The sequence below is a fragment of the Musca vetustissima genome, unplaced genomic scaffold (genome assembly GCF_032173495.1).
Source record: "Musca vetustissima isolate MV318-11 ecotype Yass unplaced genomic scaffold, APGP_CSIRO_Mvet_v1 utg4706, whole genome shotgun sequence".
In the NCBI taxonomy this organism is placed as follows: Eukaryota; Metazoa; Arthropoda; class Insecta; order Diptera; family Muscidae; genus Musca; species Musca vetustissima.
This window is the reverse complement of record NW_026878972.1, coordinates 17,972-160,380: the sequence shown is the minus strand read 5'-3', so window position 1 is coordinate 160,380 and position 142,409 is coordinate 17,972. Positions and strand designations below refer to the sequence as shown.

General features: G+C 31.7%; 2 protein-coding genes across 2 annotated transcripts; one reads left to right on the top strand and one right to left on the bottom strand.

The window, feature by feature from the left end:
- Positions 1–10,745: 10,745 nt before the first annotated feature.
- Positions 10,746–11,304, top strand: LOC133323797 (troponin C). The gene is made up of 2 exons (XM_061532698.1): positions 10,746–11,172; positions 11,276–11,304. Exons 1-2 carry the CDS (start codon positions 10,770–10,772, stop codon positions 11,302–11,304), a joined length of 432 nt encoding a protein of 143 aa, XP_061388682.1. The 5' UTR covers positions 10,746–10,769.
- A 15,673-nt stretch (positions 11,305–26,977) lies between these two features.
- LOC133323796 (bone morphogenetic protein receptor type-1B) lies at positions 26,978–129,414 on the bottom strand. The gene is made up of 3 exons (XM_061532697.1): positions 129,330–129,414; positions 28,389–28,576; positions 26,978–28,308 (listed from the first exon to the last, which is right to left on the bottom strand). The coding sequence occupies exons 1-3, from the start codon at positions 129,361–129,363 to the stop codon at positions 27,004–27,006; spliced, it is 1,527 nt and encodes a 508-aa protein (XP_061388681.1). The 5' UTR covers positions 129,364–129,414; the 3' UTR covers positions 26,978–27,003.
- Positions 129,415–142,409: the final 12,995 nt, after the last annotated feature.

The window sequence follows — 142,409 nt, the reverse complement described above, 5'->3', positions numbered from 1 at the left end:
TCCAACAAGGCGTGGATGTTTTAAAGAATATTTTTTAGAGAATTTACCTATAATGATCGATATCGGCATTTTCCAAGTCCTAGCTCAAAATCCGGAAACCCTTATCGATTTAAAGTATTTTTAATGTCCACCTCATGATTAAGGGTATTAAATGTTCTGCCCGGCTAAATTAGCAACCTTGTTAGTTCTTTTAATGTTCTGATATGTAGGATATATCCAGTCATCCAATACATTGTCCAATCTGATAAATATATACAAAGTACCTCTGCATGCCCACATAAATCTAAAAACAAATCTATATTTTTTTTCTTAAATAAATAAATAATATTTATTTTGCATTTAAATGACTAATCTCATTCAGACCACTTAAGTTTGTCTGCTCCGATGCATTAAAAAATCAAATTCAAATATGTGGAGACTTCGTTGCGGTAGATATGTGAATTTCCTTTGCGAAGGTGGCGGTGGTGATGGTATTTTCTTTAGACAGGAAAAAATATTTTAAAATAAACAAAAATTATATATAACAAAATATATATAGAAATGCAAAAAAAAACAAAAACACAACACCAACACCAACAAATCATAGGTATGAAAAATGATGCATGAAGAATTATTGAAATCTCGGCAGATATGAACGCGACGGTTCTCGTTAATGATTCTGACGAAAGGCAATCAGACACAGGCAATGAATTAGCTGAATAATCTTTGGGAGGAAAAATAAAGATAGATGGATAGGTGGACAGACAGTTTTGATAAATGGAAACTGCACAAATAAAAAACCCCCCCCGACTAGACCGCCGACAATGATGGTGATGGTGAATTGCTTAATAATGATTATTTTGAAAAAAAAAAATAACAGAAAACTATTCACATCTTTTGAGTGATGTGCTGAAAAGGTATAGCATATTTTTTTCTGCAAAATTTCCTCAATAAAATATAAACATTTTTTTTTTGCAAACGGATTATAATGATTTTATAAATAACAATTATTTTTGGGAAATTTTTGAAATTCTTCACTTTTTTTGGTTGAGGAAACTTAAGTTATTAAAAATGATTTTTTTTTGGTATCAGATATTTTAATAGAAATGACGTATAGACGAATATTGTGCACACGTTTTTGAACAACTAATTTAATAAGTTTTTAAAGAATGGTTTTTCAATACCTTACAGAAACGCAAATATTTTTAAAGAATATGTTTCAAAGTCCTAGTTTTGTTTTTAAAGATTTGTTTAAGGTCTACAGAGTAGTTTTTTTTATGGTTGTACAGAAGCGAAGTTTTTTTAAGGTTCAACAGAAGCTTAGTTTTTTTAAAGATTTTTTTTTTCAAGTTTCTACACAAGCGAAGTTTTTCATCTTATACATAGAATAAAGATAAAGAATGAGGATAAAGATGCAAACATTACACATCGTAATATTTTTACAAAATCTTCACACCTCATAGTAACCATTCCCACAAAGTCCAACATTTTTAAAATTTGTTATTTTCATATGGTCCCCTTGGAGGATATGGCCCATTGATTGCACATCGTAATATTTTTACCAAACACACATCTGTCGTAAACACACTATCTTCTGAATCCGAATCGTGATACAAAGTTTAACGTTTGCACAAGCGTTTTTTTTTTTTTTTTTTGTAGGATTATAATTGTGGTATCTAGGTCATCCTTCACCATAATCGGAACCTCAGGCAAAATTTCCTAGCCATCAGCGTTACATTTACGCCCTCTATTGTGATAATGGTAATCCTAAATAATATCAGAATACGTAGACACTGGTAAATATTTTACAACAATATAATTGGCACCAATTTAAAGGTCAACCACTCCTCTCGGATATTCTATAAACTTTTCGGATCTATATTCTTCAGTAATAACTATATACACCATGAAATATATATTTTGTAATTTTTAACATAATAGACACATACTTCTATTTGACCCGCTAAATATTGGCAGAATCTGATGAAAACGGATTTCTTGGTATGCTTGCTTTCTCCGTGTACAATTTCGTGATGTTCGGGTCATAATTGTGGCCTCTAGAGCGGTCAGAAAAAATATAAACCGATCATTCTTTGGCCAGAACCGTTCCTACATGCACAATTTCGTGAAGATTGGTCTATGGACCGTGGCTGTGGACTGTGGCCTTACTAAATGTTAAAAAAAGTCCACGTCTGTTTGTGCCCCTTAAAAAATATTACAAAAGTCAAGACCTATTTATGGTCCTTGAAAAAAGTTTAAAAAGTGTGGTCCTTGAAAAAATGTAAAAAATCCACACATTCCACGTCGATGTGTAGTTCCTTAAAAAAACAATTGGAAAGATCCACGTCAATGTGTGGTTTCAAAAAAATATATATTTTTATGGTTTCCGAAAAGAAAGAATCCACGACTTTTCAAATAAGTTTTATTAAATCCCTATTTTTCAAAATATTTGTCTTAGCGTGGATTTTTAAAATATTTTTTTTTTTTTGAAAAAAATATTATTTTAAAATATTTTTGTTTCTAGGGGGAATTTTTAAAACAACACGGATGGAATACATTAACTGAGCAGACTGACTTAAAGATTCATCAACGGCCAGACGAAACGGTTGAAGCTGGTAGCTTGAAATTTGGGGGAGATCACTCTTGGTCCAAAGGTGTCATATAAGACTGGATTTTTGGAAATTCATCCTTATCTGACAGCACGACATCTGACAGGATAGCGATATTAATGTGTACTAAATCGTATTAAACTTGGTAAAATTAAGATTTAGGTGAACCTATGGAGCTCGAATCTTGAAATTTGGTATTAGTTTTGGAAATAAGTACTACAAGAGTACGAAAGGAAATAAATTGTACCAAAATTAGTATAGAACTAGATTTGTGTTGCTATGAGAATTGGTGTGTTGTGTTGAGACATGGAGGTAATTTTGGAAATACGTACTATGTATAAGATAACAAAGGAACTAATTGGTACTGCCATTTTAATTATGTTCAATATTGGTGTGTATGTTGATTAGCTATGGATATGTTTAAATAACACTCACATCTACGGACATATGCTAGTACCTTATAAAAATGGAATAATAAAATCTGTGATATATTCCGTACACCTCTGGCAACACCGACTGACACTTTATTACTTAATAATATCTAAATTCCATTCAGCATCGCCTACAGTAGAGTAAAAATTTTCTGTTAAAAAAAAAGAATAGATCAAACATGCCACTAATGGTGTATTTGGTTAATGAGACATGTGACACAACTTTGTCATCTCATCGTCTATATAAATTTTGTATACATATACATATTTATTTATATAGAAAGTGGCAATAGGACAACAATTTTCATGAAAATCTATACGCAAAGTATTCACAAACAATTATATTTTTTCTGACAGATTCGCAAACATTTAAACAAGCAACAACAACAACCACAAATCAATCACTAAAAATTGACATATTATTGGGATGTGTGTGTGTGTGTGTGGAACTCTGAAGAAGTGGGAGGATGGGTGGATTTCTATGCGGTATACAATGATAGAAACAGATGTTTATTTGAGAACATATGTATGTATCATTTGTTTACTTGTCTGAAATCATAGAGCATACAAAAAAGTAATCATAACTTTTAAATGGCTATAAATTTTATAGCCACTTGTGTCTGATCGGTGAGATCACCTGTAGAAATGGAATGATTAATCGATATGTTTGTTTGTTATTTTTTGTTTTGGATTTGCATTTGAATTTTATGGTATTAAAATAAATCCCTTTCCGTTTTTTTTTTAATTGAAAAACTGGGTCAAAAATTAGAAAAACAATAAACATATCGAAAACAAACAAACACATTTTAATCATACGCTTCAATTTAGATTTGAATCTATAATACTTTTTAAGGAAACAAAGATCAAACTATGAGAACATGGAAATTAAAAATTTTAAAATATTAGATATGGGTCAGACAACGAATTTTATCTTCGGACTTGATCTAGGTATGCTAAGAGTATTACGATATCCAAAGTTTGAATCAATTTTCAAAATGTTGAACCATTGTGTTGGAGGTACCAGTATGATGAGACGATAGAGCACATATTTGAGCGGGATATATGTAGGTTTGCATATTTTGGATCAAATCGATTACTCCATGTCAGAGTTATCGAGGACGTCTGTATCTATTTTAAATAATATTTCTCATAAAAAAAATTATAATAATAATAATAATATAAACAAAATTGTTACCTCACCCACTCAATCACATCCCCCGATTTCATATCTTGTCTAATGATAATGTTAATGATGATCATCGTATAATCATATTTTATATTCGCTTTATTTGATCTTCTGTTCGTGTGTGCGATCGAAAGTTTGATGTTGCTGCAATTGCTGTGATTTGATGGGCAGTTCACACACAATAACAAAAATATCAATAATTTATTACAATCAAAGGAATGAAAATTTATAGCTGATGGAAAATGAAAACAAAAACAAGTATTCGGTTATTATACCCTCAGCTTTATGGCTAATGAGGGTATATACATTTTGCTATAGCAAAAATGTTTTTAGTAAACATCGGTTAATATTTAGGGGATGAAATGGACCTAAAACATTTATCTGATTTTCTGGTCGCTCCAGAGGCCACAATTATGGTCCGAACATCCCGAATTTGTACATGAAGAAGGGGGTCGGGCCAATAATTAAGCATGCCCCTTTTGATAAAGATCGGACAATATTTAGCGGTTCAAATGGACCCTGACTTTCGTTTAAAAATTACAAAATTTGTATTCTATAGCGTATATATTTACCCCTGAAAGATATAGACCCGAGAAGCTGATAATATATCCAAGAGGAGTGGTTGACCTTTAAATTGATATCAATTATATTGTCCTATGTAGTCGTATGTGGGAGTTGCACTTAAATATTTACAGGTGCCTACGTATTCATATATTATTTAGTAACCCATTACCACACAAGAGGGCGGAAATATAGCGCTGATCGCTTTGAATTTTTACATGTGGATCTAGGTATGGTCAAGGACAATGCCTATAATTTTCGGTGATGATCAGTTACAAATATTGGGATAACAAAACAATATTGAATTGGACCGAAAATTTTATAGTTTTTTTTTTTATTTTAAGTCCATCTATAGGCCACAATTAGAACATCACAACACAACCCACGGCGAAGAAAATATGGACAAGTAATTAGAAGAGCTGTACTAAATATTAGTAATATTCGGAAAATATGTGAGTGTAAGGAAGTCCTCTAATCGGGCTAGAGGCTGCAACTATCCAGTCCAGTAAGATTATTCCTTCCAAAATATAATTAAATATTCGCAATTACCACTTTCAAAAAAATCGATTATTACTTCTTCAAAAATTGTTTTAAAAAATTTTAGATTGTTTCCAAAAATAATATTGACGAACCAGTTTTAAAAGAGAGATAGTCGATCTCGATTTCAAAAAAACCTACAATCCGTATTTTATACCCTTCACCACACTGTGTTCCGTCTGTAAGTAAGTACACATTTAAGGATTCCAGCTCTTTCTGTCCTTTAAAAACCAAATTATACCAAATTTGATACCAATCTGTACTCATATTCCAAAACTACCTCAATATTCTAAACCTGCTTTCAAACAGTAATCAAAAGTTCAAATTTAAGAATTCAAGCTCTGTCTGTTCACTAAATTGTACCAGATGTGGTACCATTCTGTGCTATTCCTACATTCCCACAGTAACCTAAGTTGCAGGATTCAAGTTGTACCCGTTCACCAAAGTCCATATTGTACCAAAATTTGTGCTTTTCGTATCCTTAGTATGAATTTCCAAAACTACCTCAGTCATGCACTCCAACAATAAATAACCTTAACCCTTTCAGTGTTTTTGTCGAATATATTCGACATTTAAAAGTACTCTCCTTCTTTGCGATTTTTCGGTTATCCTATGTACCGTTACTATTGATGTTTTTTTTTTTGCTGGAAGAAAGACTAAACTGTCCGAGAGTTAAAATTAAAATTGCTATTTTCTCTATACCTTTATATGATTTTAAATACAAAACTTTAGATTTTTATTCCGACAAAAAAATATTGTCACTGAAAGGGTTAAGTCCATATTTAAGGATTCCAGCTCTATCCCTTCACCAATATCCAAATTCTACCAAATTTAGTACCATTTATTAGTTTTCGTAGACGTAAGTACGAATTTCTAACACTTCCTCAATTCCACACTGCAACAGTAATTTTAATCATAAATTTTAGGATCCCAGCCCTATCCGTTCACATGTATCCAAATTGTACCATATTTAGTACTTTTCGTATTTATGAGTTTTAATTTCCAACACTGTATCAACCCTGTTCTCCAACTGTAATTTAAATTCAAAAACATTTTGAAACTATTTGGTACCATTTTGTACTATTTGTTTATATAATTAAGACTTTTCTAAACTACCTAATCCTATCCTACACTCCAACAGTAGTTTTAATTCCGAAATTCTGGTGTCCAACTCTATCCGTTCACACATAATCAAGTTGTACCAAATATAGTACCATTTAGTACACATAAGTACTATGCTTCCATTTCTCAATGCTATATTCCAACAGCAACCACAATTCCAAATTTAGGGTTTGCAGCTCTCTCCGTTCACCCAAATTCAAATTGTACCAAATCTTGTGCCGATTAGTACTTTTCGTACACATAAATACGAATTTCCAAACATGTCTCTATAGCTCAATCTTCAACAGTAATCTTAATTCCAAATGTCAGGTTTTCAGCTCTACCCATTCAAGCAAATTTCAAATTGTACTAAAGTTAGAAATTTTCGTACCAATAATAACGGATTTCGTAGACTTCTCGTAAACCTCAATCCGGTTATTTTAATTCCCAATTTGAAAACTCCAGCTCTATATATTCACCTAAATCCAACTTGCACAAAATTTAGTATTTTTCGTACACATAAGTACGATTTTTTAAAGCTACCTCAATCCTGTACTACAATAGTAGTCCTAATTCCGATTTTGAATTCCGATATACACTCAACTAAATGCAATTAGTACCAAATTTAGTACCATATTGTACTTTTTATATAAATACGTACTAATTTCATAAACCATTTCCATACATCAACACCACTTCCCTACCTGTATTTCATATAAATTTTCAAAATGTTAGCTATATATGTTCAATATATATATATATATATATACAATTAGTACTAAATTTAGTAAAGTTTGGTACTTTTCGTACACTTTTAGGTCGAATTTTCAAAAACCCTTTCGTACATCTTCCTAACTTTCCATCAGTGACCCACATTCATATTTGGTACATTTTAGTACTTTTCGTACTCTTCTAGTTCGAACTTTCAAAAACCCAGCCTTATCTCACGCCTACACACCAACAAAAACCCATACTCAAAATTTTAAACATCTAGCTTTAGCCGTTTCGTCTGGGCGATGATCTGTCAGTCACTCACTTAACACTAAGCTATTTTATATATTAAGATAATATATTTAAAAATCTCTAAAAAGTTCACGATTACTACCTCTAAAAAAGATTTATAAAATCTCCGTTAATTCCTTCATCAATATTTTCAAATAATACGAATTTATTATTTCAGAATAAAATATAAAAATTGATATTTAAAACTCAACTTTGTATCCCTTCAAAAATTCCCAAAAATTAGACCTATATTCGAAAAACTGATTTATTTTTTTTAGCATCACCAGTGGATGTTTTCAACAATTTTGGATACTTTGTTTTTCTCAAAATAAAAAAGTCAAGTACATACCTCTTCTTATCCATCCACAACCTATATATGTTTGTATATATGTGACTATGTACAGAGGTCGCAAAGGTAATAATGATGCAGTCGTTTAAAAATTCCCACTAATTGTTGGCCAGAAAAAAATAAAGACCAGCAACAGCATCAAAACAACAACAACACCATTTGCAGCAATATCAAAAAGGCAGCAACAGCAATAAACATTATTCTCAATGAAAAAAATCCAAAGAATAACTAACGTATGAATCCTCCACCACCACCCCCACTTCTTTTCATCTTTTTTTCGAAAAAATAATGAATTTTGAATTTTGGCAAAAATTTTATGTTTTAGTTCATTAGTGAAACTCAACCACAAAAGGTGGTCGTCGTGGTGAATTGGAGAAAAGTCTAATTGGGTTTTTAATAGCAAAAATAAAATACAATTTTGAAATAAAATGGTAATTAATTCGATTAAGTGATATTCGAAATGATAACTAGAAAATATGAAAATGAAGAAAATATTAATGAAGTTCGAAAATTAATTTTGTGACGAAGTGTGAACATGTGGAAACGGGAAAATCTATACTAATAAAAGAGTAAAGTGATTGACTGACTGACTGATTTAACGATTCATCAACGCCCAGACGGCTGAGGCTAGAATTTTGAAATTTTGGGTGAGGGTCATTCTTGGCCCAAAGGTGACAGATAAGACTGGGTTTTTGGAAATTGGTACTAGAACGATACGAAAAGTACTAAATGTGATACCATTTGTATTTTGAGAACCATGAGTGATCCTTATTTAAATTTTAAATAAGGATCACTGATGAAGTGTAGAATAGATATAGCAAAGTGTTTTTTGGACACTCGAACTATAATTATTCGAAAAGTACTAAATTTGGTACAATTTCGTAGCATGCGAATGGATAGAGCTAAAAACTGGAAATTTGGAATGCCAATTAGGGTTGAGATGTAGGGTCTATTTAAGGAGATGGTTTTGAAAACGTGTACTCATGTGTACGAAAAGTACTATATGGTACTATATTTGGTACAAATTTAATTTGGAGATTCAAATCGAGCTGCAATTCAGAAATTTGAAATTCACATTACCGTCGGAGTGTAGGATTGGGATATGTACGTAGTTTTGGAATTTTTTACTTATGTGTACCAAAAGTACTAAATCTTACTATAGTTGGTACAATTGGGATTTGGGTGAATAGAGCGGGAACAATGAAATTTGGAGTCAGAGTCATTGTAGGGGTGTAGGATTAGGGTCAGGATTCAGTTTAAGAAATTAATACTTATGGGTACTAAGTGGTACTAAATTTGGTACAATTTGAATTTTAGGTGAAACAATAGAGCTAGAATCATGAAATTTGGAGTCAGGATCACTGTAGAGGTGTAGGATTGAGATATGTAAAAAGTTTTAGAAATTTGTACTAATGCGTACTAAATTTGGTACAATTAAAATTGTGGGTGAAGCGATAGAGTTGAAATCATGAAATTTTGATTTAGGATCACTGTGGAAGTGTAGGATTGGGGTATGTAGGATATTTTGGAAATTGGTACTAATTTGGTACAATTTGAATTGTGGGTGAACCGATAGTGTTGAGATCCTGAAACTTGGATTTAGGATCATTGTGGGGTGTTGGTTTCGGGGAAGAAAGGAGGTTTTGCAAGTAAGTACTACTGTGTACTAAATTTGGTACAATTTGAATTGTGGGTGAACCGATAGAGTTAGAATTCTGAAACATGGATTTAGGATCACTGTGAGGGTGTAGGATTGGAGTTTTGGAAATTCGTACAACTGTGTACTAAATTTGGAACAAATTGAATTGTGAACCTATGGAGTTGGAATTCTGAAACTTGGATTTAGAATCACTGTCGGGGTGTTGATTTGGGTTAAGTAGTATGTTTTGGACATTCGTACTACTGTGTACTAAATTTGGCACGATTTGAATTGTGGGTGAACCGATAGAGTTGGAATCCTGAAATTTGAATTTGTAATCATTGTGGGGGTGTAGGATCAGGGTATGCAGGAAGTTTTGTTGGATGGTTGAGGAGGGTACTTATGAATATAATGTGTGCTAAATGGAACAAAGTTTGCTAAAATTTGGATTTAGGTGAACCTTTAGAGTTCGAATCATGAAATTTTAGTACCAAATTTTTACTCAAATTCAATTTATAGTCGATATTAATGTGTGGATTGTTTTTTCTGACATATGCAGTTATCTGTGAAAATAAAATAATATGTTAATATATGTTTAAGTATTTCCTACATTCGCTAACGAAGCTGCGGGCATATGCTAGTATGTTATAAAATAGTCTATATTTCACAAAATCCACAATTATATATTCCAAAATATTTTTAAAAAATATTTAAAAATATTCACGATTATTTCCTTAAAAAAACATTTAAAATATAAACGATCCTTTCATAAAGGCTCCGAAAATAATATTTAAAAAAATTCACGCCTATTTGTAGGCTTCGAAAATAATATTTAAAAAAATTCACGCCTATTTGTAGGCTTCGAAAATAACTTTTTATAAAATCCACGCCTATTTGTAGGCTTCGAAAATAAATTTTTATAAAACCCACGCCTATTTGTTGGCTTCGAAAATAATATTTAAAAAAATCCACGCCTATTTGCAGGCTTCGAAAATAATATTTAAAAAAATCCACGTCTATTTGTAGGCTTCGAAAATAATATTTAAAAAAAATCCACGCCTATTTGTAGGCTTCGAAAATAATATTTAAAAAAAATCCACGCCTATTTGTAGGCTTCAAAAATAATATTAAAAAAATCCACGCCTATTTGTAGGCTTCGAAAATAATATTTAAAAAAATCCACGCCTGTTTGTAGGCTTCGAAAATAATATTTAAAAAAAATCCACGCCTATTTGTAGGCTTCGAAAATAATATTTAAAAAAATCCACGCCTATTTGTAGGCTTCGAAAATAATATTTAAAAAAATCCACGCCTATTTCTATGCTATTTTTTATTTTTCAATATCTCTCCGCTCTCATAGGAAGACGACGAGAAAATGGACATTATGCGTCGCGCATTTCAAATGTTTGACACGCAAAAGACTGGCTTCATTGAAACCCTGCGCCTCAAAACCATCCTCAACAGTATGGGTCAAATGTTCGAGGAGAGTGAATTACAGGAGTTAATCGATGAAAATGACCCTGAGAATACGGGTAAAGTAAATTTTGATGGCTTTTGTAATATTGCTGCCCATTTCCTCGAGGAAGAAGATGCCGAGGCTATACAAAAAGAATTGAAGGAAGCATTTCGCCTGTACGATCGTGAGGGTAATGGTTATATTACCACTTCTACACTGAAAGAAATCTTAGCTGCTTTGGATGACAAACTGTCGTCGAGTGATTTGGATGGTATTATAGCGGAAATTGATACCGACGGATCGGGAACTGTTGACTTCGATGGTGAGTTAATGATTGAAATATTTAAATTGAAAATTATTTTCAAATTTATTTTGAATGAATTTGAATTAATTTGTGTGTTTGTTCTTTTTCCGCCCACTTTCAGAGTTCATGGAAATGATGACTGGCGATTAGATGGCTGTTGAGCAAATCGGAATTCGAACAAGTGAAATTGCTAATTACCGGCATTGAAGAAAATTATATCAACAACAGCAACCACTAATTTGTGTGTGTTTGTAAATTTTTGTGTACAAATAAATTTATTATTTTTAATTGTTCTATAAACAAAATCGAGCATGTTTTCAAGCGAAAAAAAAAATGGGGAATGGGGGATTTCTCCATTAATTATTGTTATCTAAAAATTCAGGTTCGTTAATTGAAACTTGTGGGTCTGCATAAATCAGGAATCATAAATAAATGTGAATATGGAGAAATGGCAGAGCAAATACCGCTACGCATCTAAATGGAACTCATGGAGGGAGGAAAATTTGGTATGAAGATGAAAGCCGCAGATATAATAACAAATTTTTTAGGATATATTGTCTGCAGGATTGATATGCAATTTTATTGAATCCAGTTCAAATATGAGTTTATTTAACATATTTAAAATCTTCTCGTTTCTGTAAAATCTCCACAAAAATGCTACGCCACTCCGATCGACATTAGAAGAAGGAAAATATTTTTGAAACTGGGTTTGGAGTATATGTATTACTGTAGCTTACAATAGGAATTGTTGCGACATCTTCCAAGTAATGAAGGGTATGCACTCAGCTCCGCCATACATTCTTCCATCCCTTACTGGCATCTCTTCAGAATTGTCTTCCACTGACTGTAATTTCTTAAAAATTTACTCGATTAACACAAATCGGATGTCATATTGAAGGGCAAATATTTCTCTCTGTTCTAGAATTGGCAAACTGCCTTTCGAAAACTTCTTTATGGCAATATGAACAGAATTCGAAATAGCCAGACTTCTTAGCTTTCATATGACACCAATTTTACTAAAATCCCGCAAGTAGTTCAAAAGTTATGACAGAAAAACCAGTGTCATTAATTTTTGTGCAGTTACTCCATTCGAAATTAACTATGCGCACCAGCCATACAGGCGGCCGTACGAATTTCATTGTAAAACACACAAGTATAGTTAAATTTAACCAAAAAAATTAGTAGATATCTAAAATATCTTTGAACTTTCACATAATGCTAATTTTCGCTTATATAATACAAGTTCAAATATTTAATTTCAATATTGAATAAAACTTTAGAATTCCCTCTAACCATTGGTGCAAATTTTATGAAAATCGGTTAAGTAGTCGCTGAGTTATTTGCATTTGAATTCAACGATCTTGCGAAATACACCTACTGTTCGGTTATGGGCACCTGTTACCTGAAAATGAAAAACCACACAAAAATGGATTTTTGAAAAATGGCAAAGTTTCTTTCATAATGTGGCTGCTGGTTTGTAAAGAAAATTGTAGCATACTTTTAGGTCAAACACAGTCTATATGTAGTCCGATTTTTAAATTGTAGTTTTTTGTTTTTAAATCCAAATTTAATGTAATATAAAACTTTACATACATACAAATACAGTAGAAAAGTTGGATGGAGCAAAAGTTGGTTTCTCTGAAGCAAGGACCATTGACAGAAATCGGAAGATATTCAATATATGTTCTATAACTTGAACCGACTTCAAACCAACCACAAATATGTCATTCGGCAATTTATGCAGAATTTTACGTAAATTTTGCGTACGTCGGCAGCCATAAAACCCTTGGTGTACCAAACATATAAAATCGTAAAAAAAATATATGTGAGAGCTATTTGCAAATCTTGACCGATTTAAAGCACATTTGACACAAGAAATTTGATAATATGCTGCAGCACATTGTTGTCTTCCACTAGCTGTACCTTTTTTTTTAAAAAATTGCTCGATTAGCACAAATAAGGTGTCATATTGAAGAGCAAATATTTTTGTCTTTGTTATAGAAATGGCAACATGCGTTTCGAAAACGCTATAAAGGCGATAAATTCATACCGTATCTTTCTAACCAATTTAATATTTTAATATTTGCATTTAATATTTATGTAAATATGAATAGATTTCGAATTAGCCAGATTTCGTAGCTTTCAAATGACACCAATTTTATTAAAATCCCGCCAATAGTTCAAAAGTTATATCAGAAAACCAGAGCCTTCAATTTTTCATTTTTGCCAGTTCAATCTACTGCACCAACAGATGGCGCTGCGGACGCAAAAGTGTCAGGTCGTTAGGGAAAATCAAGGTGGTAGTAAAATTTTAATAACTTTTTAACGGATTGCGATATTTGGGTAATTTAAACGATTTTGTGTCGCTGGAAACTCCCTGATTCTTTAAGTGCTACAATAAATTTAGGCTAAAGTGCTACAATATAATGTCAAGCGGTAATAGGGAGATTACTCAGCCAGTTGTTTCGAGGAAAATATTTTCTATAAATAGAGGACTCTTTAAGGGAGCCCCCCATTCTCGATTTTAATTTTTCAAGATTTTCAATGGGCTGGTAAATCAATATCAATACTTGTTAAGGTTTGTAACTTTGCACATATATATTTGAAGATTTAAAAAGGACGAAAAATAATTTACAAAAAATGTTTGTTGTTGTTTTGTTGTTGTATTTTGTGATTAAAGAAAAGTCCTTATTTTTGATGGCGGGCATGATAACTCCTCACTGGATCATTGGAATCCGAAAATTCCAACGATGTTTGAAAGAGTACATGTCTGGCTCTCGTATGAACTAGGATTATTGACTTCGCTCTAAAATTAACAAAATGGCGGACCTTTGAAAAAACATTTTTGGGAAATCGCCGATTTTTTACCAAAAACCAAGTTAAAAAATGAGGAAGATCTTCAGCGGTTGGCTTTATCCTAGTTCATACGATAGCTATACACTCACAGAGAAACGTGTAAAAATTTGAAATCGATTGGGTTATTAGTTTTTGAGTTATCGTGCCCGCCATTCACAAAAGAGAAAAACGAGTTTAAAGTTTAAGAAGCTCTTTAGCCGTCACTTGATGCTGACACAATAAATCGGCTATATCTTCAAGAGTTCTTGAGATTTTCTCTTGAAATTTTTAGGGACATTCTTGAATTAGTGTAGATTCAAATTAAATCAACAAAAATGTTGACCCCGAAAATGGGGGGGGGTCCCCTTAGGCTGTTTATAATCGTTTAAATTATACAAATATCTCAATTTATTCAAAAGTTATTTAAATCTTACAAATACCTCGATTTTGGTACAACATTTCACATTTTATGAAAATGTGAATAGAATTTGGAAAAGCTAGACTTCTTAGCATTCATAAGACACCAATTTTATTACAATATCGCCAGTAGTTCAAAAGTTATGTCAGAAGAACCAGAGCTTTCAATTTTCCATTTTCGTCAGTTCAGTCTGCTGCACCAAGAGATGGCGCTGCGGTCGCAAAAGTGTCAGGTAGTTAGGGAAAATCAAGGTGGTGGTAAAATTGAAATAACTTTCGAACGAATTGTGATATTTGAATAATTCAAATGGTTACGTGCAGATTAAAACTCACCGATTATCAGTGTGCTACAATATATTAAAAATTCCCTTTATATTAAGTATCAAAGTGCTACTAAATAATGTAATGCGTTAATAGGGAGGTTATTATGCAAGTTGTTTAGAGAAAATAATCAGGTATACTTAGAGGATCCCTTACGCTGAACATAACCTTTTAAACTATACAAATACCACAATTCGTTCAAAAGTTATTTAAATTTTACCAATACCCCGATTTCAATACAACATTTTACATTTTATGAAAAAAGGAATAGATTTTGCAACAGCTGGGCTTCATAGCTTTCATATGACACCAATTTTATTGCAATATCGCCAGTAGTTCCAAAGTTATGATAGAAAAACCAGAACCATCAAATTTTCATTTTCGACAGTTCAATCTACTGCATCAATAGATGGCGCTGCGGTCGCAAAAGTGTCAGGTCGTTAGGGAAAATCAAGGTGTTGGTAAAAATTAAATAACTTTCGAACGAATTGTGATACTTGAATAATTTAAACAGTTATGTGCAACTTAAGACTCACCGATTATCTGCGTGCTAAAACAAATTTAAAGCATCGATCATAATAGATCATAATGAATGGAGGATCCTTTAAGCTGCACATAACCGCTTGAATAATCGAAATATCTCAATTCGTTCAAAAGTTATTTGAATTTTACCATCACCTTGATTTTCCATAACGACCGGACACTTTTGCGACCGCAGCGCCATCTATTGGTGCAGCAGACTGAACTGGCGAAAATGAAAAATTGGAGGCTCTAGGTTTTCTGTTATAACTTTTGGGAATAAAATTGGTGTCATATGAGAAAGCAAAGACGTCCAGATATTTCCTGATCCATTCGTGTCTTTACACAATATGAAATATTGCATGAAAATCAAGGTATTAGTAAAATTGAAATAACTTTTGAACCGCCGCGCCATCTATTGATACAGAGGATGGCAATAGAGATAATGAAAAATTGAAGGCTCTAGTTTGAACTACTGGCAGTATTCAAATAAAATTGATGTCATGAAAGCTAAGAAGACTAGGTATTTAGAAATATATTCATATTTGCATAAATATGAAATGTTGTATGTGAAAATTGTTTTAGAAAGATATGTTTTAAATCTATCACATGAAATTGCTTTTCAAAATACACATTGCCGATACTATAACAAAGACAATTATTTATCCTTCAATATGACACTCGATTTGTATTAATCGAGCAATTTGTTAAAAAGTTACAGCCGGTAGAAGACAACTATGTGCTGCAGCATATCAAATGTATTGTCAAAAACTTGCTTTAATTCGGTCAAAATTTACATATAGCTCTCAAATATATAGTTTGTCCTATTTTATATGTTTGGTATACCAAAGGCTTTATGTCTGCCGGATTGACGTGAAATTCTGCATAGATTGCCGAATGACATATTTATGGATTGTTTGAATTCGGTTGATGATACACATGGTTCATGTTATAGAACACATATTGAATATCTTTCGATTTCTGTCAATGGTTCTTGCTCCAGAGATCCAACTTGATCCATCCAACTTTTCTATTGTGTATGTATATGTGTAAAGTTTTATGTTACATAAAATGTTGGCTTAAAAACTATCAATTTAAAAATCGGACTTCATATTGACTGTGTTTGACCTAAAAGTATGCTACAATTTTCTTTACAAGCAGCCACTTTGAAAGAAACTTTGCCGTTTTTCAAAAATCCATTTTTGTGTGGTTTTTCATTTTGAGGTAACAGGTGCCCAGCACCGAACAGTAGGTATATTTCGCAAGATCGTTGAATTCAAATGCAAATAACTCAACAACTACTTAACCGATTTTCACAAATTTTGCACCAATGGTTAGAGGGAATTCTAATGTTTTATTCCGCATTAGAAAATAAATATTGGGACTGGTGGTATATAAGCAAAAATTAGTATTATGGGAAAGTTCAAAGATATATTAAAAAACCAATGAATTTTTTTGGTAAAATGTAACTATTTTTGATTGATTTACACGAAATTTAGCATAGCGTATTGAACTGGGTCTAGAATGACGTATCGTGTTTTTGATCGGCCATGTTTTATAGCCTCAGGCTGCTAATGAGGGTGTATACAGTTGAATATGGTAAAAATGTGCCTCATCAAATATTGGTTTTAGACTACACGTTTCATTGGACCCACTCAGTTGGTAGATTTAGAAGTGTCCGTCCGTCTGTGTGTCTATATGGCTGGTACACATGATAACTTTCGAAGGGAGTAACTGATTTCATTCAAACTTTTTACATCGTAATATTTCATCTTCAAACTTAAATCCAGTTTGAAGATGGGACACATCGGTCCACTCCTTCTGCTACCTTCCTTACAAAATGCGCAAAAATTTCTGAAAATTTATTTTATATCACGTGAATGGACTATCCGATTTGAACTAAACTTTGCACAACCTAATAGTTTAACTAATATTGTAAGATGGGACTTATCGGTCCATTTCTTCCAGCAACTCCCCTACATAGGGGAAACATTTTGCAAATCTTTAATCTCATTTGAAACAAACGGTCCCGTCGGTCCACTCCTTCTGGTACCTATATATTTCAAAACCAGTGAGCGGAGCAGTATAGTCGGACGGGACCGACCATACGATACCCTACACAACTACCACGGAACTCAAATTTTTTGCGAATGTTTATTCCGAGCCTGGGCAATATTTCGTGATATTTTCCCCCTCTTTCCCGATTAGAGGTAAACAGCACCTCACAGTGACATATGTTCCGAATATTTCGAGTATTCAGTACAGCTATTATCCAGATTCCAGATTCCTTCGACTTTCATTTGTGGTCTATAGATCGACTCGAAAATAACACAAAAAATTAAGTTTTCGGTCCACTTCATTCCAAAATTATTATTTGATCATCACTGAAAATCATAGGCGTTGTCCTTGACCATAACTGGAACCGCATGGAACATTTCAAAGCGATCAGCGCTATATTTCCGCTCTCTAGAGTGATAATGGTTTATTAAATAATATACGAATACGGAGATACCTGTAAATATTTGGGTGTAACTCCCACATCTGAGCACATACAACAATATAATTGGTATTAATTTAAAGGTCAACCACTCCTCGTGGATATAAAATCAACTTCTCGGGCCTATGTCCATCAGGGACAAATATATACGCTATATAATACAAATTTTGTCATTTTTCACACAAAAGTCAGGGTCCATTTGACCCGCTAAATATTGACCGATCTTTATCAAAACATGCATGCTTATTCTTTGCCCTGATCCCCTTCTCCATGCAAAATTTCATGATGTTCGAGCCATTATTGCGGCCTCTGGAGCGACCAGAAAAACCGACAAAAATTTAGTATATGGTCCATTTCATCCTCTAAATATTAACGGATCTTTCCCAAAAACAATAGGGGTCTTCATTGGCCAGAACCCATCCTACATGCAAAATTTCGTGAAGATTGGTCCATAACTGTGGCCTGTATCGTGTTTACAAATTATAATGGACAGACGGACGGACGGACACACATGTCTAGATCGATTCAGCTAGTCGAGATATGACGATCGGTATACTTAAAGGTGGGTCTAGGACCAATATTTCGCGGCGTTACAAACTTTTGGGGCTGCACAAAGCTATAATACCCTGACAACATAGTTGTGTAGGGTATAAATAGTTTATAAAAATGTATCCCTAAAAGAATACTTAAAGAGTCAATGCCTATTTGTAGCCCTTAAAATTTTTTTTAAAAATCCACGCCTATTTGTAGTCCTTAAAAATAGAAAAAAACGCCCAGTCCTATTGTGGTCCTTTCCTTTCACCGTTTTTTATTTTCTTTAAAGATTACCAGAGCAATATCCACTAGGACATTTATAAAAATTCTCTTTCTTCCAGGACTACCGAAGCAGCTATATAGACATTTTTTGGTATCTATTCCCGATATGAGTCCCAACATCTTGCTCCGAATTTCAATGAGGATACATTTTACGAAGCAATTTGAGTATTAGTTAGCTTTTCTAATTATCTGTTCTGGATGCATGGTATGCTTGAGCAATTTCCGGGAGTAAATAATACCCATTCCAACCAAATATTACGCCTGACTTTATTCATCATTCTTTCCTGTACTATTATTGTATTTAATACTATTTATTAAGCAAGTAGTGTATGTGGTTCATAAACTCCTTATGTACTTACTTGTATTAAAAGTTTTTTTTATTTATTTATGGGACCCTTTACATTACATGGGGGCTCTCAACATTAGTTTCATAGCTGTTCAGTGTTTAATTCTAAAACAGTAAAGTCATAGGTTTGCCCTGGCTCCCTATGAATTAGAAAAAAAATCCCAAGAATTTTGTGCAGTTTTGGGCAAATTTCACAAAAATACCAGGCGCCCAGAATAAAACAGCAAGTTACCCGCAAAAAAAAAAATCGAGCGCCTAAAAGTATGCTACAATTTTTGTAATTTCGTAGTACGGCGTTGCCATATGAAATTTTTTTACATTTTTTTTTTGGCGGGCTACTTTCTATTTTATTCTGGGCGCCTGGTATTTTTGTGAAATTTGCCCAAAAAATGCACAAAACCAGGCGAAAGAAAACTTTTGACGTCATCACCCAGAATTATACATATGTTGCACGCTTAGGGGCATGTATACTTACCGTACGTTGAATCCGGTAAATAAAAACAAACAATATTTTTAGTAAATTGATTTTTATTTTTATTAAATATTTTGTTGTAAAAAATATATACATACAGATATATTTATAAAATAAATAAAATATTAATTTTATAATAACAAGTTATCTTAACAACTTTACGGACTTATTTGTCCTCTATCGTATTGCAATCCCTCTTTGTAGAGTTTTATGAACGGGAGAACAGGATATTATTCGAAAATATATGAATATCTTTATAGAACGGGCCTGGCATATTTTCAACTTATTTGTAGATCGTTTTCAATTGACAACATCCGAGCATATAGTTTTCACAACAACCTGAAATTAAAAATAAAACATAAAAAGTTAATAATAAATAAAAAATATATATTTATTTTGCAAACTCATGGGGCTACACAAAGTTTTTATTGAATTATTTAAAATTAATTGTATTAGGAGTTCGGATAGGATCAGTAGATAGTCAACGATTTTAGTCGCCTTGTCTAACATTTCATCTTAGGTACGGAAAATCAAAGTTGTGGTAATATCGATATAACGAATGACATATTTTTGGATTGTTCGAATTCCGTTCATATATAAGTATAGATCACATTTTTAATATCTTCCGATTTCTGTCAATGGTCCCTGCTCCAAAGATAGCACTATTGTCCAATCGACAGGATATAGTACACATACAAGGCAAAATATTTGATAGGAACATTTCTTAAGCAGAGTTCATTAAATCGATATAAATATTACTGTTGATTACAATAAGAATCGTAGTTTTCCTGCGCATTTGAAGTTTTATGTCACATTTAATTTGGATTTAAAAACAAAAAACTATCAATTTAAAAATCGGACTTCATATTGACTGTGTTTGACCTAAAAGTATGCTACAAATTTCTTTACAAACTAGCAGCCATTATGAATGAAAGAAACTTTGCCGTTTTTCAAAAATCCATTTTTGTGTGGTTTTTCATTTTCAGGTAACAGGTGCCCATAACCGAACAGTAGGTGTATTTCGCAACATCGTTGAATTCAAATGCAAATAACTCAGCGACTACTTAACCGATGTTCATAAAATTTGCACCAATGGTTAGATGAACTCTAAAGTTTTATTACTCATTGACAATAAATATATAAACTTGTGTTATAAAAGCAAAAATTAGCATAAAGTGAAAGTTCAGAGATATTTTTGATATCAACTATTTTTTTTTTTTTTGGTAAAATGTAACTATTTTTTATTTACAAGAAATTTTGCATAGCGTATTGAACTGGGTCTAGAATGATGTATCCTGTTTTTGATCGGCCATGTTTTTATAGCCCCAATCTAATGGCTGCTAATGAGGGTGTATACAGTTTGATACGGTAAAAATGTGCCTCGTCGAAATATTGGTTTTAGACTACACTTTTCTTTGTACCAAATCAGCTTCAAACAATTTGGAATCGATTTACAAGAATCCTTCCATACGTCCGTCTGTGTTTTTATATGGATGATGCGCATGGTAACTAACTTTCGAAGGGAGTAACTATTTCATCCAAACTTTGCACATCATAATATATCTTATCAAACTTAAATTAAGTTTGAAGATGGAACCCATCCCTCCACTCCTTCTACTACCACAAAATGGACACAAATTTCTGAAAATTTATTTTATAATATAACGTGAACGGAGTATCCCATTTGAAGTAATCTTTGCACAATCTAATATTTTAGCAAATATTGTAAGATGGGATTTATTGGTCCACTCCTTCTGGTATCTCCACTATAAGGGGGTCAACATTTTGAAAATCATGCAGTTTATTTCGTTGGTCAGCTAAGTTCATCGCTTTGTTACAAGAGACATTTGGGTATGAAAGGTTTTTTTTTGTATAGAAACAATAGTATCTGGGGAGAATATCCCAACAAAAAACTAAGGGAACTGATAAGGATCAATGGCGTGATCCGAAACTATAGTCTTCCCTGCCTAGCAGAAAATAAAAGTAGATGTTTTACTAAACATACAGTACAACATCTACTTTTATTTATATTTTGGATAAGAATAGATTTAGATGGACAATTTTAATTATTTTTGAAAAAATTTGGCAATTTTTTTTATTAATCCATTACGCGCCGAGTTTTTTTTAGAAAAAACTTAAATTTTTAGGTGAAAATAACTATTTTGAAGCATTTGAAACATTTTCCAATAAGCAACATTTTTCGTTATAACTAATAGTACTCCTAAAATGGGAGCTTCTTTTAAAAATTCCGAAACATTTGGAGGGTAAAAAGTGGGTTAAGGGTAAACAATATTGTTATTATATATATCTTTATTATTGTTAATATTACATATCTAAAACATTAAACTATATATATTTTACAAAATTTAGGCGTTACTTATTAAATACTAATCACATTCAGAATCCGAGTTTTGATCTGAATTAGTTGGTAGCATTGGATCCTCCACAACGTGTTCACGTTTTCCAAACCAGTAAATTTAATTTGAAGAATATTCAACAACCGAATAACATTTTTGAATTTTTGTTGAAAATAAAAATTAAATTCATGGATTTTCTAAAGTTTACTTTAAGTAGCTTGAAATAAAATAATCTGCTTCTATTGTGAATTAAAGATATTTTTTTTCATTTACATTTTAATCGAAGCATATTTTTAGGATTATATTAATATATATAAATTCAATAGCACAATATTACAGTCCATTCCATAAGAATGATGGTCAGTTTGCTAATAAAACTAAAAATTATTGTATATGGTATTCCATTGATTGACACATATATGCCTACGATAGTCCTTGGAATATAGTAGTCCCTGGAAAAATATAGTCCTTGGATTTAATAAATCCACGCCTAGGATAGCCCTTGGAAAGAATTATTTAATAAATCCACGACTGGGATAGTCCGTGTAAAAATTATTTTCAAAGCGTATGATTGATCTTGGAACAAATGTTTTAAACAATCTAAGTCCACGATAGTCCCTGGAAAAAATATTTAATAAATCCATGCCTAGGATATTCCTTAGATTTAATAAATCCATGCCTAGGATATTTCTTGGATTTAATAAATCCATGCCTAGGATATTCCTTGGATTTAATAAATCCATGCCTAAGATATTCCTTGGATTTAATAAATCCACTCATAGGATAGTCTTTGGATTTAATAAATCCACGCCTAGGATAGTCCTTGGATTTAATAAATCCACGCCCAGGATAGCTCTTGGAAAAAAAATTATTTAATAAATCCACGCCCAGGATAGCTCTTGGAAAAAAATTATTTAATAAATCCACCCCTCATGGAGGCTTTGTAAAAAATTATTTAATAAATCCACGCCTAGGATAGTCCTTGAAAAAGTATATATTTAATAAATCCATACCTAGGATAGTTCTTGTAAAAAATATTTTGTAAATTTACGCCTATGGTAGTCCTTGGAAAACATTATGTAATAAATCCACGCCCAGGATAGTCCTTGGAGAAGATTATTTCTGAAATTTACGCCCTGATAGTCCTTGGAAAAAAATATTTAGCAGCAAATCCACGCCTAGTATAGTCCTTGGGAAATATTATTTTAGAAATCTATACCCATGATATCCTTGGAAAAACTATATATTTCCTTGGAAATAAAAACAGTTCAGATTTTTTTTGTTTTCAAAAATTTTTTATTGGTTATATTTAAATTAATTTTTCCAGTGGGTTTTGTTTCCAGTTCCTTTAGAGACTGTATGTTTGTTGTATGATTTAAATAGTTGTTTGTTTTTTTTTGTTTTGTTTGTTAACATTGATAACTTAAAACCGTGGCTAAATTCTAAAAAAGAAATTAATATTAATTCTTGTTTAATTTTTTAACATAATTAATTATACATATATAAGAAGATTTTTTGTTGTTTTCATTTTTTTTTGCAAGTAAATATACGTATGTATGTAATGTTATCTAACCATGACAAAACTAAATATAAATCTAAGGTATGCTAAAAAAACTAATTTAATTAATACGTAATTTTTATATAAGTTCATAAAACTTATAAAGAAAATTAATATATAACTTACAAAACTAATTTTGTTTTTTCGTATATAATTAATCATTTTTTTTTATTTATTAAAGTATTATTACCATTTTAGCATTGTTTTTATAATTTTCGTTTTTCTTTACATTCAAAAAAATAAAAACAAAAAGCAAAATAATATTAAGCAAAAAAATATTTACACAACAAAAAATAGTACATAAAAAATAAATTTTGTAAATTAAAAGTAAGGCGTTTTAAATTATAATTTTTATAATTATTGAAGACATTTGTTAGAAGTTTTTCGTGTATTTATTTTATTAATTATTTTTAAAAAATAATAATAAATAATATTTAAAATATTTTTTCTGTTGAACCTATTTACATGTTATGTATTTAGTTCATTATTTTTAATTGCCTTTTTTGTATTAAAGAACAAGGCAGTTTTTTCTTTAATATTTTACATGCAACTAAGTATAGCTAGTTTATTTTTTAAGGCATTTTCTTTTTTCGTTTTGTGTAAATAATTTATTTAAGGCATTTTGTTTTTTATTAAAAGGCTTTCTTTGTGTAGCAAAACATTTTTTTATTTTTATTTTTTGTTTGTATTTCAAAAAAACTGGCACTTTTTGTTCTTAAATTTATTGTAAACTATTTTTCTTTTTAAATAAATTTTTTTGTTTTGTTTTATAAAATTAATTTTTAAGGCCTTTATTTTGTTGTTTTATTTAAATTTAAATTGTTAATATCATTTTAACAAAGAAAACAAAATAAAATAATAAAAAAATTGAATTTTTATTAAAGCCATAAATAAGGTATTGGTATTTTTAGTTTAAATATATATATTTTTTAAATTTCATTAAATATTCATGTTATTTCTTAAATGTAATTACTAAACTTAGATTTTTTGTCATATATTTTTTATTTTTAAATATAAATTATAATTAAAATTATTATTAATAATGTCATGCAATGTATATATGTATACATATTAAAACTAATAGTTAAATGAAATGGCTTTGTACATAAAAACACAAATAAACAAAATGCAATAAATGATGGATGTGAGGTAAATAAAAATGTAGAAGAATTGGAGAACATGAAAATTGAACACAAGAAAAGCTATTCATTTAATTTTGGAAATGGAAAACTCTTGGCCTCGGAAATGGGATAGGAGAAACCGGTTATCCCCGATGAATTCTTCTTAAGGAAAGGTCATAGACAATGAAAAGACTTTTTTAGTGAAATTTTCGAAGGAAATTTATTTTCCAATGAATTGTTCTAAAGAAAAAGTCCCATGCTAGTCATTGGAATCAAATTATTTTATAAATCTACAGTTATAATAGTCCTTGGAAAAAATTATTTAATAAATCCACGTCCATGATTGTCCTCGGAAAAATTTATTTCATAGATATACGTTCCAAGGAAAGGTAATCATCGATGAAATTTTATAATAGAAAAGTCATGAACGATGAACTATTTTAAAGGAGAAGCCATCAAGGATGATTTTTTTTTGCAGGAAGAAGTCACTCATAATTAACTTTTCTACAGGAAAAGTCTACTCTGATGGAAAATGTTATGCCTGATCAACTCTTCTCTATGAAAAGTTATCTCTGATAAACTCTTCTCAAGGAAAGATCATCAACAATGAACAGTTTTCTCCAAGCGATTTTTCTAAAGAAAAAATCTTCTTCAATGAGCTTTTCTAAAGGAAAGGACTTCTTTAAATGATTTTTCTAAAGGAAAAAATCTTCTCAAAAATATTTTTCTATTGGAGAAGACTTCAACGAATATCATTTCTAAAGTAAAAGTCTTTTCCAATTAGTTTTTCTAAATGTAAATTTTTTCTATGGGAGGACTCATCTAAAATAATTTTCTTATGAGGAACTTTTTTAAAATTCTGTTCTTTTTCGGCGAATTTTTTTTTTTGAAGGGAAAATCTTCCACAAAGAAATGTTATAAAGGGAAAGTTTACTACAAAGACAAAAGTACTCTACGAATAACTTTTCTTAATGAAAAATCTTCTTCAAAGAAATTTTCTAAAGGAAAAAACATCATCCAAGAAATTTTCTTAAAGAAAAGTCTTCTTTTCTAAAGGAAAAGTCTTCTCTGAAAAACTTTTCTAAAGAAAATGTCTTCTCCAAAGACAATTTCTGATGGAAAAGTCTTCACTAAAGAACTTTTCTAAAGGAAAAGTCTTCTACGAAGAATTTTTCTAAAGGAACAGTCTTCTACGAGGAATTTTTCTAAAGGAAAAGAACTTTTCTAAGGGAATTTCTTCTACGAAGAACTTTTTTAGAGGAAACGTCTTATCCAAGGAAATTTTCTAAAGGAAACATCTTCACTAAAGAATTTTTCTAAAAGAAAAGTCTTCTACAAAGAACTCTTATTAAGAAATAATCTTCTACGACTAATTTTATAAAAGAAAAGTCCTATACGAAGAATTTTTTCCTACGAAGAACGTTTCTAAAGGAAACGTCTTCTCCAAAGAGATTTTCTGAAGGAAAAGTCTTCACTAAAGAACTTTTCTAATAGAAAAGTCTTCTACGAAGAATTTTTCTAAAGGAAAAGTCTTTTACGAAGAACTATTCTTAAGGAAACATCTTCTACGAATAATTTTCTAACAGAAAAGTCCTATCTGAAGAACTTTCCAAAGAAAAAATATCTTTTCACAAATAACTTTTCTAAGGGAAAGGTAGTCTAAGAAGAACCTTTCAAAAGGCGCAAATTCTCTGCGATGAATTTTTGCGAAAGGAAAAATTATTCTGAGTACTTTTCAAACGAATAAAAGTAATTTCTGATAAAATTTTCTACAAGGAATTTCCAAATACTTTTCTAAAAGAGACGTCTCCCATAAAATCTTTTCTGGAAGAAACCGCTTAAACAAATTAACTTTTCTAAAGAAAAGCCCTTCAAAGAAAATCTTTTCTAAAAGAAAAAGCTTCTAAGAAAAACTTTTCTAAAGAAAGTCTTCAAAGAAAAACTTTCTAAAAGAAAATTCTTCTCAGGAGAATTTTTTCAAAGGGGAGAGAAGAGAAGAATTTCTAACGAATTTTACAAAAGAAAAATTCTTCTCAAGAAAACTATTCCTCAAGGAAAACTCATCACCAATAAATTTTCTTAACGAAAAACTCATCTTCAATGTATTTTCCTAAAGGCTTAGTCATCTTCAATGAAATTTCCCAAAGAAAAAGTAATCTCCGAACAACTCTTCTTTGTGGAAATACACATTCTATGAATTTTGCTATTAAGAAATTTTCAATTTCAACAATTCTCTTCTATTCCTCTACATTTTTTCTTTACCAACAAAAAAAAAAAATTTGTGGAAATTATTACAAATATTTTACAAGAAAAAAAATAATAAAAACTAAATGATTTCAATACAAAATAAATACAAAATTCCAAATTTTTTACAAAAAAAAAAAAATCAAAAAATTTACAAAACTTAATTTTACAAGAAAAAATTACTTTCAAATTATTTAAAAAAAATACAACTTATATATTAGTTTTTTTTCAATAACTACTAAAATTAAATTTCTCTACTAATTCTCTCTTATAGCTTAAAGACAACTTAAATACAAATAAACTTAAAATTTACGATAAAACTAAAAAAATAAAATATGTTTTAAATCTACACAATTTTCATAGGACAGTCCATGTAATCGGGCTCGAGACGCCCCAGAGTTTTCTTTACCCTCAGCGCTGTTAGGCGCACAGTGGGATTTTGATGCCAACATTCTTGCATAATTTTCGCCACAGTGGCCAAGACATCATCCTCTTGCCAACGTGAGGGTATTGGCGGTCTAATGCCCTTAACACACACCACGGCATGCATATCATCGAATGTGGGATCTGAAGGCACAACATCATGATAGGGTAAGGCATAATCTTCACAAGTGGTGGCCTTCGAACCGGGTTTGGTGGTGTAGCAACGTCTGGCCATTTCCCAAAGGACCAAACCAACGGAATACATATCAGCGCGTTTAAATTCTTCAAATTGTTGGGGATTCAACGTTTCATTTAGGACCTCAGGAGCCATATAACGTCTGGTACCAACACGTGTATTTTGGGCGATGTGGATTTCATCCAATTCCGAAATGTATTTAACGGCGAGGCCAAAGTCGGCAATGGCACATTGACCATTGCGTTTAACCAAAATATTTTTACTTTTTATGTCGCGATGGGCAATGGCCGGTTTGCCTGGGGTGCCAAAGATTTCATCATGCAAATGGGCCAAACCGGAGGCTAGAGAATAGGCCAACAGCTGTAATTTTTGTGGATTGATCACCGAGGTGGACAGATAATCATGGAGGCTACCATTCTCATGATAGTCGGTGATTAATAACATCTGGGTCCAGCTGCCGTTACCCTTGATATCGGCTGCAATAAAGCCCAAAATATTCTCATGACGCATTAGGACCGTTTGATAGATTTCTGTTTCACGGAACCATGAAGCCTCTTCGGTGGTAAAGAAGGTTTTGACGGCCACCTTCTCATCACGCCATTTGGCTAGCCATACCTCACCATATCGACCTTTTCCCACTAAGCGAACCATTTGAATTTGTTTGGCAATGGTACGTTGCACCAGCAACGGTAATCCTGATCCTGAACCTGAACTTTGTTCAACCATTTGTGACAGTGGTGAGAGTTGGCTATTACACATACTGCTAATGAGACGTGGCTGTTTCCTCAGTTTCTCTCGTCGCCGATATGTCAGGCAGGCAATCACAACGATGACAACAAACACCGTCACGCAAATTATCATCGATGCTATCATGGCCAAATAGTGGACCGACTGTGAGCTGACTGGCAATTCGGGGGCGGGTGTGGTGATTTTTGGGGTAAAGGCAGGATATAGATTACGATTACACATATCACCGCTATCACAGCAATCGATATTCTTTCCATGCAGGTGGGGGACAACGGCAACTTTGCACTAAAGGAGAGAAATGAAGAGAGAGAGGGGGAGATTTTTAGTATGTGCAAGAATTTGGCTGAGAAAGAGATTTTACTTACCATAAGAAAACCACCATTCTCTTCGGGTGGCATACAACCATATGTCCGCTCCTCTTCATAGGTGCCTGTGACTTCATCGTAAACTTCTTCGACAGCACTGAAACAGGATCCACCGGGCCGGGTTTCGCATGTACCATTGACAACATTATTCGGGCAGCTGCCATCACAGTAGCAGGTTAATGTGCGGGCTAAAATGAGAGAGAGGAGAGAAAAGTAACGGGAGAGTTTAGTATAAAAGTTTGGATAAGAGAAAATATTTAGGATTTAAAAATAAAAAAATAACCAGAAATGGATAAATATGACAAAAAATGTTATCCGAATATGAGCGTTAATTTTTTTAAAAATTATTTTTTTACTTCTACATAAGGCCTGGATTTTTTAAATTGTTTTTTTTTAATTCTACTTTAGGCGTGGATTATTTTAAGAATATTTTTTCAAGGCCTATATAAGGCGTGGATTATTTAAAGAATATTTTCCAAGGCCTATATAAGGCGTGGATTATTTTTCAAGGCCTATATAAGACGTGGATTATTTAAAGAATATTTTTTCAAGGCCTATATAAGGCGTGGATTATTTAGAGAATATTTTTTCAAGACCTATATAAGGCGTGGATTATTTAAAGAATATTTTTTCAAGGCCTATATCAGGCGTGGATTATTTAAAGAATATTATTTCAAGGCCTATGTAAGGCGTGGATTATTTAGAGAATATTTTTTCAAGACCTATATAAGGCGTGTATTATTGCAAGAATATATTTTCAAGGCCTATATAAGGCGAGGATTATTTAAAGAATATTTTTTCAAGGCCTATATAAGGCGAGGATTATTTAAAGAATATTTTTTCAAGGCCTATATAAGGCGTGGATTATTTACAGAATATTTTTTCAAGGCCTATGTAAGGCGTGGATTATTTAGAGAATATTTTTTCAAGACCTATATAAGGCGAGGATTATTAAAGAATATTTTTTCAAGGCCTATATAAGGCGTGGATTATTTAAAGAATATTTTTTCAAGGCCTATATAAGGCGTGGATTATTTAAAGAATATTTTTTCATAGCCTATATAAGGCGTGGATTATTTAAAGAATATTTTTTCAAGGCCTATATAAGGCGTGGATTATTTAAAGAATATTTTTTCAAGGCCTATATAAGGCGTGGATTATTTAAAGAATATTTTTTCAAGGCTTATATAAGGCGTGGATTATTTAAAGAATATTTTTCAAGGCCTATATAAGGCGTGGATTATTTAAAGAATATTTTTTTAAGGCCTATATAAGGCGTGGATTATTTAAAGAATATTTTTTCAAGGCCTATATAAGACGTGGATTATTTAAAGAATATTTTTTCAAGGCCTATATAAGGCGTGGATTATTTAAAGAATATTTTTTCAAGGCCTATATAAGGCGTGGATTATTTAAAGAATATTTTTTCAAGGTTATATAAGACGTGGATTATTTAAAGAATATTTTTTCAAGGCCTATATAAGGCGTGGATTATTTAAAGAATATTTTTTCAAGGCCTATATAAGGCGTGGATTATTTAAAGAATATTTTTTCAAGGCCTATATAAGGCGTGGATTATTGCAAGAATATTTTTTCAAGGCCTATGTATGGCGTGGATTATTTAGAGAATATTTTTTCATGGCCTATATAAGGCGTGCATTATTTAAAGAATATTTTTTCAAGGCCTATATAAGGCGTGGATTATTTAAAGAATATTTTTTCAAGGCCTATATAAGGCGTGGATCACTTAAAGAATGTTTTTTCAAGGCCTATATAAGGCGTGGATCACTTAAAGAATGTTTTTTCAAGCCCTATATAAGGCGAGGATTATTTAAAGAATATTTGTTCAAGCCCTATATAAGGCGAGGATTTTGTGGACATTTTATCCATATTATCCAAAGCCTCAGAAACGTTATTTAAATGATCCAAGAAGTCTCTAAACATATTTTACAACATCGCTGACTCTAATATATTTAAAAGAAATCGGTACCTAAAAAATAATTTCATAAAATCCTCTTTTCTATACTTAAGGTACTGTAGGGTATCACAAAGTTGATCTCCTTCCACCTTTTGTATTTTCTTCCTACTGCTACACTTTGTAACACATAATATTACGATAAAAAATAAATTGAAGATCAAAATCTATAACGTTTAGCATTTAAACACAAAATTACTTCATTTCATTACGATAAAATATGCTTCCCTTCACTCAAAAATACCAATCTCTTCAAAGAGAACTCTTAACATCACTTAATAAATTCATGTAAAATATATCGTATACGCTCATAATTCTCAACACTTTATATCCGCAACATAGAGGTAACCTAGTAGTGGTCTAAGAGCCGCACCGGGTATATTGTCATAAACTTCAAGTTATTTATAATCTCCATAGGAAAGCTCTTTCAAACAAATACGTCCGACCACCAATAATAATACCTTCTGATTTCTTATCTAAAAGAGAAGCAACAACAACATCGAAATAATGCCGCTTTTGATGTTCTGTTTTCTTTCTCCCTCTCTCTCCGAATGATATGACTACATAATTATTGCCGACCAACAAACATAGAGAGTGTTCCGAAAAAAAAACACTGTTAATTAGCTGTGATTACAACGCGTGTAAACAATAATTAAATTCAAGTCGAAAAAATGCCTTCTTCCTCCTCTATCGGTGGGGCTTTTCATTTCAAAAATTGCATTTCCTCCATAATAATGATAACATATGAATGACAACAACAAATAGTAAAACATAGGGAGCTGCCGCCAAAAGACATTGTTGTTGCTGTTGTTGGCCACTTATAATAAAAGAAAATGTAATGTGTTGGTCAACAACAAAGTATTAGTTGATGATGATGGAGACGACAATAACTTTATGATGTTGGGAACAGCTACTGTTTGCCCAGGTTTGAATGCAACAAAAAAGAAAAGGGGAGTTGGGTCTGAAAAAAATGAGGAAACATAAAAAAGGAATGGATGAAGAGACGAAATGTGTTGGAACAAAAACGGAGGCTGCATAGTTTGTTGTCTGGCCTGAATCATAAAAATATGAATTTTATTAATTAGAACAACAATAAAAAGAAACAACAAAGGAGAAGTACAAAAAAATTAATAAAATCGAAATATTGAGAATTGAACAGGGAAAACATATAATGGAGGGGAGGTATATTAAATTGGAGATATAGTTGGAAATTATATAATGAAACCTGTCATGAAAGTAGTAAAGTCGGACTGGGCCGACTATATGATAACCTTCAACACTTTGGGTATATTCTACATATGTATGCTAACAGACGTCGCTTTTTGAAGGAACATTGACATGAAATTGAACGAACTTAAATAAGTGATTCTTATCTATATCTAAGACGACTAAAATAAATCCCTACACATGTCATTCTGCAACCTCTGCTAATTTTTGTAAGCCGATTTAAAGCAAACTTGACACACGCATATTTGGTATTCTGCACGTTTTGAAATTTAATCTCAATAAGGCATTCATTGATTACTCGGTGTACAATTAACATGAATAGGTCGAAATTATATATGGAAGCTATGCTATACCTATATCTGAAACGATTTTAAGGAAACTTCCAAGAGATAAATTTATATTAACTTCAGTACCTTGTGTCAATCGGCCTAGGTGTGGAAATTTAGTGCACAATTTACTTAATATCGGACGAAAATATATATAGGAGGTGTAGGTAAATCTGATCCGATTTTCACGAAACTTAGCACACATTCATTTAGTACGCTATGCCAAAATTCGTGAAAATCAGAAGATTTGAAGGGACTTTGGTGCACCATTTACATAAAATCAAACGAAAATATATATGAGAGCTATATCGAAATCTGAACCGATTTTCACGAAACTTGGCAGACATCATTCTAGGCTCAATTCAGTACGCCATGCCAAATTTCGTGCAAATCGAAAGATATATAAGTACTTTGGTGCACCATTTACCTAAAATCGGACGAAAATATATATGGGAGCTATATCTAAATCTGAACTGATTTTCAAGAAATTGTACACACATCATTCTATACTAATACTAATTCTAATTCATTACGCTGTGCCAAATTTCGTGCAAATCGAAAGATATATAGGGACATTGTTGCACCATTTACATTAAAACGGACGAAAATGTATATGGGAGCTATATCTAAATCTGAACCGATTTTCCCCAAATGCAATAGGGTTCGCCCTTGGGCCAAATAAGTGACCTATGCTAAATTTTATTCAAATCGGATCATAAATGTGACCTGTACTTTGTTCACAAAAATACATGGACGGAAAGTCGGACAGATAGACAAGCGTAAATCGACTCAGAAAGTGATTCTATGCGGATCATAAATGCGACGTGTACTTTGTTTACAATTTAACATCTACAGACAGACGGACATGCGTAAATCGACTTAGAAAGTGATTCTCTGCATATTCTCAAAAAGAACCATGGGTCTATCTCGTTTCCTTTTGCCTGTTACAAACATATGCACAAATTCATAATACCCTGTACCACAATGTGGTGAAGGATATAAAAAGAAGAATATTGGCTACCAACATATGTCCATGAATGTGGTCCCAGGCACTGATATGGTATTAATTTTATTTATCTCTGAGTATAAAAATACACCTGCCGAAATTTTTTCGATTAAGATCAACGTTTTGGCAGTTTTGGTGGCATTTCAAGGTACCGACCATATTAAGGGTATGTTAAGTTTTTATTCCAAATTTCCAGACGAATTTTTAATTTGTAGTCGCATTATGCTTTACAGACTTCCGGGTAAAAATTGTGAACCATTTTAGCAGTTTTAGCAGTTCCGGTTCACAGAGGACCAAAAAATTCCGACAATAAAAAAATTCAGCATAGGTTCACTTTTCGATATAATCGTTCTATATATGGAAATTTGTTTTCTAGTCTATTTTTACCATCTGAAGTGATTATAATTGGGAATTTCGGTGCACCCGCATTTTTTTATTAAGGTTTATTTTTAGCCATTTTCTTCAATAAAATAATCCCATCCTGCTTTTTATGAATTTTTAAGGTTCTAATCGCATTTCAATGCAATATCAGGATCTCAGGGGATAAAATATGTGTTAGGAGAAAATGTTGAACATTTATCCAAATTTGAATGGGTCTATTTTTAGCCATATCTTCTATAAAATAATCCCGTCCTGCTTTTCATGAATTTTAAAGGTTTTAACTGCATTTCAATACAATATCAGGATGTCAGAGCACAAAATATCACTTGAGAGAAAATATTGCCAAATTGGTCCAATTTTGAATACCCTTCTATCTACCTTTTATATCATGTCGAGTTCTGAGGCGGTGTGAGACCTCCCTCTACTTGTGGAAAATATTCAATAAAGGTCATTGGTTACTATTATCCCCATTTTCTCCCCGTTCGATTTTAGATTTTTATGGCTTAGCTGAATTTTACAATATTTTTCTTTTCAAAAACGATTGTAGTGAGAAAATCCTTCCCCTTCATTGCCATACCTCCCCCCACCTTGCTTATTAAAAGACATTCCATTTTCAAAAAACATAACTTTTCAAACGCACACACATACACACACATATAACGTTGCTACTTTTTAAGAGTTTTGCTGCCCTTATTAATTCATTTTGGCATGATGATGATCATCATCTGTAGAAGCCTGGCCAGCCATCTAACCAACCAGCCGGTCAATGCTGGCGGCTGGCTGGTGGTTGGGTTGATGGTGTTAGGCGGCTGCAGCAGCATCAGCAAACAAACTGCCTCCGAATTTGTGTAAAAAAGCACGCATCAAACGCATAAAAATGTGTTATACTAAATATGGAACGAACGCCAGCAACAACAACGACAACAACATTGCGTTGGGGTCCCAACGGAGGCGACAGCATTGACCAGGCTGGCAGTCACAGAAGGAGCAGAAACAGCATGTAGTGTCGGAGTTTTGTAGTGAATCTGCCATGTACAATATTTGTGGTCGGTCGGCTGGTCGGTCATCATGTTGTGGTGGTGGTAAACGGCTGCAAAAATGCCGTTCTTGTTGTTATTGTTGATCAATTGAAAAACAGCAACAATAACAACTACAACAATAACACTAAGGAGACAAAAAGAAAGCAAGAGGCTCCAAATTGGCGCCGCCTGCGCCGGTGCATGCTTTAGAAGAAAACGACAAACACAGAAAAAACATGGAATGGATGGCCCACAGTCATTCAGTGACTATTATTCCGCAGCAACGCCACCACCACTTGTCTGATGGCTAAATGACCGAACGTTCGACCGACCCACCGATCGATCGATCCAATGGACAAATATCATAAATGAAATTTTTCGTTTTATGGAGCAGGGAGGGGATGATTAATTTTACAAGTTAAATACAATAGTGATCAAGGGAGAGAGAGAGAGTGAGTTTGAGAGAAGAAGGGAGTGTTTACGATAGCCAAAAGAGAGTTGGGGACATACGAAAAATGTGTGTTTATGTTGCAAGCAATCTTTGAGCCCCCATAAGTTCGTTCTGAATGCAGTTCGACACAGTTTTTTATTTGATTATTATTATCGGCATGTTGTTGCTTTTTTTAATAATTTTCATAACAAAAATATTTTTGGTTGTTCCAAAAAGAAAAAAAAAGTTCCATTCTCAACAACCCCGCCATCTATTGTCCTCTTTTCAGATAAAAAAAATTGTATTTATTTTTATGTTTTTAATATTTTGTTGTGCGGAATCTTTTCCACTTCTGTCGGATTCTTATTTAGACATACTTTTATTTTCAAAACGATGATGTTATTTTCGTGTGTGTGTTTTTGTGATTTTTTTTTTGCCAAAACCCTATAAATTTTTCATACGTTTTGATGTGTGGCGTAGGGGTGTTTGTTGTTGTTGTTTCTGATTGGCCAGGTCCCATTAAAAATGTTTAAATGAAATTTATGTCAGGCAGACATTTAGTCAGGGACTGTCGCTGGTGCTTAATTGGGTTTAGAAGATTTTGTTTTTAAAGGAAACATTTTCCAAAAATAGAATTTTTTATTAAATATTTGAATATGGGAACATTTACCATTTAGGAAAATTTTGCTGAATTGATTTTTTACTGGGATGCTGTTGCTGAATTAATGAATTAATGATGGCTTTCCATTAGAAAATAATTTGCTGTATTGATTTTTTTGTTAGAGAAATTTTCTTGAATTAACTTTTCCGATGAAAAAACTTTGCTGAATTGACTTTTCATTAGAAAAAAGTTTGCTGAATGGAGTTTTTCATTACAAAACAGTACTAAATTAAATTTTTCAACAAAAAAAATTAGCTGAATTGAGTTTTTAATTAGCTAAAATTTATTTATTTTCTTAAAAAAGAAAGTTTGCTGAATTGACTTTTCCACGGAAAAGCTTGCTGAATCGTATTTTTATAGTGACAGTTTACTAAATTGACATGTTCTATTGAAAACATTAGCTGAATTGATTTTTTCTGTACAAAAAATTTGCTGACCTTACGTTTTCTAATGAAATATATCACAGAAAACAAAAATGTTTTTAAAAAAGTTTGCTGAATTGATTTCTTCTACGGTAAAAGTTCGCTAGTTAGCTGAATGTGTTAACATAAAAAAAGTTAGCTGAATTCATGTTTTCCCTTACAAAGTGCGCTGAATTGTTTGTATCTATAGAAATATGCAGCTGAATTTCTTAAGAAAGAAAGTTTGCTGAATTGAGTTTTTTCGTGGGATAAGTTTGCTGCAACGTGTTTTTATAGCTAACAGTTTTCTTATTTGACTTTTTCTATTGAAAACATTAGCTGAATTGAGTTTTTCTGTACAAAAAATTTGCTGAATTGACATTTTCTAATGAAATATATCACAGAAAACAAAAATGTTTTTAAAAAAGTTTGCTGAATTGATTTCTTTTACGGTAAAAGTTCGCTAGTTAGCTGAATGTGTTAACATAAAAAAAGTTAGGTGAATTCATGTTTTCCCTTACAAAGTGCGCTGAATTGTTTGTATCTATAGAAATATGCAGCTGAATTTAGTTTTTCTATAGAAAAACATAGCGGAATTGATTTTTGTATTAGAAAAATGTTGCTGAATTAAGTTTTTGTGTAGAGAATTGCAGCTGAATTGAGTTTTTCCATAGAAAAATGTCGTTGAATTGAATTTTTCTACAAAAAATATTGCTTAATTTTGAAAAATGTCGCTGAATTGAGTTTTTCTATGGGAAAACTTACCTGTATTGAGTTTTTCAAAAGAAAAATGTTGCTGAATTAAGTTTTCCTATAAAAAAACTTCGCTTAATTGAGTTTTTCTATAGAACAATGTTGCTGAATTGAGTTTTCCTATAGACAAATATCGCTGAATTGCGTTTTTCAAAAGAAAAATTTTGCTGAATTGATTTTTTCTAAAAAAAATGCTGAATTGAGTTTTTCTATAGAAAAATGTTGCTGAATTGAGTTTTACTGTTGAAAATGTCGCTGAATTAACTTTCCCTATAGAAAAACGTCGCTGATTTTAGTTTTTCTATATAAAAATGTTGCTGAATTTAGTTTTTCAAAAGAAAAATGTTGCTGTATTGAGTTTTTCTATAGAAAAATGTCGCTGAATTGAGTTTTCCACAGAAATTTGTTGATGAATTCAGTTTTTCTATTGAAAAATGTCATTGATATGAGCTTTTCTATAAAAAAAAATTTTGCTGAATTGGGATTTTCTTAAAAAAATTGTTGCTGAATTTATTTTTTCTATAGAAAAATGTCGCTGAATTGAGTTTGTCTATAAAAAATGCTGCTGAATTAAATTCTTTTTATAGAAAAATCCGCTGAATTGAGTTTTTCTATAGAAATATGTGGCTGAATTAAGTTTTTTATAGAAAAATTTAGCTGCATTGAGTTTTTTTTATAGAAAAATGTCGCTGACGTGAGTTTTTCTATTGAACAATGTGCTGAATTGAGTGTTTCCATAAAAATGTCGCTGAATTGAGTTTTCTATAATAAAATTTAGCTGAATTGAGTTTGTATATAGAAAAATGTCGCTGAATTGAGGTTTCCTATAGAATAGTGTTGCTGAATTGTGGTTTTCTATAGACCACAATACAATACATTAGTTCTTTAAAATAGTTATCTGAATTAATTTTTGTTCCATTGTCCAAAATCCGTTGCAATGATTTTCCGGCATAAAAACCTAGCTGAATTACATTTTTCTATGAAATATATTCGCCGAATTGAGTTTTCTTTACAGAAAATATATGTGAATTTCATTTTCCAACTGGAAATTGCCGCTGAATTGATTTTTTCTATGTTAAAAATTAGCAGAATAAAATATTTTTATTGTCCATAATTCATTGTAATGTTTTATTTTAACATAAGAACTTGGCTGAATTATATTTTCCTAAGTAATACATTTGCTGAATTCAGTTGTCTTTATAGAAAATCTTTGTGAATTTAATTTTCCAACAGAAAAATGCCGCTGAATTGAATTTTTCCTAATAAAAACTTAGCTGAATTGATCTTATCTATTGTGAAAAATGTAAATGTATTTTTTTTAAATAACAACATCGAACAATTGTTCATATGTTCTTGTTTCAAATCAAATTTAATTAAACAGTATTTGACACCATACATACCTAGGCAAATGTTACAACCGCACCATGTTGCAGCAACTATTGATTATTCTTTACAATTTAAACAATTTTGTTTCAATATTTATTTATTGCATATTATTGTTGTTGTTGTTACTCCAAACATAGTAGCCGACTCATATAACTGATAAAAAAATATTTTATGTTTGTTGTAACAAAAAAAATCTTTGAAAAACATTTCACACCCCAGGCTAAGGCGGTTTTTTTTGCTATAGCGTGGGAATATAACATTTGGAAATATTTGTTGCCCAAGCCGGTTGCTTTGCTGCTCCTGCTGCTGCCTGGCGAACGGACGGAATGATGTTTATTTGCAATTAATTAATATTAAATAATATTTGTGACAAAACTTTGTATGCTATCAGAGAAATAAATCATAGGAAAGAGATTAAAGGAGAAACAAACATGGTGTTGAAAAAAAAAAAAACAGACACTAGCATGCAGAGGAGCAGGTATGTGTGACACTTGCTGGGTTGTGCTGTGCATGCAACATAGACAGGTTGGTGTTAAATACCATTTTTATTTTGTCATATGAAAAAATTATTACAAAATGGCAATGTAATCGTAGTGTTGCCATAAAAAGTCATAAGGAAAATAATTACAAATAATAAAATTTGAAATTCCAATAAAAAAAAATTATTTTGATGCCAAAAAATCCTCAATTTTTAAATATTTTTTCTTATGAACTGCTTAATATTATTTATGCCAAATCGCCCACCCACATTGCATTTTAAAAATATCTACATATTTTTGTTTTGTATTTCACATCACTAACCCATATTTCAAAATTCAGTTTTCAATTCACATAATTTTTTCGCTTACAATGTTGCAGTGTTTTGTGGCATTTAGCAGGCGATTCGTAAAATTATTTTTTTTTTTCGTTTCCTGCCAAAAGTCATTGTTGCGTGCAATTTTCACAAAAATCATCATCAAAAATCAGCGTCCTACAAATATATATTTATATACATATATTTTCAAAATCATTTCCAATTAATTGAGTGGTGAGTTTACATCACGCTCACACAATCATCATGATCCTCGAGAAAAAAATATTTAATTCAATTTTATTTTCAAATAGTTGTTGTTCATAATGAAAATTACATTTCATTCATGTTTCCATTTGCGTTGTTATTGTAATTGTTGTTGTTGTATTTTTGTTTTGTTTAAATATTATTTGTTTTGACTGCCGCTGCGTATTATTTTTATTTATACACTCATTCATTCATTAATGCCTGCATTTGGATGAGATGTTGGGAGCTGTGTGGTTGGGGAGAGAGAAGAGGACGGATGCCTGAAATGGAGCTGCTGTCGTTGATTTTGCAAAGAAGAATGCCAAACGACAACAAAAACAACAACAGCAATAACATACATTTTCTTTCAATTGTAAATGTTTATTTAGTTGTTAATTGTAATATGCATATGTGTGTACAAGCACGCACATACAGACACACACACACACTCAACATAATTCATGCATATTTAATCAGATTGTAAGCAAGTGGGGATGGATAACCAATAAAGAAGATGTTATTTTAATAATTTTTTGGAAGTTTTTCTAAGGAAAATTTCTAATTCAGCTAAGTTTTACTCTAGAAAAAATCAATTCAGCAAAGTTTTTCCAAAAAAAATGCCAATTTTAAGGAAATATTAAATTCAGCTAAGTTTTATAAAAGAAAATTATCAATTCAGCTAAGTTTTAAAAAAGAAAAATTCAATTCAGCTAAGTTTTTTGTAAACAACACCCAAACAACACCCCTTTTAAGGTGTTTCCTTAGCAAACATCAATTCAGCTAAGTTTTTTCAAAGAAAATGCTAATTCAGCTATGATTTACTATAGATACGATCAATTCAACATAGACTTTATAAAGAAAAATACAATTTAGCCAATTTTTTCTGGAAAAAATTTCATTTAGCTAAGTTTTACAAAAGAAAAATGTAATTCAGCTAAGAAAAAAAACAATTCAGCTAAGTTTTTTCACCTAAAAATTTACTATGCAAAAGAACAATTCATTTTAGATTTTATACAGAAAATTAATTCAGCCATTTTTTTCTACAAAAAATTAATTCAGCAATGTTTTTAGAGAACATCTCTATTCAGCAGAATTTTTATATCAACAAAAAATCAATTCAGCTAATATTTTGCATCGAAAAATACTATTCAGCTATTATGATTTATTCAAATACTCAATTTAGCAATGCTTTCCTACATAAAAATGCAATTCAGCTAATATCATTCTTTAGAAAAAGTAAATTCAGCAATAGTTTACAACGAAAATAGCAATTCAGCTAGGTTTTTCTGGAGGAATCTGCAATTCAGCCAGCCTTTATTACCTTTTTTACATAAAAATGTAATTCAGCTAATATTACTCCTTAGACAAAAGTTAATTCAGCAATAAGTTGTAAGAAAATTACTAATTCAGCTAGTTTTTTATAAATAAATACTGAATTCAGCAGACTTTTATCACCCAAAAATTAATTCAGCCAATTTTTTCCATATAATATACTAAATTAAGCTAATATTTTTGTTGAAAATTTCAATTCAGCTAAATTTTCTTAATAAAAAATCGATATATAATACGAAAATGGCAATTCAGCTAGGTTTTTCTGAAGAAAACTCCAATTCAGCTGGCTTTTATTACATTTATTACATACAAATGTAATTCAGCTAGTATTATTCGTTCAGAAAATAAATTCAGCAAGAATTTTTCAACGAAAATAGCAATTCAGCTAGATTTTTCTAGAGGAAAGGCTAATTCAGCTGGTTTTTATTAGCGAAAAAAATCCATTTAGCCAATTTTTTGTAGAGAAAAAGTTTAATTCAGCTGATATTTTTTATTGTAAATGTCAATTCAGCTAAATTTTCTTAACGAAAATTCAATATACAATATATTTTCTACCAATATTTAGAATTCAGCTAAATTTTTCTATTTAAAAACCCAATTCAGCTAAGGTTTACTATACAAAAATTATTACAGCTAAAGTTGTCTATCTAAAAACTCAATTCAGCTAAGGTTTACTGTACAAAAAACCCAATTCAGCTGAGCTATCCCTGAGGAAAATACATTTCAGCAACGTTTTTTCATAGAAAACACCAATTAAACTCACATTTTCTTTTTAAAACCCCTATTCAGCAACACTTTTCTAAAGCCATCAACTTAAAAGTTAATTTCAATATTAAAATCAATATTTGCTTTAAGTATTTATTAATTATGCAAATTATTGAAAATAATTATTATTTCTGATTTTTTTTCTCACGACTTTTTCACCTACATGCTGTTAAATTAAATATTCATACATAGTTGTGAGGGCTTATCAAGATTATATTTTTTTTAAATAAAATTAATATTAATTTGTAAAAATAAGAAAAAAATCATTGTTACCTAGCTGAGAAGGTGTAATATTTTCTGAGAATTATAAAGAATAAGCACCTGTTTATAAACATTTGAATTCCAGATATTGATTCGAGATAGCTGCCTCTTTCTATTGTCTACATGTGGCAAACTATCATCTATGCAAATCCCTCATCACATCAAAGGACAGGTGAATTGGTAAACCCCTGGTTGCGATAAAAATCTTTTAATTATAAATATTTATAAATATATACATAGAAGTAATTCATAGAAGTAAATTCAACATATTTTTCATTTTCAATATATATTCCGAAAATTGTTATTTTAATTTTCGCTGTTGATGTTGTTAAAACAATTAAAAATTATGCATCGCCGCTAATGCAATTATCAAGTGAACAACAGCTTTTTTTCAAAAATTGCTGAACAACAATATCGACGGACATGGACGGACAAAACATACAACGAACAACTACAGCATCCGGTAATTAATTGCTATTACAAGCGCATAAAAGCGTAGTTCTACCTAACCTATAGAGTGACTTATTGGCTTATTGAATGAATATCTATCTACTACATACGATCAACAACAACAAAGCGTTCATGCAAATGCCGCCCCCAAAAACAAAGTGCATTTATGTAGATGGGTGTGTGTGAGTGTGTGTTGTAGAGAGGAAATGCCATTAGGGAAGGTATTCTCACAATGAAATATTAGGCTAATGAGGTGAAAAGGTTTTTTTCTGTAATAGAGGAAATTAGGGTTGGGTGAGAAAAAATTCTGATTTTATAATCGATTTTTTTTTTGGAAAAAACGTAGCTGGATTGAGTGTTTCTATAGGAAAAGCTAGCTGAATACAGTTTATCAATTCATAATGTTAGCTGAATTGATTTTTTCTGCAGAAAAAGTTGGCTGAATTGATTTTTTCTGCAAAAAAAAAAAAATTGGCCGAATTGAATTTTTCGTTAGAAAAAGTTAGCTGAATTGAATTCTTCATTAGCAAAAGTTAGCTGAATTGAATTTTTCTGTAAAAAAGTTAGCTGAATTAAATTTTTCCTTAGAAAAAGTTAGCTGAATTTAGTTTTTCTTTAGAAAAAGTTAACTGAATTGAGTTTTTCTTTAGAAAAGGTTAGCTGAATTGAGTTTTTCCAAAGGAAAAGTTAGCTGAATTGCATTTTTCTTTAGACAATTTTAGCTGAATTGAATTTTCATTTAAAAAAACTTAGCTGAATTTAAATTTCATAAGCAAGAATGAGCTATTATTATATTTTTGAAAGAAAAAGTTAGCTGAATTTCCTTTTTTGGTTAAAAATAGTTTGCTGAATTGATTTTTCCATATGGAATTTAGCTGAATTATTGTTTTCGATACTAAACACTTCCTAAATTGATTTTTACGCACAAAAAGTTAGCTGAATTAATTTTTTCTGCAAAAAAGTTGGCTGAATTGAATTTTTCGTTGGAAAAAGTTAGCGGAATTGAATTTTTTCATAAAAATTTCAGAAAAATTCAATTCAGCTAACAATTGGATTTTTCTGTAAAAAAAGTTAGCTGAATTTAGTTTTTCTTTAGAAAAAGTTAACTGAATTGAGTTTTTCTTTAGAAAAGTTTAGCTGAATTGAGATTTTCTTTAGAAAAGGTTAGCTGAATTGATTTTTTCCAAAGGAAAAGTTAGCTGAATTGAATTTTTCTTTTAAAAAAGTTAGCGGAATTTAAATTGCATATGCAAGAATGAGCTATTATTATATTTTTTAAAGAAAAAGTTAGCTGAATTTCCCTTTTTGTTGGAAATAGTTTGCTAAATTTGTTATTTATATTGAAGTTTAGCTGAATTGTCGTTTCCAATACTAAAAATTTGCCAGATTGATTTTTTACGCACAAAAAGTTAGCTGAATTGATTTTTTCTGCAAAAACGTTAGCTGTATTGGCATTTTCTGTAGAAAAACTTAGCTGAATTGGAATTTTCCATTTTAAAAAGCATGAAGCATTAAATATATCTACAGAAAAACTTTGCTGAATTGAGTTATCCTTAGAAAAATGCATTTAAATTAGGTTAAAAATATTGGTTTAATTTGAGTTGTCTTTAAAACAATTCTCTAAATTGCATGTGTTTTAATTGACACACATTTTTTGAATTCTCCCCACACATAAAAATTGCATTGCGTTACAAAAATAAAACAAAAAAAACAGTACTTAAAATCTATTTATAGTTTTTTTTTTTTTGATACCTCATTTTCAAAAGAAAATCACAAAAATGCCATTAAATGCCAATACACCATTCAGCAACAATAACAACAACAGATTCATGAATCTTATATGATTTCTTTGGAAAAAAATTATTGAATCGTTTAAAATTTCAAATTTTTAAATTTATGAATTACGTGTGTACGGATTTAGACACAACAACAAAAACAAACATGAAAAGAAACTCAAAATAAAAAAAAAAATAGATGTAAAAAAGTATCAGACAAATGCTAAACAGATGTTGCAGATTGTAATAATAACAACAACAAAAATGTAAATGTGTGCCACCACTACCACTGCTGCAAATATTAGAAGAGTCATTTTTTTGCGTATCATCAAAACAAATGTGTCTGGTTTTTGAAGATTCTTATTTTTCTCTTTGGAAAAAAATCTTTCAAATTTTTACAACTTTTGCTTTGATTTTTCAATTTTTACGAGATAAGTCATAAATGATATTTACATTTTGATGGGTAAAGAAATTAAAAATTGCTAATTTGCAAACGTTAAATGGTAACAATGTGGTCTAATTAAAGGGGAAATTGGATAATGAGGACTATTAATAGAAAATCGGGCGAAGGATATTATTTTGTAACGGATTAGAATGCGTAATAATTTGATTTTTCGTTGAAAATCATAGCTGAATTTATTTTTTTAATTAAAAACGCAGCTGAACTGAGTTCTTCTAAAAGAAAGTTCAGCTTCATTGAATTTTTCTTGGGAAAAAGTTAGCTGAATTGACTTTTTCTTAAAAAAAATTAGCTGAATTGAATTTTTTCTTAAGCAAAGGTTAGATGAATTGAGTTTTTCGTAAGAAAAATTTAGCTGAATTGTGTTTTTCTTATTAAATGTTAGCTGAATTGAGTTTTTATTAAGAAAAAGTTAGCTGAACTGAATTTTTCTAAAAAAAGTTAGCTGAATTAAGTTTTTCTTATGAAAAGGTTAGGTGAATTGAATTTTTCTAATGAAAAAGATAACTGAATTAAATTTTTCTTAAGAAAATGTTAGCTGAATTGACTTTTTTCTTGGGAAAAAGCTAGCTGAATTGACTTTTTCTTAAGAAAAATTTAGCTGAATTGATTTTTGATAAGAATATGTTAGCTGAATTGACTTTTCTCATATATTAAGTTAGCTGAATTGATATTTTTAATAAATGTTTGCTGAATTGAATTTTTATGAAGAAAAATTTAGCTGAATTGATTTTTTCTATAGACAATGTTAGTTGAATAGAATTTTTCTTAAGAAAATGTTAGCTGAATTGAATTTTTCTAATGAAAAAGATAGCTGAATTTAAATTTACTTAGGAAAATGTTAGCTAACTTGGCTTTTTCGTATGAAAAAGTTAGCTGAATTGGCTTTTTCGTAAGAAAAAGTTAGCTGAATTGTATTTTTCTTAAGAAAAAGTTAGCTGAATTTAATTTTTCTAAAGAAAAAGTTAGCTGAATTGAGTTTTTCCTAAGGAAAAGTTAGCTGAATTGCATTTTCCTATAAAATAGGTTAGCTAAATTGATATTTTTATTATAAAATGTTTGCTGAGTTGAGAAAAAGTTAGCTGATTTGTTTTTTCCTAAACGGTTAGCTGAATTGTATTTCTGTAAAAAAAACTTAGTTGAATTGAGTTTTTCTTAAGGATAAGATAGCTGAATTGAATTTTTTTAAGAAAAAGTTAGCTGAATTGAATTTTTTCTTAAGAAAATGTTAGCTGAATAGACATTTTCAATATAAAATGTTAGCTGAATTGAGTTTTTCTTTAAAGAAGTTAGCTGAATTAAATTTTTCAATAGAAAATGTTAGCTTAATTGGCTTTTTCTAAAGAAAAATTGAGCTGAATTGATTGTTTCCTATTCATTTGTCTCCTCCTTCATCCATCAACCATTCAATCACCACCTTTACATGGCCAATTAAACTCAAATTATCAGCAAATTTCCAACTCTATATTTCATTGAGTAAATAGCTTAAGGAGTAGTTGATTAGATTTTAAAGCCATAATATTATTTCTCTAAAATTAAAGGAAATAATTTTCAGATAATTGGCCATTTGTTTTCTAGACTAGAAATTTGTGGCTGCAGCTCATTTTTGTTGTAACAACAACCAAAAACTAATTTTAATAAATTTTATGTTTTAACAAACAATACATTTCCGGCACAAAATGACTAACTACTGCATTTCGTGGTGGCCTATGGGGGTAATTTGTTGGAATATATTTTCCTTACATATTTCAAAGTATTCAAAAAAAAATAAAATTGGGAAAAGTGACCTAAGTCCAGTTTTGAAAAAAAAAATTAATTAATGAATTAAATTAAATAAATATTTTAAAAATCAATAAATAATAAAACAATATTTTTTACGATCTCGAGGTTTTTCGATCATCTGCACTTAGTCTCTTTGGCATCCTAGTTGCACCACACACACAAAAATATCGCACATATTTTAAAGTAATAGCACGCGTGCGTACAACACCACGTACAAATTAATTCGAATTAAAGCATACAAAACTATTATTTAATGTGTTAACAATAGCAAGAAAACAAAAACCAACAACAACAACAAACCAACAGCAATAATTACAACAACAACAACTTATGCTATAAGCTGCCCCAAAAGCCATGATGATGTAGATGATGGTGGTTGGGGTGATGGTCTTCTCGTGTATATCAAAAAACGTTATACAGAGGTTGCTGTCGGGAAAGCCAAGCAAATTGGCTTCACTTGGGTTAGAGGAGGTTGGAAGTTTACACACACATACATTCATACACAAACAAAATAGGCGATTACTAGGAATAGGCCGGCTAAATTTAGCTATTAGGGGGATAATTGGTGGACACAAGTAAACAGATTTTTCATAAGCTGAATTGCATTTTTTGTATAAAAAAGTTTTGCTGAATTGAGTTATTCTTTATGAAAATTTTGGCTGAATTGAATTTTTGAATAAAAAAATCAGCTGAATTAGGGGTTTCCAGGGAAAGACGTAGCTGAATTGTGTTTTTATATAAAAACATTTATTAATTGTGTTATTGTATTCAACAACTTTGCTGAATTCGGGTATATTAAAAAAATACTTTGCTGAATTGCAATTTCCAAAAGTAAACCTTTGCTGAATTGATTTTTTTCTATTTGAAATGTTTGCTGAATTTAATTTTTCTATAGAAAAACTAGCTGAATTAAAATTTTGTAAAGTAAAAGTCAACTGAATTGGCATTTTCTGTAGCAAAACATATATGAAATTAATTTTTCGGAAGAAAAAATTGGTTGAATTCACTTTTTGCATGGAAAATTTCAGCTGAATTGGGTTTTTATAAATAAAACATTAGCTGAATTGACTTTTTCTAAAGACAAAATTTGCTGAATGGAGTTTTTCTAAAGAAAAAGTTAGCTGAATTGAGTTTTTCTAATGAATAGTTAGCGGAATTGAGTATTTCTAACGAAAAAGTTAGCTGAATTGAGTTTTTCTAAAGGAAAAAAGATAGTTGAATAGAGTTTTTCTAAAGAAAATATTATCTGAATTAAGTTTTTCTAAGGAAACAGTTAGCAAAATTGATTTTTCCTTAAGAAAATTTATCTGAATTGACTTTTTAATAGAAAAAAGTAAACTGAATTATTAAATTCATAAGAAAATGTATGCTGAAATGTGTTTTTCGATAGGAAGGGTTTGCAGAATATATACAAAAGTTTGCTGAATAAAGTTTTCTGAACATAAAGATACCTGATTTGAATTTTCTGAAGAAAATGTAAAAAAGAATAAATTTGCTAAATTTAATATTTCTGAATAAAAGTTTAGCAGAAGTAGGTTTTTCCGAAGAATAAGTTAGCTGAATTGCATTTCTACTGCAGAAAATGAAAGCTGAATTGTATTGTTCCATAGAAAAACTTTACTAAATTATATTTTTTCATGGAAGAAGTTAGCTGAATTAATGATTTCTGAATAAAATGTTGGCTAAATCATGATTTTCCGACGAAAAAGTTAGCTGAATTGAAGATTTCTAAACAAAATGTTAGCTGAATAACATTTTTCCGATATAAAAGTTAGCTGAATTGCACTTTTCTGAAGAAGAAATTCGTTAAATTGTGTTATTCTACAGAAAAACATTACTGAATTATATTTTTTCATGGAAGAAGTTAGCTGAATTGTGTTATTCCAAAGGAAACCCGTTGCTGAATTGTATATTTCCTCAGAAAATGTTAGCTGAATTGGCGAAAATGTATTTGTAAGCCTGTGTTCGAGTAATTGGTCGCCCAAGAAATAAAGGAGTTGAAAATTGCTAACCATTCCCATTCGCTTAGTAAATGGAGATGGGGGGGAAATAAACATTTGTACTGCACTACTTGTTTTGGGAGCGTGCAGCCAACACCTTTTTTTTTTGTTTCTGTATGCTATTCGAATAGCAGAGCATTATATTACAACAACAGCAATATAACGTTTGGTTTTTGTTTGTTTGTCCAAAAACCATGACCACAAGAAGTACCGATATATAAATTATAGAAAAAAACCCACAGGCTTAGCAATGCCCCGACAATGAAATAAAAAAGCGGAAAACTAAAAGACCATTTAATGAAAATTTATTGTTCTAAGGAAAACAAACCTAAACACACACACACAGCCAAACATGGCACGAAAATGCAATTCATACTTTGGAACGGAACATTTATGCCGACCAAACAACAAGTTGCCGATTTCCTTTAAGAGCATTTGGCCACATTTAAGCCAACATCAATTAGAAAGACCAAGAGCAAGAGAAAGACATTCGTATTCAATAATTTATTTTTGTTTTATTTTTTTGAAGAAATGACCACATCTATTCCTCACCTATCTTCCCCTCCCTTCTAATTTTTTGCACGAAAAAAATTAACGGTTATTTTTCATTGGTAATGCATCACTGATTTAATGGCGTGTCGTCGTTTGGCCAACAGCATTTAATTGGCCGGCCATCTAACCACAAAGAAATGGTGGCTAGAAGAAAATTAGCGTTATCATAAATAGAAATTCATTCTATTCTCTTCTAGGAGAATGGGTATGAGGATATGGTTGATGACCGATGATATATTGCAAATCTAATGTAAATGGTGGTCTTCGTTTGCTCTCTCGCTCACTGACTATCTCATCGTTTGAAGATAACCGCTGTTAATAATTATGGCCAACAATAACGGAATGTTGCAACCAACTACAAGAAGAGGAAGGGTCTATTAATTATGGTGTGGTGTATTAAAGTAAGCTGAGTGTGTGTGTGTGTAAATGTGTGCTCAGTGGGGTTTATTAAATAATGCCATTAACTGTGTTATTTATTAAAAAGTAGTAGGGAGAGAGATAAATATTGCAGAAAAAATTAGCGATTTTTTATTAAATGGAATAATTGCTCATGTCATGCTAGAGTGAATAAAGAAGTTATGAAGAATTGCATTTTTTCTACATATTTTTTTAAATGTTAAAAATTTTGGAAAAAAATTGGAAAAAATAAAATGTAGTAAAAAATAAAATATATATACATATATATTTTTCTAAATTTAATAATATTTGTTTTTTTTTTTTTTTTTGGGAAAAATCGAAAAATATTTTGTTGAAGAATGTAAAAATTTAAATTTTATAAATAAATTAAAAAAATATGTAAAAATTAAATTTTGGAAAAATTAAAATTTTGGAAATAATATAAAAAAATTGGAAAAAATTCAAAATAAAATTTTTATATATTTTTTTATATAAAAAAAAAAAAAAAATAAATAAATAAATAAAATAATAATAATAATAAGATAAATAAAGTAAAAATATTAAATTGAAAAATTTTCTAAACAATTATATTGAAAAAAATTAAAAGTATTTTTTGAAAAAATTATGGAAATCATTTAAAAAATATATAAAATAAAAATAATGTAAAATATTTCAAAGATTATTTTTTGAAAAAAAGGGATTTTTTCTTCAAAAAAAAAAAATACTTTTGGAAAAAGGCAATTAAAAATATTCAAAACGATATAAAACCAGTGAGCGGAAGAGTATAGTCGGACGGGACCGACCATACCATATCCTACAAAACTACCACGGAACTCTAGCTTTCTGCTTCTAATTACTTGTCCATATTCCCTTCACAGTGGGTTATGTTGTGATGTTCGGCTTGTGGCCTAAAGATCGACTCGAAAAACACACACAAAAATTAAGTTTTCGGTCCACTTCATCCAAATATTTTTATCTGATCATCACCGAAAATTACAGGTGTTGTCCTTGAACATAACTGGAACCTCATGGAAAATGTTAAAGCGATCAGCGCTATATTTCTGTACTCTAGGGTGGTAATGGGCTATCTGAATTACGTATTCAGATATTCACCCCTATTCAGTATGTCGTCGTCGTTGTCGACGACGTTTCTCTTTCGACATCACTTCGCATCGACATCGGCATCACTTCGACACTATAAGATTGGTCCATAACTGTGGCCTGTTTCGTGTTTTCAAATTATAATGGACAGACGGACGGACGGACACACATGTCTAGATCGACTCAGCTGTCGAGAGATAACGTTGTGTATACATAAAGGTGGGTCTAAAACCAATATTTCGCGGCGTTACAAGCTCTTGGAGCTGCATAAAGATATAATACCCCGGCAACATAGCTGTGTAGGGTATAAAAAATAAAATTTTTTGAAAAATAAACAAATTCAAAAAATATTGGAATAAGTTTTAAAATATTTTTATTGATAAAAAAAATTGAAAAACATTGGAAGTCATTTTAAAAAATTAATAAAATATATTTTTTTTTTTAAATAAAAAAATAATTATTATATAAAAAAATATTTGTATTTTTTCTACTTATAATTCAAATGCTGACATTAGCCAAAAAATATTCAATATATCATAGGAAAGTCGTAAAAATGTTTACGACTTTTTTTCTATATTTTGGAAAACCAAAAGCAAGCAAAAATTATTAATAAAAACTGCTTGTTATTTATGTTTATTAACCATATAAATTTAAATGAGTGGCTTAATGATATTATTTAGCAAAACATACACAAAAAACAATAAAATTCGAAAAAAATGAAATGGTAATAAAAATCAAAAAGTCTCCTATGTGTCTTCTAAGCACAACAGTCCCCTATTAATAGAATAACAGCAAATGACAAGTGTTTTTGATGTTTGTATGCCAAAAATGGAAAATGTCATAAAAAAAATTCGCACTTTTTTTGGGACTAGAAGTCATAAAAAATCAATGCTTGACCAAGGTATGCCAAAAGAAACGATTGTTAATTGGAATTAAAATACAATTAAAAATAATAATTTAAAAATTTTTTGATATTTTTTAGGACAGGTCATAAAATGTTGGACAAAAAAGGGGAAATGGTAATACGTTCATATGACAAAAAATTAAATTATTATTTTTTTTAATATTTAAAAAAATATTTTTTTTAACATATTCATTTTTTCAACATATTGTAAAAATATATTGTTCAAAAATATAATATTTATATAGTTTTTTTTTATAATAATATTATTTTTTTTCCAAAAATAAAAAATATTTTTTTTTAAACAGTTATAAAAATTCCATTGGATTTTCCTTATTTTCAAAAAAATCTAATAAATAAATCAAAATTCGTCCTAATAACCGATAATGGGTACTGGCGACTAAACATTTTTTTTCAAATCGTGCGGTTTTCACATAATGCTTTTTTCCTATTTTCAATTTTTTCTTGTTGTTGTTATTTTTTTTTTCATCTACGTCTCGTATTTCAATTTCATTTCAATTTTTTTTTACTTCTGTTTCGCTACATTACTAGTCAGGAGACTTCTGCCGTCCGTCAATATTTGAAATATATTGTCGCCAAGGCTTGACAGAAAATGTCTATTTACTATATACACACAAACACTGGGGGACATACACACACCCATACACATATAATAATTTTTCTATATTTATTTCATTAGTTAATAATAAATGTGTGCGAACACACCAAATGCAACGTGTCGTCCAGTATTTAACACATTTTGCTGACAATCATCAACATCAGGTTGAAATGAAATGCAAATAAAAAAAAAAAAAAAATACTGAAAGCATTTTATTAGCGATCATTGGCTTTCTAAAAAATTTAAAAAAATTACAACACATCATACTATCCCCCATTAGTTCAGCACTGACATTAGGGAAATACCAAGCCCCAGCAGAACGAACGAAGTAAGACATCAATAACAATTTGTAAAAAATATAAATTCTATAAAATTATAGTGTAATTGTACATTAAAAAATATATATATATATATATATACACACAACGTTTATACGTTCTGCTATTTTAATTTTTTTCTTATCTTCAATCAAGCATTTCATTATAATCACAAAAAAAGAAAATAAAAAAAAAATGGAAACAAAAACATTCAACCTAAGCCTGCTGCTGATGTTGATGTCGTCCGCAAAAATTGCTCACAGCACACAAAATTAAATTCCAAACGTTGTTGTTGTTTCTGTTCAGTTTTTTTTTATTGTTAGGGTATATTGACCACTACCTTCCATTTAAACCCCTGTCCTACCCTACCCAGGATACCCCCGGTGGTTTGCATTGCAATAAATGTTTGCTATCTCTTCTATCATCTGAAAATAAAATCGTTTGACATATTTGTTATTTACATGGGCTCACACACACACACACATGCACACACAAATCTAATGCACACTCCCTCCCCACGACAAATAACTAACTAATTACGTTTAATTAATTGTTATTGTTCGTCGATGTCGTTGTTCTTCGAACCACAATCAGTGGAACAACAACAACAACAACTTCCGCTAAAATCGTAAAAAAGCTATAAATTTATTGGAGAATTTGTTTCTATAACAAAAATAAAATTAATCAAAATATTGATTGATGATTTCCAAATAAAAATATAACTTTGAGAAAAAAATTGGATATAAGAAACATGTTTCTTATAAGTGAAATTTTATTGGAAACATATTTTTTTAGAGAATGGAATTAAAATTATGAAAAATAAAATTAAGAAAATATCGGTTTTAAGAAAATATGTTCTTATACACAATATAAGACCTTTAGGAATGAATATAAGACAATTGCGAAGGTCTAATATGGCATATATAACTCCTCTAAAAAGTCCTCCGTAATATGTGGGAGCCGAGGAAATGTAATATTGTTCATGTATACAACATTAAGAAGGCTCTTATATTCTATAACCGATTTTCACAAAAGTCTTATATTCTATATAAGTCTGTCAGAAAATATGTATATTGAATATACTACTATTTTCGGTGAAGTATTATATTAGACGTGAATACTTTTCTGAGGTCTTATATTCTGTATAAGATTTTTTTCGCGGTGTTTAAGACTTTCAAAAAATATTTATATGCTATATACGGGATATAAATCCTCTAAAAAAAAGTCCAACGTAATATGAGGGAGCCTAGGAAATATGAAATTGTTCATGTATACGACATTAAGAAAGTTCTTATATTCTACATACGATTTTCACAAAAGTCTTATATACTATATAAGTCTTTCAGAAAATATTTATACTTAATATACTATTTTTGATGCAGTATTATATTAGACGTAAATCCTTTTCGGAAGTCTTATATTCTGTATAAGATTTTTTAGTGGTGTATAAGACTTTCAAAAAATATTTATATGCTATATATGAATTTAGAAGGTTTTTTTTTATATAAAATAAGAAATTTTCAAAATGCATATATAAAGCATATAAATATTTTTTGAAAGTCTTATACACCTCCAAGAACAACTTATACATAATATAAGACCTCCGAAAATGTTTTACGTGTAATATACAACTTCCTCGAAAATAGCATATTAAATACACATATTTTCTTAAACTTAAATAGAATATAAGACTTTTGTGAAAACCATATATAGAATATAAGAGTTTCCTAATTTTGGTATAAATGAAAAATTTGACTTTTTCGAAGGTTGCACATATTATGTAGGAGGACCTCCTTTCGAATAATTTGTTTATGATAGGAGACCATTTTGAAGCTCTTATACCAATCACTCTTATACCATCTTTCCATAGTTCCCTATAAGATATACCCATCTATCCTCCAATTATTGCCAACTTTCAGTCCATCATCTATAATTTATTATTTCAATATTGTGTGCCTTTTCCTGAACTTGCTTAGTAAATAAAGTGGTCGTTGTTTTGTAAAATCTTTCATAACTAATTTTCTAATTTTTCCTATAGCACCTCTTTCCTCTCCCATTTCCTTCTTTTGGCCATCATTGCAAACAATATCAAATTTCTGTATTTAAAATAATTTGTTGTAATTTTCTTTACTGGAGGCTGTAAAGTGCCAGTAATAGATGGTTTTTAAGATAACCGATGACAAATCGAACTGCGAGTAGTACACATAAACAAACACACACTCATACATACACAAACACATAGTAGGGATGTCGATATGGGGAAAAATCATGGATTGGATTTCAATGAAAAAAGGCAAAAATCATTTTTAATTTTTTTTCACAAGTTTTCATCACTACTTTGATTAAAATCAAGACAGAGATATTCAAAATATTATATTTTTTCGAGGACCTGATCTGGATTTTGAATTAAAGAAATAAAGGCCCACAAAAACGAGGATTAAAAAGGACCTATTTAGTCACAGTTAGAAAAAAATCCGATATCAACACAGACGTGGATTTTTTTTTAAATTAAAATTTAGGGCCCACAAAAGGTTTGGACTCTTTTCAAAAGCTATTAAATTTGTGGATTTTTATTTTTTTCAAAAGGTGCGGATTTGTATACCCTACACAACTATGTTGTCAGGGTATTATAGCTTTATGCAGTCCCAAGAGTTTGTGACCGATCGTCATATCTCGACCAGCTGAATCGATCTAAACATGTGTGTCCGTCCGTCCGTCTGTTTATTACAATTTGTAAACACGATACAGGCTACAGTTATGGACCAATCTTCACGAAATTTTGCATGTAGGATGGGCTCTGGCCAATGAAGACCACTATTGTTTTTCGTAAAGATCGGTTAAAATTTAGGAGATGAAATGGACCAAATACTTAATTTTTGTCCTTTTTTTCTGGTCGTTCTAGATGTCGCAATTATGTTCCAAACATCGCGAATTTTTTGGAGAAGGGGATCAGGCCAAAGGCTTAGCATGCCTGTTTTGATAAAGATCGGTCAATATTTAGGGGGTCAAATGGACCCTGACTTTTGTGTGAAAAAGTACAAAATTTGTATTCTATAGCGTATATATTTACCCTGAATGATGAAGACCCAAGAAGTTGACAGTATATTGAAGAGGAGTGGGTGACCTTTAAATTGATACCAATAATATGTTCGTATGTACTCAGATGTGGGAATTACAACTAAATATTTACAGGTGCTTACGTATTCAGATATTATTTAGTAACCCATTACCAGACCAGAGGACGAAATTATAGCGCTGATCGCTTTGAAATTTTCCATGAGGATCTAGGTATGGTCAAGGACAACGCCTATAATTTTCGACGATGATCAGTTAATAATTATGGGATGAAATGGCTCGAAAACTTAATTTTTTTCGGGTCGACCTATAGGCCACAATTATAAACCGAACATCACAACACAACTAGGGACAAGTAAATCGACTTTCGACTAATCGATTAATCGACTTTTTGTATTGAAAAGCCTAAAAATTGCACTTAAAGTCGACTTTTCAAGATCGAATTTTCTTTAAATACATTATTGCTTGTTAACAATAATTCATATAAAAAAAAATCAAATTTTTAGTCGATTTTGCAGAAGTCAGTAAAAGTCGAAAATCGATTTTTGACAGTTTTGACAAAATCGAAAGATCGAAAATTCGACTATTTAGTCAAAGGCAAAAATCTAAAAATCGACTTTGTAATTAAGAGGACTGAGCTCGAAAAAATGTGTCTAAAGAGAGGTGCGTATCCATTAAGAGGACTGTACTAAACAATTTTTCAAGGATCACATTTTTTTTGAGAGATTATATATTTTTGATAAACAAAGACCTAAATCGGCGTAGGTTTTAGAAAATATTTTTTCAATTATCTACTAAGAATCAGATTTAAAAAAAAATGCAGGTGTATATTTTTATAAACAATTTTTCAAGATTTTGTTTGAAAAAAAAAAAACAAAGTCCTACTCTGCGTAGATTTTTATTTTTTTTTTGCAAAAGCCTCTTGAAAGTCCTACTCAGGCGTAGATTAAAAAAAACATCTTTCAACAGAAGTGTAAATTTTTTTTAAGGCCCAATAAAAGCATGATTTTTTTTAAATATTTTTTCCAGATTTTTTTCTTCTTCGGTATCCCTACTACCCACAGGATGAAGTAATACAACAAAACAACTTTTCATGGATATTCATTCATTTTTCACTTAGTAGTTGTTGTTTTTGTTTTTTGTTGTTGCTGCTGTTGTAGTTGCTGCAGCCTGTGTGATGAAGCATAGAGGTGCTTAACTTTCCAACGGAAGTCTTAATTGAGGATTTATGCACACACATATGGTTGGAGTAGGCAGTCGCCTTTTTTTTGTTTGTTATTTTGCTCTAAGATCGGCAAAAGATCATCAACACCAAATGGCCTCGACTGGAAGGAGGGATAAAGAGAGGAGTATGATATAGGAGCCACAAAAGACAGGGAAAGAGTGAGAAGGAACAACCGTATCGGATCATAATGTTGTTATGACTCTACGATAATCATTATCCCAAAAGATGTAGGCATAAAAGGAGGAACCTCATCCAGGAAGATCTCCTCCAGGGAAAAGGAGACTTCAAGGGGATCAAGGGGCATTAGATTATAATTTTGTTATGCCCCGGTGATATTCATTATCTCAAAAGATGTAGGTATATGAAGGAGGAACATCATCGCCAAAGATCTCTGAGGAACATCTCCCGGGGAAAGGGTGTCCCGAGGGGCATACATTTTCCATTCACTCTATGACCACTCTATTCATTCATATTTTATATTGAAAAATGTTAAGACGACAGAGAAAAAATTGTATAATGCACTTCGTCGTCGATTGTGACTTGCAGCAAGAAGAGGAGGATGCGTTTTTTTCTTTCAATTTTCCATACGGTATGATTTCCTTATGTGACGGTTGTTGTTGTTAGTTTATGATGATTTTTATGGGTGTAGTTTAGGATTTAAGAAAGAAAAAAATAAATAGTAATGCCATTCGCAGAGGAGATACACATTATTTTCTTAATGTTATTTCACTTTGTGTGTTTTTTTTTTTTTTATATTAATATATTTATTAATGCCTTCTATCTTAATTTGATATTTACATTAATTATGAAAATTATCAAAAATTATTTAATTCATCAGGGTTCACCCAGTGGTTTGCCCTTAAAATATTACTGGAGTTCTATGATTCATATATAGTATAATAGTTCTTACAAATTTTAGGTATAATTGGCTAGAGTCATTAAATTAAATCTTGAGGGGCCCTTCTTCTCAATCTTATGAAAGTTTCAGAGCTTGCCATTAAGTTTGCAGCTAAGGGGTTGGGATGTGATTCTATTCTCAGTTTGTAGTTTTGAAGTTGGTGTACTATTTCTTCTTGCACGGTTTTCATGTTCAGTTCCTCGTGTAATCTTTTATTCGTTACGAAGTATGGCGCTCCGGTAATTTTACGCAATGTTTTTGATTGAAACTGTTGCAGTACTTTGATTGTTGTATTGGGAGCAGTTCCCCATAACTGGATACCGTATGTCCAAATGGGCTTTATGATACATTTGTATATAAGTAGTTTGTTTTCGAGACGCAGTTTTGAGTTTGATCCAATTAGAAAATGCATTTTATGAATTTGCAAGTCAAGGGCTTTTCGCTTTGTTTTTATATGTGTGTGCCATTTAAGTTTATTGTCTAGATATAGACCGAGGTATTTAACTTCTTTCTCCTGAGGTAGTGTTATTTGATTCATTTGTACCGGTGGACATATTCCCTGGTTGAGGGTGAATGTTACATGGTTGGACTTTGTTTCATTTGTTTTTATACGCCAACGCTTAAACCATTTACAAAGTATGATCAGATATTTTTGGAGCAAACTGCTGGCCATATCAGGATTTTTGTGCACTGCAAGAACAGCAGTGTCATCCGCGAAAGTTCCAATAACAGCAGTGTCAGATTGCGGAAGATCTGATGTAAACAGAAGGTATAATATTGGACCCATAACACTACCTTGAGGAACACCAGCTCTTATACACTCAAGGTTGCTGTTTTCGTCAATCTCGTGTACATAGAAGAATCTGTTTTGTATGTAAGATTTTATAAACAAGTAGAAATTGATGGGAAGAAGTTGTTTTGCTTTGTACAGTAAACCGTCATGCCATACTTTATCAAATGCTTGTGATATGTCTAAAAAGGCCGAAGTGCAATATTGCTTTGATTCGTATGCAGCATTTATTGTTTCGACTAGCCTATGAATCTGCTCAATAGTTCCATGACTTTTTCTGAAACCAAATTGGTGTGGTGGAATAAGTTTGTTTGCCTCAATAATAGGTGTTAATCTTTTAAGAAACAGTGATTCTAAAACCTTGGAGAGAATAGGCAATAAACTGATTGGCCGATAAGATTTAACTTGGTCTGCCGGTTTTCCAGGTTTTTGGATCATAGTAATTTGGGCTACTTTCCATTGAGGGGGAATAAAATTGCGTGTTAAACAAGCGTTGAAAATGTACGTGATAAGGTTAATACCATCTTGTGGAAGTTCTTTAAGAACTTTTGGAGTAATTAGGTCATATCCAGGTGCTTTACCAAGTTTTAAGGACTTTATCGCTTCCGAAACTTCATTTTTCGAGAACTTTTTTATGGGTAAGTCGAGTTGGTGTGGCTGATTTAGGTAATTTTTAATATAATCAGGTGTTTCTTCAGAGTTGTTAGGCGTGAAGACTTCAAATAAGTGTTTTGCAAACACTGTTGCTTTTTCCAAGTTACTTTTTGTCCAGCTGTTATCAAATTTCCTAATTGGATAGCTTGTTTTAGGCTGGTTTTTGATATTTCTGGTTAACTTCCACAGGGAATAGTCTGTACTCATGGTTGTACCCAAATTTCGAATATCTCTTTCAGTGTTCCTTTCGTTTATACTTTTTAACATTTTTTGAAGATCAGATGTGGCTTTATTGAGTATTTTTTTGTCTTCTGGCGATTTAGTTTGTTGCCACCTTTTTCTAGCCTTTCTTTTTTCTGACAGCTTCCTTTCTAATGAAATATTAAAATTTGAGGGTTTGTCAAAGCTGCACTTAGGCGTGGAGTTCCATGATGACATTTGGATGACTTGAATTAGATGTTCAACAGCTACTGTAATTTCTTCGTCGGTTTTTAGGGAAAGCTTTTGATTTATAGTATTGCTGATTTGATAACGAAATAGGTGCCAGTTTGTTTTTTTATTGTGCAGTTTACACATTTGGTTTTGGTTTACATGTTGTGAATGTAGCACTAGAGACACTGGAGAGTGATCAGATGACAAGTCATAGCTAGTTACACATGTTTCTGAGTTTTCTGGAATGCCCTTGGAGACACAAAAATCTATGAGGTCTGGAGATTTATTTAGATCAGTGGGCCAGTAAGTAGGCGAATTGGGAGAAATAGTTCTTAAATTTAGGTCTTTTATAGCCCAAAAGAGTTGTCTTCCTTTTGGTGTTGTGAGGCGTGATCCCCAATGGACGTGTTTTGCGTTATAATCTCCGCAAGCTATAAACTTGTTTCCCAGAGTTTTGAAGTAACTAACGTATACATCTTTTTTTACGTTGTGCCTTGGAGGACTATAAAGTGATGAGACTGTAAGAGGCCCATGTATAGTTTGGACAATAATACTTGTCGCTTGTATTTCAGGTGTGCAGTAATGTCTTCCTTGGTGATGTTTTATTGTGTTTTTTATTAATATGCCTGAACCACCACGCGCCTTCCCAGATGGATGCATGACGTGATAGAAGTTGTGTGTGTAGTGAGATTTTTTTGCTTGGCAAATATTTTGTTGTTGTTGCCTTTTTTCTGCACAACCAGATTTATGCTTTATGTACAAGTTTGTCATATATATATATTTTTTTACTTAATAAAAACGTCACTTTTGGACCGAGTCGTAGAACGAAGTGCTGTTTATTATTTGCTTGATGCGGTGTTTGTGTGTGGGATGTTGCGGTGACTGAGCCGAATGGCGAATGGATGGATGATGGTGTTGTTGTCGTTGTTGATATAGACTTGTCTTCTACTTTGAACATTTTGGGTGTCTAGATGTCTGTCAGATGGAAAGAGTCTGTCTGTCCACCAAAAAATCATGTAGACAAAAAAATATTGGGGTTTTTGCAAAAGGAGAGAGAGGAGGAGAGAATAAATGCCATAAAGAATTAAAGGTACAGTGGTTTCTAGGACCAGAACGAAATTAAATGAAATGAAATTAAAAATTATTCAAATTTTGAATAATAAAATAAACGGCGAACCCATTATTCTACATCCATGTGAGGTTGATATCATAAGGAGGATCTTCCACGGAATATCGGAAACGGATTATTTTTTATTATTATTTTCGTTGTGGGAAATTTTCTCAGAAACGACTCTAGTCTAGCCTCAAGAGGATAACATTATAAACGGGTTATTTATAACTCACCCATGATATTGATAATTATTTGGAATTTTCTTTGAACACTTACCTAAAAAGAGAATAGAAGGGAACATAATTAGTAAAAATTAATAAATAAATAATAAAATTTAAAAATATATGTTTTTAATTTTTAAAAAAATATAAAAAATAAATATTAAGAAAACCAATATTTTTAATTACTGCTTATGAACTAATGACGGGTGCGTGAATTTAAAAAAAAAATAACATTTAAAAATATTAATATTATATATATATATATATATATATATCAAACTAGTTTTGACTTCTTGTAATGGTTTTATTTTTTGTCATAGATGTTTTTTAAATATTTTCAAGGTTCTCCATAGGCTTAGATATTTTTTAAGGTTCTCCATAGGCTTAGATATTTTTTAAGGTTCTCCATAGGCTTAGATTTTATTATAAATATTTTTATAGGAATTTTTATATTCAAATTTATTTAAATATTTTTAAGTACCACCAGAAGCGTAGATTTTTTAAAAATATTTTTATTTTATTTTTTAAGGACCACCAGAGGCATAGTATTTTTTTCAAAATTATTTATTTTAACGACCACAAGAGGCGTAGGTTTTTACAAAACATTTTTTAGAACCACAAGTAGCGGAGATTTGTATACCCTACACAACTATGTTGTCAGGGTATTATAGCTTTGTGCAGCCCCAAGGGTTTGTAACGCCGAGAAATATTGGTCCTAGACCCACCTTTAAGTATACCGATTATCATATCTCGACTAGCTGAGTCGATCTAGACATGTGTGTCCGTCCCTCTTTCCATTATAATTTGCAAAAACGATACAGGCCACAGTTATGGACCAATCTTCACGAAATTTTGCATGTAGGATGGGTTTTGGCCAATGAAGACCCCTATTGTTTTTAGTGAAGATCAGTTAACCCGAGCTATGCTAGCGTGACCATATATATGGTCACACTCATAAGACGATCAATAAATCACCTGAAAAACCTGTACCCGAGCAGTGCTAGTGTGAATATATGGTAACGGCCCAAAAATTTATCACGATAAGAAAAAAAGATACAAATCAAATTTTTGGATCCAATCACCCACAATCTAGAGACGCTGAATGTTTCGTCCCAAAATTCGAAAACAATAATTACATCACTATTCGCGTTAATATTTAGAGGGTGAAATGGACCAAAAACTTTATTTTTGTCTAATTTTCTGGTCGCTATAGAGGCCGCAATTATGGCCCAAAAATTGCGAAGGGGATCGGGTCAAGGAATAAGCATGTCTGTTTTGATAAAGACAGGGTCAAATGGACCCTGACTTTTGAGTTAAAAATTACAAAATTTGTATTTTATGACGTATATATTTACTCCTGAAGATCGTAGACCTGAGAAGTTGATAGCATGAACAAGAGGGGTGGTTAACTTTTAAACTGATACCAATCATATTGTCGTATGTACTCGGATGTGGGAGTAATACTTTAATATTTACAGGGGCTTACGTATTCATATATTATATAGTAATCCATGAACACACTAGAGGGTGATGATCGCTTTGAAATTTTCTATGAGGATCTAGGTATGGTCAAGCACAGCGTCTATAATGTTGCGGTGATGACCACATAAAATATTTGGGATGATGTGGACAGAAATCTTAATTTTTTCTGTATTTTTTTTCTGAGTCGATCTCATAAGCCGAACATCACAACACAACCCACGGTGAAGGGAATCTCGATAAGTAATTAGCAGGGCTGTAATGAATATTGGGAATATTAGGAAAATATGTCAATGTAAGGAAGAGGTTCTGTTGACCTCTAATTGGGCAAAAGGGTGAAAATATCACAAAATATTGCCCATCCGCAGAAAGTAAGAGTTCCGTGGTTGTTGTTGTTGTAGCAGCCCTATTGCTTTTACACAATGGGCTGAGGTGACAGACGTTGGCCGTGTAAGACTCGGGTCGTTTCGGATCGTAGACCCCTCTGTCGTGGAAACGTGGTAGTTGTGTAAGGTATTGTATGGTCGGCCCCGTCCGTCTATACTGCTCCGCTCAATGGTTAAAAAAATATTTTATTAGAAACGTAAAAAATATTTTATTAAGAATGCGTAAATATTTTGAAAAATATTTTTACCAAAAACGTACAAAAAAGTTCAATAAACTCAGAAGTAGAATAAAAAAAATATTGGAAAATAAAAATAAAAAAAAACAGAAAACAAAATACTGAATTTTTTTAACCTTATGCCGAAACAAATTTAAACAAGAAAAATATTTTTTATAGGAAAAAGTTTTTTTGTTATTTGAATTTTGCCTTGTAAGGGCAGTGATAATTTTAAAGTAATCTTTAAGTGATTATTTATACTCTTTCGAGTCGAACTTAATGATCTAAGTTTTGCAATGAAAAGGAAAGCCAGGAGGAGAACTTACGTACCCACCATTATGCGACGCATATTGGGCTATGTGGCTTTACAAAGGTCGTATGTTGATAACTGGTATTTATTCCGCCCTGATGCGAAACTTGCATATGCGAATTAAATTCAAATTTGCAAAGTTCGACATTTGTCTTTATTCTAGGAACAGTCCTTTTCAAAGCAGATATTTTGTTGTAGCGATGGATAATTTATCCACACACCTACAACTGCTTCCATGGCATACATATGTTTTTTTTAATATTTTTCAAACCAGATTTTTTAAAAAAATTATTTTTTAAAGGTCTTAAAGAAGCGCAGTTTTTTAAAAAAACTATTTTTTGAATAAAAATATTTTTTCAAAGAAAATTGAATTTTTATTCCCCTGTGCAAGCCACTGTGCGTCTGCTTAAATTTTTAATTCTAAGAGACAGTTTGTCATTTTTATGAATCTTTCCTTTCCTTACTTTGTTTTTTTTTTTTTTTTTTTTTGTGAAGAAAACTAAGTGCTGTCATTTTGTTTTCTGGTGCACTCTGCCACAAATAGATTCGGTCGTCTTGGTCGTTTTTGTTTGTATGACACCATTAACATTCTTTTCGAAAAGAATTTATATTTTTAAAATTTTGCACACTTCCGCTTTATGGGTGGATGTGAAATGAAGAAATCTTAAAGAAGGAATATGAGCTCAGATATATCGAGAAAATATAAAACTCAAATTAAAATGGAGGACATTAATCCAAAATAACGATATTATTCCATGATAACGATATATTATCAGTAATTACTAGGAGAACTTAAGCTCCTCATACTGTATTCCTGATAATATTTCAGGAATCAGGGATAATTTTTTGGATAACTGGCTTCCCTTTCATTTGAGAAACCCACACTTAGACAATATTGAGACGACTAGATTTTTAATGATCTGAGGACCAAAGGTGTGGTTAAATATTATAAAATAATAGTCTTAAAAGCCTTCTGAAATTTTAGCAAACACCACCGAAAAACTTAAAAAAATTTTACCTTGTACCCTAAAAAAATTGAAATTTGTATATTTTTTTATTTTCAAATATTAACGTCATCATTATGTTTACCCCGGAATCGATTACGCCCATATGATTCATTTGTTTTCGAAATTCAATTGGTAATCAATTTTTTTTTTCTTTCAAATAATGACGTTCGCTGGACGATAAAAATATCCCATAGACTAATTATTATTTTTGTTGCTGTTGTGTTGATTATTTTCAAATATTTATGTTTTTGAAACAAATAGAACAATTGTTTAAAACAATAATGCCCAGCAGCAGTAGTGGGATGGACGGATTTGTTATTCATTTAAACAAACTAAATATAATTAAACAAATATATATAAACAATAATTTAATTAGTGTAGTTGGTAAGGTAAGAGGGTCGAATGGAAATTTTGGGGAAAACAAATAAAAAATAGGGTCATTGATTTCTGTTCTTAAAAAAAAAAAAAAAATAATTCTTAAAAAAATACAATATATAAAATACATATATAATAACGAACATTCAAGGCGTAGTTTTTTAATTTTTTTTAATGGTCATTATAGTCATCGATTTTTTTATTTTTTGTAATGGCCAATATCGATTTGTTAAAATATATTTTTTTTCAAGGACTTTTATAGGTGTAGATGTTTTCATAAATTTTTCAACGGCAATTATAGGCGAAGATTTTTTTAAATAATTTATCAACAAATAATTTAGGTCACAGTTTTTCATTTATATTTTGCGAAAAAATTTCGGTTCTAATTAATTTTAACGGCATTTTTAAATTAAAAAAATTCTCCCCTATTTTCGTGATTACTTCCCCTACAGAAATTATGCCCAAAATTTCGTAATTTATTTATTTTTATACCCTTCACCACACTGTGGTACAGGGTATTATGTCTTTGTGCATATGTTTGTAACAGGCAAAAATAATCGAGATAGACCCATGGTTCCTTTTGAGAATATGCATAGAATCACTTTCTGAGTCGATTTACGCATGTCCGTCTGTCCGTCCGTCCGTCCGTCCGTCTGTCCATGTTAAATTGTAAACAAAGTACAGGTCGCATTTATGATCCGAATTGGATGAAATTTGGCATAGGTCACTTATTTGGCCCAAGGACGAACCCTATTGAAATTGGAAAAAATCGGTTCAGATTTAGATATAGCTCCCATATATATATTTAACCGATTTAATGTAAACAGTCCCTATATAACTTTCGATTTGCACGAAATTTAGTACAGCCTAATCATTTAGGTCTAGAATGATGTCTGCCGAGTTTCGTGAAAATCGGTCCAGATTTAGATATAGCTCCCATATATAGTTTCGTCCGATTTCATGTAAATGGTGCCCCAAAGTCCCTATATATCTTTTGATTTGCACGAAATTTGGCATAACGTACTGAATTAAGCCTAGAGTGATGTCTGCCAAGTTTCGTGAAAATCGGTCCAGATTTAGATATAGCTCCCATATATAGTTTCGTCCGATTTCATGTAAATGGTGCCCCAAAGTCCCTATATATCTTTTGATTTGCACGAAATTTGGCATAACGTACTGAATTAAGCCTAGAGTGATGTCTGCCAAGTTTCGTGAAAATCGGTCCAGATTTAGATATAGCTCCCATATATAGTTTCGTCCGATTTCATGTAAATGGTGCCCCAAAGTCTGTATATATCTTTCGATTTGCACGAAATTTGGCATAACGTACTGAATTGAGTCTAGAATGGTGTCTGCCCAGTTTCAAGAAAATCGGTCCAGATTTAGATATAGCTCCCATATATAGTTTCGTCCGATTTCATGTAAATGGTGCCCCAAAGTCCCTATATATCCTTCGATTTGCACGAAATTTGGCATAACGTACTTAATTGGGCCTAGAATGATGTCTGCCAAGTTTCATGAAAATCGGTCCCGATTTAGATATAGCTCACATATATAGTTTCGTCCGATTTAATGTAAATGGGGCCCCAAAGTCCCTATATATCTTTCGATTAGCACGAAATTTGGTACAGCCTAATCATTTAGGTCTAGAATGATGTCTGCCAAGCTCCGTGAAAATCGGTCAAGATTTAGATATAGCTACCATATATAGTTTCGTCCGATTTCATGTAAATTGTGACCAAAATCCATATATATCTTTCGATTTGCACGAAATTTGGCATAACCTACTGAATTGAGACTAGAGTTATGTCTGCCAAGTTTCGTGAAAATCAGTCCAGATTTAGATATAGCTCCCATATATAGTTTCGTCCGATTTCATGTAAATTGTGCACCAACATCCATATATATCTTTCGATTTGCCCGAAATTTTGCACAACGTACTGAATTGAGCCTAGAGTGATGTCTGCCAAGTTTCGATAAAATCGGTCCATATTTCTATATAGCTCCCACATATAGTTTCGTCCGATTTCATGTAAATGGTTCACCAAAGTCGCTATATATCTTTCGATTTGCACGAAATTTGGCATAACGTACTGAATTGAGCCTAGAGTGATGTCTGCCTTGTTTCGTGAAAATCGGTCCAGATTTAGATATAGCTCCATTTTATTATAGATTGATTTTATGTAATTGACGCACCAAGGAACCAATAGGAACAAAACGTTCTAAAGTTAGTATAACCTAATCTGTGACAAGTTTGTTTGAAATCGCTTAATATGTGGATATAGCTTACATATATTTTTTCGCCCGATATCAAGCAAATTGGGCATCATACTCCTCATGTTAGTCAGATTGACATCAAATTTTGCACAACGTACAAAATTGAGCATAGAATTACGTAGTTGCGTTTTCTAGAAGTACAGACATAGTCAACCGGATGACCTATTTATATTTGTTTGAAGTCGATTTACACACTTTATGGACAAATCTAGGTAGATTCACATTTAGATAAATATCACATATTTTATTTCATCCAATTTCATGTTAATAGTCCTGTTTAATGTACCCATAGTGGTGAAGGGTATCCTAGAGTCGGCCCCGTCCGACTTTACTACTTTCCTTACTGGTTTTAATTTAAAATAATCAAATCCAAAAGAACACGCCTACTTATAATACGTCAACCGTAATAACAATAATATCCAGCTATGTGTTTATTAAAAATCCCCAATGGAAAGAAGCACAGCAGCAGTAGCATCATTCAGTCAGTCATCCAGTCACTCGCTCAGTTCACTCATTCATCCGCTCACTCACACACTTAGTGCGCCTGTACTGAGTCACTAGCAAAACAAATTGTAGTATGACTTCATGACTGTGACGTTTCCTATGGATAATGGATGTTCGGAAAATAATATGTATGTGCGTATATAAATAAAACACATCGATTTTTTTTCAAAAATTTACATGTGGGTGCCTAAGTGAAGAGAACTTCTATTTTTGTTTGTTTTTCTTTTTTTGCTATTTATCAATGGAGGAGCCGTTTAGTTTTTTTGGGTAGATGATATACCCCAAAAACACTGAAAGACGAAAGATTACCTTAAATGGAGTCTTCAAAAGAGATTTATTTATAAATCCATTTTTTTTTTGGGGGCACAGTAAGAGGTAGCCGTAATTTGAGGGAGAAAATAGGGGCAAAGCAGTGGGTTAGAGGAGTGAAAAAATATATAAAACAGGGACTGCAAGCCCCCATGGAGCTAGGATACAGATGACAGAAGATTTATTCATATCGTATTGGGAGTTGATGCTAAACTTTAAATTAAAGCTAAAAATCAGGAGGAGTTCAATGGTATGGAGAAGGGGGATGGGTGTTATAAATTATCACAAAAGAATGTCCTCACCAAAAATTCGTCTTTCATTAAACATTTTTTGTAATGTTTTTATTTAAATATTCTGAACGTCGTTGAAGAAAAAGAGAATTTTTAAAAAGGGTTTTAAACATATTTAAAAAAATCCATGCCTCTGTAGAAGCTCGATTTTTTTTAAATCCATGCCTCAATTGAACCTTAAAAAATAATTTTAATACATCTATGCCCTATGAACACTTCAAAAAAAAAAAAAATATAGAAAGTTAAAAAAATAATATTTTAGAAATTTAGAAATTTTTTAATTCAGACCTTTTCTAGAGGCTTAAACAATATTAAAAAAAATCGAGACCTTGTCAACAGGCTTAAACATTAAAAAAAATCCAGGCCTTGTCTTGAGTCTTAAAAATTACACGCCTTTTTAAACCAGTAAGGAAAGTTCAAAAGTCGGACGGGACCGACTATATGATACCCTTCACCACTAGGGTACATACAATATCCTCGAGATAGAACAGACAAATCATCTTCAGATTTTTCCAAAACTTAACACACATCATTCTAGACTTAATTCAGTACGTTTTGACAAATTTCGTGCCAATCGGAAAATATATAGGGTATTGGTGCACCTTTTACATTAAATCGGACGAAAATATATATGTGAGGTATATCTAAATCTGAACCGATTTTCACGAAACATAACACACATCATTCTACTCTTCATTCAGTACGCTGTGCCAAATTTCGTGCAAATCAAAAGATATTTAGGGACTTTGGTGCACTATTTACCTTAAATCGGACGAAAATATATATGGGAGATATATCTAATCCTGAACCGATTTTCACGAATCTTAATACACATCATTCTAGGCACAATTCAGTACGCTTTGCCAAATTTCGTGCAAATCGAAGGATATATAGGGACTTCGGTGCACTATTTACCTAAAATCGGACAAAACTATATATGGGAGCTATATCTAAATCTGAACCGATTTCAACCAAACTTGGCATACATCAATCTAGACCTAACGCATTACGCTGTGCCAAATTTCGTAAAAACCGAAGATATATATTGACTTTGGTGCACCATTTACCTTAAATCTGACGTAAAAATATATGGGCGCTATATCTAAATCTGGACCGATCTTCAGGAAACTTAACACACATCATTCTATACCTAATTCATTACGCTGTGCCAAATTTCGTGCAAATCGACAGATATTTAGGGACTTTGGTGCACTATTTACCTTAAATCTGACGTAAAAATATATGGGCGCTATATCTAAATCTGAACCGATTTTTCCCAATTTTAATAAGGTTCATTCTTGGGCCAAACAAATGAGCTGTGCCAAATTTCATTCAATTCGGATCATAAATGCGACCTGTACTTTGTTTACAATTTAACATGGACAGATGGACGGACATGCATATATCGACTCAGAAAGTGATTCTATGCATATTGTCAAAAGGAACCATGGGTCTATCTCGATTATTTTTGCCTGTTACAAACATATGCACAAAGATAATACCCTGTACCACAGTGTGGCGAAGGGTATAAAAATGCAAGATTCCATAGAAGCTTGAAGAAATATTTTTAAAAAAATAATTTAAGATTTCCACGCCTCAGATAGTCCTTAAAAAACTATTTAAGAATTCCACTCCTCAGATAGTCATCGAAAAAAATATCTAAGAAATCCACGGTTCAGATAGTCGTTGTGAATAATTATTTAAAAATCCAAGTTTCAGATGGGCCCTTAACAATCCTTAAAAAAATATTTAAAAAATTCAGGTCTCTAATTGTCCTTGAAAAAATTATTCAAAAGATTCACACCTCAGTTAGTCCTTGAAAAAATAAAAATTATTAAAAAAACAACTTTCAGATAGTCGTTAAAAAAAAATATTTAAAAAATCCTCAGAGAGTCTATGAAAAATATTTAAATAGTCCATGCCTCAGATAGTCCTTAAAAATATATTTTCAAAATCCAAGCCAAACATAGTCTTCGAAAAAATGTTTAACAAAAAATATTCCGATTTTTTTACAACACCACAAAATTCATTCACATTTTTGAACAAAAAAAATATATATAATAGAATTATATCCGGATTTTATGTGGCAGAAAAAAAATAATAAAAATATTCATTTATTCAACACCTGCATTTAATAACCATGTTACACATGAATCTAAACAATAACAGCAACAACAAAAAAATTCTGTAAAAAAAAATTATTCTGAAAAAAAATATTATAGCAAGTTGCACTTGCTAAACAACTTTGGAATCATGTATGACTCTGATTGGGCGGCTGGGGGTTTCAAAACGCCTTTCCTTTGTGATTTGTCACAATTCTTTTTTGTTGTGTTGGACTCAATTTTTTTTCAAACAATTGACAATATCAATTTGTTCTGGATTACACATAGAACGAACGAACCACCTCTTGTATTTATGAATTCATAAATATGACAAACGGACAGACAGACATACATACGCTATGTTCATATGTGTGTTTGGATTGTTGTTATTTTGGTTTTTATTGCTCCCCATACACCACAATTTACCATACAATGGAGATTAATAAAAAAAAACGCCCACAAAAATTTTTTGTGATTTTTTTAATAAAAAAAATATTTTTTTATTAATAAAATCGCCACACCACAAAAATTTCATAAATTTGTTTGTTGTCAAATTTTTCAAACAAAGACATTTGTCAGAATTTTTCCAAATAAATTTAGTTTGAAAATATTTGATTTTCCTTTTATGTTGCAAAAAGTAAATTTGTATGGGGAAAATAAATAAAAATTATTAAAATCGTAAAAACTTTTATGGGTCATTAAAACAAGAAAACAAAATAAATATTTAATAAAAATCCATGAAACTACATAAGTCATTTGTATTATTAATATATACATATATACATATATATAATGGCAATAAAAATTAGACATTTGTCTTAGAACAACAATATTAAAAAAAAACAAGATACATTTTTATGTATAAGGCGTTTTTTTAATAATTTTAATTTTTTCAAATATTTTTTAAGGCATATATATAGCCATGGATTTCTCAAATATTTTTGTTCGAGGTCTACACAAGGCGGGGATTTTTAAAATAATTTTTTTCAAGATCTACATAAGGCGTGGATTTTCCAAATATTTTTGTTCGAGGTCTACACAAGGCGGGGATTTTCTAAATAATTTTTTTCAAGGTCTACATAAGGCGTGGATTTTCTAAATAATTTTTTTAAAGGGGTACATAAGCCGAGGATTTTTTTTGAGGTCTACCCAAGGCTTAAATAAATATTTTTATTTATTTTTTTTTGGGTGGCGTGGAATTTTTAAATATTTTTTTTCTTTTTTGGGGTCCACATAAGGCGTTGATTTTTTAATTTTTTCTTTTTTCGGGTCTACATAAGGCGTGGATTTTTTAAATATTTTTTTTCGTTTTTGGGGTCCACATAAGGCGTGGATTTTTTAAACATTTTTTTCAAGGTCTACATAAGGCTTGGATTTTCTAAATAATTTGTTTCAAGGTCCACATAAGGCGTGGAATTATTAAATAATTTTTTTTCAAGGTCTACATAAGGCGTGGATTTTCTAAATAATTTTTTTTCAAGGTCCACATAAGGCGTAGAATTATTAACTATTTTTTTTTCAAGGTCTACATAAGGCCTGGATTTTCTAATTAATTTTTTCAAGGTCTACATAAGGCGTGGATTTTTTTTGGGATCCACATAAGGCGTGGATTTTTTTTGGGATCCACATAAGGCGTGGATTTTTTTTTGGGATCCACATAAAGCGTGGATTTTTTTTTGGGATCCACATAAGGCGTGGATTTTTTTTGGGATCCACATAAGGCGTGGATTTTTTTTGGGATCCACATAAGGCGTGGATTTTTAAAATATTTTTTGTAGTACTTTTTTTAATTATCTCCAAAATACCCAAAAATCCTGTCACCAAATTTCATGACTCCATTTTTACAAATCACAAACCAAACCCAAACCCTCAAAAAATAAATCTTGTCCCCACCATTCAATTGCCAATTTTTGGTCATTGAATTGTTTGTCAGAAAAAATTTAGGTCTGTACATTTTTTGGCAATTTAATTTAAAACAAAAATCAGTACAACTCCTAATAGATTTCCAATCACCATTCGAAAAAAACCTACAACACCACCAGACAGGCTGTCTGTTCAAAAATCGCCCACAGACATATTTCATTACATATATGAGTACATATATATTTCCTTTGCGAAAAGAATTCCAATTCCAAATAAAAAAACTGGCCACATTATGGACACATTTATGTTTTGAATGCAAATTTTGCAGAACAAAAAAAAAAAAAAAAAAAAAAAAAAAAAAAAAAAACTTTAAATTAAATGGAAACGAAAATAAATTAAAAATGATAGACACATGTTAAATTGGCTAAAACATGTGTGGAAAATATAAATAACAAAAACTAAACCCCCCTACCCTCCCTCCCTTCCTTACTTCCATTCTGGCGATATGCGTGAGATAACACACCGCAATAATAATAATTGCAATTAATAAGAATGTGAAGAAACAAAAAACGTGGTAGGGTCGGTCAAGGAAGCCCAAGAGGTACCTTACAGAATGGAAATAGAATGTGAAAAAAATAGGGGACATAATAATGATGAAAGAAGGTTTTCCAAACCACCCTAAAACTAAAATTAGATGAACCTCGAAAAATATTCTCTACAAAATGTTTTTCAACATTTCCGATATAAATATTTTTTAGGATTTTTTTTTATTTTGAAAAAAAAAAAATGCTGGGGAAAAATAATTTCCTTTGGCATGGGGAATTTAAATTGTGGGGAAATTTTATTTTCCAGAATATCCAGAACAGTATCCTTATTTTTATTAGCAAAAACTTTCCTCTCCGGATGTTCTGAAGTAGATAATTCTCTTCCTTTATATGTGTACTATAGGGTGTACTAAAAAATTTTGAACACATAAAAAACTAATAATAATGAAATCTGACAATCAGGCCGGATAATTCTGCAACTACAACAAACCAATCAGCTGCAAATACAACAATAAAACCAAAAACAAAAAACAACCACACACCAAAAATTAAAATGAAGTTGTAAATGTTTTTTAAACAACATTTAATTGCTTTGATTAACAACCACGAACTTAACATGCAACTCAGACCCCCATCACCAACATCGTCATCGTCATCATATGTTTGGTATGGAATAAATGGGCGAACAAGTTTCCAAATAATGTTCACAAAAATAAAAAAATAAATAATAAGGCCAATTTTTTTGTTAAAGGTTTGAATGGGAAATTTAAATATTTTAATATACATTTTTTATAACTCACCACTATCGTTAATAATTTTTAATAAATTTGTATTGAACTTACCTAAAAAGAGAGACAAAGAAAAAAAAATTATTAAAAATATTTTTAAAAAATGTAAAAAAAAAACTTTCAGGATCTATAAAAGTAAAATTCGTAAATATTGATTTTTTATAGGTCTACGCAAGGCGTAGATTTTTTAAAATTTATTTTTTAAGGATCAAGGCATGGTGTAGAGTTAAAACAATATTTTTTAAGCACATACACAAGACGTGAATTTTAAAAAATATTTTTTTCAAGCACAAAGCGTGGATTTAAAAAAAAAATATTTTTTTCAAGCACCTACTCAAGGCGTGGATTTTTATACCCTACACAACTATGTTGTCAGGGTATTATAGATTTGTGCAGCCCCAAGAGTTTGTAACGCCGCGAAATATTGGTCATAGACCCACATTTAAGTATACCGATCGTCATATCTCGACTAGCTGAGTCGATCTAGACATGTCCGCCCGTCCGACCGTCAGTCCATTGTAATTTGTAAACACGATACAGGCCACAGTTATGCACCAATCTTCACGAAATTTTGCATGTAGGATGGGTTCTGGCCAATGAAGACCCCTATTGTTTTTGGTAAAGATCGGTTAATATTTAGGGATGATATGGACCAAATACTTAATTTTTGTTGGTTTTTCTGGTAGCTCCAGAGGCCGCAATTATGGTCCGAACATCGCGAAATTTTACAGGGAGAAGTGGATTGGGACAAAGAATAAACATGCCTGTTTTGATAAAGATCGGTCAATATTTAGCTGGTCAAATTGACCCTGACGTTTGTGTGAAAAATTACAAAATTTGTATTCTATAGCGTATATATTTGTCCCTGAAGGACATAGACCCGAGAAGTTAATATTATATCCAAGAGGAGTGGTTGACCTTTAAATTAGTACCAATTATATTGTTGTATGTGCTCGGATGTGGGAGTTACACCCAAATATTTACAGGTACCTCCGTATTCGTAAATTATTTAGTAACCCATTACCATACTGGAGGGCGGAAATATAGCGCTGATCGCTTTGAAATGTTCCATGAGGTTCCAGTTATGGTCAAGGACAACGCCTATAATTTTCGTTGATGATCAGATAATAATTTTGGAATGAAGTGGACCGAAGACTTAATTTTTTGTGTTATTTTCGTGTCGATCTATAGACCACAAATGAAAGCCGAACATCACAACACAATCTACGGTGAAGGGAATCTGGACAATAGCTGTACTGAATACTCGAAATATTCGGAAAATATGTCAGTGTGAGGAAGAGGTGCTGTTTACCTCTAATCGAACAAGAGGGTGCAAATATCACGAAATATTGCCCAGGCTCGGAATAAACATCCACAGAAAATTTGAGTTCCGTGGTAGTTGTGTAGGATATCGTATGGTCGGCCCCGTCCGACTATACTGCTCCGCTCACTGGTTTTTTCTTGAGGTCTGTCCGAGCTATCAGCAGGGTTTTAATAAATAATATATCATTCAATAGTTTTCATTGTATTTTCCATCGATTTTTTTCAAAGTATAGTTTTGAGAAGCCTTCACAGCTTTAAACGTTGATTGTATAAATTAATCCTTTTTGCACTTTAGAGCTATACCAGTTTATATTTCAAATGTTATTTTCCGTGTCATACATTTTAAGATTTATAACGACATTTTTTAAATATTTTTTTTGTTTTACTATTAAATCTATGTGGGAGATTTTTTACGGAATTATCACTGGTATTTTTAAAAAATACATTTAAAATCCTAAATTTTAAAAATATTTGGTACAGGGTTCTGATTCTAGGACTTCCAATTCTTAAGAAGAAAATAATATTCTCCCCACCTCCAATTATGTCATTCGATGAATGACAGTTAACTTGACAGCAAAAACTACATTTCTAATTGCTATAATGAATTCAAATCCATTTAAAAAATATTTAAATCCATTAAAAATGAATTTAATAAAAAAAATGGGTTCTCAAATTTCACCATGGCAAAATAAACAACAACAGCAGCAACTATTCATGAGAATATTTCTAGTAGCTCGGATAAAAATATTGCTTTGAAATTTGAAACCCTGCATTGTGACGTGAACTAATATTTGCGGAGGGGCGCAGTAACTTAAACATGTCAAGGAAAGGGGTGACTAAATATATATTTCTAAACTAAATAAGAACAAAAAAAAAAAAATAATTGCAGGAGAGACCAATCTAGGAAGTGAATTTTTTAAATTTCCCCCTTCATATTGGATCAGCTACTCCTCTGCTAAACTATGTCTATGCATTTAAGTTATGGTGGGGGAGTTCAGTATTTAAATTCATAGTTTTTTTGCTCCTCACCTCAATCACTTTTTGCATAAAAGGTTTCAAAATCATGTTTTTTATTTTTTATATTTTCTATAATTAAATGCTGTTGTTATTACCATTTAAAAAAATTGTACACATTTTCAAATGTCTTTAATTGTGATAAGATGCTTGTTTTACAAGAGAAGGCAAGGCAAGGCAAGAGAGAGAGAGAGAGCGGAAGAGTCCCAGGTTGGGGTTATGAAGTGAAAATCTTGCACTATTTTTTATTTTTATTATAATTTTTTTTTTTACTTTACCATTGTGGGCAATGTTGTTGTCTATTTAAAAAAAGTACGAACGCGAACACTTGTGTTTTCAAAATCACAACAATTACAACAGCAAACCTGGTCTAAAGGCGGTTGGCCAAACAGCCAGCCAGCCAACCAACCATCCAACCACTCGACAAGTCAAGTCGGCTGGTGTTTGAATTTTTTATTTCTTTTTATTTTTTCACCACACAACTTTTGTTGTTGTTGTTTGGGTTTTGTTTTTGTTGATTATTAAAGGATGCAAATCGCGTGTAGGCGTTGGCAGGCAGCAAGAGATTGTTGCGGTAAAAAACAGTGCAGATTCAAAACAACTAGCAGTGCTCCAACTAGAGTGTGAGTGCTCCACGTTGTTGTTGTTGTGTGTGCCCGGGTATGACAACATGTGTCGTGCTCCAAAAACAAAAAAGAAACGCAGCGACAACGTTTTATTGAACCGCAAAATGTTGTCAGATTTGTCAGAGTGTTTTGTAATGAAATGTTTTATTTTGGTCTAAAAAAAAGCCAAAATGTGAAGGAAAAAAACTGATTTTAAATATGGCCATTTTGTTGGCTATATATTAGAGATTTATTTTATTTTTTTCACCAACTACAATATTGTCTTGTGTTGAGATAAATTATTAATGGAATAGCATTTAATCATCAGCTTGTCATAAAATATGCATTCAATGAGGAGGGATGGATGTGGGGAGGGAGGTTGGATTGCAATGAAAACCACTTGTTGTTTTGTTATATTGACCGGCCGCTTAAGCTTATGGCAAGTTATTTAAAAATGCATTTTAATTAAATTAAGAAAGAAATATCCATACATCAATGTTCATATGCATATAAATTATGTTATTAATTTTTTTTACATTTAATTAAAAAAAAATGTTAAAAATTAATTGGGGAAATAATTATAAGAAAATTAATAAAAATTTATTACAACATTAATTGGATAATAGAAAAATTTATTAAAAAATATTTAAAAAATTTAAAATAAATCATACAACCCAAAATAAAAATAAAAAATATGTATTAAAATCAGATGATTTGAAAAATCACACTTCTGTAGGACAAAAATACACGCTTCTGCAGGATCTTAAAAAATATATTTTTTGTAGGTCCTATAATTTGAAATCAATCCTATGTTGCATTTTTTCTAAAAATATTTTTCACTAAATCGGGTTCTTTAAAAATTACCGTGTTTTTAATTCTTTTTTTAGTATCATAAAGAAGTGTGGATTTGAAGAAAAAAAAAAAAAAAATATTATCCTAGAAAAATTTTTATTTTAGCTCCCAGCTTAGATTTTATAAATAACATTTGTGATGTTCCGATAACAAATTTTTTAATGAGGTCCAATATGACCTCTAAGTGGGGATTTAAAAAATATATTTTTGAGGTAATTTCTGATCTCAAACCGTCGATATTTTTGAATCCTAGCAATGAACAGCGAGAGTAAATTTCCAAATTATTATTTTTTTTCTGCGGACAAGCTTCATGTCTGGATTTTTGAAATTATTTCTATAATGTTCTATCTGGGCTTTAAGTAAAAATATTTTTTACTAAATCGGGTTCTTTAAAAATTACCGTGTTTTTAATTCTTTTTTTAATATCATAAAGAAGTGTAGATTTGAAGAAAAATATTATCCTAGAGAAATATATTTTTTTAGCTCCCAGCTTAGATTTTATAAATAATATTCGTGGGGAACATCTGATAAAATTTTTTTAATGAGGCCCAATATGACCTCTAAGTGGGGATTTTAAAAAAAATATTTTTGAGGTAATTTCTGGTCTCGAACCGTTCATATTTTTGAATCCTAGCGATGAACAGCGAGAGTAAATTTCCAAATTATATTTTTGAGGGAATTTCCAAGCCCGAATTTTTGAAATTATTTCATTGAAGTTCTATCTGGGCTTTAAGCGTGGATTTTCTTAGAACTATTTTTTGGTGAAATATTTGAGCTCCAGGAGTGGATTTTTGAAATACTCATTTTAGGGTCTATCTGACCTCTTTCTAACCTTGAATTTTTGAAATACATATATTGATGAATTATTTGAGCTCCAAGGGTAAAATTCTAAATTATATTTTTTAGAAACTCTCCAAGATCCATGGGTGGGTTTTTGAGATACAATTTTCTGAGGATCTCTCTGGCCTTTACGCGGATTTTTTTAGAATATTTTTTAAGGGACTATTTGAGCTGCAGTCGTGAATTTTTTGAGGGACTATGCGAGCATTTTCGGAAATAATATTTTTGTGGGACTGTAATAAATTTTTCGATGGACTATCTATCAGGGATAATTGGAGATCAAAAAGTGAATTTTTTGAAGAATATTTTTGAATATTTTGCACTCTAAACATGGAAATTATATTTTTAAGGAGTCATCTGAGCTTCAAATATATAGAGGATTGGATTTTATAAATAATATTTATCAAAAACTTTTTAAGCTGCAAGCGTGAATTTTTGAAGAACTATTTGAGCTCCTGGCGAGAATATTTGGAAATACTAATTTTGAGGAATTGAAATAAATTTTAATTTTTTTTGAGGATCTCTCCTGCCTTTAAGCGTGTATTTTTTAAATATTTCTGAAGGGTATATTTAAACTCCAGTTGTGATTTTTTGATCTCTAGGCGTGCATATTTGGAAATAAAAATGTTGTGGGGCTGAAATAGAATTTTCGATGGACTATCTGAGCTCCAAGCATTATTTTTTTATAATTATGGATAAATTGAGATCGAAAAGTGAATTTTTTTAAAAATATTTTTGGGGGGTTGTCTGAGCTCCAAACATGGAAAACATATTTTTGAGGAGCCATCTGAGCTCCAAGTATGGATTTTAAAGAATATTTTAGAGGAACTCGATGGACTATCTAAGCTCCAAGCATTATTTTTTATAATTATGGATAAATTGAGATCGAAAAGTGAATTTTTTTGAAAAATATTTTTGGGGGGTTGTCTGAGCTCCAAGCATGGAAAACATTTTTTTGAGGAGCCATCTGAGCTCCAAGTATGGATTTTAAATAACATTTTAGAGGAACTCTTTGAGGTTTGAATTTTATAAATAATATTTATCAAAGACTTTTAAGCTACAAGCGTGAATTTTTGAGATTATTTTTTTGAGCTACTATTTGAGCTCCTGGCATGGATTTTTTTGGAATATTGTTTGAGGGGCTTTTTAAGCTTCAGCAGTGGATTTTTTATTAGAAAATTTTAATGGGTAGAAATAAAATTTTCTATGGTCTAATCTCCAATTTTTTTAATCACATAGTTAGCTCGAAAAGTGCATTTTTAAAGAAGTTTGGTGGGCTGGGCTTCAGTTATGGATATTTAAATTATATTATTGATGAATCACCTAATTTCTTAAATCATATTTTATGGACCATATGAGACTTTATAAATAATATTTTTCGAAAACTATTCAAACTCTAAGCGTGGATTTTTTAATTTATATTTTTAAAGCATTGTTTGAGCTCCAAGCTTGGATTTTTTAAATCATAGTTTTGAGGGACTGTCTGAGCCTTGACCGTAAATTGTTCAAGAAGACTGCAACGTGCTTTGTCAAAGGAAATTTGAAGGGACTTTCTGAGCTACAATTGTAATTTTTAAAGCATTTTTTAGAATATATTATGAGAAACTACCGAGATTCGCGGATTTTTTAATCATATTTTTGAGGATCACCTGGGCTACAAGCGCTAGAGGGACTACCTCACTTTTAATTAACCTTTTTGAGGAACTATCTGAGCTCCAAGTATGAAAATTTTTAAATCATAATTATGAGGGACTATATGAGCCTTAGGAGGGGATTTTTTTAACCATATTTTTGAGGGACCTTCTGAACGTTATACGTAAATTGTTTAAATCATATCTTTTGGGGACAATCTGAGCTAAAAGTGTAGATTTTTTAATAAATATTTTTGAGGTATTCCTTGAGCTGTAAACGTCGATTTTTTTTTAAATATTTGTATAGAGATCAACGTTTGGATTTGTCAAAAAATATGTTTGGGGGAGCTTTTAAATTTGTTTGGAGCTTGGAGACTCCACGCTATGATTTTTAGGGGACAATGTGAGGTAAAAGTGTGAATTGTTTAAATGATATTTTCGAGGGGCTTTAATGTTTTCCAACATTGGATATATTAAATCATAATTTCAAAGGATATTTTCAGCTGTTAGCGTGGATTTTTGCAAAGGATATTTGGTGGATTTTTTGTAATATTTTTGAGGGAATATTTAAGCTTCTATCGTATTTTTTAGATAATTTGAGCTGTACGAGGTAATTATTTGGAAATATTTTTTTTCGGATTTTTCAAATGATATTTTTGAGGGGCTATTTGAGTTCCAAGTGCGGATTTTTCAAATCATATTTTCAAGAGTTTTTCTTTTAGCTCTAAGAGTAGATTTTTGTGGGCCATATTTTTGTGGATTGTTTTTAGAATATTTCTGAGGGACTATCAGAGCTCTAATCGTATTCTTTAGAAAATTTAAGCTCAATTAAGAACTGTTCTGGCTAGAAGTTTGAATTTCCTCTACTTTTTTGGTGTCATTCCAAGAGAACGATGAGAGGATAAAAAAATTATATTTTTGATTTAAAAATTTTAACATTCAATTTTTTGATATTCATTCAAAACAACATCGCTTGGTATATTTATTCATCTTTGTTCTCCAATGATTAACCGGCCATAAAATTTTATTAACCTATTTTGTTTTCTGCAATTTTATATATTCATATAGACAAAAAAAGAGAAGCGTTTAATTTTTTTCTAATATTTTGTTTCAATTTGCATAACTAAGTAGTAGTGAATAATAAATTCAACAAAAACAAATCTACAAAAATTATTTATTTAATTCGTGGCTTTTGTTAAAGGGAGGGGAATCTTGTTTTTTTGTTTCATTGTGGGTTTTTTTCTGCTCAGATATTTACAAAATCGTGTGGGCGTTACTATTGTTAATTTATTTTCGAAAATGATATATGATTGGTGAGCGATTAAGGGCAGCTAAAAGACGTCATATATATAGATCCGGATTTTGATAGAGATTGGTTTTTTTTTGCTTTTTTCTAATTCTCTATTTTAATAGAGATGTTTAGGTGTTTGAAAAAAAAACAAACAACAGTCTAACAAAATAGTCTGGCGGACTTTGGTCAGTATTAATGATATTGATGGACCAGTTTGTTTTGTTAAATAAAACTGAGTTAAAGGGGAAATATTTGTTATGAAGATTTCTTGGAACCCAACCTAGCTGTCCGATAAGATGGGTATTGGCAAAATTAATTGGAAATTTCTCAATTTTCTCATGAGCTCAATTTGAAGATTTCTACGAGCCCAACCTAGCTGTTGGCTTATATGAGACTTAATGTTTTTTCTGGAAGGTTCCCAAAAGGCAATTTATGCAAAAAACCCGCAAAGTATCTCCCACAAAATTTTGAAACCCTAGAAAAAAAATCCCAAGCAAATTAACAGGAAATTGAAAAAAAATTTAAACGCTTAAGCCTAGAAACTAATTTAAAATGGAAATTATGTTCGGTTGTATTGTTTTGACGGTTATGTGAATGAATGGATTTTTTTGTTGGGCCGCCGTCTTTGCTATTCCCCCGCATTAAATTGACACCCACCCAGAAAAAAAATAAAAACAAAAAAAAAACCTTTTAACAAAGTTTTCAAACAATAGTGTAAATTGTGGCTGCTGCCATCCCCTCCAGTTACAAAATGGCAATTTAAGGTTTCGGAAAAACACAAACAACAATAACAAAAACAACGTTAAAATCGTTAAAATGCCATTAAAGCGTGGGTATGAAATTTTGTATTCGCGTTTTTATTGTTTTGTTTTCGAAACCACCAAATGAAAAAAAATCATGACGTGTAACAACAAAAACACATATTTCAAAATTGTAATTTAAATAAGAATAATGGGTTGGAAAATCTGGTGATGGGAAATGGCAGTTAACGAAATGCAATTGTTAGGTGTTAAAGTTGGTCAAATGCAAAAAAATAAATAAATAAACAAAAAATAAAACTAAAACTATGTATAACCAGCAAAATCGGACGGGGTCCAATTTGGGTATATTCTACATAGGAGACAGACGTCGTGGAATCCTAACAGACGTCGCATTTTTGAAGGACCATTAAAATGAAATTAAACATGTCATTTTGCAACCTATACTAAATTTTGGTCAAATATAGAGTTGTTTCTTACAATGGGACAAAATTATGTAAATAAATTTAAAGCAAAATATCGAAATCTAAACCGATTTCATCGACACATGTCACAGGCTAGGTTACACATATTTCAGTATGTTTTGTGCATTCGACCACATTTTAAGTTCTTCACTAACTTATAAATCCAAATTTCGTGCAAATCGAAGGATATATAGGGACTTTGGTGCATAATTTACAAAAAATCGGACGAAAATATATATGGGAGCTATATCTAAATCTGAACCGATTTTTACGAAATTTTACACACATCTTTCCAGACTTAATTCAGTACGCTGTGCCAATTTTCGTGCAAATCGAAAGATATATAGGGACTTTGGTGTACCATTTACATAAAATCGGACGAAAATATATACGGGAGCTTTATCTAAATCTGAACCGATTTTTTAATACACATCGTTCTAGACTTAATTCAGAACGCTATGACAAATTTCGTGCAAATCGAATGATATATAGAGACTTTGGTGTACCATTTACATAAAATCGGAAGAAACTGTATATGATAGATATATCTAAATCTGAGCCGATTTTCTCCAATTTCAATAGAGTTCTTCCTTGGGCCAATTAAGTCCCATATACCAAATTTCATCCAAATCGGATCATAAATGCGACCTGTACTTTGTTCACAAAAATACATGGACGGACGGACGGACATGCATAAATCGACTCAGAAAGTGATTCTATGCATATTCTCAAAAGGAACCATGGGTCTATCTCCTTTTGCCTGTTGCAAACATATGCACAAAGACATAATACCCTGTACCACAGTGTGGTGAAGGGTATAAAAATATATATGGCCCTTACAAAATTATTTAAAAAATCCACGCCTCATTTACAGGCCTTTGAAAAAAATTATTTAAAAAATTCACGCCTTATATGGCCTATGAAAAAAGTTATTTAAAAAATCCACGCCTTATATGGCCTATGAAAAAAGTTATTTAAAAAATCCACGCCTTAGGTAGACCTCGAAAAAAAGTTGTTTAAGAACTCCACGCCTTGGGAAGACCAAAAAATTTTTTTTAACTTCGAAAAAAAAAATGAATTTTTTGTAAAATTTATTTATTATAGTTGTTATTTTAGTTCTCTTATTAGAATTGAGAATGAATCAAATATAATAACAACAACAACAAAAACTCCATAAATTGTTTGTTACCGCATTGGAAACCAGTTCACCTTGTTAAATGTTTCCATGTCGCCGTCGTCGCCGACAACGACCGCCGTCATCGATTTGAACCAACCATTGCGACCATATGTGTAAAATACTGCTCCTTAGTTGTTGCTTATATTTTGATTTTGTTGTTTTTGTAATTTTATAATTTTTATATATGGTGTTGTTGTTTTTTTGTTCTGTTAAAGTTTATTAAATACATTTTTCTAAAGTTGTAATTATTTGACAGTAACATAAACATTTTTCTCTGATTCTTGTGTTAATTTTGCCGACAAAGTTGATAGATTTTCAGTAGAGGGGGGAAAATAAAAACAACAACGAAAATAAATAACATTTGAAAAATGTTGTTGGCTTTTTTAATAAATAAATAACAAAAAAATAAAAACAATTAAACATTGAATAAAAATTTGTTCAATTAAATGGCAAATCAAATATCAATGGAAATTGAATAGATAGAAGAAGGAGTCATTTTCGAATAAGAGGGATCGAGAATATTTTTGTGGATTTTTTGAAGAATTTTGTGAGAAAATCGGATTTTTTCGAAGAATTTTTCAAAGCCAATGGGTTGGATTTTTTTAAAAGTATTTGGGAATTTTTTAAAAGAATTTGGTATTAAAAAATTATATATATATATAAATTCTAATTATATAGGTTACCAATATTTAAAAAAAAAATACAGGGACTTTTTTAAAAATTCATTTTTAAGATATTGAAAATAATACAAAGATCTATCATAATTGCGTTTTATTTTTTTTTTTTAATTCTAATTTTTGTTTATAATTTTTCAATATTCTTTTTGTACAAGAAACATTAGGCACGTGTGGTAAATTTAATACCCTTTACAAAAGCCATCCAAATATATTTGTGTTTTAGTTCCGTTGGGTGTTTCTGTTTCTTCACTGTTATGGTGGTGACCTAATATTTTTTTATTTTTATTTACAATAGCAACAACAACAACAATAGTGATACCAACCAAATTTTATTGGCATTTTGTTATGCAGTTTTAGGTTGAATTTATTTTCCCCCTCTTTTAATCGATTTGAGTGACAGTTTTGGTGGTCGTTTATTTGTCAACGTAGATGTCATTTGTCTTATCTCACAATATAACAAAAAATAAAAAAATGAGGAAAAAATATTATGACAGCCCGTATATAAATTATTAATGGTGCTATAATAACATGGAATGTTCGGAAAAAATAATAACAAGAAAACATATTATTGTTAAGGGTGGATTTTTTAAAAAAGAAGAGAGTTTTTTGAATAATTTTTTCCCAAGGGTCGAATATATGGATTGTTTAAATAATTTTTTTCGAAGGCCATATAAGGCGTGGATTTTTTTAATACTTTTTTTCAAAGGCCATAAAAGGCGTGGATTTTTTTAATAATTTTTTTCAAAGGCCATAAATGGCGTGGATTTTTTTAATATTTTTTTTCAAAGGCCATAAAAGGCGTGGATTTTTTAAATGACTTTTTTCAGCAGGGTGCGCAAAAATTGTCTCTCGAATGAATTAAAATACATTCTTTTCGTTTTGTGCTCAGCATTCGGCAATGAATGTTCGCACACACATAACAAACGAGTGAGAGTACACAACAACGATCGTTCGTTTCGTTTGGTGGTTGAAATTCTTTTTGACATTCTCTCACGAATGAAAACAAACAATCCCGAATTCTCGCGAATGCTCAAAACAGCAACAACAATAACAACAAACGTTCCTGAACTCTATAGTTGTTGGACATGTGTTTTGTTATTCCACACACATTATTTCGTTGTTTGTGTGTGTTTTTATGATATTTTTGTTTGTTGTTGCTTTAAAACAGTACTCGCGAGCATTCGCGAACATTTGTTTTTTGAGTTTTTCAAAAGAATGTTCTTCAGCAACAAATGTTCGCGAACGAACGAATCGATGACGCTTGCAGCGAAATTTTATAGTTCGTGAATTTTTCATTAATTTTATTGAAAAACATTAGAATTCTCGCCGTGAGAATTTGTGAGAAAGAGTGTATTTTAATCATTCTCCACACCCTGGTTTTCAGAGGCCATATAAGGCGTGGATTTTTTAAATAATTGTTTAAGGGCCATATAAGAGGCCCTGGATTTTTTAAATAATTTTTTAAGGGCCATATAAGAGGCCCTGGATTTTTTAAATAATTTTTTAAGGGCCATATATGAGGCATGGATTTTTTAAATAATTTTTTAAGGGCCATATAAGAGGCCCTGGATTTTTTAAATAATTTTTTAAGGGCCATATATGAGGCATGGATTTTTTAAATAATTTTTTAAGGGCCATATAAGAGGCCCTGGAAAATGGACGTAGTCTCCGAGTGGACGGTTGTCACAACAACCGTACATCCCTAACCTAACCTAAGGGCCATATATGAGGCATGGAGTTCTTAAATATTTTTTTAAGGGCTACATATGAGGCATGGATTTTTTAAATAATTTTTTAAGAGCCATATAGAGGTGTGGATTTTTTAAATGTTTTTATTATTTATTTCATTTAAAAGTTTATCTCCCCATTATGATTCACCCTGTTCATGTATTAGAACCTGTTTCAAACACTTCCAATAGTTTTTTAATTCTTTTTTTAAATCCAATCAAATTATGAATGAAAATTAGAAAAAAATAAAACAAACCAAACAACAAATTTCAAATTAAATAAATTAACTAGAACCAAAAAACTGGATTTCTAAACAAAAAAGCATAAAAAATCATAGGTGTAAATTTTGATAGGCGAAACTCCAAAAATAGTTATCGGAGAATTGAAAACCAAATCTTTACGATCTACCCAGACCAGAAACAGTGAAACCTTGAAAGTCAACAAAAAATATTGAGAAACTGTAAGAAGTAATTCGAATATTTAGAAGAGGAATAAGAAGGTTTTGTCTATGGAAGATATCCACTTCGAGGTTAAGGCATTATTGGGAGGTTTTACTGTATTCATAAAAAAATATTATTCTCAGTTTAAAATAGTTTTTTTATTTATTTTGAAATCATTTGTCATTTATGCCTTTTTAAGGAAATTTAGTTTTTATTCGAGATTTTGCTAAACTGAAGCTGGAAAAAATATGAAGCGTATATATCACCATTAAAAATCTAAATCACCATTAAAAATATAAAATTCCCCCCGCACTCTAATCCCATGCAAAAAAATCATATGTGATTTTTCATTTTAATTGAACAATTTTCGTTCGTTCACAAATCCACAAATAAATGTTTGACGAAAAAAAAAACAAAAACAACACGAAAAAACGCCAAATGAAATATCCATTAATAGAGCCAAAGTAATGTAGAGGGAGATAGAAAAATCATGGCAATATCTAAAAAAACGTTTTTTTAAAACTAATGGTCCGAAAATTTCATTTTGTACAAAATGACAAAAAAAAATCATTGAAATTGGTGTCAATGATTTTTCAATAGTTAGAGAATCTAAAAATAAGTAGAAGAGAAAAAAAAACGCGTCGAGGCGACATATGAAATAAAATGAGTCATTTTGCTCACCTTAAATGACAAATATCGAAATGAAACTCAATATAATTTTGTTTAATGACAAACACGTGTTTTTTGTGATTAAAGTTTTGGCATCATTTATAAAATATAAATGTAGGAGATTATGAGTGATGAGTTGCGTCTTTTTTTGGCAATGGGAGATGATGAGGGTGATGTTGTGAAAACAAATTTATTCTGTAATTATACTACACAGATTAGGTAGATAGGTAAATTAATTACAGCAACATAAAGAACAAAATAATTATTAAAAATATTCGCGAGTCATATATGGCCCTTAAAAACTTATTTAGAAAGTCCACGTGGATTTAAAAAATCCACGCCTCATATATGGTCCTTAAGAAAATTATTTAGAAAGTCCACGTGGATTTAAAACATCCACGCCTCATATATGGTCCTTAAGAAAATTCTTTAAAAAAATCCACGCCTCATATATGGTCCTTAAGAAAATTCTTTAAAAAAATCCACGCCTCATATATGGTCCTTAAGAAAATTCTTTAAAAAAATCCACGCCTCATATATGGTCCTTAAGAAAATTCTTTAAAAAAATCCACGCCTCATATATCCTTAAGAAAATTCTTTAAAAAAATCCACGCCTCATATATGGTCCTTAAGAAAATTCTTTAAAAAAATCCACGCCTCATATATGGTCCTTAAGAAAATTCTTTAAAAAAATCCACGCCTCATATATGGTCCTTAAGAAAATTCTTTAAAAAAATCCACGCCTCATATATGGTCCTTAAGAAAATTCTTTAAAAAAATCCACGCCTCATATATGGTCCTTAAGAAAATTCTTTAAAAAAATCCACGCCTCATATATGGTTCTTAAGAAAATTCTTTAAAAAAATCCACGCCTCATATATGGTCCTTGAAAAAAAATATTTAAAAAATCCACGCCTCATATATGGTCCTTGAAAAAAAATATTTAAAAAATCCACGCCTCATATGTGGTCCTTGAAAAAATATTTAAAAAAATCCACGCCTTATATGGTCCTTGAAAAAAATATTTAAAAAAATCCACGCCTTATATATGGTCCTTGAATAAAAATATTTAAAAAATCCACGCCTCATATATGGTCCTTGAAAAAAAATATTTAAAAAATCCACGCCTCATATGTGGTCCTTGAAAAAATATTTAAAAAAATCCACGCCTTATATGGTCCTTGAAAAAAATATTTAAAAAAATCCACGCCTTATATATGGTCCTTGAAAAAAATATTTAAAAAAATCCACGCCTTATATATGGTCCTTGAAAAAAATATTTAAAAAAATCCACGCCTTATATATGGTCCTTGAAAAAAATATTTAAAAAAATCCACGCCTTATATATTGGTCCTTGAAAAAAAAATCCACGCCTCATATAGGCCCCTAAACATTTTTTTTTAATTCACGCAAAAACTACAAGCCTCAAATAGTTGTCGAATTGTTTTTTTTTTAATTTTTAAAATATATTTTTTTTTAAATATGCATTTATTTACCAATTTAAAAAATTAAATCAACTAAATTCCAAATTAATTTCCAATAAAAATTTTCCTTCCAATCAATTTCAATTAACCTCCCCTTCAATATGTCATTATTCCGACAATTAAGACAAATTTCCTCGCAAACAAAATTTTTTGAACTTATTTTCAATATTTCTATTTTTCTTTTTAATTGCATTATTATATATCGTTTTTGTTGTTGTTGCCATTCTCATCTATGCTTTCGGTCATGTAATTATTTCGCAGTTGCTTCCGCATTTTCTAATACCCCCTCTTCCCTCTTTGGGGACGGATGACAGCTCAGCTAGCTAAGACTGCATAGATTTTTAAGCCCTTGTAATAATGAGCTTTCAATTACTGGCCTTAGGCTGCAGAAAAAAATGGGGGAAAGAAATACAACAAAAAAAAGTAACCCCACAATTAGCCAGTCATGACTGTCAGGCAAAGCAGGCAGGCCTTAATTACCATTGATTTACAAAATGGAAAGACAATAAAACGTTGGCAGAAAATTAAAAAAAAAAACAGCAGCAACAACAACAGCAGAAATAATCATGAACCCAGCTAATTGCAAAACTATTTTAATGATATTTAATTGGCAGCAAAATGCGGCGAAAAAAGTTCGAACAAAAAGTAATGACAAAGGGAGAGAGAGGATTTTTACCAGGAGTTTATAGGAGAAGGGATTGAAAAATCTTCTTTCCATAGAACAGCTGAAGCTCAGCTGAGCTCTCTCTCTCTCTTTACACATGGAATAGCTGATGGTGCAGTAGAGTAAGCCGTTCATATATAACATCTAATGGCTCAGCTGAGTCAGCTGTTTATATAGAACAGCTGATGGCTCAGCTGAACTCTCTCTGTTCATATGAAACAGCTGATGGCTAAGCCGAGTCAGCTGTTCATATAAAACAGCAGAGAGCTCAGCTGAGCCATCAGCTGTTCTATATAAAGAACATTTTCCAATCCCTTCACCTATAAATTCCTCGTAAAACTTGTTCTCTCTTTTCCTTCATTCTTATTTTTTTGCAAACTTCAGCTCAGCTGAACGATCTGTTCATTTAGAACAGCTGATGGCTCAGCTGAGATGGCTAGCTGTTCATTTAGAACAGCTGATGGCTCAGCTGAGATGGCTAGCTGTTCATTTAGAACAGCTGATGGCTCAGCTGAGCTGTCTAGCCATTCGTTTAGAAGATCTGATGGCTCAGCTAAGCTGGCTAGCTGTGCAACTAGAACAGCTGATGGCTCAGCTGAGCTGTTCATTTAGAACAGCTGGTAGCTCAGCTGAGCTGTCTAGCCATTCGTTTAGAACAGCTGATGGCTCAGCTGAGCTGTCTAGCTTTTCATTTAGAACAGCTGATGGCTCAGCTGAGCTGTCTAGCTTTTCATTTAGAACATCTGATGGCTCAGCTGAGCTCTTCATATTTAGGTAAATTTAAAATCATTTTTAATCAAAAATTCCCCATAAGATAACTCATCAAATAATTAAAAAATCTCCCTGAATATTCCCATAAATATGTATTCATATATTTGCTTATCTTCTGACCACCCATTAAGTTTATTTTTAAGAAAGGGTGATTTTTTTCTTTTTTTCAAGATGACAAATAAAATAAATTAGTCAAATGAATCCATCAACAGTAAAAAAAACTCTCAAAAGAAATTTGAGACATTTAATCAACAAAGAAATGACTGAGGAAAAAGGAGTGGTGATGTAGAGTTGAAATAAAAATAAAATGATAAAAAATAAATAAATAATAAAAAAATTAAGTATGGAGGTGATGAACAAACTTACGTAAATTTGTTTGGTTTGGCTTTTTGTGGTGGTAATGTGGATGCGGATGCAACTTACCTAAAATGGGAGAGAACACAAAAATATTGGAAATTAAAAATTTGTTTTGGATTAAAAAAATATTAAAGTAACAAATAAATAATAAATAAATTTAATTTATTTTTTTAAACTAATAACAAATATTTAATAAAAATCAGTAATGAAAACAATCGAATTCGAAAGTCCTAATCCTAAAGGAAAGATACCCTTAAACCTGAAAATGCAAAGCATTGAGTCTCCTCCTTCATGTCAGTCTTCTCCTCCAAGTATTCAAAATTTCCCTGAATTCCAAAAATGCTAAGCTTTGAGAATCCTCCTTCATGTCAGACTTCTCCTCCAAGTCTTCTAATCTCCCTGTGAGAATTCCAATAACTGGTTTTCAAAGTATTTCGATTTGCGTAAATATGTATAGGTAAATGTGTATATACATATATGTATCTATATTCTTCTAGTCAATATAATATATTATAATCTTATAGCCCTGTCATCAACTGTTTAAATATCCGTATAATTTCTATTGTTTCGATTTTATATTTTATTTAATTTTTTTTTCTGATCGCCGAACAAATCACCTTCAATAATTATGGTGACAAATTCCCCGAGACGAAAACAACAAGCTAATTTGTATCTATTTTTTAATTTTATTTATTTAAATAAAATAAAAACATAATCTTGCTATTGTTAGCTAATTAAAGATTTTGTCACCGGGGAATATTTTCTTGGAAATGAAAAAAAAATATTAAAAAAAAAACTCCACACCGTTAACACACCTACCATATAATTTGTTTATAATTTATTAAAACTAACTTGACAGCCAGAGTCTGTGAAATTCCATGATTTCTGTTTCTTCTTCTGAATTGATTGCTAATTGTGCAAAGAAAGATTAAAAACAAATAAACAAAAAAAAAATCAAATATATATGAAAATATTTTCAAAACCAGTAGCTTTTAAAATATTTAATAAAAATATTTTAATGATGATTACCTTTTATTGATATTTTGTTTTTTTTTAATATACGGATAATTATGGGTATTCAAGAAATGAAATTTACAAATATTTTTTTTTTCATAGAAATATTTTAGCTACTGGTTTTATTTTTTTTAGAAATATCTTAGATATATGACAATTTTATTTTTTTTTATATGAACAGCTAGCTATCTCAGCTGATCTATATGAACAGCTAGTTAGCTCAGCTGTTCTATGTGAACATCTAGCTCAGCTGAGCCATCAGCTGTTTTACATGATTTGGCCCGAAAATATAATTTTGTACAACAGAAATTCATTTTGTTCACCTTAAATAACAAATATCGAAATGAAACTCAATATATTTATAAATGGTCATATATGGTCCTTATGAAAATTATTTAAAAACTCCACGCCTCATATATGGTTCTTAAAAAATTATTTAAAAACTCCACGCCTCATATATGGTTCTTAAAAAATTATTTGAAAACGTCACGCCTCATATATAACCTTTAAAAAATTATTTAAAAACTCCACGCCTCATATATGGTCTATAAAAAAATTTTAAAAACTCTACGCCTCATATATGGTCCTTAAAAATTATTTAAAAACTCTACGGTTTATATTGTCCTAAACAAATTATTTAAAAACTCCGCGCCTCATATATGGTCCTTAAAAAAAAATTATTTAAAAACACTGTTCAATATGAGCAGCTAACTATCTCAGCTGAGTCATGAACAGCTAGCTATCTCAGCTGAGCCATCAGCTGTTCGATATGAACAGCCAGCTAGCTCAGCTGAGCCATCAGCTGTTCGATATGAACAGCCAGCTAGCTCAGTTGAGCCATCAGCTGTTCATATTGAACCGCTAGCTATCTCAGCTGAGCCATCAGCTGTTCATATTGGACAGCTAGCTATCTTAGATGAGCCATCAGCTGCTCTATAATATTTAAGAACTACTTAAACTAATCTTACTTAGACTAATCTTAAACACACAATATTTAGAATTAAAATCTTTTTTCTAATAATTCTACTGAGTAAGTATTTGTAGAGAGTTCTTCTATAATGTGTTTCATGTGAGATTTTCGATTTTTATATAAAAACTCTTCAAATAATTTTGAGCAGATCTTTTGATCTTGAGCAAAAATTACTTCTGCTTGGTTGAGCATCAGCTGTTCGATATGAACTGATTATCAGCTGAAAACAGCTCAACTGATCAACATAATTTCTATGAACTGAGCTCAGCTGTTCAATGTAAACAGCTGTGTTGTTTCGTGAAAAGGGCACAGCTGATCATCAGCTGTTTTTTTATGAACAGAGTTGTGTCTTACATTAACTCCTGCATATGGAAATATATCAACTGAGAGTTTGAGAAGACAATATACATTCTGTGGCTTCGGTTGATATTTCAATTCTGATTTTATGGTAAAACATTTTTACTTAAGAACTACATAAACTAATCTTACTTAGTCCGATCTCAAACACAATATTTAATAATAGAATTTGATCTGCGGATACTTTTCCCATCATTTGCGTCATAAAATCTTAACACTAACAACTGTCTTCAAACGCCAATTTATAAGTAATACAAAAATTCGGTTCAAATTATTTTGAACATAGCTTTTGATCTCTAATGAAAATGGCTTGCTCAGCTGAGCTTCATGTTTTTATGAACTGAGCCCAGCTGTTCTTAGAACTGAACCAGGCTGATCGTCAGCTGTTCTTTGAACTGAACCCCGCTGATCGTCAGCTGTTCTTTGAACTGAACCCGGCTGATAGTCAGCTGTTCTATGAACTGAACCCAGCTGATCGTCAGATGTTCTATGAACTGAACCCAGATGATGATCAGCTGTTCTATAAACTGAGCATCAGCTTGTCTATGAATTAAACCCAGCTGATCATCATTTCAGCTGTTTTATGAACAAAGCCCAGCTGATCATCAGCCGATCTATGAACTGAGTTCAGCCGATCATCAGATATTCTATGAACTGAGCTCAGCTGATCATCAGCTGTTCTACGAACAGAACTTAGCTGATTATCAACTGTTCTATGAACTGAGCTCAGCTGATCATCAGCCGTTCTATGAAATGAATTTAGCTGATCATCAGCTGTTCTATGAACTGTACCTAGAAGATCATCAGCTGTTCTATGAAGTGATCAGAGCTGTTCGACATATGTTCTAAAATATTTGTATTACATTTTTTCTAAAAAGTAAAATAAAATTGAGATTTCCGATTGTCTTATGGTATGGTTACTTGGCAGATTCTCGATTCAGCAGACAAAATAATGCCTGAGGGTATTCTAACATTATTTGTTGATTCACAAAATATACATTTTCCACACTCTGTTTGATTTTTTTTTTCGGCCAACAAAAAACAATTTCAACAATTTCCTCCTGTTTCTAGATCACAAATGAAAAGAAACAAAAAAAAAAAACGTTGACAATTTATTTCTAGAATCACTTTAAAGATGAAACAGAAAAAATAAATATGCGAAACAAATTACATTTAACTTTCGATGAGGCAACTAGTCGATTCGTCTGTCTTTTTGTCTCTGACAAAAAATGTGGCCAAGAATAGACGAGACAAGACATTTAAAAAACCAAAAAATTTCGTTTGTAGTGAAATTTATAGCAACGGCTGTGATCATGTCACAGCCGTGAGCAACAAAGAAAGACGTCTTTCGCTTTTTCGGAAATTTTGCCAAGAGAATTCGTAGCAACAACAATGAAAATGATGCATAGAGTGTGGCATCATCAGGCTCATCATAGCCATCATTAGATGCAACACAATCTGAAAATGTGATATTTGTAGTCGGTAGCTATTTTTAATATGTCTGAAGAAAATATACAGACTTGCGTTATTTTTATGCCAGACAGTTTGCCTCTTTTAATTACAACAACTAAGTATAAGAAACCAAATTGTCTGTCAGTCTTTTGGCTAACCTGAAAATAAGTTCTTTCAGTATCGCAATAGTGCAGATGGTGGTGATGACTGTACCCAACTCATAGCCAACAAATTGCGAAAGGTGATGACAGACTTCTAATAATTTAGTCATCTGATGAGGTGGGTGGTCCAATGCCTTCACGCCAAGACCCTAGACAGTCTCTATGACATATACGGGATTCCGAACATGATACGGAGAAGAAGATTATATCCAAAATATGATCCTCCATGATCACAGTGATAGAAATTTTGAATTTCCTAAAGCCATGCCTTACAATTCTCCTAATAAATTTGACCCTCTTTCCCATCACCTCTCCATATAACCCCATCGTGGATACATTGTAATTTTTTTCCTATTACTTCATACCTATATTTCTATAAATTTTATGACATTTTATTTTGTTTTATGTGAAGTTTTGCAATTTATGTTGTATTCCAAACCAACAAATAAATAATTTTTATTAACAGGCCCATGCGGAGATCGCCAGAAGAGAAATAATACAAATTATATTTGCTGCAAATATTGCTTGGCCGGCCCGCCACCTGCCGTGTGTCATAAATCACACGATCATGCAACATGTCATATATCATCGTCAAAACTGGCCAACCAGCAAACGAACAAATTTTGTCGTCAATATTCAAATCCCCACGAAGAAGATGAAGCGAAGCGGAGGAAGGAAATTGAATGGGTGAATAACTTTCAGCAAGACAATTACAAGGAATTCCAATCTTTTCGAACGCACTCAGACGGATTTGCATATTTCGAATAAACAAATGTAAATGTTTTGTTGAGGGACAAAATGCAAATGACAAATCTACATCCCGTCATTGGTAATCTGAAAAAAAATATTACAAAACACATTTCGTTTACCGGAAGAGGGATTTTTTCTGAAAATAAAAATCCTACTCACAGCTTGATGTCAAAACTAATTTCTAGCAAATCTTAAAGAGGAAGGAAATTCATCATAAAAAAAATAAATAATATGAAGGTCATAGTCGAACCTATAAATCCCTACATGCCATATTCATAGAACAGCTGATGAGCAGCTGGGCTTGGTTCACAGAACAGATGATCAGCTGGGCTTAGTTCACAGAACAGCTGATGGCTCAGCTGAGGTAGGTAGCTGTTACTATAGAACAGCTGATTGCTTAGCTGAGTTAGCTAGTTGTTCATATAGAACAGCTGATGGCTCAGCTGAGGCAGCTAGCTGTTCATACAGAACAGCTGATGGCTCAGCTGAGGTAGCTAGCTTTTCATATAGCACAGCTGATTGCTTGGCTGAGGTAGCTAGTTGTTCATATAGAACAGCTGATACATAGAACATGAGATACGTAATGACTAAAAATCCTCTCAAACTAAACTCTATTATTAAAAAAAGGAGTTTATTGATAAGTATTGCCACAGATCAACTTAATCAATTAGCTGTGCTCTACGGCCTCTGATCAACTGTTCTATGGCCACAGATCAGCTCTTCTACCAGTTGAGCCAATCATCTATTAACGAAACTGAATGCAGCTTAGTTCCATTGTTTTATCACTGATCAGCTGAAACAATCTCATGTGTTCTATTGCTCTCAACTGAGACTCAATTCGGAGATTGACTCAACTCTCAGTTGAGAGCAATAAAACACAGTTGATTGTCTCAGCTGATCAGTGGGCTATGCTGATTTCAGTTTCATTAACAGCTCAACTGGTAGAACAACTGATCTGTGGCAATATACATGTATGAATCAACTGCGCTAGGTTCATATAACAGCTTATTGACTCGAATGATAGAACAAGCAGAGAGCACAGCTGATTGACTCAGCATATCCTAGAGAACAGCTGATATGTGGCTATAAAACAGCTGATTGGTGTCATAGAACAGCTGATCATCCTGAAATAATATTTTCCAAATATTGAAGTAGGGTATAAACAAACACGATTTGTTGCACACTCACACACAAAACTTCGAACTCCACATGCCTGCCACAACATTTGCTCCAGAGGCCAATGATAAAAAAACAAAAAATAACTGCGGGCGTTTAGCAAATGACACCGTCATAATATGTGGGTTATAATGGAAGACAAAAAAAAAAAAAAAAAAACACACACACAAAAAATAAAAATTGTACAGAGGAAAATTTGTGTGTCAATATTTTTGAAGCAAAACGACAACAACAAAATCCACAATTTGTGTTTTGGAAGCGTGCTGTGCCATGCAACACGACTGGCATGATGATCCCAGCTTTTTAGCTGCTAGGCTTCAGCTAAACACTTTCAAAAGTGGCGTCATCAAGATAGAAACATATTCAATCGGTTTGGTATCGTCTGCTTCGTCGTCGAACGGATGTCATCTTTCATTTGTCCATATTTGTCGTAGTCGTCGTCTTCGCCGTCATCATTTGAAATGAAATATGAATTAAACGTTTTGAATGACTGCTAAATTCAAAACAAATTGAAAAATTGCATTGAAATAAAATTGACATTTTTTATTCTGCTGCAATGGATGTAGCAGCAGAGCTCTGATCTCAGGGGGTGGTCTTTTGTTTATAAGAAAAAAAAAATAAAATAAAAATATTGAAAGGAATTTTATTTGACGGATTGGCAATAGTGGAACAATTGAATTAAGAAATATATTTTTGGGGATTTAAAATGTGGTATTAGAAAGGATCAGCTGATGAGCATATGTTTTATGGATAGATAGATCAGCTGATCATCAGCTGTTTAAGGGAATTAAATCAGCTGTCCAAGGGAAATAGATCAGCTGAGCATTAGCTGTGTTATTGAAAGAGATCAGCTGATCATCAAATGTGCTATGAATATAGATCAGCTGATTGTCAGCAATTTTATAGAAAAATATCAGCTGCTTGTCAGTTTAGCTAAGAAATTAGAACATTTGTTCTATGGGAAGAGACCAACAGTTCTATGAAAATATATCAGCTGACTGCTAAACTCAAAACAAATTGAAAAATTAAATTTTTAGCAGCATAGCAGATCTCTCAGGGAACCTTATTTAGAGGATTAGACGATCAGCATTTCTAAAGAAATAAATGAAATTTTTTGTGGACAAAATCAGCTGATCTTCTACTAAAATATTTCAGTTCTATAGGATTAGATTGCTCATCAGTTTAGAAAAGAAAATGGAACAGCTGTTCAATGGAAAGAGAGCTGTCCGCGAGAGATAGATCAGCTGACCATCAGCTGTCTACGAGAAATATATCAGCTGAGCATCACATGTGAAAATATATCAGCTGATCATCAGTTTATATAAGAAAATGGAAAGAGACCAGCAATTCTATGAAAATAGAACAACTAATAACCATATTTTCTATAGGTAGAGTTCATCTGATCATCATCAGCGGTGGTGTGGAAATGTATCAGGTGTTCTATAAAAAGATATCAGCTGATCATCAGACATTTAACGGAAATAGATCAACTGATCATCAGCTGTTCCAGCGAAATATATATTCTGACCATCAGATAATAATATTTTCGATGGGTAGAGCTCATAAAATAAATATCAGCTGATCATCAGAAATTTTGCGGAAATATATCTGCTAAACATCAAATTTTGTAGGGAAATAGTAAATTATTCCATTAGCATTTTTTGAGGAGTAAAACAGATGTTCTGTGGGCATAAATCAGCAGTTCATCCGCTCTATATATATATATATATATATATCAGCTGACCCTCAGCATAAATATGATCAATTCATATATTTTTTAAGAAAATAAAACAGGAAACAGCTGAGCTGATCATTAGCTGTACAATGAAGCAGAACTGATCTTCAGATGTTCTAGTGAAAAAGCTTAGGTGATCATTAGCATATTTTCAGCTGTTCCTAACAGCTTATAATCAGAAGTTTTAAGACAACGGCTGAGCTGTTCGTCAGTTGATCAAGGGAAAGAGTTGAGCTGATCATCAGTTCTTCTATGGAGAATGCTGAACTGCTGGATGGAAAAAGCTGAGTTGATCATCAGCTGTTCTATGGAAACAGCTGAGCTTTTAAAATTGAATATAATTTATAGAAATTGTTCACCTTAATATAAGCTATCTATAAAAATAGCTGAGCTGATCATCAGCTGCTCTATGGAAACATCTGAGGTTATATGCCTTGATAATCAGCTGTTCTATGGCAACAGCTGAGCTTAAAATCAGCTGACCAAGGGAAAGATATGAGCTGATCAACAGCTGTTCTATGAAAAAGGCTGAGTTGTTGGATGGAAAAAGCTGAGCTGATCAGCTGCTGTGGAAACAGCTGAGCTGATTATCAACTGTGTAAAAAGTTCAAATGAAGTTAAACTGATCAGTAGTAATTCTATGCAAGCAGTTGACTCGATTATCAGATGTCATATGGAAACAGCTGATCTGATCATCAGCTATTCTATGAGAAAGCTAATTGAATTAAAGAAAATATTTTTTTTGAGGACTTGATATGATCAGCTGTTCCAGAAGAACTTAAGACGATTGTCAAATGTTAAATCGATCAGCTGTGTTCTATGGAAACAGCTGAGCTAATTGTCAGCTATCATAAATCAGCTGATCTATGACAACAACTGAGCTGATCATCAGTTATGATATGGAAATAAATCAGCTGTTCTGTAGAAATAGCTGAGCGGATCATTAGCTGACTCGCTAATCAGCTGTTTTAATCGCAATCTTTTCAAAAGAGAATATATGGTGGAACATTCCTATTTTTCGAACATGTGCTGATAGATCATCACCAAACCAATTTGATTGCAACATCATACCGCAGCATAGGACGTGGGAGGTTGCATTTAAAATTTATTTGTTTATTTTAATTTTTTCCTCAGCTGATTTCAATAAATATTTTATTCATATTTCGGGTTTGCGAAAAAACAATCTGGAAGAATAGGAGGAGGGAAACGACAATTGTTTTGCATATTTTATTGCCACAATCAGAAAAAATATTGAAAAAAAGGTGTATGAATTTTGCATTGGCTATTTGAATGTAAGCCCCCTCGAAGACCAGACTTAAGTCTGCCCCTACATTCATCCGCTATTTGGTGTTTGGGTTGAGTGAATGAATGAATTAAAATTTTGAAAAACCAATAAAAAAGGAAAGGTACTCCAAGGCAAGACAAGACAGACAGCATGGTGGAGCATGTGGGATGGATGTCAATGAAAATGTACATGGGAGTTAGTACTGCAATATTTTTTTGTCTAGGCCATAAAAGGTGTTGGAAGTTTGATTTCTTTTCGCCTAATTGAGTTCTCAGAGTTCACAGAAAAAATAAATAAAATGTAGAACATGGAAATTACACGTTATGTTATGAAAATTATCTCAATATAAAAAAATGTTTTTTAAAAATTATTTGCAATTCTGAAATTTTTTTCATTAGCCAATAAAACACTTTGCAAAATTTCTTTGTTAATTTGAAATAGAATCGGAAAATAATGGCCACTAATTAATAATTATCTAAAGATTTGTTTTTGTGTATGTCTTGGTGGGTTTTTTAATTACCCCTCCTTTTTGTGATGACATTTACATGCTATTTTATTGCTGTTCTTGTTGTTGTTAGTGGTGCTGTTATTCGGTTTTGTTCATTAAATATCTATTGCGGTTATTTTGATGGCTATTTAAAAATTATTATCATATCCGCCTTAAGTGGACTTTTATTAACCCATAAAAAATTAGTGTGTGTGTCTGAGTCAAATGGAAACTTGAAGTGTGGAGGGTTTGTTTTTTACTTCAGTAAAAAAGGTGAGTAAGAGTGAAAAAAATAATAATGGATTATACACTCGAGAAAAAAACACTTATTTTTACTCTAAAACCTAATTCAGCAAGGCTGAATACAATTTTCTAAAGTAAATATTATTTTTAATGTAGCTGAATAAGGCTTTATAAAAGAAATTTTAAATTCAGCTCAGCTGAATATAAATTTTATTAGAATTTCGTCAATTCAGCTCAGTTGAATACAATTTTCTAATGTAAATATTATTTTTAATGTAGCTGAATAAGGCTTTATAAAAGAAATTTTAAATTCAGCTCAGCTGAATACAAATTTTATTAGGATTTCTTCAATTCAGCAAGGCTGAATTTGATTTTCTTAATCGAATTCATAATTTAGCAGGGTGAAATTTGATTTTCCTAAGGAAATTAACAATTCAGTTAAGCTGAAGATGAGTTCTTTACGAAATTTATAATTCAGCAAGGCTTAAAATGATTTTCTAGAGAAATATCCATAATTCAGCTAGGCTGAATTCAATTTTTCTTGCGAAATTTTAAACACAGAAGGGCTGAATTTGATTTTCACAGCGAAAATTCACAATTCAGCTGAGTAGAATTCCAATTTTCATAGAAAATCTTTAATTTAATAAATATCCAGCTGTGCTTAATAAATATTTAATTCAGCACAGCTGGATATATTTTTTCTTAACAAATATTTAATCGTTATATCAGTAGAGCTGAATATGATTTTTCTTAAGAAATTTATTATTCAGCAATGTTAAATTTGATTGTCTTCACCAAAGCAGAATTTTTCCATTTAGTTTAGCTGAATATACATTTTCTAAAAAATTCTCAATTCAGCTTTTCTGAAGGAATTTTGTAATTCAGCATAGCATATTGAATTGGATTTTTATCAATTAAACTTTTATTTAGCACAGCTGAATGAAATTTCCCCGTTGAAAATCTTCAATTCAGCTAAGCAGAATTTTAATTCATATTGAAAATCTTCAATTCAGCTTAGCTGAATAATTATTTAATTCAGCTTAGTTGAATTTGATTTGGTATTGGAAATCTTCAATTAGGCATAGCTAAATTCGATTTTCAATTGAAAATCTTCAATTCAGCTGAGCTGAATTGCATTTTTTATTAAAAAATTTCAATTTAGCTCAGCTGAATTAATTTTTCTGTCGAAAATCTTCAACTCAGCTAAGCTAAATTAATTCTTTTAATAAAAATCCTAAACTCAGCTAAGCAGAATTTTAATTCATATTGAAAATCTTCAATTCAGCTTAGCTGAATTCGATTTTCTATTAAAAATCTTTAATTCACCATAGCTGAATTCGATTTTCAATTGAAAATCTTGAATTCAGCTTAGCTGAATTTGATTTTTCATTAAAAATCCTCAATTCAGCTCAGCTGAATTTAATTTTCTGTTTAAAATCTTCAATTTAAATTAGCTGAATTTGATTTTTCATTGAAAATATTCAAGTTTCCTTAGCTGAATTTAATTTTCCTTTGGAATTTTTGAATTTCACTTAGCTGAATATGCTTTTCATAAGGAAATTCTGCAATTCAGCTTAGCTGAATTTGATTTTGTTAGCTAAAACTTCAAATTTTTCTTAGCTGAATATGATATTCTTTACAAAAATTTTTAATTCAGCTACATTTTTTCCCTTTTTGTTATGAAAACAAATGTTGTTGTTGCTGTATTTTTTCATTTGGTGCACTAAAATCCCACAGACAGCATGACTACCGGCCACGCCATAATGATTTTCTGTTCTCAGTCTGTTGAACGTCAGACAGGTCCGTCCGCCGAGCGTATTCCCAATATAGATATTGCACCTTAGAATATATAGTGACTGTATGTAGGTGTGTGTGTTTGTGAAAAGTTGCGAGTTGTTGTTCCTTATATGTAAAAATTTCGTCTATAGGATGATGGTGATGACGACGACGGCAATGATGAATCAGTTGTTTGTTGTCTATAAATCTCGAACCATTTAAGGCCACAGCTTGCTAGCCAGCCAGCTACAGACTATCGCCATGTCAAAATAATGCCTCGGCTGGCTGAATGGCTGGCTAGTGCAATAATATGTTGGGCAAATTTCGCACATTTTGACTTGCTTTGAAAATTTATTGTCAACATGTGCCAAATTTGTGTTGTTGTTTTGGTTGTATCTATCTAACTTGGCTATTATTGTTGTTGCTATTGTTAGCTGTAATTATTATGGCAATAAATTTTATTTAAATAAAAATATTAGCAGATGTACGAATAAATACCAGCAACCAACCAGACAGACCCATTAAACCAATTGGGGTTTCGGTCTTGCCTTAAAATAAAATTATTGTCTCAGAGATTTTTTCAAAATTTCAAAAAAAAGCTTCTATATTTTTCAGCTAATTAATTTATTGGCTATTCAAACGTTTGTCATTTCTATGTTTCTGTTCTAATTTTTTTCTTTACCCTCTTTCCCAAATGCTACGATTTCGAAATGACCTTTTGCGGTAGAGGCCATCTTTAAGTCGATTTATTTGCTTTGCAGTTGTAGTGCGTTGTGTGTGTGTGTGTGTGTGTGTGCAAGTGCTTAGTTTATTTATAGCAAATGTATCCAATTTCCGGTATAATCTCATTAGTACTAGTTTCTCGATTCTTTTATTATCTCTCCATAGCTGATTTTTTGTTCTTCTTTCAAATGGTTTTATGGCTTTTGCTTTGGCTTGGCATTCTTGGTGCGGACCAACAGCCAACGCCAAACAGTCTAGGAAAACAAATTTTTCTATTTTGCAAACCAACAACGACTTAACGTTAAACTTGTTAGTAATTTGCACTATTTTGTCGCTACGGATAGATTCATAAATAAGCTGTGGTGTTCAGGTTGGACATAGTTGCTGCAATAAAATTCCTTTACACTCGAGGAAAAATATGGGAAAATAAAAACAAAATTGCAAAAATAATTAATTTAATATAAATTTAGCTGAAATTTTCTAATTCAGCTTAACTGAATTGCAAAATTTCCTTAAAAAAAAATCATATTCAGCTGCGCTGAATAAAAAATTCCTCGCAGGAAATCATATTAAACTATGAATAGTTGAGAATTGTTTATTAAAAGTCATATTCAGCTAAGCTAAATTTAAAATATTCCAACGAGAATCATATTCAGCAAAGCTGAATTAAAACTATCCAAACGAAAACCACATTCAGCTAAGCTGAACTGTACATTTTTCAAAGAAAATTGAATTCAGCTAAGCTGAATTGGAAATTTCATACAAAAAATCGTATTCAGCTAAGCTAAATTAAAAATATCCCAACGAAAATCATATTCAGCTAAGCTGAATTGTGCATTTTTCATAAAAAATCTAATTCAGCTACGGTGGAAATTAAATTCAGCTAATCTAAATTAAATATATCTCAACGAAAATCATATTCAGCATAGCTGAATTGTACATTTTGCGTAAGAAATCATATTCAGCTTAGCTGCATTGCAGATTTTTCAAAGAAAATCAAATTCAGCTAAGTTTAATTGCAAGTATTGAATAGAAAATTCAACTCAGCTACCATGGATTGAGAATTTTCAACAGGAAATCAAATTCAGCCAGGCTGAATTGTAATTTTTTCACAGGAAATCAAATTTAGGTCAGCTTAATTGCAACTTTTCTACAGAAAATCAAATTCAGCTATACAGAATTACACTTTTTTTATCGAAACTCATATTCAGCTACGACGAAGTGAAAATATTCTATAGAAAATTCATTAACATTCTTATTCAGCTAAGCTGAATTTAAGATTTTTAATTCGAAATCAAATCGTCCAAAGCTGAATTGAAGAATTTTAGTAGAAAACTTAATTTAGCTGATGTGATTTAAAAGTAAACAAGGCAGAATCGATAAATTTCAACATTCATAAAGAAATCATCCAAAGCAGTGCTGAAGGTAATAATTCACCTACATAAGCTAATTCAGCTAAGCAAATTTTTTAATTTGCCCAATTCAGCTAAGCTAAATCGAGTGTTTCCTAAAGAAAGGTGTATTAAGACTAGCTGGATTCATTTGCAAAATTAAATTACGCTATGCTGAATTGTAAAATTCGTTTAGAAAATCATATTCAGCTAAGCTGAATTACAAAAAATTGTAAGATTCTCAAAAAACTCCAATTCACCTTAGCTGAATTTAAGAATTCATTTGAAAAATTCAATTCAGTTGAGCTGAATTACAGTTTTCTCAAAGAAAATCAATGTAATCGGAGCTAAATTGAAAATTCATGTTTATTAAAAATGCAAATAAGCTTAGCTGAATTTAAAAATTCATTTGGCAAAATTCAATTCAGCTAAACTGAGTTGACGATTTCGCTCAGAAAATTATATTCGTCAGAACTGAATTGAAAATCCATGCTCAAAAATACAATTCAGCTTAGGTAATTTGCAAAAATTACAGAATTGCTTTAAAAATCGAATTCAGCTGAGCTGAATTGAAAATTTAGTTTTAATAATTTGCACAAATATGTTAGAAATTTCAATTCAGCTGAGCTGAATTAAACAATTTCTTTAAAAAATTGAATTCATTGAAAATTTATGATGAAAACTGCAATCTAGGTGAGCTGAATTACAAAACCACTATCAGAAATCGAATTCAGATGAGCTGAATTACCGAATTCTTTTCAGAAATCAAATTCAGCTGAGCTGAATTGAAAATGCATGCTGAAAAATTAAACTCTGCTGAGCTGAATTAGAGAATTTCTATCAAAAATCGAATTCAGCTAAGCTGAATTACATAATTTCTATCAAAAATCGAATTCAGCTTAGCCTTTTTTAAAATATAAATTCAGATTTTTTAATATGTTAGGCATTTTTTATAACTGCCTAATAAAATCCACATCTATCAGCTGTTAGCAACAATCAGCTGATTGTTGTGTTAAGTACATAATGCCTAAAAGTATGCAATAGATAAGGAAAATCAATGAATTCAAAGGGCAACTATTGTGCTGGCTTTTAAATTTCTAAAATCAAGGCCTATATACAAAACTAAATTCTTTAAGAAATATTTTTTCAACTACTCTATTTGCGTTAAAAAATATTCGTGATGTTGCTTAAAAATATATATTTTTAGAATTCTTTATTCCTATGCGGAAATCTAATTCAGCTGCCTTTAACTACTAACAGCTGTACCAATAAGTTGTTGATCAAGATTTCATATCTTCCATTAGCAATCAGAGGCAAAAAACATTTAAATTTAAATTACATAAAATTGTCCATATCAATAATTTGCCATTTTTCAAACAATTTTTTATTACAAAATTATGCGGGCCAAAGAAATTCGAAGTTTTTTGTTCCAGTGATGGAGAAACTCAAAACTCTGTTTGAGAGATGCAGACTTAATGATAACCAAAATTTGTGTCTACACAGGGCTGCTGGCTGGCAACAAAGTTGTTTGCAACTTGGGTTTGAAAACGCACACATACACACTTACATATATACACATTGACACAAAATTATATATGTTAACCTCAAAATAAAGATTGTTTCAAATTGATTATGTTTTGAAGGAAAAAAACTGTAAAAAACAACAACAATAAAAATAACAATCCTGGCCAAATGAAATGCAACAACCCCAACATCATTTTCGTCGTTGTCGTCATCAGCATCGTCGTCGTCGTAACTGAAATAAACATAAATTGTCCCGATTTCTTGTTAACTGCACGGGAGACAGATCCGAACCGATGCGAACCGACCAGGCCAGGCTTGGCCGGCCACCTAACAAACAAAAAATAAATAAAAAGGTGACCAACATTTGCCCACATAATTTGGCCGTTGACAAAAGTTGACTTTTTATTTTTGAAACGTGCCTTAGATTCGATCTGACTTGAAGCAACAAACAAAAACAACAGCAAGCGAACACAACAAATATTGCAAACAGCTACGAACGACGACGACAACAACAGCAGCACAAAAGTGTCACCTCTCATTCAATGGACATTCGGCGGCAGCAGCAGCCGTCGCAATAACAGCAACAAAATGTTTACTCTGTAGGCTTTCTGAACCAGCAACAACAAAAACCTAAAATAAAGGCGTAAATGTTGTTTTTTATGGTACAGCATAATTGCGGCATGGAGACCCAAGTCAAGTCAAACATCCGCGCATGGAGGCGTGCAACAATTTTTTTGCCGACAATTGAGGAATTGACGTCTGTCCCAAAAGGCACAACACAATTCAAGTCGAGAGCAGTCGAATGAACGAACGACGAACACGTTTGAAATAATTTTCAACTTCAATGTGGACTGAGTGGCCGATAAAGGGGGTTCCAATGGGGGTTGTCGTGACAAATACGTTTGGTTTTTTGTTCTCCTAATTCTTCTAATATATTTAGTATTATTACAGAGCAACGAAGTCAAGAATATATCATAAATAATCAATAAAACAAAAATAAAAAAAAATCCAAAGCAACAGCTGAAAAATATTTTCCTCTTCGGGGGGAAAATAGGTGCGGAGGACCCCTCAAACAAAATGTCATATGTTGGTTGGTATATTGAAATTGTATTCGGTGGCAATGAGCGGTACGTGCGCTTGCCACCACACCATGCCACACATTTAAGTGGCTTGGTTTTTCTGTTACATATCCTGGCTAAGAAAAAGAGATTAATTGATGTTTCATTTTGGTGACAAGGCGAACACATGTTTTGTCATGACTTGCGACCGAGCAGTGAATTGGGTTTGAATTTATCGTGAGGAGATTTAATTATAATAATAATAACAAGAAATAACTAACAAATATAACAATTTAAGAAATTTAACAGCAATCAGCTGTTAGCAACAAACAGCTGATGCGAAATAAATACCGAGAGCCTAAAAGTATGCAATGCGCATGGTTACAAAAATAATATTTTTCAGGGGACCAAACCAAACTAATTTTTTAACGACATGGATAGGCATAGGTAACTTTTAAATGTTTTTTTTTTTTTGAGCACCGATAGAGGCTTGGAAAATATTTTTTTTTTTTTTTTTAAACTCCAAACTTTAAAATTGAAATTATTTCTTTAAGCACCAACAGAGGAGTAAATTTTTAAAAAATATTTTTCGAAGCAACCATATAAATATATATAAAACATATATATTTTTTCCAGGGTGCGCAAAAACTCGCTCGCGAATGGTTAAAAATACATTCTTTCCGTTTTGTGCTCATTTTACGAATGAATTTATGGCGATAAATTCTTTACCAAACGAGCATTCGTCAAAGAATGTTCGCTCACACATAACCAACGAGTGAGAGCACACAACAACGTTCGTTTTGTTTGGTGGTTGAAATTCTTTCTGACATTCTCTCACGAATGAAAACAAACATTCCCGAATTCTCGCGAATGCTCAATAGTTGTTGGACATGTGGTGTGTTATTCCACACACTTTCTGCTACACACACATTCTTTCGTTGTTTGTGTGTGTTTACTTTTTTATGATATTTTTGTTTCTTGTTAGTTTTAACAGTGCTCGCGAGCATTCGCGAAAATTAGTTTTTTGAGTTTTTCCAAAGAATATTCCTCAGCTACAAATGCTCGCAAAAGAACGAAACGACTACGCTTGCATCGAAATTTTATCGTTCGTGAATTTTTGGTACAATGCGAACATTCGCGAGAGATTGCAAATGCTTGTTCATTCATTGTAACTTTATCATTCGCCGTGAGCATTCGTGAGAAAGAGCGTATTTTATTCATTCTTTGCACCCTGATTTTTTCAAGCTTCCATACTGGTAGAAGAATTCTATGATCGGCTGATTAAAACTGCTCTGAACTGTGCTTGGTTTTTTTTATCAGCTGTTCACAACTATTTAAAATCAGCTGAATTGCTCGCAATTTATCAGCTGACTAGATATTTAAATTGGAGTTGCCAACTATTGCGTAGCTGAAATCAGCAGTTCACTATCAGATGTGATTGCAATCAGCTGATGTGTTCCTTTTTATCTTATTGGAATCTAATATTAACATTTTCTATAAAAAATATTTAAAATACATTTCCAAGCATCCATACAAGATGGGGATTTAAAAAATATATATTTTTTTCAAGCTTCCATACTGGTAGGAGAATTCTATGATCGGCTGATTAAAACTGCTCTGAACTGTGCTTGGTTTTTTATCAGCTGTTCATTAGTGTTTAAAATCAGCTGAATTGCTCACAATTTGTCTAATCAGCTGATTAGATATTCATATTAGAGTTGCCAACTATTGCTTAGCTAAAATCAGCTGTTCACTGTCAGCTGTGATTGCAATCAGCTGATGGGTTCATTATTGGACCCTAATATTAACATTTTCTATTAAAATATGCGAAAATTACTACTTACAATAATTATTTTAGAATATCCATATAAAACACAACAGTTTTTGAACTTACCTAAAAATAAACAAAGAGAAACATTCATGATTAGTTATGATACATATAATAAATTTTTAAAATTGTAAATAATAAAAAATATATATAAATATTTGTATAACATCGGTATAAAAAAATATAAAATTTGATCTATAGCAATATTGCTGAAATAAAAATCGGATTGAAAAAGGTAATTTTATCCCTCTTTTTAATTAATTTAAAGTCATTGAAATTTTAGCAGAATTCCCCAAAAAAAATTTGAATTTCTGTGAATTGAAAAATTTCTTTGTGATAAGAAACAAAGTTTTTTTTTATTTTTGCCTTGCCGAAATTAAATTGGAAAGTGTGGTCCGTCCCCACCACATTACAAATGATTGTGTCCGCAGCAACGGCAGTCCTCCTGTCCTGTCTTAACAGCTGCAAAGAAGATTAATTAAGGTTGACTGCAACAACACCAAGAAACAATACAACGCATATATTCCAAAATGAATATCTGAGAGCCAGAAAAAAAACCAAGAAAATAATGAATATTTTTTTTGGGAAGAAAAAGATTATTTTGCTCGAATTTCAAAAAAAGGCACACACACACACTCATTCAGCTTGGAAAGACAGCCTTTCCTCGGCAAGGCTGGCTGCCTGGCAGACAGACATACATATTGTAAATGAATGAATGACGATTGTAAGGATGATAGGGAGAGAAAGAAAGACCAGAAATGGAATAACAAAAAAATTCAAAACACAACCAGCAGGAAAGCAACAAGTCTGGCGCGACAAAACAACACTTTTTTCTTGGTTCTGTTGACTCTCCAAGATGAAGAAGATCGCGCAACGAACTCTACATCATACGCAGACAGCGGAGACGACGACGTCAACAACAATGACAATGTCTGGATTGGATTGGATGGAGTTGGGATGTTCTGTCTGCAGATTTAAGGACATATTTTTTTGTGTTGTTGGCTTAACAAAGATCTGAAACCAAACAGAAAGAAGAAGACGATTGTTTGCTTCGGGTGTGTTTCCTCAGGGGATTTGAACACTGAAGAAAATTTTATTAAAAATATTTTTAAAAAATTCACACTTTGTCTAGTCTTAAAAAAATATAAATTCTGTTCTTAACTCTGCAAGTGTTTAAAATCAGCTGATTTGCTCACATATTGTTTAATCAGCTGACTGACTAGATATTTATATTAGAGTTGTCAACTACTGTGTAGCTGAAATCAACTGTCAGCTGTGATTACAATCAGCTGATGTGTTCCATTTTATCTAATTGAAACCTAATATGAACATTTTCTATTACAACAAAATTGTTTTAATAAAAAAAAAATCACCCTTGTGTAGAGGAATAAATTTTTTTTTAAACAATTCACACCTAAAGTAAGAACTTAAGAAATAAGAGGCAAAAAAAAATATTTAAAAAAACTCTGCTGGGCTTTTTTATCAGCTGTTCACAAGTGTTTAAAATCACCTGATTTGCTCATAATTTCTCTAATCAGCTGACTAGTTATTTATATTAGAGTTGCCAACTATTGTGTAGCTAAAATCAACTGTTCACTGTCAGCTGTGATTGCAATCAGCTGATGTGTTCCATGGTCATTCCATTGTGGAGAGCCTGCAGTTATTAGTTCAAATGGTAGTATCTTCGGCTACGAAAAAGTTCAGAGTTTAGTCTGTTTTTAGTCTGAGCAATTGTTGGGTGGGGTGAGATGCATGTTGGCTACCAATATCGTGTGATGTTGGTGGCCACTTTTGCATTGTATCCCCTTTCAGCAATTTTTTCATTGTAGAGAGCCTGCATGTTAGTCCTAATGGTAGTAGCTTTGGCTATGAAGCTGGACAGAGGCTATAGTCTGTGAGTGACCAGTCTGGAACTGTTTGGGGTTCTACTGGTAATAGCTTCGGCTATGAACCTAACCGAAGGTTTCGGTAGCAAGGGTGTCAGGGCCCCTATGTCTGCGGATCAAGCCTGGCAGTTGGTGTTGGCCCTTCGGGGAGCATCGTGCTGGATGTGGTTTATACCCAAATCGCGGGTAGAGCTGTGGCTCGGTGTGGAGTTGCATTACAACCGGGTGCCTGACCCATAGAAAGGAAGGAGTTTTAGATGGGCTCCGCTCCTCATCTAAGGAGGTGATCGCGTCCAAATACGTGTGATCGACTGGTACTTGAATTTCGGTGTGGGGGCGTTGGTTGACGCTTTGTATTAACTGTTGTTTACAGCACCTTGGGGTAAGACCACACGTACTCTAAGCATATCTGATGTGTTCCATTTTAACTAATTGAAACCTAATGTGAACATTTTCTATTATAATGGGCGAAGATTACATTAAAAAAATATTTTTAAAAATCTACGCATTGTGTAGATGTTTGAAAAAAATGTTTAAAAAAATTCACCCTTTGTGTAGAGGCTTCAAAAAATATTTTTAAAAAATTCACGTCTTTTCAAAAAATATTTTTAAAAAATCCACCTCGATTTTTTCTCAGTGTCATTTCTATATTCCGTTCAAAGGTCTCCGTCTTGGTCATGCCTTAATAAAATCACCAGTCAACCCATAATTTAAAGCAATTTTTTTTTTTTGCTTCATCCCTCCATCCTCTACCTCTTCATATTGGGCATAAGTCTTATTTATGTATATGTTGTTGTTGTTATTTTGGCGTATTTCACAAATGTGAAATATTTTTACAAGTTAAAAAGTGATACAAGAAATACACATTGGACAAAAAGTTGTCGCCTTCCGAAATACCCTACCCAAAAATTCAGCTGCAGCTGTTGGGGTAAATCAACAACAAAAACGAAAGCCTTGAGGAGGGAGGTGAGCAAATGTAAAATCGAAAAAAATTACTATAAACTAATCCCATTTTTGTGACAAATAAAAATATTAATAAATATTGCAAGATTAGGATAATTCCGTAGGTATTTTTTCCGAGATGACAACTAGACATGGCTGTCTGTCAAAAAACAAAAACAAAAAATCCAACAGCAAACCTTCCTCAAGATGTCAACAATTTTCAAAATAAAAAATAAATTGAGCAAAAAATCCCTCCATCATCAAGAAACGTGAATCGTTATTTGGCGTCATTGGGATTTGTCGTTTACGTTGTCGCCATCAAAGCTACTAGAAAATCGACAACAATAACAAAAAACAGCGACAACAACAACATCAGCAATTGTTACAATGATATTATAATAATAATGAAATATTTATAAATGTGAATACCCATCCAGATAGGAGAAGCGAGCTAGCTGCCTGTTTGGCTTACTGGCAGTCAGGCAACCCAAACAGCATCGATCGCTTCGATCTATCTCTGTAATCGTTTTTCATGATCGCCTGTCTATATACCTCTTCTTGAATGTTGTTGTTGCTCCGTTTGTTGTTATTTGCTGCCAAATGGTAACGTGAGCATCGTTAAGATATCACAAAACAAATCCTCCAAACACACATACAGACACACACACTCACAACCGGCAATCGAAAACAATTATCATTTTATTTTTTTCAGAATTTAAATTTGAGATCTTTGAAAATCCGCAATGAGGTAGATGATGCCTCAAGGGAGACATTATAAAACAAATTAAAAAAAATAATCCAAGCCTATATTGGCGATTGAAAAAAAAATATTTTTAAAAAATCCAGGATTTGTCTATGGCTTTGAAAAATATATTTTTTTTGGTGGTTAAAAAAAATATTTTTAAAAAAATTCACGCCTGTATTTGTTGTTTGAAAAAAAAAATAAAAAATCCACGCTTGTATTGGTGGTTGAAAAAATATTTTTAAAAAAATCCACGCCCACGGTGGTTGAAAAAAAAATCACGCCTGTATTGGTGGTTGAACAGGGCTCTATAGAGGCTTCAAAAATATTTTTAACAACTTGAGGCCTCTATAGAGCTTCCAAAAAATATTTAAAAAAATCCAGGCTGTTATAGAAGTTCAAAAAAATAGGTTTAAAAAATTCCTCCTCCAAAAATATTTTTACAGTGGCTCCAAAAATATTTTTTAAAATATCCAATCATTTACAGTGGCTCCAAAAATATTTATTTTAAATATCCCCTCATTTATAGAGGCTCCAAATAATATTTTTTAAAATTTATCTTCACATTATTATAGAGGTTTCAAAGAATATTTTTTTAAAAAATCCTGGATTTTTTTAAAATATTTTTTGGATATTTTTGGAAGCCCTTTTGAAGCCTCCATAGAGCCCTGTTCAACCAATACAGGCGTGATTTTTTTTTGTGTTTGAAAAAATGTTTTTAAAAAATATTTACGTCTATATTGGTGGTTGAAAAAAATAAAATAAAAAATTCACGACTGTATTGGTGGTTGAACAGGGCTCTATAGAGGCTCCAAAAATATTTTTACAGTGGCTCCAAAAATATTTTTTAAAACATCCAATCATTTATCCCCTCATTTATAGAGGCTCCAAAAATATTTTTACAGTGGCTCCAAAAATATTTTTTAAAACATCCAATCATTTATCCCCTCATTTATAGAGGCTCCAAATAATGTTTTTTAAAATTTATCTTCACATTATTATAGAGGTTTCAAAAAATATTTTTTAAAAAAAATCTACGCCTTGTCTAGAGGCTTCAAAAATATTTAAAAAAAATCCACGCCTTGTCTAGGGGCTTCAATAAATATTTTTTAAAAAAATCCACGCCTTGTCTAGAGGCTTCAATACATATTTAAAAAAAATCTACGTTTTATCTAGAGGCTTCAAAAAATATTAAAAAAAAAATCTACGCCTTGTCTAGAGGCTTCAAAAAATATTTTTTTAAAAAAAATCCACGCCTTATCTAGAGGCTTCAAAAAATATCCTTAAACAAGTGAGCGGAGCAGTATATTCGGACTGGGCCGACCATATGCTACTCTACACAACTTCCACGAAAATCTAACTTTCTGTGGTTCTATGTTCTGAGCTTGGGCAATATTTCACGATATTTGCACCCTCTTGATCGACTAGATGTCAACAAATATTTCTAATATTCTGTTGACGAGGGCTGTACTTGTCCAGATTCTCTTTACCGTGGGTTTATGTTGCGATGTTGGGCTTTCAATTGATCGGCTCGAAAAAAAAAACACAAAAAAATTTAGTTTTCGGTTCACTTCATTCCAAAATTATTATCTGATCATCACCGAAAATTATAAGCGTTGTCCTTGACCATACCTGGAATTTCATAGATTATTTTAGAGCAATCAGCGCTATATTTCCGCCCTCTAGTGTGGTAATGGGTTACTAAATAATATCTCCGTACGTAAGCACCAGTATATATTTAAGTGTAACTCCCACATCCGAGTACATACGACATTATAATTGGTATTAATTTAAAGGTCAACCAATCCTCTAAGATATGCTATCAAATTTTTGGGTCTTGTCCTTCAGGGGTAAATATATATGTCATCGAATACAAATTTTGTAATTTTTCACACACAAGTCAGGGTCCATTTGACCCACTAAATATTGACAGATCTTTATCAAAAATTATTCCTTGGCCCGATCCACTCGTCCATGTAAAATGTTGGGCCATAATTGAGACAAAAATAAAGTTTTTGGTCCATTTCATCCCCTAAATATTAACCGATCTTTACCAAAAAACAATGGGGGTCTTCATTGGCCAGAACCCATACTACATGCAAAATTTCGTGAAGATTGGTCCATAAGTGTGGCCTGTATCGTGTTTACAAATTATAATGGACAGACGGACGGACACACATGTCTAGATCGACTCAGCTAGTCTAGATATGATATGATAATATGATCGGTATACTTAAAGATGGGTCTAGGACCAATATTTCGCGGCGTTACAAACTTTTTGGAGCTGCACAAAGCTATAACACCCTGACAACAGAGTTGTATAGGGTCTAAAAATGTAAAGAGGCTTCAAAAAAAATTATGAAAAATCCAAGCCTCTACAGAGGCTTAAAAATTATTTTTTAACAAAAAATCCAGGCTTTTGTTACTTCGGTCCAAAAATATTTATGAAAAATCCAAGCCTCTACAGAGGCTTAAAAATTATTTAAAAAAAATCCAAGCTTTTTGTACTTCTTTTCAAAAATATTTATGAAAAATCCAAGCCTCAACAGAGGTTTAAAAATTATTTTTTAAAAAAATCCAAGCTTACTGTGAAAAAGTTGTATTTATGCAACCCCTACTGTCTACTTCCAGTCAACTATGTATAAATATCTGATAACTCTCTAACCACCCGGACTTAAGTAATTGATATTCATTAGAATAAAAACATAACAATAACAACAACAACACAAATTTTCAACAAAAGATCAACAGCAACAACAACAAGAAAAAAATGATTATAGTTCGGTACTGTTGTCTGTCATAAACATCAACAATTATCATCATCATTATTTAGCAAGTTTTTGTTGTTGTTGTTATTTTTGTTGTAATGTTTATTTTATATATCCATCCATACAACGCAACAACAATTCAATTCAAGCTCCTACGTAAAGCTGATGATGATGCTGTCTTATGTTGGTGTTGTTTTCGATGCTGTTGTTGTTTACACAAGAAATCATTACAGAAAATTGAAAAGTGTGCCACATAAAAATTGTAGAAAAAAAATACTTTTTTTATGGCACTTCCTAAAAACAAGAAACAAAACAATTGGATTGTTTTTCTTGTTATTTTTTGAAAATGTGATTGTCGATTGTGTTGTTGTTTTTATAAGCAACTTATGTGGTGTTTATTGTCAATGGTGTTTCTTTTTTTCTACAACATACAATTTAAAATTAAGTAAATGAAATATCATCGTGTTCAAGAAGTCTCTCTCATCATCATTATCTTCATGATCATAATGATGATGAAAACATTATTTTTGAAAAAAATTTTTTATTTTTTTTTTTTTAAAGCGGATTTTTAGAAAAATAGTATTTTGTTATTAAATATTATTACTAGATTTTTATCAAATTTAATTTTTTGATTTTTTGTTTTAAAATTTTGTGTAGCTTATATATTTAAAAAATTCCCTGTAGCCGGTTGCCACTGTTTCAAAGCCAATGGTGTTATTTAAATTATGGTATTTTGATTGGCCAAAGATTATTCTCTAAGAATTATGTGCAAATTATACAGTTATGCAGGCTGCAAAAAAATATATGTCAGTGGATATTGTTTTATTAAATACCTAGTTAAAGCACAACAACAACCAACAACAATGAAAAAAAAATATTTTTAAAAAATCCACGCCTTCATTTGTGATTGAAAAAAATATTTTTAAAAAATCCACGCCTTCATTTGTGATTGAAAAAAATATTTTTAAAAAATCCACGCCTTCATTTGTGATTGAAAAAAATATTTTTAAAAAATCCACGCTTTCATTGGTGGTTAAAAAAATATTGTTTTAAAAATCCACGCCTTCATTGGTGGTTGAAAAAAATATTTTTAAAAAATCCACACCTTCATTGCCGGTTGAAAAAAAAATATTTTTAAAAAATCCACGCCTTCATTGGTGGTTGAAAAAAAATATTTTTAAAAAATCCACGCCTTCATTGGTGGTTGAAAAAAAAATATTTTTAAAAAATCCACGCCTTCATTGGTTGTTGAAAAAAATATTTTTAAAAAATCCACGCCTATATTGATGGTTTTTACACCCTTTTATAATTATGTATTGGTAATAGTATCCAAAAATATTCAATCTGTCATTTTTCTTTTTAAAAAAATATACCTCACTGTCTATTTCCGCCAAGATCACGACCGATCCACTTATTTTCAATGGAATTCAAAATATTTATATTTTTGTATTTTAATCTCATCACTTGTCTGTCGTTTTATGATTTATGAAAAATTTGTTGTGCAGTTTTTTCGTATTTTTGCAATAAATTTATTTTTATCTTTTCATATATAAGAAACTGTTGATATTTTTAATAATAACGCAAAAAAAAAATTCCACGAACAAAAAATGACAAATCTCAATGAATGGCAGAAGTGCATGAGTGAGTGCATGAAAACAACAAAAACAAATATAATTTTATTTTGTGTATTTAATTTCATTGATAAGATTTATTTTGGAGTAAATAAAAATACAGGCATGCATATATGTCTATACAGTGGCTCCAAGATAAAAAATATATATTATTTAAATTATCAAAAATAATATTATAAAAATTAAGGACGTGGATCTTTTTAAATATTTTTTTCTGGAAACCCAAAACAAGGCGATGAGTTTTTAAATAAATAAATATTTTTTCTAAGGCTTTACATAAGGTGCAGATTTTTTAAATATTTTTTTCTAAGGCTCTACATGAGGTGTAAATTTTTTAATATTAAAATGCTTATCACTGCACCACAGTGTGGTGAAGGGTATAAAATCCCTTCACTGTGGCACAGGGTATTATGTCTTTGTGCATATGTTTGTAACATGCAAAAGGAATCGAGATAGACCTATGGTTCCTTTTGAGAATATGCATAGAATCACTTTCTGAGTCGATTTATGCATGTCCGTCAGTTCGTCCGTCTGCAGATGTTAACTTGTAAACAAAGTACAGGTCGCATTTATGATCCGATTTGGATGAAATTTTGCACAAGTCAATTATTTGGCCCAAGGACGAACCCTATTGAAATTCAATAAAATCGGTTCAGATTTATATATAACTCCCATATATAGTTTCGTCCGATTTTAGGTAACTGATGCACCAAACTCCCATTATTTGTCCGATTGGAACAAAATTTGGCACAGCGCACTGAATCAGGTCCATGCGTATGTGTGAGTTTTGTTGAAATCGGTTCAGATTTAGATATAGCTCCCATATATAGTTCGTCCGATTTAAGGTAAATGGGGCATCAAAGTCCCTATAGTTCATTCGATTTGCACGAAATTTGGCATAACGTACTGAATTGAGCCTAGAGTGATGTCTGCAAAGTTTCGTGAAAATGGGTTCAGATTAAGACATAGCTCTCATATACATTTTCATCCGATTTACGGTAAATGGTGCACTGAAGTCCCTATATATCTTTCGATTTGCCCGAAATTTGGCATAGGGTACTGAATTAGGTCCAGAATGATGTGTGCTAAGTTTCGTGAAAATCGGTTCAGATTTAGATATAGCTCCCATATATATTTACGTCCGATTTTACGTAAATGGTGGACCAAAGTCACTATATATCCTTCGATTTGCACGAAATTTGGCATAGGGTACTGAGTTAGGTCGACAATGATGTGTGCTAAGTTTCATAAAAATCGGTCCAGATTTAGATATAGCTCCCATATATAGTTTCGTCCGATTTACAGTAAATGGTGCACTGAAGTCCCTATATATCTTTCGATTTGCACGAAATTTGGCATAGGGTACTGAATTAGGTCCAGAATGATGTCTGCCAAGTTCCGTGAAAATCGGTCCAGATTTAGATATAGCTCCCATATATATTTTCGTTTCATATTTTGCACAGAGTACTGAATCATATTCAGATTGATGTCTGCGAAGTTTTATTAAAATCGGTTCAGATTTAGATATAGCTCTCATATACAGTTTCGTCCGATTTTATGTGAATAATGCACACCAAACTCCCAATATTTGTCCGATTGGCAACCCAAAGGAAAACCAAGGTAGTTTCTGATTTCCACGAGTCGCCCTGATGGCAATATGTTGTCTAGGGCCACAAAAATTTGCAGAGATGTTGAGGAACATCTAAATAAGATCCCAATAAAAAATAACTAAAAAAGCTTAACCGATTCGAAAGCTATAACGAATTTACTACGATTGTTTTAGATAGATTATCATTTAAGCATGGATTAAAATATATTATTTTAATCTATATATATAATTTTGAGTTCCTACATCTTGATCAGATAGACTAATTTAAAACAAAAAACCTCACGATAGTCCAATTTATTACTGAGTTACAGAGCTATCTTTTGATGGGTACAAATGTACCACGGTTATTGATCTACGTATACTTTTTTTGGTTATGGACCGTAGGGTTAATTTCGCCCGATTTTATCTTAATGGTCCTTCAAAGATTCTATGACCGTTCTATCTATAGGATATTGTAGATATTAACATGTCTTGCATGTACCCAAAGTGGTGAAGGGTATCATATAGTCGGCCCCGTCCGACTTTTGAACTTTCCTTACTCGTTTTTTTTTGTCCTACTGTGCCTTTCAAAAATTTTCCACTGAAGTGCAAATGCTGTTTGTTGTCTGAGAATTGTCATTTACCAATAAAAGTTTTTTTTTATTAAATTGTAGAAGAGCTGATTTTTATGTCTATTGCACTTTTTATTGTTTTCTGTTATTTTTGATATAATCTTATCACAATACAAACAAAATCAATGTGAAGCAAGGCAGATATTCAGTTCAGAACCTCAATACAATTTTCTTTATGAAAATGTGACACCAATCGAAAATTTGAATGGGAAAACAAGGGTGGTTCTGCAATCATCAGAGTCATCCAAAATTTCATAAAATTTTAAATGTCAAAATATAAAAAAAAATATTTTTTTTAAATTGAATCGAGTGTGGATTTAAAGAAAAATATTTTTTAATATTAAAATCTTAACATTTTATACACTCGAGAAAAAAAATTCATTCAGCTCAAAAAATAATAAAATAATACCAAAAATAAATTTAAATAAAAAAATCAATAATTTTCTTGTTATTATATATTTATCCAAGAAATCTAAAAACTTGAATTAAAAAAAATATATATATGAAAATCAAATCAAACTAAAATTCACGAAGTTCATGGCTAGTCATAGCTAAGCTAATAACTTGGACAAACTTATAAATAATCTCACGGCTAATAATGACGATTATGATAATGACTATGAAGAAGATGATCTTCATAATCACCATGATCTTTTCTTTCATCTACACTCATAACTTTGAAGTTCTTCTTTCCGAGTTTACACTGGCCGTGCCAAATTGGCCGGTCGGTCAAAATGAAGAATCCGCTCGTTTGCTATTCTCGACGTTGTAACGTTGTTTTAGACACGTTTTCATCATTAATTTAAACCATGTGTACGACTACGTGTGGATTTTTCTCTTCTTCTTCATATTGTAGATATGTATGGATTTGTATTCATTTGTTGTGTTGTTTTCTTGATTTTCTTTCTGACATTGTTTCTTTTTTATCTCAAAAGATAATCAAGCGAAGGGGGAAAAAGAAAACGAATACCCGGCGAAGAGAAACATAACAAACACATTTCTTTGATCTTGATAAATGAACCTTTTAAAATGTCGAATCGAATATGGCTGATATTAGCCTCGCTCGCTCTCGCTTGCTGCTGTTTCTTATTCTTCTTCATCGTTATTTTTCGATGGATCTTCACGCCCGGCATCATAATGATGTTGAAATGTAATAAATTTAAATACAATATTCATAATTCATTGCCGAAGATTTTTGTTTTGTTGATTTTAACTTCAAGTGGTGGAGGAAGAAAAAATACCAATTTGGCAACGTGGTTGAGAAACAGAATTTCTACCAGAGGACAGAAGTTAATCAAGGAGTTATCATAGGTCTAGAAATACAGAGATCAGACCCTGCAGAGGTCTTCTACAGTGACATAATATTTTTGAAAAATTCACACCTTTATTGGAGGTTGAAAGACATATTTTTAAAAAATTCAAGCCTGTATTGGTCGTAAAAAAATATTTTTAAACCAGTAAAGAAAGTAGTAAAGTCGGACTGGGCCGACTATAGGATACCCACCCTTCACCGCTTTGAATATATTCTACATATGCATCCTAACAGACGTCGCCTTTTCGAAGGAACGTTGACATGAAATTGAACGAATTTAAATCTAAATCTAACCCGATTTTCTCGAAACTTAACACACGAGCTCTGGTTGGGACAGATTTCCATCTCAAAGACTCGAAAATCCCCATAAACATGCAGAACAACAACAACATCAAATGTAAATACAAATATAGAAAAAAACGACAAAATTTCTGTAAATACTCTTGTCATAAGCGAACAAATATATAAAAGAGGTTTTAGAAATACTCCCACGTACAAAACATTCAATTGTAGTAACTTCAGTACATTGTACAAAATTGAGTGCCGGTCGGCCAAACTTTGGGTCTTTACTGCACAATTTACATTAAATCGGACAAAAATATATATATGGGAGCAAAATCTAAATATAAACCGATTTTCACGGAATTTCGCACACATCATTCTGAACCTATGGCAAATTTCGCGCATATCCAAAGATATAAAGGAACTAGGTGCCCCATTTACCCAAAATCGGACGAAAATTTATATGGGAGCTATACCCAAAATCTGACCCGATTTTCTCGAAACTTGACACATATTATTCTGGACCTTATTCAGTACGCTATGCCAAATTTCGCGCATATCGAAAGATATATCGGGACTTTGGTGCCCCATTTACCCAAAATCGGATGAAAATATATATGGGAGGTATATCCCAATCTGAACCGATTTACTCGAAACTTGACACATATTATTCTGGACCTTAATCAATACCCTATGCCAAATTTCGTGCAAATCGAAAGGTATATAGGGACTTTGGTGCCCCGATTTACCCAAAATCGGACGAAAATATATATGGGAGCTATATCCAAATCTGAACCGATTTTCTCGAAACTTGACACTATGCAAAATTTCGTGCAAATTGAAAGATATATGGGGGTTTTAATGCACCATTTACATAAAATCGGACAAAACTATATATGGGAGCTATATCTGAATCTGAACCGATATTCTCGAAACTTAGCACACATCATTCTGGACCTAATTCAGAACTCTGTGCCAAATTTCATGCAAATCGAAAGAAATATAGGGTCTTTGGCGCACCATTTACATAAAATCGAACAAAACTATATATGGGAGCTATATCCAAATCTGAACCGATTTTCTCGATACTTAGCACACATCATTCTGGACCTAATTCAGAACTCTGTGCCAAATTTCATGCAAATCGAATGATATATAGGATCTTTGGTGTCCCATTTACTTTAAATCGAAACTATATACGAGAGCTATATCTAAATCTGAATCGATTTTCTTCAATTTCAATAGGTTTCGTCCTTGGGCCAAATAAGTGAGCTGTGACAAATTTCATCCAAATCGGATCATAAATGCGATCTGTACTTTGTTTACAATTTAACATCTCCAGACAGAGGGACGGACGGACATGCATAAATCGACTTAGAAAGTGATTCTATGCATATGCTCAAAAGGAACCATGGGTCGGTCTATATTGTTTCCTTATGCCTGTTACAAACATATGCACAAAGACATAACGCCCTGTACCACAGTGTGGTGAAGGGTATAAAAATCCACGCCTATAGTGGTGGTTGAAAAAAAATTATTTTTTTAAAATCCACGTTGAAAAAAAAATATTTTTTTAAAAATCCACGTTGAAAAAAATATAAAAATAAAAAATAGTTTTCAAATATATTTTCTTAATAAAATTACCAACCATAAAAAAATCTCTTAACACTTTTTATTTAAATCCAAAATTTAATTCGATTTAAAAAAAATTCCAGAAAAAAACCTATCAGCTAAGGTGTGGGCATTAATAATATTCGAAATAATTCGCCACAGGCAGTCCTTTTGATGTTTTGATATGCCAAGTGGTGTTTTTGTTGTTGTTTTTGGGGTGAAACTAAGACCATACTCCCCTCGAAAGCCAGTCGCCACACATTCTCCAAAAATAAAACACGAATTTCATAGCCAAAGGAATTATCCATGGCTCAAAAAAAAATGTTTTTTTTTTTACTATTGAAACAAAGGAAACAACAACAAATCTATAAGACAAACACCTTTTTTATAAATAACAAAAAAATTGAGAACAACAACAAAAAATACCTATTTTCAGATTTGTTATTGGGATTGACTGCTGGCTAGCTCAGCTTACCTCAGCGTATGAGTGTGTGATTGCTGGGCCATGTTCTGCTTATTTTTTATTCGGCCAATAATTTAAATTAGAAACACTTTTTTGGTAGGTTTTTTTCATTTTTTTGTTTTCTGGGTTTTCAGTACAAAACCGGTTTCGGAGTCTGATCTGGTGTGTGTGTGATCCACAAACGTGCAAAAAAATAAGGTTTAATAGCCAGACTCAGCCAGACAGCCAAGCCACCTCCACCTTGATAGTCACGACTTTTTTCTACGGTCTTAAAAAACAAAAATAAAAAAAATCTCCTCACAGCTGGATATCATCTGGGTTCGTCTTTTTGGGTTGCCTTTTTTTAACGATTTTTCAATTTGTTGTTGTTGTTCCATTTTTTTTTTTTTTTTGTTGGTTTACTTTGGCATTCAGGAAATACAGATCAAAGGTGTTTGAGCTACATATGTCAGTAACAATTTTAAATGTGGAGGGCTACAGACAGTTTCTGAAGCCAAAAGCTTTAACAAATTGCGTAATTTTCAACATTTCGAAACGGCAACAACAATAACAACAACATCGAAAACAGTTCAAAAGTCGAAAAATGCAAAACTTAATTTGTTTTCTAAGAAATGTGATTTTTTTCCAGATTGAAATCAAAGTGATTTATTCTTTTTGGGGTTCTTAATATGTGTGTGAGGGTGTGTGTGTGTGTGCGATTTTTGGAAGGAGTTTCAAATCTGAATCATTTAAATTAAACCAAAAATATGTGATTTATTTTATTGCAAATTAAATGTGAGGAATTTATTAGGTCTTTCCTTCAATGGGATTATTTGTCAATTGATATTAATGGACTGTTTGGACCTCCCATCAAAGCATTTGGAAGGAGGAAGGGATATTTAAATTTTGGGAAATCGGAAAAGAAATCGAATTATTTTTTTTTGGGACCAAGGCAAGGCATGGATTTTTAAAAAATAGTTTTTTAGGAAACACTCAAAACCTGGATTTTTTAAAAAAATATTTTTGAAGTAGTCAAACAAACAAGGCGTGGATTTTTTAAAAAAAATATTTTTGAAGTAGCCAAACAAACAAGGCGTGGATTTTTATACCCTACACAACTATGTTGTCAGGTTATTATAGCTTTATGCAGCCCCAAAAGTTTGTAACGCCGCGAAATATTGGTCCTAGACCCACCTTTAAGTATACCGATTGTCATATCTCGACTAGCTGAGTCGATCTAGACATGTTCGTCCGTCCGTCTGTTTGTCCATTATAATTTGTAAACACGATACAGGCCACAGTTATGGACCAATCTTTACGAAATTTTGCATGTAGGATGGGTTCTTGCCAATGAAGACCCCTATTGTTTTTGGGAAAGATCGGTTAATATTTAGGGGATAAAAGGGACCAAATATTAAATTTTTGTCGGTTTTTCTGGTCGCTCTAGAGGCCGCAATAATGGCCCGAACGTCGTTAAATTTTGCATGGAGAAGGGGATCGGGCCAGAGAATAAGCATGCCTGTTTTGATAAAGATCGGTCAATATTAAGCGGGTCAAATTTGTATTCTATAGCGTATATATTTACCCCTGCAGGACATAGACCCGAGAAGTTGATATTATATCCAAGAGGAGTGGTTGACCTTTAGATTAATACCAATTATATTGTCCGAACACATAGGATGTGGGAGTTACACCTAAATATTTACAGGTATCTTCGTATTCGTATATTATTTAGTAACCAATTTTCGCTCTAGAGAGCGGAACTATAGCGCTGATCGCTTTGAAATGTTCCATGAGGTTCCAGTTATGATCAAGGACAACGCCTATAATTTTCTTGATGATCAGATAATAATTTTGGAATGAAGTGGACCGAAAACTTTTGTGTTATTTTCAAGTCGATCTATAGACCACAAATGAAAGCCGAACGTCACAACACAACCCACGGTGAGAGGAATCTGGACAATAGCTGTACTGAATACTCGTAATATTCGGAAAATATGTCAGTGTGAGGAAGAGGTGATGTTTACCTCTAATCGGGCAAGAGGGTGCAAATATCACGATATATTGCCGAAACTCGGAATAAACATCCGCAGAAAATTTGAGTTTCGTGGGAGTTGTGTAGGGTATCGTATGGTCGTCCCCGTCCGACTATACTGCTCCGCTCACTGGCTTAAAAAATATTTTTGAAATAGCCAATTAAAGTGCGGATCTTTAAAAGGCGTTCATTAAAAAAAATATATATTTTTAAGTATCCACATAAGGCGTAGATTTAAAAAAATTAAATATTTCTTTTTTAAAAATTATTTTAAGGATCCTTTTCAATACGCTTTCTTTAAAAAAATGATCTCCAAGATTACCAAATACTTGGAAAATCATTTGAATATCCATGTATCCTTATTATCCTAACTTTCTTTTTTCTATGATGTTGACAGATTTATGTCTAGCATGAAATTCATATCAATTTTCAAAATCTCCTTGAAAAAATCCTGACAAGAAAAAAGATACATACACATCAACAGAATTTCAATGAGCCAAGGGATGAGTTACATGTCAAGCATTTGTTATGCCAATGATTTCATGGCTACTTCTCCTAAGGGGTTCCTTGGAAAAGATTTCCCAAAATGCTGGTCAGCAATGTTACACCTGAATTTCTTTCTTTTTTCGAATACAAAACAGTAGAGTGAAAATGCTATTATCTATTTTAACAAGTTCGAACAATGGATAGAAGAAGAGAAAAGAAAGTAGAACTCATGCAGACAATTGACAAAAGAAAATTCAAGAGCAGTCCTTGAATAATAGATAGATGGCTGGTTTGCTGGCTACCTGAAAGATAGTTGTGTGGAGGTCAGATTACAGACAGACATGAACCAAGGGTCAATTCTTTGTATGATGACACACACAGATACATAATTAAAACAACAACAAAAAACAATGACATTTATGTGACAGTGAAAACGAAAAAAGGAACATGCCTTGTGAAACGAAATCCCACTAGGAAAAACTCCAAAATAAGGCATAGAGATTAATTACCCAACATGTGTTCATCATGGATAGAGAGAGGGAGAGGGTGTGGTAGAAAGTCCTATTGTTATTGGATTTTTATTTCAAATATCATCAATTATGCCAAGGTTTATGATCTGCCAATGTAAAGTGTGAAGTAAAGAAAAATCCTCTAACAAATTTTTAGTATCATTTCCTAGTGGGTTATTCACTAAAGTAAAAAGACTAAACGAAAAACCAGAATCGATCGTACATACATTTCAAGCTTCCATACAAAAAACTTTATCGAATTTAATAAAGATTTTGAAATTGAAGCGTAACAAAAATCATCATTATCATCAACATTTGGGGGGAATCATCAGTCGAAATGAAACTGAATTTCAAATGCAAACGATGGTAAATCCAATCTTCATTTGGGTGTAAAGAAAAAAGGGGGAAAGAGAGTCAAACAAAACAAATTTATTTTTATTCGTTATGCTGGTCAGAAAGATTTTGAAATGCCGGCCTGAACAACAACCACCAAAAAATCCCATAATACGTCTTGGATGTTTATTCGATTGTTGTTGTTGCTGGGAATTCTGATGATGACTGGAAATTTGCTATGCATTTTTGGTTGGAGTGGGGGATTTATTTTTTGGTATTGAATTGAATTTGAAACACCTTTTATTTGAATCTTTAAATGGTGATGAAGACGATTTATGATGCGGTAAAAAAAATGAAATGAAGAAATGATGGAAAGAAAAAAAAAATAATGGGAAAAAAACGGAGGCGTCAAAAAATAATTTAAATCGTAATTGAAAAAAAAAAAATTGTTTGGGAAAACGGGTCGAACTTTTCATAACCTTCACCAGGTGGTGTGCACTGTAAATTCTTGAAATCGGTAGGAATTTTTATATGAATTGGGTTGTCTATGTTCTGAGTAAATTACTAGCAGGTTAGGAACTTCAACATAGAGAAAATAAAATGGAACCTTTATATGAGGAGCTATGTAAAAACATGGATCGATAAAGACAATATTTTGGAAAAGAAGTATTTTATTGAGCAAAAATCCGTAGTGGCCTTTGGACCCTGAAAATACCTAAAATCTGGATGGATGTTTAAAGGGGGAGCTATACGCATCTTGAGTTATATTTATCGAAAATTGTGTATTTGACTCGGGTCCTACTTTTCGTCCCCTTCACAATGTGTGTGCGCATTCAAAATCCTTTAAAAATAGGTAGGAACATGTTTATGAATTCAGGAATTCCGATACAGAGAAAATAAAACGGGAACTCCGTATCGATATTGAAACATTTTCGTTGAAGAAGTTTATTTATTTATTTTTTTTTTGTTGAATAAAAATCCGCTATTCCAAATTAACGTGACTTACGTCTCAAAATGCGCTTAGGACCCTGGAAATGCTTAAAATTCGGAGGGATCTTTAAATGGGGGCTATACCTAAAGATGTCCATAGAAAATAATGTTTTCCCATCCTTCTTGACCATCCACCCTCCTGAACTTGGAATGCCAAATTGTAGCCACTTTGTTGGGAAAAATAAACCCTCAATGTACAGAAAAGGTGTGGGGCTTTTTATATAGCAAAGATGGGACGATATTGATAATTGTTGGTAGGCATTATCAACCTACACAGGATTTCATTACGGTGGGCCGAGGTTCCTTTTTGTATTGAACCTGGGCCCACCGTAATGAAATCCTGTTTAGGTTCATTGGAAAATCTATCATAATCGAAAATATCAAATGATGATAAATTTTGAAAATTCTGTAGAAAACTGTATTTAATGAGATCTTTGGACCAGAAAAATTTTCAAAGATTTTCTAAAGACAAATTTCTCCCCCAATTTCTTATATATGCAAAAGTCCCGAGCATCCCTTCTCTTTCCCATAAAAACAATCCTTTCAAAAATATAAATCCCCACCAGTTTTTCAAATCCATTACCCTCCCAGCAAACCTTCACTATTTTCCCTGCATTTCGCTCCCATTTCCTTCCTTTCTCTCCTATCCCAAAACGAAACATCTTTAATAGTTTCCTTAAGGGGATATCTTCTTCTATGTCTATCCTCCTCCTCCTATCCATTTAAGGAAATGCCAGCCAAAACAATTCCTTTCCAAGAATTGAAACATCCATCCATATAACAACCAACCATTGATCTCTATTGCCAAGCGGAGGAGCTAAGAAGAAATTCTTCCTCTTCTTCTTTTATTTTTCTTCATTATCGTTGTTGTTGTTGTTTGGTTGCTTATTCCGCTTTGTGTGATTTGTATGCAACTCATGTTACAAATTCTACACATTACAATTATTGTTGTTGTTACTGCTGGTATTTGAAAAAAATTCTGTGTTGTTGTTGTAGTGGTTAAAAAATTTATAGGAAGGTCGTTACGGAAGTTTTGGAGGAATACCACCACAATTGTATGCGGATAAAAGAGCAAATGGATAAAATTATACATAGGGGTGGATAAAAATGTTATCCATAATGATGGATAAAACTATTATCCACTAATGAGGATAAAAGTTGTATCCACGTAGTAGTTAACAAATTCATAGGAAGTTCGTTGCGGAAGTTTGACGGAATATTACACAAGGGAATTGCGGATAAAGAAACAAACATGGATAACAAAAATAATCCATAAAGGTGGATAAAACTATTATCCACTAATGGGGATAAAAAGCCCATAAAAAAATATTTTATATAAGACCACGTCTCAGACGTCTTCAAAAAATTATTTTTAAACCAGTGAGCGGAACTCAAACTTTCTGCGGATGTTTGTTCCGAGCCTGGGAGATATTTCGTGATATTTGCACCCACTTGCCCAACTAGAGGTCAACAGCACCTCTTCCTTACACTGACATATATTCCGAGTATTACTAATATTCAGTACAGCCCTTCCAAGTACTTGTCCAGATTCCCTTCACCGTGAGTTGTGTTGTGATGTTCGGCTTATAATTGTGACATATAGAGCGACAAAACAAAAGTTTCGGTCCACTTCATCCTAAAATTATTATCTGATCATCACCGAAAATTATAGGCTTTGTCCTTGACGACCACAACTGGAATCTCATGGAAAATTTCAATGTGATCAGCGCCATGTTTCCGCCCTCTAGTGTGAAAATAATAACTAAATAATATCTCAGTACGTAAGCACCTGTAAATATTTAAGTGTAACTCCCGCATCCGAGAACATAGGGTAATACAATTGGTATCAATTTAAAGGTCAACCATTCCTCTTGGATATACTATCAACATCTCGGATCTATGTCCATCAGGAGCCATAGAATACAAATTTTGTAATTTTTCACACAAAAGTCAGGATCCATTTGACCCGCTAAATATTGAACGATCTTTATCAAAACCGGCATACTTATTCATTGTGCCTGATCCCCTTCTCCATGTAAAAATTCGCGAAGTTTGGTTCATAATTGCGGCCTCTAGAGTGACCAGAAAAAACGATAAAAATTAAGTATTTGGTCCATATCATCCCCTAGATATTAACCGATCTTTACCAAAAACAATAGGGGTCTTCATTGGGTAGAACCCATCCTACATGCAAAATTTCGTGAAGATTAGTCCATAACATAGTTGTGTTGGGTATAACAAGCCTCGAAGTTCCTTGAAAGATATTTAAAAAAGTCCACAACTCCAAGGTCCTTAAAAAAATATTTGCAGTAAAACCACGTCTTTAAGGACCCTACAGTTCTTTCGTAGTAAAATCACTCCTGTAAGGTCCTTGAACAAAATTATTCGCAATAAGGTCCTTGAAAAATATTATTCGCAATAAGGTCCTGTAAGGTCCTTGAAAAAAAAATTATTCGCAATAAAGTCCTGTAAGGCCCTTGAAAAAATTATTCGCAATAAGGTCCTTGACAAAATCTTTACTAAAATCACGCCTCTATGGCCATTGAAAAAATTATGTTAAATAAACCCACGCCGCCTTTAAGGCCCATGAAAAAACTATTTGCAGTTGAACCACGCCTCTGAGGTCTCTGAAAAAATATTTACAATAAAACCACGCCTATGAATTACTTGAAAAAAAAAAAATTATTTTAACTAAGACCAAGCCTCTATGGCCCTTGAAAAATTATTTCACAAAATATACGCCTCTGAGGCCCTTGATATAAAGGGACTTTGGTGGACCGAAAATGTATATGGGGGCGATATCTAAATCTGAACCGATATTCACGAAACATAACACACATCATTCTAGACCTAATTCATTACGCTGTGCCAAATTTCGTGTAAATCGAATGATATATAGGGACTTTGGTGCACTATTTACTTAAATTCGGACGAAAATATATATGAGAGCTATATCTAAATCTGAACCGATTTTCAGGAAACTTAACACACATCATTCTGGGCTCAATTCAGCACGTTATGCCAAATTTCGTGCAAATCTAAAGATATTAAGGGACTTTGGTGCACCATTTACATAAAATCGGACGAAAATATATGTGAGAGCTATATCTAAATCTGAACCGATTTTTCCCAATTTCAATAGAGTTCGTCCCTGGGCCAAACAAGTGAGCTGTGCCAAATTTCATCCAATTCGGATCATAAATGCGACCTGTACTTTGTTCACAAAAATACATGGACGGAAAGACGGACATGCGTAAATCGACTCAGAAAGTGATTCTATGCATATTCTCAATCTCGTTTCCATTTCCCTGTTACAAACATATGCACAAAGACATAATACCCTGTGGTGAGGGGTATAAAAAGCCATGCCTCTAAAGTCTCTAAAAAATTTGGCAATAAAAAACCACACCATTGAAGTCCTTGAAAATATTTTACTAATAAACCCACGCAAGTCCTTGGAAAATTTAATTTAATTAAATCCACGCTTTTGATGTTCTTGAAAATATTATTTGCAATACCTCCAGCCTCTAGGTCCTTTAAAAAATTATTTCAAAAAAATCCAATTTTTTTTTTAATAAATTAATTTTTTAAATTATTTTAACAACCTCAAATTCATTTTCAAAATGTTTCCCCTCCTCCATTTCTTATTTCTTATTTCATAAATAAAATATTCTAAATATTTTCATATCATATATATATATGATTATTAAAAAAAACAATATTTTGTGTTGTTTTGATTTTTTTCCGAACGAAGAAAAAAAAACAACGACACCACATTTAGAATAAATAACAAGAAATGTGGCCAAAAGGAAAATACAAAAACAAAATCAAAGTAAAAAACAAAACAAAATAAAAAATTCAAAAAAAAAAAATAAAATACAACAAAAAAATCGAAATAATTATATTTACCGTGAGCCTTCTTCTTTCTGGATTTCGGCGCCATGTCTACGAGTTTTCAAGCTCAACTCGTAAAACAACAACAACGACAACGCGTTAGTAAAAATGCAAGCAGCAAAAGCAACGAACTGCTCGTCGCTATGAATTCAAGATGAGAATCGAGGGAATGGACGGATGAAACGTCCCAAGGAAGGCGGCTATATGTTGTTGAATAATCGGCGATGATGGTAGACAAACGTTGGCAGCGGCGACGGCGATGACGATGATTCCTCTTTGCTGGACTTCTTGGAGGATGGTTTCAGTTCAGTTGAATGTGTGTTTGCCTGTGTGTGTATCCACAATCACCCAAACAATCAGTTGTTGCTGTTGTTGTTTTTTCTTCTTCTTCTGTTTTTGGCCAACAACAAAATGGGTTCAGGCCATCAAAACAGGCTGGCTTGCCTGTTCGCTTAATAATTACAAAGAAAGGTTGTGTGTTTTTTGTTGTTTTTCCTTTTTTCTTCTTCTTCTTGTTTTTCTTCTTGCTCCTTCTCTTATGTTATGTTTATTCTTTGTTTTGTTCTTCAATTCTTGTGGGCCACATGACCGACCAAGGCAAGAGTTACGACAAGATTAAAGCCTTTGGGGGGGACAAGCTACACAACAACAACAACGACGAAACGAATTGTTGCACGATCTTTGTTGCTGTTGTTGTTGCTGGTGTTGAGAAATGTGAATGTGACGTTGTCCTCAGTTTCCAGGGCCACGAAGGGTATAAAAATTGAAAACCGGATTTTTATTTTTGCTGGTTTTGTAAACAGAGGTAGAGCTACTCCTCTCTTCTCCGGATTCTCTTCTGTGGATGTCTCTTCAAATTGTTGTTTTTGTTGCTCTTGATGATGACGATGAAGATATGGATGATAAAGCTGGACAGGCAAGCAGGCGAGCAGGCCAAGGCAACTTAACAATGGGTTTGGTGCGCAGGCCCAACAGCTTCAGTGGGGGTTTTAAATGACCAACCAAACGAACGACGGATCGACCGGGCTCTAAACTGGACACTCTCTTTCTCAGAGTAGTGGAGTGCAGAAGTTATGGCCTCAGTGGCGTCAATGTTTTTCGATGTTGTTGTTATAGGTCTTTGGTTCGGCACAAAGGGTTGGATCCTTGTGGCAGGGAAAAAATTGCAATATTTTTTGTTGTTGTTTTTGTTGTTGCTTGTTAGTGTAGAATTGTGGCATAAACCTTTGGTTTATGGGATCTTTGTGTTGTTGTTCTGGCAGTTCGCAAGATTTATGCTGAAATTTTAAGTTCACAGCTTTTTTTCTTTCAGGTTCTTTTTTTGTGTTGTTCTCCAAGGTGTTTTGTTGTTGTTCTTGTAGCTGCAGCTTTTGTAAAGATGGAAGTGATGTGATTGTTGTTATGCTTCCTCTTCTTATTTTGTTTTTATAAAAAAAATCTTATTATTCTTGTTGTTGGTTGGTATAAGAACCTGGTCTATAGCAGGCCTGTGGTGTGAGCTCGTGATCACGTTGAGTATAATTATAGACGAAAGGTGGCGATATGTACGACGATGATGACGATACCGAAGAGGTTCATTCAGCCTCCTCTGGTTCCCTTGGGAAGGCAGGGGCAGACAATATGCACACGCAAAGGGTTTTAACTAAATGGCGAGCAAAACAAAACGAAGAAAAAAAAACTTTGCAGAACGTAGGAAAAAAATCAGGTGAAATTTAATCCACTGGGGAGGAGAACTAATGTAAAGCTCCAACAACACAACGAACAGGGGGAAATAGTTTGCCAACACCCCAGCAGCTTTGGTTCGGAACGCTTAACGCGTTTTGAATGGTGGTGTTAGTGTTGTTGGTATTGTTGTTTTTTTTCTTTTGGCAGGTATTACGTTAACATTTAACGCTTCGTGTGATTTGTTGTCAATGTTGATGATGATGAAAACGGTGATGTTGTTGGAGATAGGTTTCCTGGTAGCTACCTTTTTGGGGGCTACGGGGTGAATCCGAAAGGGTAATAATAGCTGTTATTTGTTGTAACACACACACACGCAAAAAACGAGGGGGCTTAGAACGTTTTTGTGGTTTCTTTGCCAGCTAAAGTTGTTGTAGTTTAAGATTTTGTTGGTTTTCTCTATGGTGTTGTTGTTTTGTTCTTGTTGTTATATTAGCAGATTATTTGTTGTATGCAAACACAAATATATGCACATAGATATATTAATTTTGTTTTTCTGTTTTATTTTTGTTATAATTTTCTTAGTTGTTTATTTTTCTTTCTCTTTTGTTTTGAACGGAGATTTTTTGCGCTTAGGTTTCAAATGGCGCGTTTTTTTTTAATTATTTATGTTTTTATTGATTTTTTCAATGAATTTTCTGTACCAAAAAAAATGTAAATAATTATAATTAAAAAAATATATATATTTTTATTTGCCCTTTTATTTTATTGATTTATATATTTTTTTTAATTCAAATATTTATAATAAAAAATATATATATTTTTTAAATTCACACTTTTAGTTTAAATTTGTTTTCGTTAAGAAAAATTAAACTAAAAGTGGAGCGTTTTTTAATTATTCATTTTAAATGATTTTTTTTTTATTTTCTGTACGCAAAAAAGTGCAAAATTATTATTATTATTTTATTATAAATTTTATTTTTAAAAATGTAAATAATTAGAAATTTTTTGTCACTTTTAGTTTATATTTGTGTATGTTCTTTTCGCTTGTTTTTGAAATGGATGGTTTCATTTATATATATTTTTTTCTAATTATTTTCAGTACCAAAAAATACAAATATTTATTATTAAACATTTTTTTTTAAATTAGTCACTTTTATTTCAAATTTTATTATTAAAAAAATACAAATTATTGTTATAGAAATAAATATATATTTTTTTTAATTTGTCACTTTTTGTTTAAAATTTTCCCATTTTGTTTAATTGTTGTTTTTAAATAAAATATTAAAAAAGCAGATTTATTTTTTAATTGACACTTTCAAATTGATTTTTTATTATTTTATTTATGTATTTTTTTTTTTAATTTTTTCTCTTTATTAAAAGAATCATTTTTTATCTTCATTTTCGTACTTTGTTTATTAATTAAATTTGTGTCACGATTTTTTTCCAATTTTTGTCTGTCGAAATTGGTATGTTTTTTATTTATTTTTTAACACTTAAATATTGCCTTAAATGCCAGGCAAATATTTCCCGTTTTTGTCACACAGGAATTGGGATTTTTTTATTTTTATTTAATTTATTTGTAATTATTTTTTAATTTATATATTTTTATTTTATATTTAAAAAGTGAAATTTGTTTTTTTAATAATGCCACAAATTCTTCTTCTTCCAATGGAAATTTTTTTTTACATAATATTTATTGTAAAATTAAAAAAAAATTGTCACCAGAGTTTCATTGAGTACAACAAAAAAATATTTTTAGATTTTAATCTTAAAAATCTTAACTTTTTTGTATTTTACAATTTATTGAAAAATTATTAAAAAAATAGTATTTCCTGGTCCACCAACACGTCTCTAAGCTCCTTCAAAAAAAACTATTTGCTTTAAAATCAAACCTCTAAGGTCCTTGGATAAAAGTTATTGAAAACAAATCCAAGCGTCTAAAGTTCGTAAATAAATGTTTGCAGCAAAACCACGACAAATGTCTTTCCAAATTTTTTTTAAATTTCACCTTAAAAAATTATTATTATTTAATTTTTTTATTTACTGTAAATTTTTGAATTTTTTATTTTTTTTTTTTTTTGAGACAAATAACAAAAAAAGATATTTTTAGTTTTTTTTTTTTATAAAATTATTGTTTTTAATAATTTTGAAATAATACAAGGCCTCTGGGGTGGTTTATTTAGGACCTTCGAAAAAATATTTTAATTCAATCCACGCGTCTAAGGACTTTTGAGAAAAATATTGAGACTTTTTTAATGAAATTAAATTCTGTGATAAATCTAAATCTTTGTTTTTGTAGATTTGGAAAAAAATTTTGAATTTTTTTTTTTTTTTCAATTCTGTATTCGAATATAATATGAAAATATAGAACTCATATTGCTGTATAATTTCGCCCTTCTTAACAAAAATATTATCCATGAAACAATTTTTTAATCCGTTAAGAATTTGTTAGAAATTTGCTTATTTTTTCAATATTTAGCTGGTCAAATGTACATATAGCCCAAAGGAATTGCTGACCATATAAGAAAGTTGAGGTACTGTGGTAGCTGTATAAAGTTTCATATGGTCGGTTCCTTCCAATTAACTATTAACAATATATTATTTTTAACATTAAATTTTCTAAATTTATTTTCAAAGGATTCTTGGATTAATGGACATTTTCTGGGAATGTTTTTTTTTTTTTTTTAGAGAATTTTCCTCAAGTCACGATTTGGATTTGAAACCAATAATCACAAATTTTCATAGACTGGATGTCAGACATCTTTCCATGATATAGAATAGATTCTTTTAAGGACCTATAGAGATACAATCAAAATTTTCTAAAGGATTTCTTAAGATCAGTTTTTTTATGGATTTTTATACCCTTCACCACACTGTGGTACAGGGTATTATGTCTTTGTGCATATGTTTGTAACAGGCAAAACGAAACCAGATAAACACATGGTTCCTTTTGAGAATATGCATAGAATCACTTTCTGAGTCGATTTACGCATGTCCATCCGTCCGTCCATGTATTTTTGTGAACAAAGTACAGGTCGCATTTATGATCTGATTTGGATGAAATTTGGCATAGGTCACTTATTTGGTCCAAGGACGAACCCTATTGAAATTGTGAAAAATCGGTTCAGATTTAGATATAGCTCCCATATATATATTCGTCAGATTTAAGGTAAATGGTGCACCAAAGTCTAAATATGTCTTTCGATTTGCACGAAATTTGACACAGCATAATGAATTAGGCCTAGAATGATGTGTGCTGAGTTTCATGAAAATCGGTTCAGATTTAGATATAGTTCCCATATACTGTTTCGTCCGATTTTATGTAAATGGTCCACCAAAGTCCCTATATATCTTTCGATTTGCACGAAATTTAGCATATCGTATTCAATTAAGTCTAGAATGATGTGTGCTGAGTTTGGTGAAAATCGGTTCAGATTTAGATATAGCTCCCATATATAGTTTCGTCCGATTTTATGTAAATGGTGCACCAAAGTCCCTATATATCATTCGATTTGCACGAAATTTGGCACAGCGTAATGAATGAAGTATGGAATGATGTGTGTTCAGTTTCCTGAAAATCGGGTCAGATTTAGATATATTATTTGAGGCGGTTTCTTAAATAAAATCTTTATTTTATTATAAGTATGTATATCTATTTGGTTTCTTTTATCCATTAATAACAAATTTCTAAGAAGATAATTCGGAAGTGTCAGTCTTAGGGTTAATTAAATCATTCAATTGTGACAAATTTGCGAATTGAGAATTTTGTTAATATGTGGTACACATTTTGTTTTGGGGAGGATTATTAAGACATGAGGGTGCATGCATCCAATAAAGATTTTGCATCCCTTTAAATAATCTTAATTGTGGAATTATATGAGGGTACATAGTGAAAGAAGGGCGAAAATCTGTTAGTATTGATTATTGATGGAAAATGGGGGAGGGTTTACATCACGTTTTGAATTAAAGCCCTTACTGAATTAAAATCATGGGGTTGGTTGTTGCAAATGATGATGTCATAATTTCCGAAAAAATATTGCTCTAAGCTTACAGAGAAGGGACTAAACTAAACCAAAAATATTCTTTAAAAAAAAATATTTTATTTTTAATTTTTACTACAATAAAAATTAAAAAAAAACATTTTAAATAAATTTGTAGTACTGAGGATATCCTTTAAATAACATTTATTCGGTATATATACCATTGAAAAGATCTTGGGATTTCTGTGGATTTCTGTCAAATAGGTTTTGATTTTTTGCGTTTATCCTTCAGAATGAATATTTTGGGAAGATTAATGGACGATATTTTCGGATAATTATATATTTTAAATTTCTAAAAAATTAGATGTTTTCGGAAGCCAATCATATCTCTATAAATGCACATTCTCAAAAAAGTATGTTGTTCTATTCAGAATACAAAGGGCTATCTATGGCATAAATTTCATATTTTTTCTGTGAAGGTGTTTTTTTTTTTTGGGATTTTGACACCCCATAAGTATACATTTCAAGCCAAGAAAATTTAGCTGTTGTAATCAGTTCAAATAAGGCTACCTCTGATTTAAATTTCAAGAGAGCCTTAAAGCAAAAATAGGCCTTTGCAATTTAAAAAAGTTTACTTAGCAGTCTATATTACGTCCTTAGGCCTTTATCAATATTCTACAGATTTAATAAACAATTTATATCTAGTTGCGAACAGATTCTGAATACAACCGTGTTTCCCCTTAGTAATCCAAATAGGAGAACCTCCAACAAAATGATATATATATTTACGATAAAATTCTGAAAATAACAGAGCTTCCGTATCAGTAATGCTCCAGGCCAAAAATCTACTTCTGAAAATAATAGTGCCCCTTTTAAGTAATATATTCTGGTCCAGTTCGTCATATCGTTCTCAAAATTTCCAAAATATATAATTCACCACAAAAAAAAAAAACGTAACAAAAATTCCATTGATAAAAAATACGAAAACAAAAAAATTCAATGCCCATTGGAATTATGGAGATGTCGGCGACGATGATTTTGGCTGTGGACGGCGGCGGGCCGGCAATCCCTACACATCGGTAGATGTGTGTTTGGTGTTGATAATGAGCATTGATTTCTGGCGGTCGGTTTTGGTTGGTAGGTTGGGGTTATTTATTTGTTGTTGTTTTTTTCATATGCATACTACTGTTGTTGTTGTAATTTTCAATATTCAATAATTTGTTGGTATTTTTACGATATTTTTTTTTTGTTGTTCGATATTTTTTTGGTGGTGGCAAAGGCGGTGTTTTGTTAAATGTCTTTTTGAAAGAAAAAAAAAAACACAAAAATATTTTTTCGATATTTTTAGCTATAATAACGACGACACACGTTCCACGTTCCAGACGATTGTCGGGGCGGTCTGGTTGGCTGGCTATCTATGCGCATGGATTTATGTTTAGTTTGGTGGGTATGTCGTAGGTGATGAACAAAATTTTTGTTTTAGTTTTTTTTTCATTGACAGGCTAAATTTCCAATAATATTTTGGGGGAGAAGAATTCGAGACACAATTCAACACAACAAATAAAAAATTTCCACGGGAAGAAGAAGAAGTTAGGCACTATTATTTGTTATTATTTATTTTTTTTCTCGTTATTTTTGTTGTTGTTACTAATTTTGTTATTATTTTTTATGGCTGTTGTTTTTCTCTCTTTGTTTTTTTTTCTACGATTTTTTTCCACCCGACGTTAATGGGCAAAACACATGTAAGTAGTAATATCGGCGGGATAGATAGATACAATTTGATTATGCAGTGGATGAGAAGAAGAACGGGGTGGAGAGTAAATAAAAACGTTTTAGGAATTGATAATAATAGTAGATGTAATTTATTCTTTGATTCACTCGATAGATACTGTTGTTGTTTTAACTTTGTTTATTTTTTTTTTTTTTTGTAAAAAAATTTCAAACCGGCTGTAAATAATTTTATTTTTGTTTTTTTCTCGTATCACATTTTTTCTATATCGTTTTATTTATTTTATTTTTTCTTATTTTTCTTTATCACATTGTTGTTGTTTTTATTATTTTATTATTATTCCTCATATTTTTGTTAATTCAGTTAAACACTATATATTTTTTGTTTTAGTTGTTATTGTGGTTTCCAATATGTATTAATTTCCATACTTTTATTTTCATGTAATCATTTTTATTCTCCATTTATTTCTGCTTAGATATTGATATTATTCCTTTTTGTATACGTTTCTTGTTGTTGTTATTATGACGGAACCCGACAATATTTGTTACGATAAACAACCGAAGTATATGTAGCTAGTTAACAACAATAATAATAAAATGTAAATAACGAGAACGAAAATCCAAAGAAAATACGACAAAAACGTTGATGCGCTACTACGTCATGATATACGTACAACACATCAGGTACTGAATGCTCTCTAAATTGTGAATTGTGTTGGAAAACATTACCACAGGTAGAAACAAAAAAGTACGAAAATGTACCTTAAATTCTACTTCAAATGATAATAAATTATAATTATCGAGAAATATTGGCCAATATTTATACCAGTTATTTGCATAAATAACATATGTTATAATTTAAGCGTAAATGTATTCAAGAATAATAAAAAATCGAATTTTTGTTTTGGTACGTTTATGTCAATTCGTACCTTTTGTTAACAAAAAGTACGCTTGTTACAAAATTAAAAATAGCGCAACTCTAATTACTCTCTCTCGAGAGAGAAACTCTCAACACCGATCCCGATCCCGACAAATATAAAACCACGCATACCTAATCTGGCACTCTCTCTCTCTCTCTCCACAACGGTAGTGTAATGTTGGGCAGTGTTGCCGTTTCAAAATTTTATTTCCGCCCAAAATTTACCCTAAAAGTGCCCAAAATCAATAATTTATGCCCAAAAATTCAAGAGTTCAAAAAAGTATACACTGACCTTAAATATTAAAAGCAAGGGGTCATTTTTGTTCTACATTTTTTTCAAATGCTGAAAAGTGCACTGTTCTGCAGCATGGAAATCGACAAAATAATTGATTTTTATTTTAAAATTGTTTTTTAATGTCTTTTTTTTAATTTGTACTTTATTGCGGCAAAAGCCATCGAAATATTCGTTTAGACCCCATGGACAGAATTCGATTCGACAATTTGATGTCCATTTACAAATGACCGTCTGTCTGTCCAGTCATTCGGTGCGCACGATGTCTTTCGAAAGAAGTAACCAATCTCATCCATATTTCTTCCAAATTCAAGTTCGGAGATGGAGAATATCGAAAACCTTCTGGTACCTCCCAACAAGGTGTCGAAATTTTTTCATCCAATATCAGACGAACCGAATGTCTGATTCAAACTTTCAACCTATTTTTACCAAACCTAGATCAAGTTCGAAGATGGGAACCCACGGGCCATTACTTCAGGTCAACATTTTAAAAGGTTGTAAATATTGATTTGATACATTGATTGTACATCGTAATATTTCACCAAATCTGCATTAAATCCGAATATGTGGCCTCTATGGCATATTTTGGTGCAATTATCGGTCACAATATAATAAAAAAGTTCCACCTTGGCTATATAGTGTAATTTCAAAACCTAGATTGAGGGTATATATATATATATATATATATGTCGGCAAAACCGACTGAATGGCCTAAAATAAAACCAGAAAGCAGAGCAGAATATTCGGACATGGCTGACCATACAATATCCTACACACAAACACTGGACATACATTTTCAGTGAAAGTTTGTCCACATATGAACATTTTGGTATATCCGACCACATACGTCAAGATAGTTAGATGATTTCAAAGTACAAATGATGTTATTTCATATGTTCGTGGAGAAAACAAGTCCACCATAGAATGACATGTTCTTCGATGCCCAGATCCACTTTCCGGTTAAATTACATGGTGTTCAGATCATACATATGATCTATAGAATCATACATAAACATCCATGATTTTTTCCCGTGTAAAGTTTAGTCTTGTTCGGGTCATAATTGTGATCTTTAGAGCGACTAGAATTACAGACAAAAATAAAGTTTTAGATCCATTTGGATAGAACCGGATCCACACACAAATGGCGATTAATCCATACAAAATATAATGGACAGACAGGCAGAAAAACATGTCTGGAGCAATATTTCGCTGCTTAACAAACCCTTGGGACAATAAAATTTCTCACAAAATATTTGTGTAGGGTAAACAAATATATAAAAAATGTAAATGTACAAGAAACGAAAAATGCCCAAAATCCGCCCAAGTCCAAAATTTTAAATATTTTATGCCCATTTTTGGGCATAAATGCCCACTTTCGGCAACACTGATGTTGGGGCCACTCTCTCTCTCAACAAGCAAGACATTGAATCTCTACCTCTCTCAGAGTTATGACGACCAAATACTGTGGTGATTATGTTGTTGTTGGTATGCTTAACGGAAAACAGGTTTAGTTGTGATGATGATGAGTACAAACAGCAATGGGGGGAATATTGTTGTTGTTTCGTTTGGGGGGAATTGCGCACTAACAACCAAGCATGTTCTCATTTTATGTTGTGTGAGAACGAGAGAGAGTGTAGTAAAAGATACAGATACAGGGAGAGAGCAAAACAAATCTTTTAGATAAAAATAACAATTCATAAGATGAAAACAGAGAGAAAATACCCTATAATCAGCAAATTGAAAATAAAGACCGTTGTAGTGGATATTTCAAAAGATTAAAAATTTAGGAAAATCTCAATGAATTGTAGTCAAACACATCAGGGATGGGAAATCAACATTGTTTAACAGATTTGTGTATATGAAAGAAGTAAAAATCCATCATTAAAAATAATGTCAATCAATATGCATTATGTCAAGAATGAGTTTACACATGGATAATTATTAAAAATTTTCAAATGTAGAAGCTCGAAATAACACTAATTATATTATTTTTGATATTTATCATCGCTATTTTTAATTTTGTAACAAGCGTAGCGTCGTTCACAAAATTCACGAATTTCTATGAATGTACAGTATAAACTTGATAATCCGAACCTCGACAATCCGGATTATTCGGTAATCCGGACTGCATTTCACAACCCATTGCGTATCCTATAATCCGGATTGATTGATCTATTTGACTCAAAAATCCGGATTGTAAAGATACGTTACTTTTTATTTTAATAAAAAAAATCGTTGCAAATTTAATTGAAAATGGTACCTATTATATTCAAAGTTCATATTTTTGAAATGAATAATTTTCATTTTTAATAAAAGCATAAAAATAATTAAATTATCACCAAATTAATATAAATTTAAACCAATTAATAAAACTCGATAATCCGGAAATCTCGGTAATCCGGATTGGGGTCTGCAATCAATTATCCGGATTAGCGAGTTTTTACTGTATTTAAACGAGCAGAACGTAAAGCGTAGATTGGAGTTTAAACGAAGAGGTGGTCAAAAGCCCAAAATAAATAAGCGTACTGAGCGCATAAATATAGAAAAAATTATGAAAAAAAACCTTCAAAACTCCGCTTTCTAACAGTGGTTTAAATACGGCAGCTCAATGTCCAGAACTTTAACATATAGAAAATTTGTGGGTCTATTTAAAAAAGTGTGCAAGTTCAAGCAGTACCAGATGACATTTTAAATAATTTAGCACCAATCGGCGCCTTGATATGGTTTCTGTGAAGAATTTTGGACCGTCTGCGACTGTTGATAAACTTAAGAGTTATTGCCGAAAACCTTAAAATAGTCGTTGAAAATTGCATCTAAAAATTTTACTAAAAAATTGGAATTTTCTTTTACTAACATGGCATACTGATGAAGATATTGATTGGAAGATATTAGTCACCTTTAACCAACTTGGCTGCAATTTAGTATTTTTCTCTCATTGGGTGTGTAATCGTCTAACCTAAAACTATCATTATTAATTTAGGTTTCGGGGTAGGCCCCACAAAATCGAACCCCTTATTATTTGGTAATTTGGGGATTTTTTCACGGGAAGTTTTGCCAATTAAGTATGCCATAATACATATGACCATAATACATAAAAATCGATATGATGCTGTTCTTATTTGAAATACCACTAAGAAAGGAAAAATTTAGTTTGTTCTTAAATTTGATCCGACATTTTGGATTAATTTTATTTGATTTTCAAAAGCGTTCTCGAAACCTTTATATGTGATATTTATTTGATAATCCCACTGCTTTAATTATGGCCAAAATGGAATCTCCGGCTACAGTGCAAAAGTGGAAATTCATATCCCAATTTCCATAAGCGATTTTCCTCATGTAAGAAAAAATCCCTTAAAATGTTGGGAAACTTCAAAATCAACCTCAGGTAGAGAAAAATAACGCAGATTCTTATTGTCAAAAATCCTCTTAGGCAAATATAGATTTTCCGGTATTTCGGTAGCTGCCACTTAGGAAGCATTTGTTGTTTGACTTTTGCATAATACAAACTAAGCTAGCGCTGAAAATTAAACGGCGTACTCATTCAAATGATAAAAAATTCTGTACACTGAAGTAAAGAATTTTTGGATCTAGTCGGAATGCAAAAATTCGAGCTGTTGGTGTCTTTGCTGATTCGGTCATTGAAATATGCACAATAAATTACATTTTTTGTTTTAAAACCCTACGAACTGAGAAGTCCTCCTCATTCCTAATGCATAGAATGTTGTTCCGGCAGGCTCATTGGACCTTACCTTTTTTCTAAAACGAGTTTGGTCAGTAAAGATGTGATATTGACATTTATGGTCAGAAAAAAAACAGCGATAATTTCTATACGACATATTATTTACATTATAGGGCAGAAATTAACATAAGAAATTAACATTAATATTATTTAAAAATTTCCAAGAGGTTCCAGTTATGGTCAAGGACAACGCCTATAATTTTCGATGATGATCACATAAAAAATTTGGGATTAAGTGGACCGAAAACTTAATTCGAGTCGATCTATAGGCCACAAGTCGAAACATCACAACTCAGCCCACGGTAAAAGGAATCTGGACAAGTAATTAGAAGGGCTGTACTGAATATTGGGAATATTCGGAAAATATGTCAGTCTAAGGAAGAGGTTTTGCCCAGGCTCGAAATAAACATCCGCAGAAAGTTCAAGTTCCGCGGTAGTTGTGAAGGGTATCGTATGGTCGGTCCCGTCGGATTATACTGCTTCGTTCACTGCTTTTTTATTATAATTATGTGTAAACACTACCTTACATAAAACACCTCCACGTTAACTATTGCAAGCACTGATTCCTTTGAGGTCATTTTCGACCACTTCTTGGCACATATTGGACGGTATCTGAGCCATAACTTAACGAATGTTGGTTTTAAAGTGCTCAATTACGCATAACAACGGTCTTTCGCGTAGGCCCATAAAATTAAAATATATTGGTGTCAAATTGCATGATCTTGGCGCACAGTTGATATCCGATCAAGGAGTGCACCAAACAAAGACGTTT

Coding starts and splice junctions, on each gene's coding strand:
- LOC133323797 (XM_061532698.1), top strand. CDS start 10,770: ATGGACATTATGCGTCGCGCATTTCAAATGTTTGACACGCAAAAGACT. Junction 11,173..11,275: donor GGGAACTGTTGACTTCGATG/GTGAGTTAATGA, acceptor GCCCACTTTCAG/AGTTCATGGAAATGATGACT.
- LOC133323796 (XM_061532697.1), bottom strand. CDS start 129,363: ATGGCGCCGAAATCCAGAAAGAAGAAGGCTCACG. Junction 28,577..129,329: donor CAGAAAGAAGAAGGCTCACG/GTAAATATAATT, acceptor CTCTCATTTTAG/CCCGCACATTAACCTGCTAC. Junction 28,309..28,388: donor AGAATGGTGGTTTTCTTATG/GTAAGTAAAATC, acceptor TCTCTCCTTTAG/TGCAAAGTTGCCGTTGTCCC.